The sequence below is a fragment of the Anomalospiza imberbis genome, chromosome Z, assembly GCF_031753505.1.
Source record: "Anomalospiza imberbis isolate Cuckoo-Finch-1a 21T00152 chromosome Z, ASM3175350v1, whole genome shotgun sequence".
NCBI classification, from domain to species: Eukaryota; Metazoa; Chordata; class Aves; order Passeriformes; family Viduidae; genus Anomalospiza; species Anomalospiza imberbis.
Genome location: NC_089721.1, coordinates 42,022,136 through 42,166,314, shown reverse-complemented (window position 1 = coordinate 42,166,314; position 144,179 = coordinate 42,022,136). Strand labels below are relative to the sequence as shown.

At 38.4% G+C, this 144,179-nt stretch overlaps 2 protein-coding genes across 4 annotated transcripts; one reads left to right on the top strand and one right to left on the bottom strand.

The window, feature by feature from the left end:
* The first annotated feature begins 15,822 nt into the window (after positions 1 to 15,822).
* On the top strand, positions 15,823 to 24,823 carry FAM174A (family with sequence similarity 174 member A). 2 transcript variants are annotated; one of them, XR_010994236.1, is made up of 4 exons: positions 15,823 to 16,178; positions 20,666 to 20,800; positions 20,905 to 21,017; positions 24,268 to 24,823. XR_010994236.1 is itself a non-coding variant. In XM_068175797.1 (3 exons), the coding sequence occupies exons 1-3, from the start codon at positions 15,877 to 15,879 to the stop codon at positions 24,287 to 24,289; spliced, it is 459 nt and encodes a 152-aa protein (XP_068031898.1). In that variant the 5' UTR covers positions 15,827 to 15,876; the 3' UTR covers positions 24,290 to 24,823. The 2 variants fall into 2 exon arrangements, 1 of the variants encoding a protein (XP_068031898.1); XM_068175797.1 differs by lacking the exon at positions 20,905 to 21,017 and having other exon boundaries at positions 15,827 to 16,178.
* Positions 24,824 to 57,893: 33,070 nt separating this feature from the next.
* ST8SIA4 (ST8 alpha-N-acetyl-neuraminide alpha-2,8-sialyltransferase 4) lies at positions 57,894 to 115,827 on the bottom strand. Of its 2 annotated transcripts, none has more exons than XM_068177562.1 (5): positions 115,594 to 115,827; positions 112,220 to 112,351; positions 93,996 to 94,253; positions 82,103 to 82,396; positions 57,894 to 58,287 (listed from the first exon to the last, which is right to left on the bottom strand). In XM_068177562.1, exons 1-5 carry the CDS (start codon positions 115,704 to 115,706, stop codon positions 58,005 to 58,007), a joined length of 1,080 nt encoding a protein of 359 aa, XP_068033663.1. In that variant the 5' UTR covers positions 115,707 to 115,827; the 3' UTR covers positions 57,894 to 58,004. The 2 variants fall into 2 exon arrangements, with proteins under 2 accessions (XP_068033663.1, XP_068033664.1); XM_068177563.1 differs by lacking the exon at positions 115,594 to 115,827 and adding an exon at positions 115,382 to 115,576.
* Between the last annotated feature and the right edge of the window lie 28,352 nt (positions 115,828 to 144,179).

Genomic DNA, 144,179 nt, shown 5'->3' with positions numbered 1-144,179 from the left:
AAACAATTCTCTTACCAGAATGATTTTTTGTGCTAACGACTTTCATTCTTATGATTTTTCACATGGGAAGTTGCAAGCTAACTGCCAGCTTAGCTAGAGTAGCAGGGCCTAAACCATATTTTATAAGGCTTTTCTTTGATAATATCTCTACCTGTATGCAACATAGGTTCTCTTTTCTACTATAATATGACCATCTAGATAAAGAACACAACGCAAATGTGTGAGAAAATCTTGCTGGTTTACCTCCTTAATACCCATTATTTATAGTATATCTGTGTCTTGCTGTATTATCTAGGTAGGTCTTATTATTTTCTCCCTTCTTTAAGGCTCTATTTTCCGGCTGCATCTTGCTTGATACGACACACTTCATTGGCTGTTTTGCTAAACTTTTATTTCCCAACAAAATGCTACCGATTAATTTTTTTTTCTGTTACTTGCATTTCACTGTTGACAGGTCACAACTCCACATATTTTAAGATAATTAGAAGTATTCTCAGCAAACAAGCACTCTCCATATATTCAACTATTATTCCTATATGGTCTGCTCTTAATTTCTCTTCTTCATTCAACGTGTCTTTGAAGACAAAGAGTAATGGGTGATAAAGGTCCAACTGTAAACTGTGCTTCTTGACATCTGATTCATTAGTGTGAGCTGTGTTTGAAAACATTTCTTACTCACTTTTGTATTGCAAACCAGTTAGGTATTAAACCAAATAGTCTTTTAAGACCATTATCTCTTCTATGATTACAGAAAAATTTGATAATGAACTCTACTTTCTGCATCTTCAAAGTACAGTTTTCACGTAAATTGGTTGTGTGCATAATACTAAGAATCTAAGTGTCTGAGATTTAATTAATTCTCTGGAAATAATCCAAATAATTCTAAGCAGAAAATCACGGTACCATTCCACACTATCATAGAGGAAATAAAATAGATTTCTGTAACTGATAGAACTGTTTTTTTTTTTTTTTTGCTTGTTTTGTTGTTGTTCTTAAAACAAACCCTGTTTTGACAAAACAAGAAAAATGTCAGAGAATATATTTTTAGTTTGCTTTTTTCTTTTCCCTTTGTTTCCCATCTCATAAAAATCATCTTTTGGGAGTGTATTAAAGCCATGGATAGTATACTTCACCACTGACACAACATATTGAATTCTTGATGCTTTTGCAAGAAAAAATACAAGCAAGCAAAACACCAAAGTTTCAGAAATAGGCAAACATATAACTTTAAATGGCAACGAGTAATGCAAACCCAGAGAGTACTTAAACTCGGCTATTAATCAGGAAATTTCTGGCATTTAATGAGAGTGATAAATGTGAATCTCTGAAATGGATACATTAGAGTTTTAAGAAGTAATCAAAGTGGAAAGAAGTGCTGTTTATTTTGAAACCCCAACCTCCAACCCTTTTCAACAGCAGACATCATACATGCTTTCAGCATCAGAAAAGAGCATTAGGCCACTCATCCTTATAGAGAATATTCAGGGCTTCCAGGAAGGGACAGGACATGGGTGCATGAAGTATCTGTACTATGCAGAAAGCTTTTACTAGGAGTAGCACATCTGTACAGATGAGTCTCTGTGTAGACCAGAGCAGCCTGGAAAAGAAATGAGCTATTGCCATTAAGAACAATAAATATATGGCACTCATGGTGGCTCCCTCTACTGGAGCATTTTTGTACTTTTGCTAATCACTTGTTCAGGACAGAGCTGTGATTTCTGGGGAAGAGAGCAGAAGATTTTCACAAAGCACTGCAGAAGACAGTGCTTGGTAGCAACATGATTTTACTTCAGCTGAGAGGCATAGTGCCTCTAGGAAGTTTACAGTGTCTCTGTGACAGAGGAAGAGGCTGCAAAGGTCCACAGGCTCAAAATATGGGGGTATCACAGATTTGGATCAATTCTGTTAAGAAAAAATAAGAATGGGAACATGAAAGAAGGTCACCTATAACAATACATGATACAAGCTGGGACTCCTTTTGGCTTTCATCTTCAGGTAGATAGCCTGGTAGATAGCCTGTTGGAAGCTGTTAGACCAGAAGATAAATGTGAGAATAATGAAAGAACATGTTCATTGGAATACCAAAAGACACCATTGTAGACAAAAACTTGCCAAAGAAGTATGGCGGCCTGGGGTCCCAGGGGTCCATCCGGCCCCCTGGGCAACCGCTGCCGTAGGTGTCCCGGATAGCACTGTGCTTAATCAGCTTAGCCTGTCTGGGGCCTCGGACTAGCTCCCAGCCGCAGGCAACTTAGCGAGCAACTCTGGAGTGATTTCAGCTCTAGTGAATTCAGCTCTTAAGTGATTTCGCTCTGTGCTCACAAAAGTGCCTTTGCAGATGCAGAGATTGGGAGAGGAGAAGTCTGTATGGAGTTCCACAGTGGTGTCTTTATTGGCAGATCCTGTGAAGGTTTCCAGTGACAGCTCTTCTGCCGAATTGGGCAGAGATAGGGTTTTATATAGGATACTGGGGTGTTGGAAATTGTCCAAGGCCAAGACTGAGGAGAATATGACCTATAGCCTTACAGAGAGATCACAAGGGTCCGAGGGCGGAAGAGGGCTGTCAGGGTCCGCAAGTGCATGCAGGGTCCCTGATAGGTTCTTTTTGGAGATCTCAAAGCACAAAAGACACAGCAGGGGACACACCACTTTGCTTAAACAAAATGCACTTTTATTTAGTGCCAACAACTGCGATAGTGGGAGAGAAATAAAGAGATAGAGTGAAAGATAGAGAAAGAGGGGAAGGGGATTATAGCTACCAGTCTGAAGAGACGAGGCCCTCAGAGCTTGACGAGATGCTCATAGGCTGTCTTCTCCAGGTGGGGTCCGGACAAAGTCCTCAAAACTCCTTGAGTCTTTTATAGGGTTCCTCAAAGCAGGTGGCATCTGGCCAAAGCGGCAGCTCTCCTGGCTACATGGTGGGTGTGGACTCGTTGTTTTGGGAACCAGTTATAACCATCGCGTCGGTGAAGGACCAAGAGTACAGGACCAAAGGTACAGGACGAACTGATTAAGGCTCAGTCCACCATGACCAGTCCATTGTTCTCGCACTGAGTTCCCATGGCATTGCATACCAGTCCTTAAGGCTTGTCAGACTTTCCACCTCAGCCAGGCTAGAGCTACTTTCAGGGTCTAGGGTCTCAGTCCTTGGAGACAGTCGTGAGGCAAACATGAGGGATTTTCGGACAGACCCTGACAAGGGGCTGCTTTGGTCCACTCATCACGACTATGCATTTCTTATCTTAGGCGAGTGACTGCCAGGGAGGCCTTGCAGGGCCTCTGCCTGCTACAACTCCACTTTCTGTATTTAGTAAAAAGGTGTGCCCTATAGTTCTTTTGAAACAGCGGACAAGGCATGAGAACATAGCTAACACAATGACAATTACAATAAAAATCCACAAAATTCTGTTAACCAAGGATGCAACCCATCCTGTTAATCCCCATTGACCGAAAAGGTCATTTACCCAGTCTGGGTTGCTTTCTACTTTTAAGTCCTTCACAAGTTCCTTCAGTTTCTGGATGTTTGTGTGGATGGATTCCAAGTATGAAGAGAAATTGAAGCAACACATCCCTTCAAAGTCTTCACAGCCATGTCCGTTGGCTAGCAGTAGGAAGTCAATTGCTGCTCGATTTTGAAGTGATGCATATCTCGTGGTTTCTTCTTCCTTTAAAAGATCGCTTAGGGAGGCAGAGGTAGCACTGGCTTGCTTGCTGAGCCAGCACCCAAAGTGATTTATTTCACCAAGAGCTTTAGCTGCAGCTACCCAGGGTAGGAGTAGGGAGACTGCAATCATTTTTGTTTTGTTCCAATTGTATAATTTTGGATCGCAATTTTCATCAAATTCCATGTAGGATCTTTTGTGGCGTTTTAATTTGCTTTCTTTTTTGCAATTATGTAACAAGGTAATGTTTGGAGTGAGGGTGGAAAGTTTTCCAGGGCTACAGGGACCTCCCTGGAGGTGGAAGGGGATCTCAGCCAATACTCTGTCACCACAGATGAGAAACGTTCCCTTAGGTAATACCTTGGTGTGGAGAGAGGATACAGAGATCACCCAAACGTAATTGTAATTACGTGTAATTGCACCAATCCAGATAGTTATAGGCTTTGTTAATGGGTGATATGTCTTTTCTGTATGTGTTTTTTGTCTGGTCAATTTCTGGCCAATTGTTCTTTGGATGTCTAAAGTAAAATTTGACACAGTATGTTGCCTTGGAGGACCCCAACAGGTCCAATTCTTGGGGTTCCTCTTGAGCATTGGGCAACATTTTTGTCCACTTGTCCCAAGTATCTACCATGTTGGGTCTCTAACCTGTGGTGCGAAGGAGCTCCGAATTATAGACGGGCCATTCATCTGCTGTGAATGGAATCCCTATTAAACATGTGGAAAGTGAGTTATCAATGCTTCCCATGGATAAGCACATGTTATCATGTTTTAATGTTTTCGCGAAGGCTACCCAAACATTGTGGCTAGGCTGTGGGCTAGTCCAGCCGAAGGCATATGGTACGGTGAAGAGCATCCAGGCAGCAGTGAGGACACCACCAATGGAGATAATTTTCATCTTTGGACAAGGATGGGACTTCTGATAGGGAATATAAGCAACATTTGTTATCTTTATGGTGGGAGGAGAGGGTTTTCTCCCTTATTGCTTTCTTTTCCTTCTTTTTTTTTTTTTTTTTCTCTATATTGGCTAAGGATGGGGGAGTGGGTATAAGGTTAGAGGTTTTTGGTAAGAATTAAGCAGGGAAAGCAATAGGGTTTTTTAGGGTAAACAAGGAGTAATAAAGCATAATAATATATCATTCAGAGAACAATTTGTGTTCAGGCTGTGTCTGGCTTATGGCTTAACTGGTACAGCAGAATGTTGTTCCACTTTCTGTTTTGTCTACTGTCGTGTGATGGGATGGTCTTTTCTTCTGTATGCAGACATTCAGCAACGTCTTCGTCTCCAGGCAGAACTTGTCTGATTTTGAGGAGGTCTTGTATTTGACTCTGGGGAATTCTTGTCACTGTCTGTGGGAGCATTGCCTATGGCTTTATGTTTTTTCCTGGGTACCATCTTGGACCAGATGATAATAGAACATATGCATACCTTCTACCCCAAGTAATCAACTGGAAAGGCCCAGAAATTTGGTGTGTTTCCATGTCCTTCACTAACACTGGTGGTTTCTCAGTGAGCTTTGCTTGGGTGGTGTTTGCAAAGTGGTGAAGTACTGGGGGGTCAGGTCTGATGTTGTACAATTTAGGAAATTGATGACGTAGAGAGCCTTGCAAAGTCTCTCAGCTGGAGATATGATTTTTGTTTCTCTTTGCTGCTGATTGAGGACTCTTTTGAAGGTTTGATGTGTCCTTTCCACACATTGTCCCCAGGATTGATTGTCCTGTGGGATTTGCTGGTATGCCTTTCTTGCGTTCTATTCCCCATTCACTGAAGAACTCTTAATTTTCGAGAGGTATAGGCAGGTCCATCGTCTGTTTTGATTTGCTTTGGTACTCCCAGGGTAGCGAATGCAAGGAAGAAGGGTTTTATGGTGTGCTGTGTAGTTTCTCCTGGATGAGCTGATGCAAATATTGCTCCCAAAAATGTGTCGACCGATACGTGCATGTATTTTGACCTTCCAAAAGGTGGGAAGTGAGTTACATCTGTCTGCCACAGCTGGCAGCTGTTCAGTCCTTGGGGGTTGACTCCTGTCCCCATAGAGTGTATCTGGTAATTTTGACAGTTTGGGCATGTGGTGACAATAGCTTTTGCTTGATCTTTTGGAAGCTTGAACATTCTGATAAGGGCAGGTACATTTTGATGGTAAAATACATGTGATAACTTTGCCTGGGCAAAGATGTCAGGGACATTAGTTTCTAAAGTCATGGCCAATGCATCCACTTTCCTGTTCCCTTCTGGGATGAAACCTGGGAGATCAGTGTGTGACCTCACATGCATTATATGGTAAGGTTTCTTTCTGTCAGAGATTAAGCGTGTTAATGCCAAAATCAATTGGTATAACTTTGCATGGGAAACCTCTCTGAGAAGAGCGTGTTCTGCTCTCATAGCTATACCTGCGACATATGCAGAATCTGTGACCAGATTAAAGGGTTCATCTTTGGATTTCTCAAAGGCTCTGACAACAGCTGCTAATTCTGCAATCTGTGGAGATCCCTCCACTATTTGGATATCAGAACCCCAGTTTTGAGTCTTAGGGTCCTTCCAAGGCATTACAGATTTGTGGGATGACCCTGAGCCGTCTGTAAAAATTGTTGGAGCTTTGAGTGGTGTTTTACTGTGGACTAATTTTGGAGTCAGACTAAAGACTGCATTAAAAAGTTTATGTTTTGGGATATGAATGGAAATTTGGCCTGTATTGCTGTCTAGGGCAAATTGGAAGTTTTCATTGGTCTGGAGCAAGTGTTCCAGATTCCCAATGGTCAGTGGCAAATATATGCATGTGAACTCACACCAGCAAGGGAGCGGAGGTGAGTCACTCCACTCATCATGACTATGCATTTCTTATCTTCGGCGAGTGACTGCTAGGGAGGCCTTGCAGGGCCTCTGCCTGCTACAAAGAAGCATTATCTCAGACCAGTAACAAGAAATAATTTGAAAATCCTTAAGTAAATTTATTGGTGCTCTAAACCACTTTTTAAAAAATATAGTTGTATTTTGATAAGGGAAATGATACATTGCCACATCCCATCTAATATGTAACATAACACTGGCAGAACAACCTTGGAGAGGTCCTGGGGATGTGGGCTGAGCTCTGGGAGCACAGATAAATAAAAGCAGCCTTGAAAATTGCTGGAAACAAACTGCGCTTGCTAAGAACCAAGGGTCAACCAGCAGATGTAGCAGCCACAAGGCCTGCAAGGCCTCCCTGGCGGTCACTTGCCTAAGATAAAGAAATGCCTAGTCATGATGACTGGACCAAAGTCCCTCTTCTGCCTTCAGACCCTCATTATCTGTCTGTAAGACCATAGGTCATATTCACCTTGACCCTTACTATTGGACTATTCCCAAAACCCCTACACCCTATATAAACCCCTATTTCTGTGCTGTTCACAGAAAAGCTATCACTGAAACCCTTTGCAGAAGCTGCCAATAAAGACACATCTGTGGAACCTCACACAGCCTTCTCCTCTTTCTCTTGGCATCCGCCGAGGCACTTAGCAAGCAAAGAGCTGAAATCACTGAAGAGCTGAATTCACCAAAGAGCTGATCTCACTTAAGAGCTGAGCATCTTTCTAAGATTGCCTGCAGCTGGAAGCCTGCCTGAGGGACCTGGACAGGTTGTGCTTAGGGGGACTTCGACATCCGGACAGCTGTGGCAGCTGGGGTTGGATAGACCCTGAGAACCCCAGGCCATAATAAGCAGACACCACAATTTGGTCATCAAACATCACCAGAGACCCCTGAAGACCAAATAAGGACTTCTGATAGGGATGGAACTATGCAAAACAGGGCAACGAATATACATCCAGCTGTCGCTGTTGAGGCAGGACAGGAATAGAAGAACTCCAAGATCAGAAGGCGAGAAGAAAACGGATTTATTTCAAATGCACCGCTCTGTTTATAGAGAACATCATGCAGACTAATTTCATTGGTCTTAAGCAAAAACATCTCACACCACTGGTGTGCTCTGAATGATGCACGGTGGCAGAACATATCTATAAACAATGTGAACAACAAGAGAGATAGAGAATTATTTACATTCCTTTCCAATTCTCTCCCAGGCCCAGCCTGGTTAGAAATCTCTCTTTTTCTCTCTGACTGAACTGAGAATACCCATATCCGGTAAGAGAGGATATGTGATAAATACGTAAACAATATGTGCAACAAAAAGCCTTACTTTCCTGTCTTGGTTACACAAGACTAGAAGAAAATGTTCCTTGTGTCCAGCAAGTTGTATTAAAGAATGTGTGCTTTCTAATACTTAAAACTGTGTTTAAAAGTTTCTATCCAGCTGAGTTTAGTATCAATATAAAGTTACTAATTCTTTGAAACAAATTAAAGTAGCTTGTCTACCTTCAGCAACTTGTCATTATAATAAAAGCAGACTCTGTCTGGAAGCTCAATTTTACAAAAGCACAATAAAAGAAAAACATTTGTTGTTAATTCTCATTGTTCCCCTGCTTAAAATAAGAAAGCAGAGAATGCAAAAAAGTGCAGTGATCTTATTAGCAAGTTTCATCCCAAAATTCTGTTCCAAAAAGAATATAAATTTATGTGATATATTCTTAAGTATATGTTCATGATTTAAAATAAAAAGCATAAGGGTTTTTTTTTCAGTAGCATTTTTTTTGTCCTCTTAATTACTGTACGTTCTTGAGCACAAGTAATTGATCCTGGCACTATCAAAGCCCTTTGGTACCACAAGACTAAAAGGTAATAAACAAACATGAAAAAATAATGCTAAACATTATGAGATTTCTTAGTTCCTTCAAGGCATTTTGGCAAAAACGTACACAGAAATTTAATCAATTATTTTAATTATGATAAGCATTTAGTGTAGGAATACCATGACAAGGACAAGATTAGAATAGAATAGAATTGTGGTGGTGTGTTTTTTATAGCTTTACAGTTGTTTTATTATTAAAGTTATTTTTTTGATGTTAGTTAGTTCCAATGGTTTTGCCCAATGTATCTCCCATTCCTTCCCCTCACAATGGTTTGTCCCAAGTTGTTTACTCCTTAATTTTCCCACCACTTGGCTGTCCCTCAAGTTGTCAGTCTTCCTGTTCCATCCCCATTCTCTGTACCCCATCTGGCTTCCCTAATGGTTCAGTTGTTTACCACAGTTTCCCCTGCCAAAATGTGTGTCAATCTACTTGTCAATCCACCTGTATACCTCCCTTGTTCCGTTGTCATACCCCTGTGCGTCAAAGATAGCACACTCCTTTGGTTCTGAAGTGTTCCCTGTCTTTCACCCCTTCCTCAAAGCAGAATTGGATTGTAAGGTTTGCTCCCTGCCCGTGTTGGCTTCTACTGGGGAGCCCTTACCCTGCACCCCTCCCCTAATGTCTTCTGAAATAAATTAAGGCAGAAGATTGTATTCCTTTAGAGTGTCTTTATTAAAAAGTGACCAGCTCAGGTGGGGGCCCGACGGGTCACGCGCATGCTGCCGCTGCTTCCCAGAGTGGCACGGAGGAGGAGGAGTGCAGCTTTGTCCACTTTGCACGCAGGCAGAGCCAGGGATTCCATCCTCACGGGAGCGGCAGGATTTCACAGTCCAACTCATAGTCAGGGGTCCTCATACTAGCCAATGTCTCTGTAGGTTAGAGTGAGACATTAGAAAGGTTCCTGCAGAAACTAGGATTAATTGCTCACGCTTTACAGTGGTTGGAGTCCTTCAATTTCATTGTGGCTCGCTGTTTCAGGGGTTTTCGGTGTTGAATTTGACGCCTTCCTCCATTTGCATACTGCTTCTGATGTCACTTCCTGGGAGCCATTTTCTAGGAAGCAGTGACAGTGAAACCCAACCCGACAGAAAGAGAATTTCTAACAGGAGATGAGCAGTGAATGATCAACAGGAGATGAACAAGGCATAATTAACAAGGGGTAATTAACAAGGGATGAACAAGGGGTAATTAACAATTTCTTAGCAACCTGTCATAATGTGACACTTCATAACCTTTGAGAAATAAACAGTTGTTTTACTCATAACATCTTCCTATTGGTCAAAGGTTGTGTCCTCCCCATGTTCCCTCTATCCTTTAAAAGTAGCCCCTTCAGATGCAGATTTGTCACTTGCTCTGCCCTACTTCGAGATTAAATCTTTGGAGACTCAGACAAGTGTCCTTCCCTTATTCCTCTGCCTCGGTTTCCTCATGCTCTGTGCCTCTGCCGTGCTACCTTTGCCACAGCAGTTACCGCCACCTGCAACAGTCTCAGCAGAGACTCAGGGGCAGCCACTCACGTGTTTGCCCTCCAGCCACAAGCAGGACAGCTAGCTGGTGAACCTCCATCCCGTGGCCACTGAGGGCCAGACACAGCTCCCCTCTCCTGTCCCTCAACCCAGTTCCACCCATTTTCCTTGAGAATGTTCTATGACAATCACCCCTTGTTCGATAGAGGATTTGTCTGTGAGGCTTCTTCCCTCCCCTGTGTTATCCCCACTGGATGTACTGAGTTCTGTACTCCTCCCTCGGTGTCTTCCCATTGGTTGTGTAATGTTTCCACCCCTCACACCCACTCCCTTTATATACCCTCACCGGACCCCATTTCTTTGGCACTTGTCCCTGACCTGTCCCTGGAATAAAACTTCCTTGGACCCGATATAAGTGTCCTCTCCTTCATTCCTTTGCCTTGGATCCTCGTAGTGCTCTTGTGCAAGAGCTATCCACGCCGCTACACATACCGCCACCTGAAAGTCTTGGCAGAGACCCAGGGGGGGCCCCCTCTCGTGGTACCCTCTGGCCACATAGGGAGACTGCTAGCCGGCACTTTAACACTCCGTGGCCGCAGTGAGCGCTACATGGAATGGAATAGAATAGAATAGAATAGAATAGAATAGAATAGAATAGAATAGAATAGAATAGAATAGAATAGAATAGAATAGAATAGAATAGCAGATAGTCACTGGCTCTCTAACTGCAAAGGTATAGGAAGTGCCATTCCATATCTCCTCTGGGGCACATCTATGTGCAGCATCAGAATTCCATTCAAAACCTGGTTTTAGGCAGTATTTTTCAGCTCTCAAAATACTCCTTACCTTCACATTGTAGATATCACTTTTATGTTCAAGAAATTATACTGTCTTTTTTACAAAGTTTTCTTTAAATAAAATAGCTCAATTAGTTTTGTCCAGAGCTAATGGACAAAATTGGACATTTCAAGAGGACAGCTAATGGAAATTTCAAACAACAATGATGTAGACCTAAATAGCTAGATTTTTAAAGGCACCTATCTAAAAAGGCACTCAGCTGCATTCTAAAAAGCATTCAAGTACCAATCATGTATAAATATAAAATGAATTACTTTTTCTTAGAAAAGTTTACAAATATAGTTGTAAATTCTTTGCAGAGCATATTGTGCAATGATTTGCAACAGTCTGTAGTTAGTTTGCATATCATCGGGGAATAGTCATTAAAATAAAAGAGATTTAACTGAGATTTTTTAATTGATTACTCAAAAAGATTTCTGATCTTTGTAAGGGGAAGTATAGATATACTTGGACAAAGAAGTCCTCAGATAGCATAAGTAATAGAGACTAGAACATGATTTAGAGACCTAAAGAACTGGATAGTTTCAGGGATTAAGAGCTTAATATAGTTTACAGGGGCAGCAGGCAGCACGCTCCTTGATAACCTATCAGAGCAGAAATGTGTGGTCACCTCTTATGTCTTCATTTCTCAAAATCACCGGAAAGTCATTCCACAAGGACTTCATAAAGGATAAAAACAAACAACTTGAGATTGAAAGCGGGGTTAGCAAATACCAAGGTTGTGGGTTTGATGTTTGTATGGACCTTTCACTTAAGAATTGGACCTAATGATCCTTGTAGGCCCCTTCCAACACAGAATATTCTATGATATAGACAGACTGATAGTGGTGAGGGAAAAGGAAATAGATGTGTTGTCCTTTGGTGCTACAACTATCAGGAACCAGATAATGACATTTTAGTTTGACTAGCTAAACAAGAAAAATAGAGAATATACAGAGTTCTTAAGTGCCTTTCTCCAAATTACTGTTTCATTTTCTGATGAGAAGACCTCAGACATACTTGACACTCAAATAATTATGTAAAGTAATTTCTGTGTTCTTCCAATTAATCTGCAAGGTCTGTTTTATGGACGTAAAAAAAACCTGACTATTTTTGTTTTTCTCAAAGGTAAAATTCAAGTAAGCTCCATTATTATTAATAGGCAATGTAACTGTCTCAGGGTCTTTCACTGGCACTCAAATTCTTATCTTTTACGTATAAGACAAGAAAGTTCCATATTCCTTTTGTAAGTAAAAAAGGTTCTACACTTTAACTCAGAACAGGGAAATATAACCATAAGACATATCTTTCAAAAGCTGCTGTATACCATAATGATCACAGGACATCACAATTTTTTAAAATTCTGTTTCCTGACTTTGTCTCTAGCCAATAAATTAGACATCAATTACTAACAGTCAGGAATTCTTAAAAAAAAAAATCTAAAAATGACTGCCAGTTTCCACACACAGGTTTGAAGTTATGTCACACTTCATGAAAAAAATTGTCTTATAGCCCTCTTGAAGCAAATTTTTGTATTCAAATTTTTTGGATACAAATTTTTTGTATTTATACCTGACTTGAATATTGAACAAATCTATACATTTCAATGATTAAACAACCCCCATACCAAAGAAACAAACAAATATTCAAGGACTTCAATAATTCTTTTTGTTTCAAAATAAACATAAATTGCTCCACTTTTCCGGTCTCTATCTGAAAACTCAAAGACTATCTTAATCTGCTGATTATTAAAAGCACAAGCTTCTGATTCAGGGAAAAAACCCTCAAAAAACAACTTTCCCCACACAGCACTAGAACCCTTGGTTTTAAGGATGGTAGTTTTGCCAAGAGGGTGTTTTAAAATACAGTAGTTTTTACTGTAGTAAAACTGCAGTAGTTTTTACTGACCAAGGCAATCCTCTTTTCTTTTCCCCTAATGCTTTGCATCTGACATACAATTTACCACACTGTATGTCATTGTAGTATCCTAAGTGAGCAACCCCGCACTGTTAGACTTTACACAGTCTGTGCATCAAGGATATTTCTATAGGACAATTTAACACCAGTGACTGTCTTTCTAAGAAAATTCTTCCTTGACTTTTGAATATAACACTTTTCTCTGTCATCTGTCCCTGTACTGCAAATAAGTTGCTTGGACTTGTCAAGAGAAAATATATCTCATGGTAATTCATAGGATAGAAGCAGGTTGATACATACTGGCAGTAGGAGGACCTGAATCTGTCAAACTCTGTTGAAGTCATAAACCTTGTAAAAAGCTATCACGGAAGCTTATTCACATGCTACATCCCTACAGCACCTTCAGCAAAATCTGTTGTATAATCTGAAACATTATTCACATTAAAGGCCCACAATTTTTCAAGGGAGAGACACATAATAGTTTAATGTCTTACATGCTACTTAAATCAATTTTACACTTTCCAAATTCAGACTAATTTTGTTACACAAGACCTTGAATCTATTTTCTCAGTTAATGAATCGCTAAACTTGTGAACTTGTTAGTAAGTTAACTAATCACTGTTTTTACAGTATCTATATGTGATTTTATATGACCCAATACTGTTGATACACTGCTAAATTAAAGGCTTCTGGGATAATGAGTCTGCTTCTGAACAAAATCTGTTTTTTGCCCCTGTTACTTCAACTGTAGATGTGTATCTGTACAAGGCTTTTTTCCTACCCTGGCATTTTATTCATTCCCTTCAACATAGTGACAAATGTCAAAGAGCACACCACCAATATGGATTTCTCATTCTATAGGCACACTATACCCCTGAAATCTTTGCTGAAGTATACAGTAACAAACCAAGTAAACAAACAAGCCAATAAAAAAAATCTTAAAATGGATTCTAACAACTAAAGGATTATCCTTTAGGATATCCTAAAGGATTATCAGGACAGTGTTTAGTTGAGGAACAATGAGACACAAGATCAATAAAATTTATGGAGAGTTACTCTATAGCATCACCCTAAGTCAGGGTCCTGTTATTCATGTTCACTGGCTTTGTAATACACTGACTGCTCCATCACCTTTGGCTGTGGTCCATCTAGACACAGCCCTTTTCTGGTCTTTCAACCCTGAAAGAACCACAGCTGAAGCAAAAATTAGAGTTTTCAGGACCTACCACTTTCCAAACCATCCTTTTGCTTATTGTTGAGGAATATGTCTGCTGCAGGTAGCTCGGTAGCATCAGAGGACCAGGTCCTGCACCGTCAACAAACAAGACATCACAGACTGCTTTGGGAAACCCAATCTGATTGTGTGAGTGGGGTGATCGTGTGGGGAAATAAGCGGGGACACATTGGGTCACTGGAGCCGCCACTGCGAAAGCGGCTTCGGTGTCAGCAGTGGCAGCTCTGCCATTTGGAAGTGGCTGCCAGGGAGTATCATAAATAGTCACACTGGGAGGTGTTATGTGTAACAGGCATAATTCACACCTATAAAGTGATATATAGATAGGAGTTTTTATATGATTAAAATATAGACACAAAGTAAGAGGACCAGGAGAAGGGAGGCTGCCTCATGTATGTCGAAACCATTGTAGACAAGGCTTCATTTACAAGTTAATACACGTGGCTTGCTCGGAGATGGGCCGTTTCTTGAGGTAATCTAGGAACTCCCAAGCGAGGATCGATGATCGTACCAACAACTACCGGAGACTGGGATCGCTGGAACCTCCGGAGGATGCATCTCAGTGCCTGAGAGGGTTCTCGTAACTCCATCATCGATGTACATGGCTTCCTGGACCTCGGATTGTTCAACCTGGTGCAGTGAAAAGAGACTTTATGAATATGTGGGACTTTGAATGGAAAGAAAAGGCTAATCGCCGAAATCCCGGCCTCAAGCAAAATAAACTGTATAAAAACTGCTTGCGCAGGACGGATGACATGAATCATAGGAGACTCTCTGTTAGAGAGGTCAGACCTGTGTCTCACCCAGTGCCGATCCCGGTCGGCACTGTTATGAATAAGAAAATACTCAGAAGTTACAGAGTGTTTATTTATCGGCCAGTGTTAAGTGGCCGTTAATTACCAGAGTGTTTACTTATCGGCCAGTGCTAAGTGGCTGTTAATTACCCATTGTTCACCACGGTTAACTACCTCATGTTCAGCCCTTGGTAATTACCCCGTGTTCATTCCCTGCTAACTACCTATTGTTCATCTCTTGCTATAAATACTTTTTTCCCTGTCGGGTCGGGTCTCACCCCTGCTGATTCCTAGAAAATGGCACCTGGACCATGAGGAGGAAGTGACATCAGGAGCAACATGCAAATGCAGAAATACACCGAATGCAGCACTAAAAACCCCTAAAACAGCGAGCCGCAATGGGATGGAAGAACTCAAACTACAGCAAAGGGTGAGCAATCAGTCCTAGAGTCGCGGGAACCCCTCTAACGTCTCACTCTAATCAACAGAGATACATGCTAGTATGAGGATCCCTGACCAGAACTCTAACTTCGAAATCTTGCCGCTCCCGTGAGGACGGAATCCCCAGCTCTGACTGCGTGTCAAGCGGACAAAGCTGCGCTCCTCCTCCTCCGTGTCACTCCGGGAAGCAGCAGCAGCAGCAGCAGCAGCAGTGGCAGCAGCAGTGGCAGCAGCAGTGGCAGCAGCAGTGGCAGCAGTGGCAGCAGTGGCAGTGGCAGCAGTGGCAGCAGTGGCAGTAGTGGCAGTGGCGTGTGCGCGATGCGTCGGGCCCCCACCCGAGCTGATCACTCTAATAAAGGCATTTTTAAGGAGAACGAGTTCCTGCCCTTTTTATTTCAGGCACTGTCCTTTTCTTTGTGGCTGGCTCAGATAGAATTTGATCTTTATAATATTTTTTTTTTTAATTTGGCTAGGTCAATTTTTACCTATAACAGAAGTTTCCTTAACATTTATTCTTTCACTAAAGTCAGTTATAAAATTTCCGTTCTTTTGTACATAGAATCAGGCTAAAACAGAGGACTGGTCAAAAAAAACTACCCCGCCTTAAATTTGTTACATTCGAAGTAGGCCCTCACTCGCGCCCAAGCGCTACTGACCACCCACAGAAAAAGGGTGGTGCCCTCGAAAGAGATGTAGCGACACGGAGGGGGGAATGGAGGGGCTTCCGCTTCCGGCGGCCGAGTGACGGCGGCAGAGCACGGCCGCATTGCGCGGCCGTGCTGGGCGGGAGGCAGGGGAAGATGCGGTCGCCGGCGCTGCCGCGGCTCCTGGTGGGGCCGCTGCTGATGTTGTTGGTGCTGCTGGAAGCCGCCCGCTGCGGGGAGGCTGCGGCCCCGCGCCCCCGGGACGCCACCACCGCTTCCCCGAGCCCAACGGGGGCGCCCGGCGGGGCCGCCACGCGAAGCAGCAGCAGCAGCAGCAGCCGCCTGGCCGAGGTGTCGGCGCCGCCCGAGCAGAGCCAGCCTATGACCCAGCGCGCCCTATCCGTGCTGGTGCTGTCCAGCGCCGCCCTCATCGTCTACTTCGTGATCCGGACCGTGCGGTGAGGGCGGGGAGCGGGCGTGTGGGCGCGGGGACCGCAGCTACGCGGTAGGGGCTGTGGAGCGTGTCGGCCCCGCGCCTCCTGAGGGGTCGGCGAGTAGCGCCTGACTGCTCTGGGAAGCTCCCGGTGCCGCCTCCCCGGTGTGGGCGGGGAGCAGCTCGGTCTGCTCCGCTCACGTCGCCGAGAATCGCACATCAGTGATGGGCTTTTCCCAACTCCCTCCTGCGCTCTGCGGGTGGACTTGTCACTGCTGGCATCCCTCAGCCCACCTAAATTTATTTTGTATGTTCTTAGAGTGATTTTTGACCAGTTTGCAAACTTCTGTATTGCTGAACTACCAAAGCTGTCCTCCCCGACTTTGTCAGTAACATCTTTCTTCTATGCTTTCTTTCACAGTAAAATTAACCTATTTTGTGTCTTTTTAAGAAAAGGGCCCTCAAAAAGCTTGCTACCACTTAGCTGCCTTTCTGTTTCTCATGGAAACTATTCTCCACGTAACTCAATGTGCTTTTGCAGTTAAGCACAGTGTTTGTCATTGTATTTTTTTGTCCTGATAGTTTTACCTCTCTTTCTCATGCTTTAATAACCTGAATTCTTGAGAGCAAGGCCCAAATGTATGATTATGCATAAAGCACCTCAATTATGGAGCAAGTTCTCCATGTATTTTTCATTACATTTAGATATACCCATTGTGTCTAATATCTGCATCATTTAGTTTAGAAAGGCAGTTGAAGGACTGTTTTGTGTATGTCGTGTTCTAAGATATACAGTCCAAGTAAACTAGGATATTTTGATTGTTCCATACATCTTGCAAATCACTCTTGAGAAGCCTTGAGGGCACTTGTCAGTGTTAGTGTGTCTTGTAACACGAGCCTGTTGGATTTGGAGATGTGAGTAGTACTGTGGAAAGGGCAAATAAATAAATAAATAAATAAATAAAAGTCTGTCATTTCAGGAGCTGGAGAGGAAAATAATCATCTATTGCCATTATTTTCTGGATGAGTGGTAATTACTTGATATTCTGGTTTTGGCAGTAGGATGCTGTTCTGCATTTGCAACTGGAGTGCTGTCTTCTAGGTTCTACTGTAAACTGGAAGCTTTACACCTCACATTATTCTGTAATTCCATGGCATCTTGCTTCTGAATTTTGGAATAGGTAAAGTGTATGTTTTTGAATTCAAACTTGTAGCTGAAATGTTCTTGCAATTACATATGAAATATAAAAATTAAGTGCAAATGACCCATTTTTTGGATACGTTTCCTTGGCATGAAGACATATCATATTGTAAGACATAAAAACTTTTTTTCAAACTTTCTGACAAGTTGCCTGCCCAGTGGATGAAGGGAAGAAAGTGAGTGTAGTGTTTCTGGATTTTAGTAAGACTTTTGGTGCTTCTCTTCACAGTACCCTTCTGGACAAGCTCTGCAGCTGTAGGGTGAGCAAATTTGTGGTGCACTGGTAGGAGGGACCACTAAATGACAGGGCGCATTGGGCAATCACCAGTGGCAGGACATATAACAAGAACAAATGCTGGGCTCTGCAGCTGGAACAGGACACTAGTTTTACTTGGGAGAGAAGTGACTGCAGAGCAGCCATGCAGAGAGAAATCTCAGGGTGCTGGCTGACAGCAAGCTTAGTATGAGCCAACATGTGCCCTGGCAGCCAAGAGGGCTACTTCACACTTGGGTGCATCTCAGACAGCACAGCCAAACAGTCAAGAGAGGAGTTTGTCCAACTCTATTTAGCATTGTCATGGCCTTCTTGTGAGTAACTGTGTGCAGTAAGAAGCGTACTAAGGCACATGAATAAACCAGACTGGGGAACCAAGCTGGAGAAAGAGCTGGAAGGCCTATCCTCTGAGGAGCGGCTGAGGACTGAATTTGTCTACTTTGGAGAAGATGAGGCCTGAGGGGTGATCTCCTTGCTCCCTGAGGTCCCATTGGTCCCTGAGGAAGGAGATGCTTATCCCTTCTTGCTGAGATCCAGCTATAGGATGCATAGGAATGATTCAAAGTTGCACCAAGAGAGAGGTATAACTTGGACATTAGGAAGCGTTTTTTTACTGGTAGGGCAGTCAATGACTGGAACAGGCTTCTTAGAAAGGGGATCAGTATTAAGAGGCATTTGGACAATACACATGGTACCATGCTTTAAATTTTGGATTGATGAGGCAGTTGACTTGATAGTAGTTGTAGGTCCCTTCCAACTGAGCAGTTATCAGTCACAGAGTAAAAGATCTTAAGTTATTTTTGTTAACATTCAGGACACTGCTTTAGAGTCATGTCTGTGATCATACATGCATGTTGCGTAAGCATCTCCAGTATTCCTGTAGCTGTAGTTTTTAAATTACTTCTTAGATAGAGAAGGGTTTGAGTCGCAGGTGATTAGTGTATCTTTTTTCAACAGGATTTGCTTGCATCTAAAATCTGTGCCAGCTTTGTGATAAGTTTTATTTGCATTTTCTACAATCTAGGCATTTGCTATGACAGTCTTAGGTTACTCTCAAATCACAGTAGCTACTCACTTTCTATTTTAACCCATTAAGGGAAAAAGGTAAAATGTAAAGTGAGATTGACAGAAATATTGACTGTGTGAGTAGCATGTACTGCGTCTTCTTAATTTCTTTTTTTTTTGTGTGTTTAAAAAAGTTTCTTATCTGCTAGGATGTCCACAATGCTTGTCCTTGTCCCAATTGCTTAGCTTCTTTAGTGAAAACCAAAAGGCATAATATGTAAGAAACAATCCTATTTTTCATCATACTGTAATTGTAAAAAAGTTTTAGAATTTTATTCTACTTGGTGCTTTGAAGTGTACAATTTCTTTCCATGATGGCAAATAAAGAACAGATGAAATAAATTAAGAACATGGAAGGGACTTTGTCTTGAACTGAAAGGTGAAATTTTTGGTTTTGGTACTAGCCTTAGTTTTAATGAAAAAGCTGGGTATTTTGTTCTGGTCTAAAGCATTTAGATGCCTGGGATAACAGTTGCTGCATTTTCACATCAGAATTGAGAGTGTAAATTGAGGAGAAAATGGCCATGTTGATTATTATAACATTAGAACTTTGAGAACTTTGAAAAACGGTATGTACTTTATCTCTTTCCCATTCTTACAAGGTTATATTTATTTCTCTGTTCCAAAAGGAGATATATTTTATACATTGGAGCATAGTGAAAAGATAAACCAAGACTGAATGCTATTGTGTATTCTTTCAAGAAGGGTATTTAAACAAGTTGTGTAAGTACGCTAGAGTTTCAGGATGGGATTTGAAGCCGACAATCTCAGTATTGTATATGGTATCTCTTACAAGATAGTTAAAATGGTGCCTAAATGTGGGACAGAGAAGTCACTACGCACAGTATACGATAGTATAATGTATTATAAGTAATATAATAGCAATACTATAATATTGCAATATATTAATAATTTTTTATATTAGCTCAGAAATACTCTGTGTTGAATTTCCTGAATGTTGTAAACATGTTTTGTAAGGCACCTAGCTTGGGGTTGTAAATTCTGGAGTTTTTAAATGAAAGACCTGTTACCACCTTTGCATTTAGCACTAAGTACCTAGACATAAATTCTTTTTTTTAAAGTCTTATAGCTTTCATGTAGTTTTTAGCCAGTTACTGAAAGTGACTCTGTCAGCATTCTGTAAACAAATGCCTTTGCACAGTGTTTGGTGAGTGGCTACTGGTCTGAGTTCTGGAACTTGAGCAAGGCTTGTTTCATGGATTAAGGAGTAGTTCTAGAAAACCAGACAGAATGGTACATTGTGTGGATGATGCACATGGGACCCAGGCCCATGCAGCAAAGCTGTGGAGAGTGAGAAAAGCAGATGCAGACAGTCTGCTTGTCTGTGATAAGCACTGTGCCTTAATCCTGAAACATGAGTTACTGCCTCTTTCTTCTGTGTTTTGTGAAGCAGACAAGACATTGACTCTACAAGATCTGTCTTATTCTAAAGTGTAATTATAGACAATTTTCTAAACTTGATATCTATAAAACACTTCACAAAATATAATAAAAAATTCTAGTGTCAGCCATGACTTGTGTTACAAGTTATAGCTTTGCTATAGCTGTGTTTGGTTTCTACCTGATTTGATCTGCTGTTCTTTACAGATGCATAAAACATATAGACAATATGTAGCAAAGCAATTTTTTTCTCAGTAGAAGTATGTCAGAAGTATGCTTTTGCATATATTTTTTATGTGGCACTTATATTTAGATGTTAAGTGCTGTTTTTGAATTCACTACATTAATCCTATACAAAACTACAGATGACACTCTTAGTGACCTTAATCATTTCATGTAAACTGTTGACACTTAGAATTGTTTGACCTCTGAATTTCATAGAGCTAAGTGTGTACACTTATCATAGATTTTAGAAAACTTACACTAAGTTTAATATAGCAGTATTTTACATTATTGGATCAGAAAGCAGCAAAACATTTACATTACTTGAATGTTCTAAAATATTTTTCAGGCTCAGAAGGCAAAATAGAAAAACCCGAAGATATGGAGTTTTGGATACGAATATAGAAAACATGGAGCTGACCCCGTTGGAACAAGATGATGATGATGATGATACAACACTTTTTGATGCCAGCCATCCTCGAAGGTTTGTATTTAGAACCTGAATGTACTTCTAGCCATAGAAGTGAAGGACTGTGGGTGATACGCAGTTTCTCTGAGAAAGCTCACTACTGTGTTTCATATGCATAGTTGGAGAAGGGATGTCAAGATCACTTGAATTTTACATGGGCAAGAATTTAGTGGGCAAGAAGATAAACACCATTTGTCTTCAACATGTGAGTTTCAGAGAAATGGAGAGGAAGGTAGGATATTTTTGTTACAAATACAGTGTCATTGAAGCTAATGTTAAGTCAACAACTATCTTTTACCTTTCTCTTTTCTTTTTTTTTCCTAATTTGGAGGCTCTTCAGTTTTTCCTGTGTATTCTCACCTACGAGTTCTGCTTCAAGCAGCTTTGCTTCATTCTGCTATCTTATTGCTAAAGTAGTCAGCAGTTAGTTGATGATGATCCTGTACCAGGTATTACATTTAGTATTGCTGCACTGAAATATTAATATTCTTAAGCTGTTCTCGGAAACTTTGTAGATACAGGAAAATTCTGTTGTATTTTGTTTGAACTTCCTAAACCAAATTTTGTTTGAACTTTCGTTCTGTTTCCTTAGTGTCCTTAAATATGATCAATTAAAATTTAAATTTATGTAATTCACACTTATTTTTTTCCTTATTGAGTAATGCCATCACATTGCATGTGTGAAGATACAGTAAAAAAAATTGATAGGATTATCATAGTCATAGTTCATAGTAAGGGCTACTTGACTATTGTCAAGTGTCAGAAGAGATCAGATGAATTCTTCCAGTCACAGCAAGTAATTGATTCACACTACTTAATATGAAATCAGATTCAAATCTCAAGCAAAACAGTTTGATAAATGCAATAGATGATGTCTCGAATTAAAAGTATTAGAGTAATAAGTCAGGTGTTCTACAGTTTATCAGGAGGAACTTTGGATGATGTGCTGTCACTTGAAGAGAAATGTTCAGTCTGCTTTAACTTTGTCTCCTTAATGAGAATCTTTCTGATTTAATTTTTTTTTGTAAATCAAAGCCTCTCTTGATTTTTTCTCCCACATACACTAGATTAAAATAGCTAGAGTATCTCAACTTAGCATTCTTCTGCATTTTAGAATTATGTGACATTTAGCATTACCGTATGTCATAGTCTTCTTCCTATATATATATATATATATGTATATATATATGTGTATATATATATATACACATATGTAAAATATAATAGGTAATTATCACATAATATCCAGGAATTCCCTCAATGTCTTCCTTAAGTCTTTTAGCTTCTGTTGTAATTCAGCATACTTGTTGATGGTGAGGTATTTGATGGCAAGTTAACATGATACTCTTTATAAATGCTTATTTACAGGAATATCAACTATTTTTTTTTAGTAGGAAGTAAAATGATAATATAGGTAGTGATCGTTAACAAACAGTATTACACAATTATAATTTTCAGAGAGCCTATTTCTGATTTTTCTGCTTTCCTGTTTCCTAAACATTACATTTTGAGGGAGAAGAAAAACTTGTTGAAATATTTCATAGTAGAAGTATCTAAACTGTTGTTTCAATAGTGCTCTAAAAGTATGTGCCTAAATTATTGAAGTCCTTGTTTTCATACTGGGAACTCAGGAAAATAAGGACTTCAATTAGATGTAGTGAAGATGGTGAATTTTCTCTGGTTTTGTATATTGATATCTTCCTGTGTTCTCTTTTATGGGGAGAAGCTCCTAAAATTTTAAGAGCTACTTTTTATTTGAAGTAGTGTTCATGTGTAGGATGAAAGCAGTGCTGAACAATGTGAATTTACTCCACAAATTTCTGTAGAGCAGCTTGATAAAATGGTGTTCAAGCTTTGCAAAGATACATCATTGCTGGGAGGATAATTTGAAAACTAGAGTAACTTGAATTACTATTTTTTTTAATCTTGATTGGGAATATACTATTTAAAGTTAATTTATTATCCCTTGTCTCAACTTGTTTGCATTTGCACTGAAGCTTAGTAATGAGTCTTCACGTTACTGCTTAAGCACAATGACCAAAGGGAATACAAAATGCATAAGTAAGGAAAGACAGCTTGATGCTGAGGACAACATCATGAAAATGATACTCACATATTCTTGGGAGATGTTATTACACTTTGTTCTGACATTTATAGTAATTCAGAGGTATGGTTGATTGGATTTTTTTTGAGGTAGCTTAAATATATAGTCAGGCCTGGAACCTGGGAACAAGGAAGAGAGGCTATTAGTAAACTAAACTTTTTTGAGTTTAGTGTTTTGTCAAGTAAAGAACAGCTGCAGTTTTACTTAGACTCAACAGTTGAGCTTATTTAGTGTTTAAGTTTCTTTCCGTCGCAACTCATAACAGAAGGCACTAAAAACAATGCAGTTACAGGAAATTCTTATCTCCATGTTCACTTACATTTGTTATTGACATCCAAGTGGTCAAGTTTTGGTATATATATAAAAGTATTGTTATATATATAAAAATAGGTCTTTTTTCCTATTTTCTCTGTGACGTGTTAAAAGACTGTAGTAGCACCCAGTGTGGTTTCATTTTTCTTGCTTGAAAATATCAAGCTTTTTTTTAAGGTGATACTCTACAGGATAGAATGCCTATATTAGAAATCTCTATAGGCTTCTTTTGGGTTAGCTGTTAACTGTATTAGACCCTTTGCAGGACTAGGCAGAGAAACGTACTTGTCTCCTAAAAATCATCATGGTAGTGTTAGTATACTGGTGTCCAGATTCATTACTGCTTTAAAGGGTTGCTGTTTTCTTTCAGAGCTACATGAAAAAAGGTCCCCAGTGCCCTCAGCTGTAACATAGACACAATTTAAGTGTACTCTCACTGTCATTATCATCCATGTTACAAGTCTCTGTGCTGCTGTTGTTTGGGACAGTTTACCAAAACAGTAGGTTTTAGCCATTTCGCTCAATAGCTTACTATTTAATGCCCAAGTGTAAAATTCTAGCCCTTGGTCTCTCGCAATACAACTTTACATACATGGTAACTGAGGAACAGTTATTATCACATCTTTGTTTTTCAAAATTATATCATACAACTAGTTTAAAATCCTCATCGAGTGACTTCACACAGAAACTACTTCCTCAGTGCTGCAAGGCACAAGGAGAGGAATTTACTCAATTTATTTATAGTATTCCATAACTGGAATGCTACCAAGACTTGACAGAGTTTCAGTAGGAACTCAGGAGCCTTGAAAGCTCAAAAATATACTCATCATGGTAAATCCCTTTTTATTTTTGTAAATGAGTTGTCTCTCTATTTGGAAAGGTTAAATGAATGCAGGTTTATCGTACTTTGCTTCACAGTAATATGGTAACTATGAGTTTTCCAGTCAAATAATAAAATGTCATGTCTCTCTGGATTCTTTCATAATGTGTCATCTTGAAAAATGTAGGCTAAATTCACCTCGAAACAGGGCATTTCAGATTAATGCATCTGTTTCTTCTATTGTAGAGAAGTACGTGCCTTTCAATGAAAGAACTTAATCTTAAAACCAGAGAAGGAGACTGCTTCATGGGAGAAATAAGAAGCAAGAGGGTATGCAAGTGGGGGGGAACTAATTTAATTTGTGTATTCTATGGCATCCTTAATATCTTGCAATAAGTAATGTATCAATTTATTGTATCTTTTTGTATATAGAGATTCTCAATGTATAGCCTATGGGGACAGAGTACTATCTGCTCTAAGATAAAAACCTATTTGAAAGGCAGATTACTTGCAAAACGGGCATTTTTTGCTTGTTACAAGTCTTATATGCCATTAAGTATGGTGTACATTTTTTTCTACAGTAACCTGGAATGTTAATTTTTTCTTCTGATATTAAATTGTAAGTACATAAAGCCTCTGTGGAATTCTCAGAATTGTTAGAATATGATTTTAATTGAGGAGATGATTTTTTGTTTACCAATAAAAAGCTAAACCACTGCCTTCTGTGTTGAGAATTAAAAAACTGAATTAACCTGTTTTGTTCATGTAAACTTCAGTGAAAAAATAAAATGTGTTTACGGTGTTCCTAGTACTTAGTGTGATACTCCAACACTATACATTTTAAGGATACTTGGGATATTAATATAATTATGTAAAGCATGGTATTGCAACATTTTCCTGATTGCAACTGTTGAGTTAATTTTTGTGAGGTCTCTCTTCAACTTGTGTGAATAGATGTGGCTCAGTGTCTTTAGGGTGTTGCTGTGTGGTGTCACTATTCAGATCTGTAGTGAAGCAAAGATAAGCCTTTGGGAAAATTCTAAATATTCCATAACTCTAAAATGAAACATTGACATCAGAAGCAGCTTTTACTGAAATCTGTGGTAGCTCTTTCATTAATGTAGTTGATATACAGTAATTATGTTTAGTTTTTGGCTAGTGCCATAAAAATTATTAGAACAGTCTTTAAGACCTGGAAAATATACTTTTTTTAATGTATTGCATTTTCCACCATAATCTTGATAATGTAGACAAAATGTTCAAATTCTAGTTTAGAATGAATGTGTAAATTTTTTGCTATTCCATATGTCCATATATTTCAAAGCATAAGTTTGGTACAGCAGTAGTGGGGGTGACTGTGTATCCTCAAAGTACCTAAGTTATGGGCTACAGAGAAAGAGGAATATTTTTTCTTGATTCTTCACCCTCTTGGTGTTTGAACAAAATTGGAGTACCTTTCTTTGAGGTAATTTCTACAGTGATAGGGTGGGGAGGGAGTCTGCTGTAGATTTTCTTTACTTCTACCAGCTGAAGTAATGTAGAATATATTGTTATAAGAGTAGAGTATTTTGTTATATTGAAACCTCCTTACTTGCTCTAGTAACAGCTCAGATGAGGTCAAATCAGCCTCACAAGGTAATTTGCACCTACAGCTGCCCATGTGCCACATAGAGTTGGGAAATAGATTGCATTTACAATAAATGCAAGTCTTTATATTGCTTCCTGTTGTACCTAACTTCTTCTGCTTATACTTAAAGATAAAACTGAAATGGAAACACAGCACTAATTCTTGGAACTGCTTATTCGAGGAATCTGGAGACATAGTAAAGAATACCTGGGTTGTAGACTGCAGGTGAGAGAACAGTAAATGACAGAAAGCAAAGTATGCTGTTTCCATATATAAAGGGGACCATGGGTGTTAAATAAGCATAATTGAAATCTTTCAGAAGTATATACTGTCTTCCTGACATCCTAGAATTCAAACCTGTAGAATCTTTCTAGGCTTTGAGCCACCTGAGGGGGTGTTATCCTTGTTACGCACAGATATTTGAACTGTTTAAGCAAGTTAAAATCACTGTAAATGCAATCAATCTTTAAACTCTTGTATATGCTGCAGGTAAACCTTGATGTTTTCCTGCAGAAAAAAACATAATGAAATAGATTTTTTATGTTTCCAAGCAAATTTTCTGGTGGAAAAAATAAACAATCACAGAGGATGAAACAGTACACATTCTCACTCAAGAATTTAATTGTTCACATTTTAAAGAAAAGTCAGTGTCAGTTCAACAGCTGACTGGATCATACATTGTATAAAGAAGTACTCATTTTTAAGAAAGAAATTCTTTATTAATCCAGAGCTTTTTCTTAAAAAAAGAAAATAAATCCAGCCAGAAGCCTGTAGGTAAGGTAAATGGCATTTATGAGGATCCTTAATGAAACTTCTTCAAGAGATTACATTATCGAAAGGTCTATAGGCCACATTTTGAACCTTGGGAGATTTCACAGGGAATATGTTTGCACTGATATTACTCCTTTTACCTGCCTTGGGCATTGGCCAGAAAGAGATGTGTGACTGTGAAGATTTCTATTCAGACCAAATACAGTCATTTTTATTCTGTGCTCTGATAGAGTCCAAAGGCCTCTCATCTTTCTGAACAGAAAACACAGTTTTACAAAGATAACAAAGTTTTACAAATTAAACCTGCTGAATCAAAGCAGACATATAAACATCAGCATTTTTGTGATGTTTCTGAAAGTTAGTAGTACAGTTCCAGTAAGAAGATTGCTCAGATAGGTGGTGAAATTTAATTCAAAGTTTACCTGTGCATTCTATCCGATCTTTAATTTTGCCTTTCCTGATATGACATCTAAATCTTGTTTCTAGTAATTTTAAGCATATTGCACTGAAGCTACAGTGAATGGTAAAAAGAGCTTTGTTCTAGTGCAGATCTGCCATTTCTTTCAAGATCATTATATTGCCTCCCCATCTTGTCCGAACAAGACACTCTCAGTTTCTTTCCTCTTATATTGGTTTTGCATTGGTTTTGGTAGGAGGGGGTGCTACAGGGCTGGCTCCTGTGAGAAACTGCTAGAAGCTTCCATCATATTTAGCAGAGCCAATCCCTGGTGTCTACAAAGATAAATATGCTGCTGGTCAAGCCTGGGCCAGTTAGAAATGGTGGTAATGCCTCTTAAAACACATTTAAGAAGAAAGATAAACAAAAAGTTGTTGCACAGTTTTAATTCCAGCCAGAGGAGAGCAGGGTGAGAACATGTGAGAAGAACAACTATGCAGACCATAAGGTCAGTGGAGAAGGAGAGGGGGAAGGTGCAACAGGTGCTGGAGCTGAGATTCATCTGCCAGCTGTGGTGAAGACCATGGCAAAGCAGCTGTGCCCCTGCAGCCCATGGAGGTCCATGGGGATGTAGAGATCCACCTGCAGCCCACGGAAGAGCCTCCACCAAAGCTGGTGGACATCTGGGAGGAAGCTGTGATCCTGTGGGAGATCTGTGGGGAGAGGGGCCCTGCTCCTATGCTGGAACAGCCTGTCCTTGAGGGACTTCACCAATGGCAGAGTGACCCATGCTGCAGCAGTTTTGGAAGGACACCTGCCTGTGGGATGGACTCACATGGCAGCAGTTCGCAGGGAGCTGTTGCTTGTGAGATGGAGCCATGTCAGAGAAGTTCATGGAGAACTGTCTCCTATGGGAGAGACCCCATGATGTATTAGTGGAATGCTCCTCTTCCTAAGCAGCAGGAGAAGCCACAGGAGATGAACTGATCGTTCCATGTCTCCTTGCACCACTGGGGTAGGATACAGAGCTGAGAAGGAGGCAGGGGTGGGGGGAAGGTGGTTTTAAGGGCTTGTTTCACTTCTCATTATCCTGCTCTGATTTTTTTTTTTGTTAGTAATAAATTCATTTAATATCCATAAGTTGAGCCTGTTTTGCCCATGATGGTATTTGATGAGGTGTCTCTCCTGGTCCTTATCTCAACCCATGAACTCTTTGTTATATTTTCTCTCCTGTGTTCAGCTGCAGAGGGAAGTTAATGAACGACTTTGATTGGTGTCTGGCATCTGGCCCAAGTCGATCCACAACACCTCCCAAGATAGTTATAATTGACAAACCTGCTTAGTATGCCTGTAAATCCTGCATCTAAGTCATCTATGAAGACATTGAAGAGTGCTGGGTGTGGAATGGAGCCCAGTGGAACCCCACTAGTGACAGATCACCAGCATCCCATTCATTGTCACCCAATGTGCCCAACCCATAAGCCAGTTGCTGTGCTTGTGATGATGTGCTTATCCAGCTGAGTACTGGACATTTTGTCCAAGACACTGTGAAAAACAGCACTGATGACTACTGAAATCGAAAAAGATGATTACATTAACTGTCTTCCCTTGATCAATGAAGAGGAGAATCTTGTCATGAATGGCTATCAGTAGGACTTTCTCCTCATGAACCCATGCTGGCTGTGAATGATGACTGTGATGTCCTTCAGGTATTTTTCAATAGCTCACAGAATAATCTTCTCCAAATTTTTCCAGGCACTGAGGTGAGACTGACAGGTGGGTAGTTACCAGGGTCATTCCTCTTGCCCTTCTTGAAAATTGGGATGTTAGCCACCTTTCAGTCATCTGGAAACTTCTATGATTCTGTTTCTGTGATTACATGGTGATGGAAACACATACAAAGGTTGTGCAGCTCTCATACTTTTGGTCTTTAGTAGTACAAATAATTTCCCTTCCTCCCCTACCTATATAAAAGATAAGTTACCACATTTTCAATTTTAGCTCTCTAAATAATTTCAGTTGACTTTGAGCCTTAGATTTTGTAGCAGCTTCAGAACCATTTGATACTATAAAGTAAATGCAGAAAATAGGGTTCTAAATTTAATATGGGTATTAATAATGGGTACATTATTATGGGTAATTATGTACCCATAGTTAATATGGGTAAACATCTGCTTTATATCTTCAAGTAGGATAGACATTCTAGACCTTGTTCTGTCCAAGCTGGACATGACAGCATTCATTTTCCCAGAGGCAATATGAGACCAGGGCTTATTTGCCTGAGCAGCTGGGTGCTTCTGGTCCAATTTTTTTATGTTTTCCACTAACATGCCATGAAATACCTGAATGCCAGTATGTGATATTGATTTAACTGAAGTATTTGTACTCTTTTGGATATAAGTAGTAGATAGTAATTAAGATTTTCATTTATAATCTTGGCAACTCTAGCTGTCCCCAAGAAAAACCCTTACATTCACTTGTATTGGTGTAAGTTTCAATAAAAAGAAATCTAAAGTAGGATATATTAAAAACTGGCTAATTATAAAATATGTTATATTTTTTTATTTGAATGCAAACACTGTTGTCCTTGGTGCCGATACTTGTCTTCAGTACCTATGAAATTGAAATGTTTTCCTCATGTTTTAATACTGTAGATGCTGTTCTGTCCATTTGCATTACTAGAGACCATAAATCAGAAACAAAATAATTTGTAATGTTTCAAATTTTAAATGAAAAAAAAAATTTTCATGTTAGAATCAGGTTTATTTTCTTTCTGAATTGATAAAAGGGCAAAATTATGATTTAAAATGCAAGTTTTGGGGTTTTATCTGTGTGTTTTTGCTGTGGTCACTGTTCTGTCACCTCAACTGTGGTCTCGAGTGCAAAGTATAGTGAAGTAAATGTACTCAACACCCCTTTTGCCAAGGTGTGAGACTTGCCTTGAATATGACATTCCACAGCAAATTCCTGTTGAAACATTTAGGATTATCTTTTGTTTCTTTTCTCCCAGCAAACACAAGTTCAATTTTAGGTAGCATGTGTACCATTCTCCGGTGAGCAAAAACAAGGGAAGGCTACTGTGAATATGTTTTATTCAGTAAAGTTAAATCTACAGCTTCTTAAAATCTTTCTCTGTTTAAATGGCAAGATGATAATAGTTTCATATTTTCAGAATGAATTTGAGTATTTTCTTCAGAAGCTACTTAAAATCTGAGACTGACAATGGACCACAAGCATTTATGTAGAAGAAGCATTATAAACTTTACTAATGCTTCATAGTGAGCATTGATGATTAGAATTGGAGCCATGTTAGCCACTGGAACAGTAGTAGTAAGGTAATGCTGTTGACGATGTTGTAGTTGATGTCCCATGTTTAGAACAGGTGCCAACTTATCTCAGGAGACAACTGCTAGAGTACTGATATGATATGCATCAGTGTTTACAGCCAGTATCGACATGTGAGATGTGCATGAAACAGTTCTTCTGAGACACTGCTGTGACCTCACTGTTCTTTTGACTGAGACTGCAGGCTTTCTGTGTTAGTCACTGGATTTCTTATCTATGGGCTCGCAGATATATGTCCTGAATTCTGTGACACTTATACTAAATATTTCAGGTGGTGCCACAGATCTTTGTTGTAACTACATTAACTGCAGTATTGAACTTCTATCCCTTCGAGGGGATTTGAAGCTCATCCCTTCAAGGTTAGAGTTGCCTGCTTCAGGACTGGAAGAAAAGCCTAGAAAATGGAGGCTGCTGAATCGAATAGAGTGCCAGCTCCAAAAACTAGCTCAGGAATGCAAACTCTTGCACCCAGAAATTTATGTGTACAGAAGTTGAGGGGATCAGCCTGTACACCTGTAATTTTTTTAACAATGGTGGACGTAGGCTTAAAAACTGCCAGCTCAAAACCACTCAGACAGTAGCTTAGTCTTTTTTTTTTTTCTGACCAAGTTGGTGCAGATTGAGTGGCTGTCTCTTTCATGCTTTACTAGATGTCTCTTGAAATTCTGCTTGGTAAAAGCTCTACCTTATCTACCTCCACCTTGTCAGTCACGGCAGCATACTGCCTCGGTGAGATGTGTATGGTCGTTGAAGGTAAATGAGAGGTAGACCTTAAAAAAACAAGGCAGATGAGAGAGGAGCTGATGAGTTGAGTTGGTAGTGAAAAGAGGCCCAGAAAAGGCTTGCAAAACTTAAAGCAAAACTTGTAAATTTTGCCTTAAATCTTACCTTCTTCACACCTCTTTCAATCTTGATTTAGTGGTCTGTCTGTGGTTTATTAGTGTAAGTGTTAAGTGAAGATATATTGGTGTTTTTCCATGTGGGAATGTTTTGTGCATACAGTTGAAATGCGTAGCCTAAATAAACCCTTGAAAATAATGTCTGGCTGACCTGTACATCGTCATTCAGGCATGTGTTAGTCATTGACCCATGTTTGTGACAGAATACTTTTTATAAGGTGAATGCCATCTGTGTTAGCTTATTTTGCATAGGTATCAGCACAGGCAGGTGGCAGACAATACCATTTTCATGTAAAAGCTAGATTTGATGTGAAGGAGCAGTCTAGACATGATGGCAATATCTCATTATGATGTATTTAATTCTCTTTTAAGGAGCTCTAATGGAGATAGATTCTTCTACATTGACAACATAGTGTACTGAGATACAGTTTACTTACAAGCTGTGTAAATATTTACCTCCAGCATAGCTGCACTACTCACAGCTTTGCCTTGCAATGTTCTCACTAAGCAATAATATTGATGCTTATATAAAATAAACAAAGTTACCAAAACACTTATTCATGTGCCTAATTTCCATGGAGGTCAGCTGGATTTAACTTGATGTCTAGTGTCTCTGCTTAGCTTGAAGCATTTAAGTTGTAATAATGGAATTCCAGTTTGTCTGGAAGAATCAGGTAACTAGACCAGGCCACTGCAAAGCCATTCCCTGTTGAAAGTGTGCAGGCAGACACCATACCTTGTTCATGTCAAGGAATTACGCACTTAGTAGTACTGAGTGAGTCTTGACAGATCATAGAGTTCTGGCTTAATCTGAAGTAGGTGTACTTAAATAAAAATTTGCAATATATTAAGAACTTGCTAACCGCTTTGATTAGACATGTTGCTCCACAAACATTCAGAGGGCTTGATGCTTCTGTGTACAAAAAAGAAGAACACTTACTCAACTTAAAATTTATTACATATTTAATGGTAGTATGCAGTATCAAAAGATTTAGTTATGTGTGTTAAACATTATTCTTTGCTTTATACTGAAGTAAAAATTCAGTTTTTACAAGATAACAAAATTTTTTAATATTGTCAAAAAGAAATGAATTAGCTTGAAGGTTCTTGTTTGCTATGAGTCTCTGTTTAAGACAGACGGAAATACTTACATGAATTCCTTAATATCTGTTTCAAGTAATCCTCATAGTTGCCATAAGGTGGTGTTTTTAGTCTTCATGATCAGAAGTTTGGGGGTTTTTCTGCTGGTTTTCATTTACTAAGAATATAAATGCTATGGTTTTACATGCTTGCTATTTTAAATCTTAAATTTTAAATAGAAACTTTTTACAGTAACATATTTGATCACTTAGTGGAGAATTGATTGTTGATATTTATAATGGCAGTATTTCAAAGAGAAGTCCTCTGACCCTTGTTCGGTTCTTTCATGGCTTGTGTGTGTCCTCATTGCCTATAAAGCAGTTAGAATAGGTGAATTTACAACAAAAGATCAAGTGCTTAAATTGTTGGAAAAGTCCAGATTTTCTCAGCAATCTCTTTTTAATTCTCTACACACATAATGATATTATTAGTGATTGTGTCTCCTTTTTCTTTCCACAGTATTTTTCTTGTTTACTTGAGGATGGAAAAATTAATAAATGAACTTTCATTGTACTGTTTTCCTCACACATTTGCACGATTCAAGCCATATTCCAGTTTTTAAATGTCTTTCTACATAAAGGGTAACTAATTTTTAATTTGCTTTATTTCAAGACACCCACACCAATTGTGTCTTAGTCCTTCAAATGAATAAAAACCAAATCATTTTTCATAGAAACACCAGAAGTTCTTATTCCCAGTCTACAGTTAAGGTACCAAGACCATGAGAAATTAAATTTTTTCTAATTTTAGTAAGTTTTCTTCAGTTAAAACAGCAAGAGATGATTTTCCAGGGTGTTGAAGCATTTCATATGTTCTGTGAATGTGCTGTTTTTTTCATTTTTGTGTTGTATGAGCTTTTATATACTCAGAATCCTAATTTGACTGATCAGCAAATGAGAACTACATAGTGAATGGCAAAGTGGACAAATTTTGAGTTAAAAGATTTCTTTGACATCGCTTGGAGACTCATTACAGAGCTTGGAGTGGAATCAGTTTCTCTAGAGCATTGTTCAATTTTGTTTCCCTTTCTTTTTCCTTTTAAGCTTGAAATAAAGTACATAGATGTGTTATCTCCATGCATCCCTACTTCATTCCTCGATTGTACCGAGTCTGATATGCTGAATGAAGAGGGGAAAATATTTTCTGATTATGTAATTAAGGACTGTACTGCAGTGATATGCACAATGGGGCAGCTTTCTTCTGCTATGATTAAAGAAAAGTTATTTGTGTTTGGAGAACTGAGTTAGTATTCAGGAAAAAAAAATACAAAAAACCCAACCAAACAAACAAACAGAAAAAAGGATGAACTTGGCAACTGTTAAATTTGCAATTGTTTTGGAAGAGAATACTTTATTAAATATTCCTCTGAAAGAGGAGGGATTTCTTTAAGGGTGGGGGATTTGAGATGATGTTTTTGAGGATAAAAAATAGTCTTTGGAGTGTTTTCCACAGGTTTCAATTTATGAATTGTGCAAGAGAAAATAATTCTGAATTGATTTGCTTTAAATAACCTCTTGCTAATCTGGACCAAAAGGCTGAAGGAACCATTTATCTGCACTTGTAAATTTTAAATTCTCTCTGAGGATATGCTTTATTCTGGTTTCTGTGCATACATGTGAGCAATCTGCCTTGCTATGGTGTAGCTATCTGCTTTATTTGGAGATACATGTTTTGTTTCCTTCCCAGCTATTGGTATTTGGTTTACTTACAAGTAAATATGTCAGACCAAGAGCTTTGAAACTAAGTAAGTGAAGCAGACAAGATTTAATAGACAAGAAGCAGTGGTGTCTTCAGTTTACTATACTATACTCTACTATAATATGTAGAGTCCACTACAATCTGCCACAAACTGCATCAGGAGGGGCAAATCATAAATTATTTGCTGACCAGGTCTGATCTTTCACTCAAGAAAAGTGAAAGCAGAGGCTTTTCCTTTTCCTTTTCCTTTTCCTTTTCCTTTTCCTTTTCCTTTTCCCTTTTCCTTTTCCTTTTCCTTTTCCTTTTCCTTTCCCTTTCCCTTTCCCTTTCCCTTTCCCTTTCCCTTTCCCTTTCCCTTTCCCCTTCCTTATCTGAACTGTCAAGAGTACATACAGAACATGATAGATAACTTTCAAGCCTTCAACTTTTCATAAGCTTTTAGCTGACAAATTCATCTGGAAGCTATTTAAAATGTATAAAAACACAAAGCACACTTCACAAGTAACTTGTACAATCAATGTGCAAATTAAAAAGAGAAAGCGAGCTATAATATTGGAGTATTGCAGTAAATTGAGAAAGACAACAATGTACATTTGGAATCCAGATCGGCTTTCCAATGTACATATGGAATCCAGGTCTTAGAAATGAAAAAATCACCTAATAGTTGTAAATATTTGTTACAGTCTTTGTTATATATAGTAATAGATATGTATTTTTGTTGTTCTACAGAAAATTGAGTATATATTTCTGTGCATACAGCTTGAAATTCTAGTGAACTAACCAGTATAACTAAAATGAAAAAATGCTGTCTATTAATCTTGAAATCCAATCAATATATCAATATATGAATAACAAATTGGAATGAGTCAACTCATTCAAATCCTGGAAAATTACAGGTTATGATGTTATCTGAGTTAGTATGACCCCTCTGAAACAGAAGGACAGAGCTTGACATCAATATGAGGCTACAAATGCATGATTTTAGGCTCTTGTTTTCCAAGCCACAGGTACAACTAATTCTTATGCTGCCTAAATAGTCCTTTTTGACCTGGAATGTCTTGCAATCACTGTTACTTGATGTGATAATTTCACACTGAGCAAGCACAGATTATGGCTGCATTAGTCTTTGTCAGAATTAGTATGATGCTCAAAGCAGAACAAAAAAAAATAGCATGATTCTGAAATGCACTACCCCAAAGCAACAAGGAAGGATGAAGGATCAACAGCTCCCTGCCACAGCAATCAGAAGGGATCACAAGCTGTTCTTCTGCATACCACATAGCACCATTTTTAGTTAGAATCTTCAGCTGTAGTTATCCTTTGGCTTTGGACTTGGTACAAGGAGAATTTCTCACTTTTCTCTCCTTTTTAAACTGTAAGGAGAGTAAAGGCTTTCATTATGATGTAGATGCTGAAGGAAGACCTGCATTTTTGGTATTTATGAATACCTAATTTAACAGGTTGCCATTTTCCCGCTTGGATACTTCCAGAGAATTCTTCAAAACAACATATATGTTCAGTTGTTTGCTCTGGATTTTAAATAATATATGCATAGCTAAATAATCACTTATTTCTCATGTTTATTCTGATTATCGCTTGTTTTTATCACTAAAAATTATTTCAATGATACTATAAGCAACACCTGGAAAGAAGATGTCATCACAGGCACAGCATTAAAGTCATTATCCCATTCCTCTTTGCGATCCTGAACTGCCTAATTTTGTCTCTGTTTTTATTTTTTTCACTGAAGAAACAACTAATATTTTCTCCACACACACCCAATTAACTTTCTTTACAATTTCTTTACATTTCCATTACCCAACAAATTTAAAAGCAATCATAACCTTTCTTGTTTATTTTGAGAAGTCAGAAGTAATTTTCTTTATTTGATCAAATAAAACTAATACTTGGGAATATATGACTTGTGAATTTATATCCCTTAGTTATCTGTTAAGTAATAAATTAAGAAACAGTTTGCTGATTTAATTTTACCTAGAGAAAGCCCTGCTGCTGTATGTCAGCATTGTTATTGTAACACAACTTGCAAAGTAATATTCAAATATCCATTTCTGTGGAATAGTTAAATTTTATTTTGCAAAACTGAATATGTGTAAATAAAACCAGGATATTTTTAGAAGATTTTTATTTAACTAGTTGCTATAATTCTTCTATGCATTTTTTTTTACAAATAACAGTTTAATTTCACAGTTTTAGTCAATATTTCTGAGTGCAAAATATGCATTCTACCTCTGCCAAAATTTCAAGACTAGAGCATAAAGTGTAGGAATTTTTCTTCATTCTGATTAGTCAGCATAAAATATATATTTTTATTTATGAAGAAAGACAGAGTTTCTGTGCTGAACCTTCCACTACTGATCTGATTAACATTTAGGCTTGTTTTCAAAGTAAGGTCGTCTATGCTTCATTTTTCCCTTCTATGTTTAGGAAGTAAAGTCAAGCAACATCAAATACTATACTACTTTCACATATGCTGAAGAATTCTCAATTAGCCCAATTTGTTAAATCAGTTTTAATTTTAAAGATCAATCTTATGAAGCAGGCAAATTTTCAGGCATCTTTGCAAGTGCTAATATGAACCCTGTAGAAATTATGCTTTTGCTGCTACAGCTCAGCATATTTTTAAAGTTTTCTTAAGTTAAATAAGAACAACTTTCATAAACTCAAGCTAAAAATAATTAATCTCACTCTCAGATAAGATGTGTTTTTAATATCAGATGGAACTTCCAAATGCAAACTCTAACATCATATGAAACCTCTTCACTCACTCTGGTGTTTCCACATCATTCAGGTAAACACTGGTGGAGGAAGTGAAAGAAGGAGCAAGACTTTCATTTCTGCTATGATCATGTGGTCCTTCTTTTGCAGTCTGATCTGAAACTGTTGACTTCTCCCTTTCGTTATGTTTTTTCTTCTCTTGGTGGAGAATCAGGCAACAAAGAAGCAAAATGAGGTGAGGTCTGTCTGTGGGAAAGTACATATGGAGATTTTAACTCAGCTGGGGTAAATCCGCCCTTTTTCCAGGAAATCTCACAGTGCTCTGGTAATATACCCGGGCTGAAGGACTCCTCTGTTTTGAATAAAAAAGTAGAGAGAAGTAGTCACTTAGCTAACAAAGGGGCACACCTGCTAAAGTTAAAATAATTGCCTTAGTAATGATTAATGGTGCTGTAGACAATACACCTCTAATGAAGTATCAACTAACAGATAATATAATAAAAGACTTCATTTTTCACCTCAGTCTACACATAAGGGGATTCTATACCCTTGATGGTGAAAGGAAGATAAAGCTTAGAAGGAAAAAATATCTATTCTCAGATAACTAACTATCTGAGAACATGTCAACATATAAGACAAAAAATTGTCACTGACTTATAAGTAACTAATAATCCTGTGAGGAATATATATGCATTTCACTAGGTTTTATGTATAAATATTTAATATATACATATTTATATTCAAACAGTTAGTGTTATATATGTGTTTCTATTTATCTGTGTATGTATATGTTCTAAACCTATGAAACACAGTATGTGCAACAGCACATTCACAGACAGTAAAGCAAGAAACTAATTCAATGTCAGCTGGGAATTAGCAAAGTGTAAAACCTCTGGGGTAAATATAGAAAAATACTGAAAAAATGCTCTGTGTTGTAGAAAACTTGATCTGAAACAGACTAGCATCAGCAGGAAGTCAAGAGTTCCCTAGTATGTCATAATCATGAGGTTAAATAACATTAAAAAAATCTTTGCTGTCCTGCATGTGCTCTGAGGTAATCCCGTGTGTCCCTGTAGATGGGCAGGAGAAAAAGCAGACCTCAGATATGTAGTCAAGAGTCACAGATAAAACAAATTAAGAAAGAGTAGGCCATCAAAGCACACAAACCCCACTTAGTCCCATCAATATTTGCCATTAATCATCTAGAAATAGTCTGTACTTACAGAGAATGGTCATCTTACAGTTCCCCAGAATTCCCTTTTTTTTTCCTTGGGATAGCAATGCTCCAGAGACCTGTCAAGTTAGATTTTATTCTAGTCCAGCTTAACTCTTTTGGGATCTATTCATTCCCTCCATAACCAAAGCTAAGCTCTGAGGCAAGAGGAAGGAGTGTAGAATGTCATCATTCCAGTCTAGAAAGCCATTTCTCCTTATCACATTCCATCTTTTAAATTGTTTTATTTCTAGGTTTTGAGGGCCTTTAAATTTAGAGAAATTGAACAGTCTTACTTTAAAAGTTAACATTTTTGGTTCAGGTCCCTGTACAAGTATTTATTACAGTTCTAAATTCAGGTATGTACAACCAAAAGCTGAGCTGACAAAGAATTACTATAATATCTGGTCACTGAAAACAGAAGGATTTTTGGAGTGAAAAGTAAATGCTACTGTGTTTGAGTTTTCATTTGTACTATCTGTTTTTTGTACATATTTGCTGCCTATCCATGTGTGAATAAAATGCAAGAGTTTATGAAGAAATAAGGGTTATATGTAATTTCGTACAGGTTATGTAGTTTTTTTAAATTTTTCTTTTGACACAAGGTGAGGCCAAGGTGATGACGACCTCTTTCTGGTTTGCTGCAGATGGGTGAAAAGGCTTTGGAGACTTCAGAGACAGTGTTTAGAAAGGTTTTTAGCCCTGTGAGAGTGAATGTATTTCCTTTCTCATGTGCACAGTTTGCAATGCTGTCATTTAAAGCAGGGACTAATAAAAAGAAGGTGAGCTGGACAGGAACAAATGCAGATCCGAACCAATGTGGCCAATCATATGTTCTCCCTTTATTGTTTATACGATGGCAGTTTATATACACTTCAAGATAGATTACAACCGTGAGCACACTCTCATTGGCAAGCAAACATTGTTTGTCTTTGTCTTAAGGTGGCTGAAGTTTCACACTGCAGACCTATACTAATTCACACCCAGATAGCTCAGTACACTGTGTTATACCTTAACATAATTTCTGACTGCACCACAAACTTGTTCTTAACTGCGCCAGAGGCTTCAAGGCCTCACCGAGGCCCACATCTGAGGCCTAGGCTGGGGTAGCGCAACCTTCACTCTAAATATACAGATCATGACCTCTTTCTCTCAGAAATTCTTCAACAGTCATTCATCTGAAGAAAAGTCCTTTCCCCTTCCGTTTCATTTCGCATACACAACATCCACACTAAGTCAGAAGGGAAGAGATTAATTCTGTTGTTATTGTGTGGCATGACCCCTGCTGTGTTTTTTTACCATCCTTGGCCTCCTAGAAACTCAATTTCTCATTATAAACAAACATGTTCAGTCTTGGACAGCAGCACACATTTGTCACTGATGCCAAATAGCCACTTTTCCTTTGGATTGCCTAGCAGTAAGAGATAGGATTTCTTTTCTTCTCAAATAGCTTGTTTCCTTTAATTGTACTTAATCTTGTTTCTTGGATCCCATTCTTCATTAGAATTCCTCAGCAGAAGTTAAATGATCTCAAGACAAATCTGTAAAAATCAACTAAAGTGAAGAGGTAGGAGCAAACATCAAGATTACCTGATGTTCCAACAGAGCAACTTCATCTTAGTACTCAGCTGAGAAACAGTATACTTGGTTGCAAAGCTAAACTAGTTATAAATGAGTAAAACACAATTACAATTTCTTTATATTTCAGACACAACAAGTATTTTAAAATATCATAATCTGGTAGAAATTACTGTTCAAGACTTAATTATGTTCCTATTATTTTATTATTGTAGCTGTTGAGTAAAACTGGATTGAAGATTATTTAAATTTTTTATATACTCTTAAGCAAAGAAAAAAAAACCTGAATACTCTTATTCACCCCTCTAAACCACAGCTCCTTGCCAGCAAGTTTTATTTAAAGAAAAAACAGACATACAAAAATTAGAATAGGTTAACACAGAAAGAAAAATTAAGCTAAGGAGATAGAATTTTAGGGGAAATAATCACAAGAATTTTACACAAACATGTATGAAATAAAAAAAAATAGATACACAATCACAGACTCTTGCATGACATCACCTACATATCTAACTAAACAAGAGTCAGTTATAATTTCTTTAACCAGTTAAATAAAAAGCTTATCAACAAGAAAATAATTTTCTCTAAATATTGGTAGAATATTTTTTTTCCATTCGTGACATTACCTGGATAAGAATTGTAGCCAGAAAAGACATGTCATTTTTAGAAGAATATAGAGCTTTACTTTGTTTCTTGCAGCTCACACTGAAGCGATACACAGAATAAATAAACAGATCCCACAACCTGGTGTAGTTATGAAGTGGGTATTTATGTCAGTGCCCGACACAAGTGAGATAACTTTCCGAAAACTTGTGCCCCGAGCCTCAGTCTGACTCACACTTTTATTTTCAAAGGCGTTCCATATGCAATATGTTGCACAACTTTTCCATGCATATTCAACCCCTGGCCCCACCTGTCCTCACCTCTCATGCTAAATAGGTCCACGCCCTTCTGGGCATGTATGGTTTGCTGTGGTGGTAGCATGGTGGTCTCCCAGGGGTATCCTGAGGCTGAAGATTTTGGTCTTCCTCATGACTGAACTTCTGAACTTTTCCTCTTTGTGCGTGTGCTTTCGGTCCTTTGGTGCTTATCTGTGTACGTCTGACAGTTTTGATAGGCTTGGAGACATAGGAGATTCTTCACCTGGGTTCTTTGCATCCTTGGGTATTGTTCTTTATGCAAGAAGCTTCAGAATTTTGCATTTTCTTATGCCCTTTTGTACCGTGGCAGAGGTTTCTTAAGTAGAAGGTTAAAATTCAGCACATTACCCTACAAACTAAAATATAAATGCTTAATTCATTTTGTTAACTTAAGTGAATTCCAAAAATCTCTATTTCAACACTATTATCTAAATACAGTCTTGGTTACAATTATCCCACAGAAGCAGAATTATTTGTTCGGACAAAAAAGGAATCTAAATCCAAACTGTTTATTTTGTAAATACTGTTTTCCTTAAACTTAGGGTAAAAAACCAACTTAATTAGGTGAGTTTTCTATTTTTTTAGTTTTGGGTGAACTAGAAAGAAAAGGAAGTGGCTCTGGGAGTGGGAAGAGAGGCAGAGCATGAATGAAGTGGCTGGATACAGAGGGTATGAGAGAGAGTGAGAAATAGAGTGAGAGAGGCAGCGCTACATGAGAAAGGAGTGAAAGAAAGAGGGAGAGATGGAGATGTAAAAGGAAGAATGTGTGTGCATAGAGACAAAATGTTCCTGAGGAAGAGAGGAGCACAAGAAGCAATAATTTTCAATTCATTAGTAAAACCAAGGAGGATTTATGACATCTAATGAAATATAAAAGAACTTCTGAAGGAAATGAAACATTTTCCTGTCATACATTTTCTTATTTTTGACTTGGATTTCATCTTCATTCTTACTCAAAGCCAGTTTCCCCCCCTTTTGACATCACTTTCAATATACTGTTTTCCCAAACATTATATTAGCTCCAGAGTGTTACCAAGAGACCTGGTCAGAGAATAATGGATTTCTACTTACAGTACAGCAAAGCTATGATATCAGATGACTTCCAAAAATGCATTCAAAAATTATCCCTACCAATAAGCAGATCAGTGAGTCTCACTGTGACAGATATAGAGCTTAATCTCCCTTCCACATCTTCTGCTATGAAACTGCATAAATATTTGGGTACTGCTATTTAAGGCACTGTGATCTAAGCATGAAAGAAGTATCTCTATAAAATATGTATACATGAGAATCACATGGTATTGTGTTATGATGAGAAAAATCAGAAATGTTATTGTAATTTGGAGTACAGAAGCAGGGCGGAAGCAGGAAAATCACCCAAAGCCTCACAGACAAACTTCCAGACCAAACTCCATGTCACCTTCCAAGATTCAATCTGCAAAAGGTGGTTCATTATATGCAGTGTGTTCACTAAACAAAATAATCTCTTGTGATTGAAATGAACACTGTGTTTCAACAAGGTGACTTCTGCTGCAGCACGTCGGCTGGGCTACAGCTGCTGTCTTTGAAAGACTTTGTTTTGGCTCATCACAGATGTTTTTCTGGGATGTTAACTGCAGACTCGAAGCAGGAAAAAATCATTCCTGATGGTGTCTTGTTGCAAAAAATTTGGAACAATATGAATGAAGGCCTTAAAATTGTGACCAACATGGAATTCAAAGCTTTTGTCAGAAAAACTGGACACCCTGCAAGTGAGCAACAGAGATGTGAAGGGTTATTGAGCACTTTCTGATGAGCTGTCACTAGCTCTGATCAAGTGACCCTAAATTAAATGCTCATTCAATAATTTTCATTCATGTGTGATTTGCACACATGAATCCTTTTCTAAAGGATTTTTCTGATCTCTTCTTAAAACATTTGCTAACTTGCAAGCACAAAGACATGCAAAATATCCTGAAAATTATAAAGAGATCACATTCTGGTTTAATCCAATCCTATATTCAAACATGGTTAGTAAAAAATGAAAATGAGACAATTTCTCTGCCATGTTCACCCTCTTTCATCTTTGTAAATGCATGCACAGATTATTCTGGGAAGAAATCTACCCAAATTCAACTGTTCTGCTGCTCTTCATGTTGATACTGCACAGTAGCCTCTGAAGAGACCAGTATATCAGAGACACTTGATGCACAGGCAGAAAGCTCAGTTTGCTGCCTTTGACTTCTCAACATTGCTTGAACTTCCTCTAGTTCATCCTACTGGCAGGGGAAAAGAAAAGGGTGTGTGAAAGAAAAGGGTATGTATTGGATCTAATGCCTCGTGGGGTCCTGTTTGGCTAGCTCTGAACCCCCGCTTCACGGCAAGGACAAAAGCAAAAGATGAGAAGTGCTCTTCCTTCTCAGGATGAACGTCCCACAAGTTTTATTGTCTGTGAGAACATCCAGGAGGAGAAAGGTGCCTTATGGTGGAAGATTTTAAACCTGGGGGGAGGGGGGTAGGAGAGGAGCTACAGCCAATGGGATACAACACATGGGAGGGGTGGAGGGAGGAACTGACCCGGGGGAAACCACCACCACAGGACTTTGGGGGGCATATGGAACAAACCATGTGATACAACATAAAATAACAAAACCACTCAGTGCAAAATAATAACTAAATAAACTATTTAGTGCAATACATCAGGTGTGGTCTTCCAATAAGAGCTATGGCAGCACTCTTATCACTTGGATCTTGCATCATGCATCATGACCCAAACCAATTTCAAGCCCAATATATTACCCATATGAGATTAACCTAACAGTTATTTTTTAAAATATATATTATTTCAGCCAAATTTTCAGTCAGGAGGAATGCAAACTTTTGAAAAAACATTGCTAAGGATTAAATATTTTCACTAAAGCAGAAAGAAGCATCAAGTCAAGATACATTTCTGTAATTCTTCCTAGAAAATAGTATTTTAAAACCTACAAGAATGTCTGTCACCTGACAAGCACCCTATTAACCTGAGGGAATTTAATGCCATGAGTGTTTCCATATCCAGCACTTTTCAGAAGCTGTTAGCTCTCTCAGGTTAATAGTGGCAAACCCTCTTATAAGTACATCCATGTCAAAAGTAATTCACTATGGGTAGAGGGATCAAGAATTTTGCAAGAATTTGCCCAGATCTTTGCATGCAACTAGCTCTAAAAATTTTTACTTATAGGTCTGTTATGTTTGGCTGCTATCAGAAAAAAACACAAAAAAATCAACCAACCAAACAAACAAAAACACACCAGAAAAAACCAACAACAACAAAAAAAAAAAAAAAAAAAAAAAAAAAACCACAAAACCACCAACAACAAAAAAACCCCAAACAAACCAGGTGTTGGGTTTTCTACAGTGGTTCTCACTTAGTTTCCTGAAGACTGAGTGTACAGATTGTGCAGATTGTACAGAGAGTGCAGATTAAATGTTTTAGTTCTTTGTAGCAGTTCAGTGACTGACAGGTCTCTCAAGGCCACTTCAGCTCAGCTTAACTGAGCTCAAAGATTACTCTAATATTGCTGAGTAGATGCTCCATGAATCAGAGAATGAAGAGATGGACAAATACAACTTAGTAGTTTGTGCCTTTTATCACACAAACTAAAGATACTAGAGCTGCAGCTATTCCATTTAATTATATATGAAATTCACTGCCTTCTGAAAATATGCATAAACATTCCTGCATGTTTTATAGAAAAATTGATTAAACACTTTTGTGGAATAGCTGAATAGCTTGCTGGAAAAAAGATATTACGTAGTGATACAAGATAATGAATTAAGAAAATGGTGATATGAATGTTATCTGCTTTTTAAGGACAAAGCTTCTGGAAATACAAAAAAAAAATTATTTTAGATGATAGACCCTTTAAGTAACTTTTTTCCCTTTTTTAAGACCTTCAGAATAAAAAACCCCACAATTTTTAAAATTTAAATACTCAGAAAAATAAGAAGGATGTAAAGAACATGACATATTGCAGTTCTTCAAAATGAAAGTTTATTTTAAGCAGCACTTGAGTAAGGAGCTTCCTTTCCATTGGACTTGAAACATTTAAACATATTAGTAAAATTCAATTTGTCTGTCCTAAAATAAGATAATTTTTTTCTATTTTACCTAAAATATGCCTAAACAGTTAGAATGTATGTGTAGAACCCTAAACAGGTTATTTCTACTGCACCAGGAATTACTTACTACAACAGGAGGAAGTGTGTAACATTCAACAACCTGCAGATATTTTACTCTAAATATTTCTACAATGAACACTTCTGTATCATCAAGTAATTAATATATCTATTGATGAGATTACAACTCTCCTAGAAGGTGGGCGGAAATGCATGACTTTCATTTAAATGTCTAAAAATCAAAATATTCTCCGCCCAAAACCCACTAGTTGCACCTACCTTCTGGCAGAGGGAAACAGTTCAAATCTACCACTGCTTAACAAGCACAACCACACACTGCTTAAGCAGCTCTGGAGATGCTTTGTTCTGCAGTTGAGCACATACTGCGACAGTGTGTTAATGACAGCTTAAAATATTCATATTGGCCATTTTTGGTTTCTATCCGAGTGCTGAAAAATAAGAAGGGCAAAGGTCTAGAGCAAATGAGGGCTTAAAGGTCCTCATTTAGGATAAAGCATGTGATTTTTAGACATTTCAGTACTTAAATTAAAGAGTTACTTAGGTTCTCAAGACTTTGCCTAGAATCATGTCACAGTCTCACTATTAAAGGTCTCCCTTCTCCAAAGTGGCATTTTTCTGCTGAAGAAATATAGAGTTGGTAGTTCATTCTAGGTCCTGTGCTGTGTCAGTACTGTTTCTTTCCCCTATAATTGTTAAAAATAATGCCACCATCCCTTGAGCACATAATTTCCGAATATAACTGCCTTTACACAGAGTTAATATATTTTGTACTGATTGTGTGTCATATGTCTCTTCACAAGATAATATAGTTCCTTGTCAGCAGTGGGATCTTACTCAACATATGTCAATTTTATCTGATTACAGACATAAAATAAATGAGTGTACAGACTTTTTGGAGAATCTTTTCTTCATATACAGTTGCTTTGTACTGAAACTTTCATCAGACTTCTGTGAAACATTGCCTGAGAATGTGAACATATGAAAGTTTGTCTTGGCCATATTTTGAGCTAAATAGGAGGAGTCTGCAGAAAATTAAAATATGTTTTGTGAGGAATGACATTCACTTTTAAAAAATTTCAAAGGTTTATAAAAAAAACTTAACAAAATACAACCAGGTCTGAATAAGGAAAACGGACAGTGTGCGCTGGGAGTTGGTGACCCAGCAGCCACAAGCTTGTGTACAAAATGGCTGCTCCGCCTTTTATACCCCTGGGGGTGGGGTTACATTAGGCAACCCTGGCCCCTCCCAAAGTCTGTCAGTCAACTCTTCTTTGCTGTCTTTTGGTGGAGGCTATTTCCTTATAACCCGACTGGAGGTCAGGTGTTGTCACGCCGTGCTTCCTCGTAACAAGCCTTCCCTCCTCCCAAATGCCCCATGCAAGGGGTACGGGTACAGGCCCTCCTTCTACATGTCCTGACTACCAAGGCCATCTCTTGGCAACCATTTGGGGGGGGGGGGGGTGGAAGGGGCTTATAGGAAGAACAGAGGATGTCCAAACAACAAATCACAACATAGCAATACATCAATAAAACTTCTTTTAATGTACACATAATATTCATCCCTTGTGAGAGCCAATCATTCCATTACTCATCTATAACATGTTTAGTTCTGTTAGCATGTCAATGCTAAGTTAATGGATTCTCCTAAGAGGTAGAAGATACTGATGTAGCAATGGATTTAAGCTGCAATATAAGTTGTAATAAAATATGTTTAGGCTCAAATTTGGCTTGGATTCTGGATACACAGAAAGTGGGCTGCAATTATGTCATTCCTCAAGTGTCCTATATTTCCACCCTGTGTGTTAGGGCAGTTTATTCTCATTGTGAACCTTTTCCATATTACAAATTTAATCCCCTTCTTGCTAAAAGCTTTTAAGCACTGTAGAAAATCTCATAAAATGTCAGTGCAGGGTACATTGTAGTAGTGAGACTTACCCATCATCATTATTTCATGGTATACAGGATCTGCTTAGAAAGTACCTAGGGGAGTAAGACTGATTTTCTATCTATTTATTTCCTATCAGACTGCCACAGAAATACAAATTTTCCTCAAAAATAACAGCTTCTTTTCAGCTCAAAGCTCCTGTCTGTATTCTGGTAATATAAATAGCTTCAGCACATCATCTCCTGTTCTTCAAGTCAGTGTACAAAGATCCCACACAGATCCTGCTTGTGCTGGCAAGGGTGGGAGCAGTGCTGAAGGCTTACCCGGTTCTTTTGCAAACAATAATCTCCCAAAGTTAATTCTATCTGCATAATGTCTTTTTCTCTAGACTCAGCTATCTAATGCATCCCAGCACTCCAAGCAGAAACTTTTTACCTCTTTAAACTCAGGAAGTAGTGGACTAATTTCTGTAAATCAAAAAGTATAAGAAAGTTCAGGCAAAGACTTTTGGACTTTTACACTCTGCTTTCTTTTTTTCTTTCTACTATATTCAGGGGGGGTACTTCCTCCAGAAAGGTTTTTTTTTTCCCCACCTACCACAATTATTAATTTCTAGTGTATTTCAGACTACTTAACCAGCCTTACAGCTAACATGGTATCACTCCTTTACTGATGACATTTGTCAGTCTTCAATTCTGGCCACTGGTTCCTTCAAAAACTTTTCTGGCACCTTTAACTTCTGGCACTTTTCCCATGCACGTATATATATGAGATGTTACCATCTCTTGATTATTTCTGCATCCTGCTGGCTTTTCTTATTGGTAGAAAGCACAAGTGCTTCCATGGTGTTTTGCTGTTTAACCTACACAACATCAGAACCCAATCTATCAGTTGTCTCTAAATCCTAATTTTTGGCTTGCTGTAGGAAAGCCTTTAAAGTAAGAGGAGAGTCTGACTGGCAACTAACAGTGACCCAGAGGTGTCTGCTCAAGTACTCACCTAATTTTAATTCCAGAGGTTGATTAAGCCTAAATGGTATATTATACAAAAAAAAAAAAAAAAAAAAAAAAAAAAAAAAAAAAGTAATGTCTGACAACATGTGGCAATGTATGAAATATATTAAATAAATTATCCACATTCTTTGTCAATGCTAGCCACGGCATAGGAAAAAAAGTGTTTTTCTCACACTTTCATTTCAATAGATCTGTGTAACATTATGAGTTCTACCTGGCAGAGGCTTTCAAGGATCAGTAAACTGAAGGTTAAGTGTTTATAAATGCTTATAAAACACATGTTTACAAGGCTTCTGAAGTGGGGAATCTCATTCTAACAGTTTAAGATTCAAACAGCCTGAGTGGCTCCAATGATGTTAATGGCTTTATTGTGCTGCTACACTGAAACAAACTCACCCAGATGGTATTTCCCTAGAACCATTTAAAAAAGCCACTCATCTTTCACTTTCCTCTGCCCCTCAAATCTAGTCAGACCAAAACTTACCATCAGCAGTTACAAAAGTGCCCCTTGTCTTACTGATGAGAGGAGATTCAAGTAATAGCAATAGCACCTGTCCCAGATGCTGGAAGGGGACATAGGCACAAGTGAGTGCACTTTACTTACATGGCAAGAGCAGCAGGATCACACCATTAACATCAGCTCTCTGAACTTTATCTTTCCCCTTTTGCTGTGTTTATGGTCCTTGTAATTTGTCTATCACCATGTTACTACTCATCACTCTCCTGGACTAAGTTTCTCTTCATGTACTTCTTTCTACCAGTGGTTTTAGTCATTATTCCAGAATTTTTTTTCTAAGGAAACAAAGGCTTTATTCTTCTATTAAAAGTTTTGTAAAAATATGTAGCTACTCATGTCCCATGTCAAACATCACTGCTTGGTCACCATTCTGAGAAAGTAAGCTGGGCTCATGCACAGACAAAAGTAAACACACCTACCGAATGACATCTTTCCTCTGTTGTCAGTATAATAGTCACCTATTTTCTATCTGGACTCCTTTTCACTTTAAATTGTATCTCCATCATAAGAGAAGGAAAAGAAAAAGCATTCAGTAGAGTTCATTGTCAGCTGCATCATCAGCCACAGCAGTGACATCAACCATAGGCAAGGGAAAAATCATTTGTTCTGATATATACCCACTTAATTAATGAGCTTGGTCTGAAGTCATATGTATTATGGATCATTCCCAATTTGTAAGTTATTCGACATTCAAAAATAAGAGCTTTTGCCTTTGTCAAATTAGATGCTTGCTTTAAAATCTTAATGATCAACTTTATTGCATGAAGAGCTTTAAGCTACTTTGGGTGGTCAGAAATGTTATTATACTTAATAAATTAAGTAAATACCTATCTGTATGCTATATTTGCTCTGTTTTGTAAAACTTTTACTACTTTTTCAAGGCAGCTCAAGAAGAATTGGCTTAAATTAGAACCTGTATTCTTCTCTTCAACAGCCAAGCAGAACAATGCCACTGCAAGTCAGAGACTGTTTCCAGATATTTCTGCTATACTGTGTTCAATAGGCAGAAAAATGAGTTGGATGGCAAAGCTCACTCTTTTGCTTACTACATGGATGAAACACACAGAGGAAAATCAAGTCAGAAGCACCAAAAGAAGAACCACTGCCTGAAATATCTGTGTTGACTTCTGTTCTAGCAGCTGTTTGCTCTAAAACAATAAAAGAGCACTGAGACTCAAGCAATGTCTCCTTTGTAGAGTGGATCCTTCTTGTTTATTTTTGTCATTTTGTTTCTCATTGCACTTCCCTTGGAATACATTTTAGTTTCCAGGAAAAAAGTATTCTTTTTCTTTGGGACCACAGCCTCTGCAAGGGGCAACAGAACAAACTGAAACACAGAAGTTCCATCTCAGTATGAGGAAAAACTTTAACTTTGAGGTTGATAGAGCATTGGAATGGGCTGCACAGAGAGGTTGCAGAGGATCCATCTCTGGAGATATTCTGAAGTCAGTCACCTGGTCACTGGGTGAACCTGTTCTGGCAATGGAATTGGACTAAAGGATCTTCAGAGGTCTCTTCCAACCAGTTGTTCAGTGCTACTCTGCTGACCAGCTATCTGTGCAGTTGGCTAGCTTTGTTACCACCTGAGTGCCATAAAGGGACAACTTAACCAGAAGTGGAAAATACCTGTCAGAACCCAGAATGTCCCTTGGACACTCTTAGATGTTCCGGGCCCAGGTCAGAAGCATTTGAGACCCTGGCATGCAGCCACAGACCCCTGTGGCTTTGAACCTGATCCATGGAACAATTTACCAACCTTGCAGGAAGAACAAGAAATCACAAAAGTTTAGATATTATAGTAGAAGTAGTCACAAAGTGAAAGGAAGAATTTTTGAGTGCTGTACAGGGGGATTTTAGGCCTTGTACAGAGGGGTCTGGGTTTTGTACATGGGGTCAGAAGTTCTAAGATGGAGGGACTTGGGTGTGCCCTGTCCTCTTTTTCTTTTTCCTAACCTCCATGTTCTTGGTGATGTTGGCACTCAGAGATTGGTTTAGAGTAGAAAGTCACTGTTCAGTATAGGTGATGGGCATTGGGGAAAAACCATAAACATCTAACACGTAATGCATGATATAAAATAAGGCACCAGCCCCCTGGGTGTCAGAGTGTGCCTGACTGCTGAGTGGACCGCAGCAGCTCAGGGAGAAATCTTTTAGATAACATACAATAAACTACCTTGACACCGGATGACTGAAGATTACTGTGTCTTTCTTTGGAGGCACGGGTTGGAGGAGACACTTTTCCACCTTTCCGGGCCACCCCAACCAGGGAGTGAGGGCTGACAAATACCTGCTTTTTGCATTACTCCTTTTGGGAGTACTCCTTTGAAAAGCAGTTTTTCATCTTGTCAATCAAGTTTCTTAAGGCAGCACTTGAATGTCATAAAAAAAATCTTCAAAGTTTGGCAGTTAGAAAAGGGTGAAAACATCTCATTGATTTGTGCATTTATTTGGGGATATAAGGAACAAGCAAGAGATTAGGCATAAACTGAATACAGAAAGGAGAGGTTCATGAAGTCACTTGCAAAAGCGGCAGGAGAAAGTACAGTGCCAGTGTGAGTAGGTCTTCATTACAGTGCAGTGATTTTTCATGAATGCAATTACTATCAATTATATGTGTGGGCTGGAGAACTGGCAAAGGGAAGCCTGCTGTTTGGCCCTGGAGGGCAAGCACCTGAGTTACAACCCTTTGGTTAGGGAGAGCAAGAAAATTGCCCCCAGAGCTCTTTGCAACTGTATGTTGATTTCTTCTACCCCACTGGCCCTTCCCCCTCACTCCATCCCTGTGCCCTCATCCCATTGGGCCTGGTATTCTGTCCTGCCCCTCAAGATCCCTGTATAAACACCTGCTTTCCCTGCCTGAGTGGCTCTTTTGTCACTGGACCCTTTGAGGAAGAAGCTCAATAAAGGCTCTCCTTGGGACCCCACACGAAGACCCTGTCTCTCCTTCTGCATCGCCCAGATCACAGAAGAGCTGAAATCACTTGGTGTGAGCACAGACGTGCCTGTGCCCCCAAGGTGTCTTTTTCAAGATCATTCTTTGGGAAGGTCGTAACACTCTGGACAACCACCCGCCACTACAGTTATATGCTTGTATTTTTTGCTGTAGTAAGCAGTGAAAAGACACCACTTTTCAATAAAAATGGATAGCAATTTAAAATAATCTAATTAATATTACAGAGCCATAAGCAGAATTCAGCAAAATTTGCTGAATTTCCTTTTATGCCTGTGTAATGAAAAACAACACAGTCATAGAATTTTCAAAGACACATAAGCTCCAACAGTGTGTGAAGACTGAAACTGCAATTACAGCATAGAAATATCCAACTCATTATAGAAAAGGTTGGGGATATTTTCTAGTATCTATAACCAGAATGGAGGTGTGTATTTCCTTTTTAAAAGCCTTTAAATACACCGTATGGTACTTGCAGTATTATCTATGATTTCTACATTCCTTCATACAATCACTGAGCACAATTTTTTTCCATTTTATGTAAAAATCTAAAGTGCATACAGAGTTTACATCTAGATCTCACTGACTCAGTTTTGCTCTCCTGTGAATTGCTTCCTGTTGCATCCCGGGCTTGGGTTCAGATTAGGGGTTCTGATATATGTTAGTTAGCCGATTCTGTGTACCCCTGCGTACCCCCATGTTCCCCCCGTGGTGGTCCACTCTGGGTCACTTACCATTGGAGCATCACCATGCCAGCCCTGTAACCAGCCCCCTGTCCACTCCTGAGAGTTCTGTGTCTGTTACCCCACCCCTGCATTCCCATTCATCCCGGAACCCAGCACACACCCCTGTTGTGTTCCCATCAATTACCGTAGTCCACGTCACTCCACCATTGTCTGTCCCCATTAGGCAAGGGGTCTTCCACCCCTGTTGGCCCACCCCCTACAAAGCCCCATGTGCCCCTTTGTTCAGGGCCATTTTGTCCATGCGGCGCTAGGAAGCAACCGCGGTTCTCCATCTCAGCTCCACACAACAATAAACGCTCTCCAGCCAACTGCAAGGACAAGGTGTGCCTCCTTCGCCTCTTTGCCTCGCCCCAGCGATGGCCACGAAGCGCAGCCAGCCCCAGCCCGTGCGCTGAATGCCACAGTGCCTGGGCCATGCAGCGCCCTGGTCCCGCCAAGAAACAGCGCCTTTAGCTGGGCTCTCTGGAGCTGCCCGGGACCGGGGAAAAGAATGTGAAGCCGCAGCTTCCATCATTTTATAATAGATTCTATTAATGGAGCATTTGGGTTAGGACCTCTCCTGCCTGGCTGACATCCAGTGCTGAGGGCCTGGAGACTGTGCCCAGACTAAGGGCACTGTTCTTTCATTTTCAAGCACCCACAGAAGTGAAAATGAGCACATATCCTCGTGACACACAAAGGACACTGACATAGCTGGTCACTTGCACTGGCACTGCACAGTAGTATCCCAAGGCTATCTGCTCTTCCTCCTGGGCTGGTAGGCAGAAGGTCCCTGGTGCAACATTCTGGGAACACTCTCCAAGTTCATGAGCATATGCATATGCAGCCCTCTCTGCCTGCCTGCCGTTCCTGCCCCAAACCCAGACCCCCTCATCCACACCCATGTGTCCTCTACCAGTTGTTTAAATGCCTAACTACCCTTCCAGTGAAGAAATTTCCCCCAATATCCAATGCAAACCCCTCTGGCATAAAGCCCTTCATTCCAGTAGATGTAGAGAGTGACTGAGACCCACACCACTCACTCCAGCAGCTAACACCACAGGCCAGGGGCATCCACATCCCTCATCAGCACTCCAGCAGCTGGCACGCAGTCCTCTCACCACAGTCCCCCACTATCTTGCACTGAGTCCTTCCAGCATGCACATGCATGGGACAGACAGTGAGGTTACACAGGTAAGGAGGTGAGAGAAGATTTAATGGACTCAATATAGACTGGGGCAATCAGCCTCAGGAATCAGCATACTGACCCACCATGGTTTACAAGCCACCTGCCCCTTTTCTGTCTCTTCTTCTTTTCTTCCTCCCCTGAATATTGCCCCATTTGCAAAGACCCACTAACTTCCCTCCAACATCCGGGACCCCCAGGATTACATTCTTATCAATTGCAAAGTACCATTTGCCCACAGTTTATTGATAGCTGTTCAGTGTGACTGATGAGGTTGGCTTCTTCTCTTTGCCTCCACTATGATTTGCCTGTCAGGTTTGGGTCTCCACATACTTTGCTTCCCCCTTCTCCTTAGTATCCCATTTGATAAAGTCCTTGATCAGAAAATCATACTGGAATAAAAAATCCTGCACTTGACCTTTACCATTTTGTGTGATTCATCAGTTTTGGTTCTCATGTCTGCCTCCCTTTTTATTGGTCAGACAGGTTTGTGTCTCTCTGTTCCTGTTTATGGCTTCCTCCTTTTCTTAATATCCCCTTTTGTGTTGAGAAAGTCCCTGATTAAACATCTTAAAGGAGCAGACATTTTTCTTCAACAGATTCTGACAAGTAGCACGATTAGCAAGATTGATTAAATTACTGTAACTGTGTTACAAATAAATATGGAACAGAATATAGCAGAAAACATGAAAGGAAATGTTTATTTTTCAGTTATACAAATAAAAAACTATCCCCATAGCTGTACTTGAAATAAGACTAACAGTGTCAAATGTGATAATTCTGAGAGAATATGTATCAATACTTTAAACAACAGAATTTGTATGACATACACTCAGTAGCAATAGTACTCTCCTTTATCTACATTTACAACAGTTGTGCTTTTCCTTACACAAAGTAACAGTGCTCTTAAAAATAAATAATGTGCAATTTCAGAGTTCCATCCTGAAATATGCTAATCTAGATCCCCATCTAAATCCTGGACATGTCTCTCCCAGGAAAGTCACCACAAAGAATGCTTAGCACTTTGCTAGATCAATCACTAAAAAAGGTACTGAACCTGCACCTGTTTATCTTCAAATTGCAATTAGAGAAAATGTATTGACCTCAAACATGTTGCTTATATTGTCTAACAAAAGAATGATACAGTCGTTGCTACACATCAGACTCAGATTTGAAAGGTTCAGTAGATCTTATGTCTGGAGAGTGGCTCAGAACTGTGGAAGAGAACTGTCCCAAAGCTGGAAAGTTAACAATCAAACATTTATCTATTTTTTGTATGAAATATGAAGGACTGTCACAGAAACATTAACATGTATCTTAATAAGCAATTTACAATCAATTTATCTGAATGAAGTCAAGTTGTATAATGCAAAGCTGCCATAACCTTTGGAAAAATAAACACATTCTGCTGTCTTGATTTAGTTTCCAGTTCTTAGTTTTAATGTACACTTAGGAACTACAGCAGGCAATTGATATAGCTGATGAGAGGATAAATTTGAGGAATACTCTGAACACAAATGATTGGCATTTCAGTTGTTCCTCACCAGAGCAGATAACATTATAACATTAGGGATCTTTCTTTTTATCCTACTACTTTGTATTAGTTGTTGATAGTGTTGGATTATAAAAGTGATAATTAAAATATAAATTGATTATCTGCTTTGTGCTGTTGGCAGCAGAGGTGTGAAGATAAACAACATAAATCACCCAAGGCAGCTATGAAGGTTTAAGCTGTTGACTGCTATAACCAGTAAAGGACCACAAAATTAAATCTGTTACACCTCTAAGTCTCCAAACAGCACTTAAGACTTTGCTGCAATGTCCTGGGTCACTTTTAGGGAAAAAGTCACACAGTGGAAGTAATCTGTTTTTCCATTTAGGTTCTGGGGTGCCTTAACAGAAATGCTCCAAGAGCCCCAGGAAGTATAGGGGAAAGATAAGGGTGTCTGCAATGAATCCATTGCTACAGCTTCCCAGCTGTAGAATGCAAACATCAAGGAAAGTCCTCGGCATGTCTCACCTCCAGTCACCTTAGACCAAGCAGTAACTGGTGGTCACAAACCATCTCAAAACAACTTGTAGCACAGCAAACCACACACCAAAGAGCCTCCCAGAATCTTTGGGCTCCACATGGACACAGGTTTTATACATGAACAATAGTGTAAAATTACCCTTAGTCCTTGTGAAAACCTACACAAAGACTACAACTGTCACTCGCCTCAGAGAATAGTTTGAGACCCACCCCTCACCACATCACACCTCAGCTCAGGATAAAGTGAGGCAGGTGAGAGAAGAGGTGTATTGGGTGTGGAGTCTCATGGTTTTGGTAAGGAGGCACACATAGGGGCTGGTTTAAGGGGAGAATGCTGTGAGAAGGATGAGTGTGGATGACAGTGAAGTGCCCTGAGCCTATGGCTCAGTGTCCAAGAGTTCAGTACTGAAGGCAGAAAGCCTGCAGAAGATGAGATTAAGGCCCAGTTTTGAGAAGGTCTGGGAAAACTCCGTTGTCTATGAAGCAGGTGCTACTGTCATGTCTTGTGCCAAACCAAGTCAGAGAAATTTAGTGATTAAAAATCTGGATTCTATGGCTTTTGTACTAAAGTTAACTTCACTTGCAGAAAATCAAAAGTGAAGTACACAAAACCAAGGCTTAGGCCAAGGTTTAATTTGTCTGCTGACTTTTAAAGGCAAATTCTCTCACCTATCTATTTACATGATATTCTTTTCATGTATTCGTTTGCAAAAATATTTTTTTTACTGCCAAGGAATATGAGAATCCCCAATGACTTTGCTGTCAGATACATAATCAATTGGCATACTCAAACTTTCCACAGGTGAACAAAATCTTACCTGTCAGTTAATATTTTAGACTACTTGAGCATGAGGTTTATTGATGCCCTGACACTAGAGAGAAGAAAAGACACTCCCAGAAGATAAAGTTGAGCAGATGTTTCTCTGAGCTTCTAAGAGACTGGCAATCTGTGAATTCTTTATTTAAACAGCAATTTTGTCAATGTGTATGAAATATGCTTTAGAAGATCAACAGTAGCAAAACTCTAACAGCAAGAACAGGAATACGCTCTCCCTCCATTGAAGAAAAAACCTTGTATTAAAATGAACGTGTACACAGTAAATAAATAGCATCCTCTGGTTCATCAACATCAAATTAAACACATTCTGGTCTGTATGGCTGTTTAGTTCCTCATGATGCCTTGGTTTCAATGAGTTTCATGTTAGGATCACTTATTGCACATTAGCATGTGGTCAAAGTAAACTGTCCTAAGTACAAGGGTCTGGTGAATAAGGAAAAATGTTACTGCATCTTACATATAACAGAACTGACTCTCTACTTCCTGCAATATTTGACTGCAAGGCACTGATTTAGCTACCAAATTTGCATAATCCCAGATGTCCAATCATGCATATTGAAATACATGAACTTAAGACAAGAAAATGGGTAATAATGAGCATTTTACGCTAGTAAATGTTTGTGAGAGTGGTAAAACATATGAAATTGCTCAAACTAATTAATAATTCAGTAGGTACACTGAATATCATATCTGGAGAGCAGGACCTAATGTAGCTCTAAAAACATAACAAGAAAATATCCACACATTATACCTGCATGCCTACTCCTTAGCCAAACATAACAGGAAAGATATGAAACCATGATGTTACCTATTTATGTGCTCCTTTAGCACTAAAATACATCATAGGATGACAAGTTTTATTTCTTAATGTACCCTGTATTGACACTCTCCTATGCTTGTGTAATTTCTTGTTTTCTTTTTTTTGGAAAGAAGGAAGTGAAAGAACTCTTGGTTTTTTTGGTTTTTTTTTTTTTTTTTTTTTTGATGAACAAGACTGATGATCAAAAAACCAATGGTGAGATAATGTGTTATTTCAGTCAGTTACACATCAGAACACTTAGATGATACAAGAGATATATTAAATAAAGAGATAATTCAACAGCATTAGAAGTTTAAAAGAATTGTATGAGCTACATTTTTTTCCATTAATTGGCTAGGTATTTTCTTTCCCTTTAGTTCCACTGTCACCTGAGTTTCTTTAGACTTTTTCTTTCCACCAAGACTGTGTGTGTATATATATATATGTATATATATATATATATATACACACACACACACACACACACACATATATATATATGTATATACTTGAATGCATGAAGTAATTTCTTTACTCCTGCAGATTTTTCTGAATACTATATGTTAAGTCTGTAAAGAGGCTTTGATTTGAGATGCTTCAAAAATATAAATAACAAAGAATATGTTCCTTTAAACATCAAAGAAACATAAGTCCACACCATTTTTCTCCAAGATAAGGTAAAAATGTGTATAAAAGTAATCTTTGGCACTGAAAACAAGGGCACCCTCTTGCATGTCTTCAAATCTATATAGAAGAGAAAAACTTATAAGTCAAATCAAAATGGTATGTGTGTGGTTTCATGTAATGGATAATGACAACAGTAGCTAGAAAAACAATTGGGATGTTAAGGACTGTGTGACAGCAGGATGCAAGACTATAACACTTGATAAAATATTTGATGTTCCACTCCACTCTCCCATGCTTACAAATCTTTTTTCCTTAAGACAATTCCATAAGATAAAAAATTTAATTACTCATAACATCCTTGAAATCTTGTAAGGGCTCCAAAACTTAAAAGCAACAAAACCCAACCAACGGCAATAAGAAAAACTGCAACAAAAGCTGAGGTTATATTACAATATCAGAAACAGTTCTCTGACTGAAGGCATTTGCTGATTTTTTTGATTTTACAGACTTCACTTTCTCTATTCAAATCCATCGTGATATTTTCTGCCAAAGTCTCATTTATTTACTCATGTAAATATTCCATCTACTGAGTATTATTGTGTGGGCTGTCTGACCACAACTGTGAATTGGCAGGCTCTTTTTCTTCTTTAATTCGTGATGAATGTGTCACTGCATCCTGTAGACACTACTGAGCATACATTCAAGCTTTGTTCCTCGTGAAAGTGGCACTTGAACCCTTGCAGTCAAGATAGCTTAGTTATATAGCACTTTACAGGTATAACAGCTGGTTATGTATTTCTGATATAAAACGTTCCTCCAATGACTTATTGGGTATTGAAACAAATCCCCACTGTGGTCCCATTGCCATTTCACAACATCTTTATGATGAGGTGTGTATTCTGTATTTATTGTACAATACTTGTGCTTTATTGCTGTATGCATTTCCCTGTTGTTAATTTAAGTGCTCCTCTATTATGTAACACATACAATGTTTTAAACTCTAATGGCATCCTATGAGGACTGGCATTAGAAAAGTACCGATACTTCAGATCATCATAATAGTGATACTTGACTGGTTTTCCATGTAAATCCTTTGGGAATGGCCAAAATCCGTACAGGTGAATTTCATCACAAAATCTGGTGGCAAGTGTATACATGAGAAGACCAGTGCTGGGTCGTTTAATGTGGACCTTGTTTGTCAGCCAATAGCTGCAAAGAAAGAAAAAGTGCATTAAGAAACTCATATAACTTCATGTGAATAAATCCTGTGAACTTACTTTACCTACTATGCATTCATTTTACACTATAAAAAGGTGAAAGTCACCTTTTCTCTAAACTGAGATCATAATGACACTGTCCTAGTGTACCTTTATTCCTCCTAGAAGAGGTTAAGGAAGACCTTAGCACAGCGCTGGAAAAAACCTGTCCAACTGAGAGACTTAGTTCAGGCTTTAATTCCAGCACAACATAATGTCTGCAAAAGCTAGAAGACTGTAGCTAACCTCCTCAGCCAGATCAGGGAAAATCTGACCTGTTGTGGTATCCAATTCATGTGATCAAGTGAACCCTATGCTGAGTATTTGATTGGTCTGGTGGTTACTTCACAGATTGCTTGTCTAAATAGAAAGCAAATGGAAATGATAAATGTAAGTTAAGAATGTAACTTTCAGAAGTCAGTAGAAGAGAAGCTCGATTTACTTCCTTGTGATTAAATACATAAAACTATCTGTTGTTAAAGGCAGTCTCCAGATAAGCAAAACCTTACACTACTGATTTTTAAAAGGTTTTGTTTTGTACTCAAACATTCACTGGTCTGACTGAGGCTACAGGACAGTTTTCCTGAGCCAGTACTAAGAAGTCTGGTTATGGCTTTAAAAGCACTAGAGAGTTTTCAACAACACAAATGGAAATTTAACTGGACTCCAGCATGTAGCTCATGTTGGTACCCTCAAAGTCTGTCACCAACATTGTTCTACATCTCTAACCTTTAAAATCAGAATGTCATAAAAACAGTGCTAGCTATTGCTGGTAAAACACTTCTCCCAGGTCTGATTCAATAGAATGTACACTAGTACTAGATGGAAATAAAAAAGGTCACTTAGATTCTTAAACCTGGTCATTCTGTTGACTCAGACAAACAACAGCCATGCACACAACTGTACTGATCGGACTGTAGAAATGTGTGACTGCAAGTAAGGGAAGTAAGTATGACTTAGCATTACCACACAAATGTAAAACCATTGCTGTGTGCCACTGTACTCTTAGCTGTAGGCTGTGAATTGCTTCTGCCACAGTCTAGGAAAAAGGTCAAGTGAGATAAGCTTCACTAGACCAGAGTTGGCCTTGTTTTAAATAGGATTTCAGTAAGGCTGAAACTTAAAATTATACATCCAGAGTTCTATAAAGGCATTAATGATGTAGCAGGAGGAATGTCCCACACCCCAGTATGAGATAGGACAGCAAAACTATGCCTTTAATCAAAGCTTAAATTCTGTTAAAAGCACAATATAATATGCAACATTTAAATAACCATCCCATTGGTTATGGCCTTTTCAGGCTCATTCTTTGCCAAAACCATAGCTTTGAATCATAGATATAGATAGGTAAGCATGTAAAAGCTAGTTTGGTATTGTTGGTAGGTTCTTTGGCTTTCTTTGTTCTGCTGTTGTGTTTTTTTTTTTTTTTTTTTTTGGTGGTGGGTTTTTATTTTTGTTTGTTTGCATTGTACTGAAGTTTATTTTTTGAAAGCTGAAGGACCCTGCAAGCAGAAAACAGTTCTGAGATGAGTAACTGCTTCTCCAAAGCCAGCATAGGGTATGACTCAGAATTTCACTTGGCTATAAAAACAGGATGGTAAAAAGCATATTTAAGGTGTGAATACAATTGGGAATGGGTACATCTACAAATAACACATGTATATATAATTTTTATTGTCTTCATAAATACCATTTTTTAGACATAACATGCTAAGCAGTTTTCACTCTGATAAACTGCAACTCTAAGACAAGATAAACCAAAGGAGGGACTCCATTCTAGAAAAGAAATGTTTATTTATGGAAAAGTTGCTGGAGAAAGAAATCTGAACACTTTCAGCACTTCATATCACAGATACAGCAGAACAGATTAAAAGCTAATTACTTAATTTTTGTTGAAACTGGCAGCTGTCATATGAGAAATTGGTACTTTAATCTCATGCAGTCATCCATCTAACATGAGTGTTTCTAGCCATACAGCAGTCAAAACTGATGCATTAGGTACTACAGGGTACAACTACTATCATTCCAGCTGAATTTCAACCTTCCAGGAATAGGATGCTGATGGCAGAAAGTTAAATTAGTAAACAGGTAAATATTTGAAAAAGGCACTACTTCTTACTAACACAGTTCTGACCAGAAATAAGTATGTAATGAAGAAATAAGATGCAATGAAGACCCTCTTACAATTTAAGAGTATAAAAGGATATATTCTCTTCTGTTTGTCATATTTAGGTATTATACAAACCAGAAGTTTAACTATTTGTTATTTCTTAAAATCAAAAAGATACCCAAACTCTCTCTCTATATATATAATGAAAATGTAGTACTTGATGTAATTACTATAAACATTTTGTAACTTGGGATCAATTATACTTCAGATTTTAAAAAAATAAAATAAAAAACAAAATAAAACAGTTGGAGGCACTCGGTGATCCAGGCTGATGCTTCCTAAAGATAATTTATCTGTGCAAATTCCTGGCTCCCAACATCTGCTTGAATTAATAGAATTGTCAAGTGGTGACACAAATCTCAAGTAGTCTTTGTGATTTTTGTTCTGAAAGATACATGTCAACTTTTCAGTCACTCAGGTACCTGGTCTAATCTCAAGCTTAGTTAAGGCTGATTAGGGGTGACTGATGTTGTAGATGCTCTAAGCAATATGCATCTTTGTACCTGTTTTTAGTTTCTGGAGTTTTATTATAGCTTTAATTTAAAGCATAAAGATACTCTTCCAATATACTTTTCTGGGATGCACTCATTTTTTGTTTAACTAAGATTAAATCATGAAGGAAGCAACTAACTATAGAACCAAATGAGAATCTCTCTTGTTTCTCATAACTAATCTCTAGATTTTCACCCATGACCAAATCCTGATTTTCTAGCTGGATACAGCATCAGTCCTTAACTGACAGGACTGGGTGGATCTCACCATGTTAGAAAATAGTCATGTCTATGAAGTCTGAAACTGGCCATGCAGTGCACCACCACTTGTTTTCTTGATGTCTCATGCTAAAACAACTCCTTTGTGGGGCCTGAAGGCTGAATTTATTGAAGATTAGTGAATATGCCAAAGCATAAACATTCTTTAATCCTACAATTCCTGTGACTTGAAGATGAGTAGCTTGAATTTAAACAGATCTTACTTCAATTTACTTTCAAATATATGGCTGATGGTAATGTAGTAAAGACATTGGCAAGATACCATGAATTTCAATTTATACTCAAAAGTTAAAAGCAATCTCTAGGGGTAAGTGAAGAACAGCACAAATAGAGAGTATGTAGAAGAATCTGCAATGAAAGGAAGGTCAGGCCAGTACTTAGGTCGATGCATTTGCATTTTATAAAATTGTTGTTAATAAATCCCATGTTTGCAACAGGTAACTAAAAAGCCCCATAATACACTGTAAGAGTAAGGGTCACTGTCGCTGTAGAGCAGGACGGGAACAAAAATGACTCCAAATCAAAGGCAAAGAGAATGAACTCTGATTTATTTCAAATGCACTGCTCTATTTATAGAGAACATCGTGCGGACTAATTTCATTGGTCTTAGAGTAAAAACATCTCACACCGTTGGTGTGCAGTGAATGACGCACGGTGGCAGAACCTACCTACAAACAATGTGAACAACAAGATAGATTAGAGAATTATTTACATTCTTTCCCAACTGTCTCCCAGGCTCTTGCCTGGTTAGAAAAACCTTCTCTTTTTCTCTCTGACTGAACTGAGAATATCCACAGGTCACCCTGCTGACAGCAGGGGACTGCTAAAAATGCCTCTTCCATGAAAAGAAGGGGTATTTGAGCAGGTACTGGTTCCTGTAACAATGTCCTTGTGCTCCTACTATCATTCTATTTTCACCTCAGCTCCTCATCCCAAATGCAAGCATCTCTGTCTTCAAAACTTCTTACCCACTTCAGACATATTAGGTAGTGAGTCATGGCCACATGTCTGAGAACACTTTCACAGAGTCCAATATGGATCTCTCTTCCACAGTCCTTTCTTTTTACAGAGCATACACATTTCAAATAGATTTCACATGATTTTAAAATTGAACAATGATCTTTTGCATGTTTCACTGTATTTAACATTAAAAAATGAAAATAATCAAAGACATTTTTAGTATTTCTATTAGTACTAGAAATAAATACTGTCAATAATGGATTTGTGCCAGCATTATTCTAGTACTTTCTGATGCTTTAAACATGCATGTTTTTTCTGTCCTTTTTATTCTTATTACCTTAATGTAACCTAGTTCTCATATGCAGTTCCACACCATAAATTTTGTCAAAGATCCTTCTTTGTCTCTACTAAGATACTACAAAAAGCTATAAAAATTATATAAAATTTGATTTTTAATTGAGGCATTGGTACAAAACCTAAACTTCTCAGTAATAATGACTTTTGGAAGTATCATGAGATTATCTGTATTGGAAGGAATGTCAGCAGACCTCTAACAGATCTCAGTCCGATGTCTTTCTCCAAGACGGGCTCCTCAGCCATTGCTGGCTGGGCCTGTGCTCCAGCCCAACCACCTCTGTAGCTCGCTGTTTAGCCTGCTTCAGTTGGCAAACACTTTTGTGCTTTAGGGGGTTCAAAAGTGCTTGAGTGGGAAACTCTGTCTACATTAAAAAAAAAATAATGAAAAAAGTGAAAGTCTGCCCTCGTGATATGAGATAAATAAAATGCCTTTAAAAATACTAAACCTCTTTCTACCAAATTAAATATCACCTATAGTTACATATACAGTCAAATCCACCAGAGTTTCACCTATATCTAGCAAGATATCCTCATATTTATAAAAATGGAATATTCTACTATGAGCATGACTGCCGGAGGAATGTCAATTGGATAGCATGTTGCTACCTGATAATGACTTCTTGCAGCTATTGACAAAAATTAAATGAAAATAAACACATAAAACCATAGACATCTGCTTTAAAATAGTTAGCTAAAACGATCTTCTGGGGAAACTCTATTACAATGACTAATACATACAACAATTTATGCCAATCATCATTACATTATATGAATAGAAATATAAATGGGGAATTCAAATCACAATTGTTTATCCTGCTACTGAGGAACAGATGACTTCTGACTAAATTAAAACATGAGATATGCTTTCTCATGGCTGTACTCAAAGAGTGAAGTGCTGTCTCAGACAAAGAAAATCAGATATGATGGGTTACATTCAAATACCAGGTAATATAGCGTACTTAGCATCTTTATTTGCCTTATCTGCAAATTCCATAAGATGTCATAGCATGAAGAGATTCAGAATCTGCTTGCAAATACTTCAATGGATTTTGAATTCCTTGTTCTGGACAGGGCTGAATCTGAGGAAACATATATGTTTAAACTCTGAATAGCTCAAAAGATTTTATACCAAGCTCTGTTTCTTGAGATATTCAAGCTGATCTCCAAGCAAACCTACTTAACATACCTGGCTGTCATTGAAATTCTGTTCCTTTTACAGACAGAGAAAAAAAGAGCTTTCAGAAAAATCATATATGGTATTTGAGAAGTTAAAATATTAACATTAATAGGAAGGTAGGGGAAAAAGGATTTTGAAAGATGACAAAACATCTCATTGTTACTCAAGAGTGTCTGTGTGAGAAACTAGAGGATGTATATTGTCTTGATTACACTTCCTCAAAAAATACTTCAGAACAAGACAACACAGAGTAAAGCAATATATGCTATTAGAAGAATAAAGTAATTTCTGTATGAGGAGAGAATAGCTTGAAAAAGAGACAACTAGATGGGAAGACAGCAAAACACTCCAAAATTATGAAATGGTAAAGGTGGCAAATAGGAATTTAATTACTACTTTAACAAAAGCACTGTAACATAATAAGTAATGGACTCAGTAAAGTAATTTATTAGTAGGTCTGAAATAAACAGATGTAAGTACTTTTTACACAATATAAAACTAAACTGGGAATTCAAAGCAATAGGATGCTTTGAATGCCATTGGCCAACTGACTAAAAAACCCACAACTTGTCAATGTTCATAAACCCAGTGGTGCTGATGAAACTCCTTCTCAAAGGTTTACTAAGCTACTGGCGATGTATATATCACAGGGTAATCTTTCCTCTGTTTCCAACTTTTCTTCTACGTTTCTGTATTGGCACCTGGCACTGGTAAGACTACAGACTAGAAAGGCATCTCTTAAATAGCCACTTTTATGTCATTGGACCCAACATCTGTTTTCTAAAGAAAGTATTAGGGCACATATCTTCCTCAAATTCAAAGAAAAAATCCTTTCCTTGTGCTTTCTTGTCTTCAGTGGGATTAATCACACCAGTGACAGGAACAACTCTTCAATTTACCCTTTCAATTTATGTGAATGTTTTAATTAAAAATGCACTATTTTTCTTTTTCTCACTGAGACATGCTATGTGCAGAATGCTGCACGAGGAATCTAAAGTGTGAAAGAATTAAGGTGTGAACAACACAGAAAATGTGACAGCCAGCACAAAAGCACTGCTGAGTGCAGAAGATCTACTTGAAAGTTTTCAGTGTACAATATTTTCAAAGAGCATACATAAAAAACCTCTTTCATTAAAAGGAATAATGCAGTTTATGAAGAGCTGAAACTCCATCAGAGCTCTACCCAAAAAGTCAAGATTCTGTCCTGATCTGATCTGCCTCTTTAGTAGTTATAAATGTTCTCTGTTTTGAGCTGAATACATCACACTACAGGACAACAAGGGAAAGTAAAGGCTACTTACTTATATTTCTATGAAACTTGCAAAGAATATCCATCAATGTATTTTAAAAATAATTTAAGCCCTCAGGAATCCATTTACATGAAAAAGAGACCCGAACCTTTGCCAGTAAATATGGTTAGTCTTCTACTGCATAGAGACTGAAACGTCTACCTTTGCTTCAGAGTTATGAAAGTCATCAATGACACTCTAGCATAGTACATGCCTCTGCTAAAAAGTGTTGCTCACTCAACTCACACCCAAAACCGTTTTCAAGAGTGAAACATAGCTTAATTTTAGAAGAAGTAATCTATAAATAATTTGGGATTACAGTTGCACTAGATGTGCACACAGACACATAGCAAAGGTGCAGCAAAACAGACCTAGAGTACATTTTACAGGCTCAGAAAGTCAAGAGAGAAACTTATGGAGAAAAGGTTTTCCTTTCTGACAGATCAGTTCCTTACTGGAATATGATGGAAAGAGATAAGATCTTTCAGTGAGGTGTTCCATGGCTATCTTATTTCTGTGACATACTTGGACAATAACATATGCCTACTGTGCAGATAATGGAGCAAAATATAGAATTCTATGAATTAGAGAATCACAGAATTGATTCAGTTGGGAGGGACCTTTAAAGGTCAATTAATCCTCTCCCCTGGTTCTGGGCATGGACATACTTCACTAGACCAGGTTGTTCAAAGCTCCATCCAACCTGACCTTGAGCAATTCCAGTGAGGGAACATCCACAACCTCCCTGAACAACTTGTTCCAGTGTCTTAACACCCTCATGATAAAACTTTTCTGCCTTCTGTCTAATCCAAACCTACCTTCTTTCAGCTCAAAACCACTGTCCTTTGTCCTGTCTTGGAGAGATTGGTAAAAAGTCTCTCCCTCTCCAGTTTTCTTGTAGGCTCCCTTCAAGTACTGGAGGGCCACAATAAGGTGTCCCTGAAGTGTTCTATTCTCCAGGCTCAGCAAGCCCGTCTCTCTGCCCTTCCTTGAAGGAGGGAAGCTCCAGCCCTATGATAATTTCTGTGTCCCTGATCTGTACCTGCCGCAGCAGGTCCCTGTCTTCTTTCTGCTGAAGACTCCAGAGCCAGATGCAAGACTCCAGGTGGGGTCTCAGCAGAGCAAAATTGGGCAGAATGAACTCCCTCGACTTGCTGGCCATGGTCCTTTTGATGCAGCCCAGGATACAACTGGTTTTCTGGGCTGTGAGTGTATATTTCCAGCTCATATATATATATATATGAAAACATGTTAATGTTTCCTTCAGGTTAAGAAATCCTAATCACTCAAAAAACATTTTCTAAAATCAATTTGTAGCCATAAACTGGAATCCACAAGTGATAAACAGCAAGACTGCAACATTTTTTCTTTTACTCCACACACAGACATTATAAATTAATGAACTGCTTTCACAATTATAAAATGAAAATCAATGTGCCTTTGTGTGTAATTTCAAATCAATTTGGTTTTGATGAATACAAACTGAACCTGCATCAAGTAAACTATTTTTTGTCACACATTTGTTGAAAACTGCTAGCATTTCTGTGCTTTTTAAAATTCCTTTCACAGTTCTAACAACAAATTATTATATTGTATATTTTTATCTTGTTCCATGGAACCATTTAAAAACTGGAAATATTAAGGACTAAGATAAAACCTTAAAAATGTTAGAGAACATTTGAACAGTGTGACTGGTAGATGTTAAAATGGTGATTAAGGAGCATGCATGACTTTACGAGGATTTGAGATGTCAGATAGGAGATGTTTTTAGATGGTACATAAACAGTCAAATCTAAGTGAAATACAATATCTCTAGCAACATATAGTAACAACGATAAAGCACAAAAGAGAGAGTATCTGATAAAATAGTAAGAAATAGAACCATCAGGTTGAATATCAAATCTAAGCAGCTATTTGCCATAATTTTATAGTTCTCCTTTCTCCTTTGTTTCATTCTTTCTGCATGAAACCTCAGAAGATAAACTATTTACCTCTGTCTGTAATTATAAAGCACAGCTACAAAAGAAAAAACCTTTTCTGGAAAAGTTGTGCAGGATTGCCATTCTAGAAAACACACTGGAGCCAATTCTAAGAAAACACAAATAAAAGTTCGTAAAAAGAATGCAACTATATTTTAAATAAATAAGGCTACAAATGGTTTCAGAGGGAATCAGTGGCTTTTTTTCCTCTTGTATACGCTGCAAATATTACTTCCTTTCTTCTCCAGAAAGGGTACTGGTATTAGTTTGGATTAAACAGAAGCAATGAAGCAAAGGGATGATTCATAATCAGATTGAAGATGGCACAACAGTATTTTTTTTTTTTGTTTTGAAAACCTAATTTTCAATTTTCTACTCAGTAAAATAAGATTACCTACCATTATTCCACACACAGAAACTTATGAAAAGGTGGAAGAAATAGTCTTGAAAGTAGGAAAAAGTGTCGGACAAAATCCCCCTGTCCTAGACTGCAAGGCAAGATGTATTTTAATTGCCATCTGTTGGAGGTGTGGCACTTATCTTCTCTTAATTGGGCAGTTTTCTCTATCTCTTCCACAAACCAATCCTCCCCCCGGGGAGACATCTGCTGTTAACAGCCTATTGGATGTCACTGCAGGACTGGTAAAAGTTACAGCATCCCATTGTGGGATGCTCCGCCCAGAAGGAGGAGCCAAACATTCCTAACTAGATACACTTTGAACTTTTTGGCACACCAGACTCAGCCTTTCCACTGGATTCCCAGAGGAACAGCTGGGTTTTTTCACTGGCTCTTCAGAGGAAGACTACACCCTTCTACGAGATCACTGCTCCAACAGAACCACATCTACCACAACAGGAGGACTGAAGCCCTTCCAATTTAGACTGCTACCAACACCCTAACCAAAAAGGTGTCAAGTTTTATTCTGACTCTGTCAGTTGTTTTTCTTTTGTATTATTACATGTATTTTGGGGTTTTTTTTTCCTAATAAATTGTATTTCTGACTCTGAGTCTTTCACTGGTTTTGCTTTCAAACCAGAACACCCCCAAATATGTACAGAAAAGCTCCAGCATTTCCTAACAGCAACATTAAAAGGCAGTTACAGGAAAGAGATATTTTCAGGTTTTAGGACATTTATAGCCTAATCTTGTATTTTGACTCATGTTCGTGCTGGGTCTGTTTTAGAAGTAGACTCCTCCACTGAAGAAAAAGTTTGGCTGTGAGTGGTAACATCTGCTAGAAAGAATTTCTTTGCTCTCCACTCATTTTCTAGAGCTTCTTTTTCACCGAGTGGTGGCTCATGGCTGCTGTTCCCTACTACTGGAAAATTTTATAGACCAGCTATGATGGCTAGTGGATTTCCTTGGCAGGGATTTTGTCTATGGCATCAGGAAGGTTGTTATCAGTAGCCATCCTCAAGCTGAATGACAGAAACACACTCTGTGACCTCTTCTATTTCTGGAGCTAAACTAAGAAATCTGAACCCAAGAGTATAACCCACCTCACCCACATGGGCAACTCTAATAGGCAGAGATCAAGCAGGATGATAAATAAACAGCCTATTTTCTATCAGCCATACTCCCTTCCTGAAAATGCCCTTATTATACTTCTCAGAGTAGTTATTCAAGCCTCAAAAAGACTATTGAAGCAGTCCCTTGACAGGAAACCTTGATAATGGCTTGAGTCAACAAAGGTACTGCAGCCAAGAAATGAATTTGACCCATGTTCTGCACAGTAAGTTGGTTATACAGAACCAATGCCATTGGGTATGTAAAAACAGTTGTTCATACTAATCTTGAACTTGCATGTTTTGTCAAAATGTGTCCTGGCATTCTGATTTTTTTTTCTGGGAATTGGTGATGGCATAACAAAAATTACATGATATTCCACTAAAAATTACCACAAAAAAAAAATCTGTCTCCCATGCCAAAGGTAGACAAATTGAATGAAAGAGGAATTTGGTTTGTAAAAAGAGTGCAACTGATAGGATAAAATTCTTCAACTGTATTAGTGAAAGCTTGTCTGGGAAAGCTATGTCAAATTTAAGAACATGGAAAAATCTTCAGTTGGAGCAAAGATATAACAAATTCAATTTAAGGATAGTAGACTAAAAAAGAACTATGTAACCTTTGTGCACAGTTGTAACTGTTACGTGCACCAGAGTGACTGGGGACATTGCTAAGTGCTTTGAAACACAAAGGTAACTTCAGATTAAATTCATAAAATATAGATATCAAAAACTTATATTAATTTTTAATATTTTATGACATAAAAGTAATAATATAAAGTATTAATTCTTCATATTTTATGAAGGCATTACAACAGCTTATAATTGATTAGCATTTTTCCTACAAGAATTTGAACAGAATATTACTGGAGGGCTGTAATTAAAATTAGTAACTCGCCCTAATTCTAGCTTTCACCATTAGATCTAGTCTTTCCTACTGAGTAAATATCTGTTCTTATGCTAATGGCCAAAGAATATATTTCTGTAACAGAAAAAAATCCTATCTAACTTATTTTCTCTCTTTTCAAAACAATGCAAATACAGTCATGTTAAGAAGAAAAATCTAATATATGAAGAATAAGAATAAAATGCAGGGTCCGCTATGCATAGTAGGGAATCAGGAAAATAATAATGGAAGGACCCACTCAAATTGTTAAATTCTGCATTTGATCCCTTCAGAATAATTCATCTGTTGCCTAGAACATCCATTCCACAGGTCTGTATTCTTGAAAGACCATTTTCTAAAAAAAATCATCACTTACATCACCTGTTAAATCTACCCTAAAAAAATAAAAAGTTTGGTAGGAAAAGTTGTGTTGAATTTCCATTCTGGGCCCAATCCTAATAAAACAGTTATAAATGTATGCAAAAGAAAACAACTCCATTTTAAGTAGGGCTACAAAAGAAAGATGATCCCAGGATGAGCACTCTGCCCTCATCTGAAAGCATTTCATTAATGGCACTGATACTGAAAGTAATATTGATAAGTGCAGCATACAAAATTAAGAATATGTTCAGGATGCTCTTTACTCACTGGACTATAAACAGTTTTAAACTGCTTTCAGCTTGTGCCCAACTGCCCTTTACAACTGAAGTCAATAATGCCTAACACCAGGTCTGGATACAGTAAAACAACATGTTAATTGCAGTGCAACTTGTTAGACATCTTGAAGTTCTTGAAGTTCTGTATATATAAATATATATGAAGTATATTGAAGCTCTATATAACTTCGGTTATATAGAAGAAAATCTGGTCTGTTTTGATACAATAAAAATAATTTAATAATAATTTAACTGAAGTCTCCTATTTAGAGATTATTACAGAAAATATGCATTACAGGACCTTAAATTTGATCAGTGAAATGAACCAGAGCAGATTAATCAGATATAAAAGCTACTGATTTTACTTTCTGTCTTGGAATGATTTATGATGATAGTCTATTCCATGATCCTCTACTTTATGCCCAAAAATGTTTGCTGTATCTTTAAGGCCTAGGACTGGGTATGTGCAGGGCTGGGGAGGGGGGAGCTTATGGGGGTTTTCATGGGCAATTTCGAGGACTTATTGTGCAGATGTTCCATGGCTCTGTGAGGTTTGGTTCTCTGTGAGCTTGGCTAGCTCGGTTTTGTTGGTGCAGGCAAAAAGCTTTTCCCTTCCCTGGCTTGAAGAAGTTGCAGTAGAAATCTTCCATCTGCCTTGAGGTGAACTCAACAGCTGCAGGTCTGAGAATGGAGTGGGATTGGCAGGAGCAGGGCTGCCCTGTTCCAGCCCCAACTCTTAGGGAACCAAGGGACAGAAAACACACCAAGAGGCTCCAGACCAATTTTTTTGCCTGCCACGACTGCTGTGGAGAGGAGGTAAATACCAGAGAGCCACCAAGTTTTTGCCTCCTGCTGGAACTCCTCCGTGGATGCTCCACTTCCCTCAGAGTGAAAGCTGGTGCTACCTTGAACCATGTGTTGGGAAAGAGGTATTTCTCCAATATTTCCTCCATTTTTCAGGCATTTTTTGGTTCTCATTCCTCTGTGAGTGTGGGGCAGAACACAAGTTCCGACAGTTCAGTGTTGTTTTTCTTCCTTGCACTGTAGGCATTTTGTTATTAATAAACCATTGGGGTTTTTTTTTACTTTCCTCTATTATTATTATTAATTTTATATTGGTGCAGGGGCATTGTTGAAGCTCTTTAGAGGAGACAACTCTTTACAGTGTGTTGTCTCTTAAATTTGTCTCAGAAGTGAGACATCATCATAAACCCCACAGTTCTCATTGAATTAGCCAACTGATAGAGGCAGGCTTCATACAAATAGAAGTATACTACTTCAGTAAATGGAGGAGGGAGAAGTTAGTCCTTTACCTCCAAAGGTTACACAAAACTTTTGAACAGTCAAAAACATTCATTGAGGCATGCAGAAGCATGTGTTGAAGAATGTGTTTGAACTGAAACAATTTGCTGCATCAAAACTTCCCGTGGAACTTAAAGTGGCAGATTGCCTTACAAAAACCATTAAATATGAAAAGCACACTTAAACAATACAGAGGAGTCCACACACCAAAGGACCAGTGTCTTTAAAGAAAGAATGAATGCTCACTGTTCACATCCTATTCGATTTTAGCTCACTGCAAACAATACCAACCAAAATGCCTGTTAAATGTAATGGGATGTGACTGGAGTTCTGCCAAACCCATCAACTGGTTTCACAAGGACATGCAATACACGAAGGAAAAAATTGTATTTAGTCACTTCTACAATCCATCAAAAACAAATATATGACAACTATGTGTAAGGCTTCAGACCCCATTACTGACTTTACAAGCAATAACTTCCCAAGTGAAACTTCAAAAGTAAGAAGATTAATGGATGTTTTTACTCCACAAAGATTTTCTGTCTTTAGTTTGCTTTCTGATGTGACAGGTTTCTGCATCATCTTCTCTTACAACTATATACAAGAGGAGTATAGAGAAAAATGACAAAATACTTTGCCATTATGGGCTAGTATTAAAAAAAATAGAAACATGTCCACTGCATTGGACAACTTGCTTTATTTTCTTTATGTGAGTTTCACGCACTTTAAATCTGCACTGCATCAACAGACGCATACAGTAGGTAGGTATCTGTTGTAGGTTGGGTTGGTTTAGTCAGGGATCTTATTAATGTTAGTTAGGCATGTTCCTTGTACCCCTGGCCTTCCCTCATGGTGGTTTGATCCAGGTTGTTTGCTCCAAGATCTCCCGCCACACAGATCCACAGCTACCTGTCAATCATCTCACTCTTCCCAGGGTTTCTCCTTACATGGTTCTGCCAATCAGGAGTTGTCACTCCCACCTTGTAACCACTCCCAGCTTCTTCATGAAAGTTCTGTGCCAATCACCCCATCCTTGTATTCCTATTTGTCCCAGAATGCTGTACCCACCTCTGTTATGTCACCATTGGTTGTGAAACCCTATCTCGGTTTAACCCTATAGGGCGAGCCCGGTTTCCACCCTGTCCGCCCACCCCCTATTTAATCTGATGCAATCTATTGTTTGGGGCCATTTCGCCTTAGAATGATCTAAGAGCTATTCTCTCAGACCACACATGGGGGAATAAAAGTCCTCAGCTTCGCGGGCAAAGTGTCCTTCTCTCTTCCCTTCGTTTCCTCTCAGTGTCCAGCCACCAAAGCCGGTAACCCACGCCAGGATACTCCACAACTTCGGAGTGCCCGTAAATGTAGCGGCGACGGCCTCACAAAGAAGTGCTAGCCCTCGTTTTAGCTGCTTGAGGTCGTAACGAGCAGAAACGCCGCAGGTATCTACTATTTTTCACTTTATTACTGCTGTTATATATCAAATAAAGAGGAAAAGGAATCGTGAACCAAACCATATACACACTGAAAGATTAGAACAAAGCAAATTTAGAAAAAGAAAAAAGAAAGGTTGTGTAAATGCATTTAAAATTATTTTAAAAGTAAATAGTTATCATTTTATGGGTCAAAGCCTTTAAACAAAATCTGAGCTGTCTTATGGCTACTTACAATGCTATCTTTGTATATTGTCAGCGGCTTTACTAAGTTACCATCAACCATGCAACCAACAGTCATTTGAAGTGAGATCTTCAGTATGAATTCAAGCTACTCAACTTTAAGTCATCAATGCTATAAAAATAGAGTGTGTTTACACATTGGCACATTTCCCAAATATTTTGTGCCCAGAACTTGCTTTGCTGGTTATGAACAAGTGTCTTGGTTTGGAAAGACAGGTGTCTGCCATGGAAGGCAAGAACCTCCCCTGAGATAGAAAAAAGTAGACCCCTTCCCTCCGAATTGTTATAAATTTGAAATTAAGGGGGGCTCTCAGGCAAAAATATGGGAGCAGGAATAACAGTTCTTTACTAGGGAAGAAAATAAAAAGATAAAATAAACAATGCAGTGAACCAAAACAACACTGACAGAGTCAGAATACAACCTGACACCCTGTTGGACAGGGTGTTGGCAGCAGTCCAATTGGAATTGTGGCTGCAGTCCTCTTGGAGTGTCAGGTGTGGTTCTGTTGAGTAGTGATCCTGTAGAAAAAGGGTGTAGTCTTCCTCTGAAGAGGCAGTGGAAGAGGCAGCTGTTCCTCTGGGAGAATCCAGCGCAGAAAAAGCTGTGCTGGTGGACCAGAATCTCAAGATTATATATGCAGGTAGGAATGCTTGGTTTATCCCTCTGGGTGGAGCATGTCTCAATGGGATGTTATAGTTCTTGTAAGTCATGCAGTGACATTCAATAGTCCATTATCAGCAGATGTCTCCCCAGAGGGAGGACTGATTGTGGAAGAGATAAGGACTTAACACAAGACAACTGCCATACAGATGGCAAATAGAATACATCTTGCTTTTTGCAATCTGGGACAACAAGTTTATAGAATTTGATAACAAAACCGGAAAGACAGATTTCCTCTTCTCTTTCACCCATATGTCAGAGAATGATCATCATTCCAAAATAGCAATAATAGCTTAGCAATCTCAAGAGTTAACAAAAAGAGATCTGAGGCATAATTTTGTGCTCTTCACAAGTCTTTATGTATTATCCTTGTTTATGAGAAGCCTACTGTTCTTTTAACAGATTAATTTGGAAAATATGTTTACTACTAACATCTTCAGAGAGCTGACATTAACATATGCATGAACAAAATCTTCCTCTATCCATATCCCCTCAAACCTGTTTTCTCTTTCCTGAATTCATCCAGTTCATTTTCTATATAGACTCCAGACTCAGCAAGCATCATCCCTCTGGATCTGCTCCCACTGTGAAACATCCCCGGGGCGACTCACAAACTACAGCAAATAAACTCCTCTTTGGAAACTCATGACAAACCCCTTGTATGCAGCAGAAATCCCAACTGCCACTAGTGATCTATGGGTCAAGCCTGCATTTTGTTTCCAGTGCCAGCATGCAGCATGCAGGATTTCTCTTGAGATTTCTCTTGAGTGATTTTTAAATGACTGCTAGCTCTGCAAAGAAAGATAACGTTGAGATTATTTTCTGAAACCTTCTTGTCATTGAGAGCTATGTTAACCACCTTTTTACTAAGGTGTTTCAATGCTCTGTCCATTATAGACTAAAAGGTGAAAAAGGCAAGACCTCACCTGTAAAGTTCATGCCACACATGAATCTTTCTACAGCATCGTTAGCCCACCTGTATGTTATATTTCGTCTGAGCCTAAATAATTTGATACAAGCATAAGCTGTGTTGGTTTCAGTATGACTGTGACGACCCATTTACTTCCCCTCTGCCAATTCTGTTAGTGGGTGTGCCCACACTTACACTAAAAATAAAATAAAATAAATAAAAAAAAAGGAAACAAAACCCCCCAACTTGTGAGCCTCCAAAATGTCCTGAAACCAGGGGCTGCACTTGTTTTTGGTATGGCCCTATCTCAGATTCTTTTACAGGTCTTCCTTTCTTGCAAAAGAAAATGGTTACTCATTTTCTTTGGAAAGTCCCCTGTATCCCAGACGTAGACAATAAAGTACAAATAAATGTGAAATGAAAAAGCAAGTTCTAGCAAAAACTTTTGCTAAGCCCATTTTCTTTGACTACTTCACTAAAGATATGATATAAAAATGGAAATTATGACACTTGCTTCACTAAATACAGACTAGAAAACATCAATAAGCTGTTTCTGCAGTGCTCATGAAGTATAGGAACTATAATATTTCTATACAGAAATATTGCTTAAAAAGTCAGAAATGAAAGTAATTCTCTTTTACACATTATAGAAGTAACTATTATTTTCGTATTTTTTCCTATGGCCTATTAACTCACTTGTTGAAGACAGAAGGACAGAGCTCAGAAAAGGACTTCAATACAGCAGTGTTGTAGTACTGAATTCCTAATGTGAATCCAAACAGCACTAACCTCCCACACATGTATAAATAGGTCCTCATGGCTACAAATGAGGATAAGGATAAAGATAAGCTTAACACCTAAGAACAGGATTCACAGAAGCAACTTCTGCTGAAAGAGACTCACAAGACACAATGGAGACGGAAAGAGACTTCTGTCTAGAATGGGAAGGAAATAAGTACTGGTGAGAGACTTCAAATCTCCTTCCATCCAAAACACATGTACTACTAGCCTCTATGGTGTGCCTTCCAACAGCAAAGGAGCACAGTTTAGAATTATCACCTAATGAATCAGTTATTTTCTTTGAAAACATATCCTGTTCTTAAAACATCACACCAGGCATGTCAGCATTGACTTATCCCTCACAAGGGTCTGAAATAGAGCAATGCTCACACTTTTTCTCATGTTCCAATTCTTTGATGTAAACTCAAACAGGCTAACAGGCTTCCCTTAGCCTCTGAAAAGCCTATACACAACTTGTGTATCAAATAAACAAATTCCTTCCCTCACAATGGGGCCTGACACTGCCCAGATGCTCTCATTCCCCTCCCCACTCCTCAGTGGGGTGAGAAGAGAACAGGAAGAACAAAACTGAGCCAAGCCAGGAATCAAGATAAAGACAGCTTACTAGGTGAATGAAAGAACCACCTTCCACCTTCTTCTGCTACAATAGTTGTATTGCTTGCTGAGCATGATGCTGGATTGCATGGCATTTTCCTTTGGTAATAGGGAAGTTTTGAGGCTGTGTAAGTGCCATTCAGGCGCAGCCAAAACATTGGTGCGTTATTAACAATTTTCTACCCACAAATTGAACACATAGCACCTACATTTTGGTACAAATGTTTGGGAAGAAAGTAGTAGCCATTAGTCTTAGTACTTGGTAACTCCAAACAAAACATCCCCACATATTTCTCAGTGCTTCTGATGTGAAACACTTAAACTTCTCCCTGTATACCATCAAGAATTCAAAGATTCAAACAAATTCATTTAAACATTCTTGAAGGAACTCATATGCATTAAAAAGCAAGGCTACAGAAGACACTAAGCCAAACATAACCTTCCTATACTGACACCACTGTTTACGTTTGTGCCAGTGTACTATTTCACTAAAACACTATTCATGTTAACAGCCCAATGACTTGAATTGACAAAAGCAAAAGGCCAAACCATATAGTGCATATAGCTATAGCTTTGTTTGCTTATTTCCACATCACCTCAGTAGTTAACTAAGCATTTGAAGAAATCTGTTACTGGCTGGATGCTTAATACAACCTCTCCTCATCCTAGAAGATCAGTAAGATTAAAACTAAATGCACACATCTTTAAAAATTCTTGGAAGGCATTACAATCAAAATAAAAAGAAGCAGAATTTTTATTATTGTCTTATCTTGGAAACACCACTTAAAAAAAAAGGAAGGAAATCTAACAATTTTCTCATGCATACATATTCTAGCCAGAATCAACAGATAATTCATCTCATTTGTCAAAAAGAAATCCCAAGAGAAACTATTCTCAATTCTATTAATACTATATGGCAAACATCATTCTCTGTGGATTCCTGTCCTGTTACTGGTTCATCAAAAATAGACTACAAAAAATGTTTCTAGTTTGCTTCTCCATTGTACAGCTATAGTTTTTTTTTACAGGAGTATGAAATGATCAAATGGGAGTTATAACACATTTTTATGGTTTTCAGAAACACAGGTTTATGTAAGGGAAAATAAATTTAAAAAACCAACCTAAAATCTAAAAACAATAAGTACCAAAATAGTTTTCAAATAAATATAGATTTACAGATACACTGTATGAATAAACAATGTGTTACTCCCTGCTTGGCTCCTAGGAGTCATTAGCATTAATTAGAGTGCTATTGCTCATGGTAGAGAACCTAAACAACAAAACTTGGAAATGGAAAATTTCATTTCTATTCTTTCTTATGACTAATTCTGTTGCTCTCCACTAGTTGAAACCTGAAATTCAATCTGGGAAGAGTAAGATTTATAGGTGTTAGGTATATAAACATTGCTGATAAGGAACAAAGCAGTTGCCGCAGTAAGAGATGAAACCGTTCTTCCAAAACAAAAACCTATAGAAATGTATTGTCAAAAGGTAAATAAGAATAAAAAAAAAGATAGAAATATCCCTGTTATCATGATAAACTTATCTTGGCTTACCTGGCAGAATGGACCAGGGAGTGAAAAATATAAAAAGCAGTATAGTGCACTGTCAATTCTGCTTCATGTCCTCTACTTCAACTGTGCTTGCCTCCAATAAAAACTCTCAAAAAGTAAGATATCTCTTGACAGACCTTACTAAATCTTTCAGAAATGTGAAAAAATAGGAGAACTTGTGCAAAGGAAATAAAAGCTCATTCTGTGAAACTTTAAACCAGATCAGAGCATATCCATAAGAGACGCAGGGGTTATATTGCTACTCTGGAAAGCAGCTGCTAGACTGAAAAGTCAGCCCTGGAATGTCGCCACTTCAAGAACAGGAACTTCACTTCCTGCTTCCCGCATAGGACAGGATATTGGGATTAGACAAACAACTTTACACAATAGATTAGGTTCTTAAAATTCAAACTAAGTGGCTTCCCATTTGTTTGTATAACTTAAACAAAGCCAGTTCCAAGGATACCTTGGGCTAGGGCACAAGGGTACTTTAATGTAAAACTCTTATTTTTAACATCCACATATCCAAAACCAGAATTGTACACTACTGAAAAGTAGCTAGTGTGAATTTTTTCCCCCAGTATTTTGAATATTTATATACATGATGCAAAAGATACAGTCATTTTATTTTTTAGAATTCTGGTTTTGGGGTAATGGTTTGGGTTTTTTTTTTTTTCTGTCAGGTCGTTTATTCATCCATGTATTCCAAAACATCTTTTCTTAATAAATACATTTTAGCAGTCAACTGAAAAGGGAAGTCTGTTAGCAGGAAGAAAATAAACAGAAGTGTTGACAATATAGATTATTCACAGTAGTTGTTTTGTGGTACAGAGCTGCTAGAAAACTACTTGATTTCAGCATGTTTCAGTTTCTGAAAGTATTTTCTCTGTAATTCCTGGAGTAAAGAACTCTGAATATGTGGTAAAGTTATGCAAAAGGTCACTACATCTGAAGAGTAACTATTTACTTTGACTAATAAAGAAAAAGAGACCCTGCACTGAGAAGTGACAAGAAATAGGTACAGCATACTTCTTACATAGACAAAATGCAGAGGTTTCAGTGGGAGTTCTGCCATGTTTAATGCAGGATAATAGTGCTCTTTCACAGGCAGGATCACGGAGGAAATAAAGAGAGCACAGGCAAATCCCACAGGATATTCACACAACTGTTCCATACCCAGAAGATGGGAAGGAATCTAATGTGAAGTAATTTCAGTGATACTGCCTCTGAGTGACTAATAGCTCAAAATATCCTGTTTCCTACTGGCTCCCGTTGGAAGAGCAGCCAAGAAAACATTCTTACACATAAGATGAGCGTGAGAACTTTGTTTTGTGGATTTAGGAGAGGAAATACAAGAAAAAACTTCACAGAAAACTAGAGTATTTTGAATCTGTATTGCTTGTCAGGGCAAGGGGTTCAGTTCAGTTCAGGGCAAGAAGTTCAGCCTCTTCAACAAATGTCTTCAAATATTCACCAGAGAAGCACAAAAAAAAAAAAAAAAAAAAAAAAAAGAGCTGTGCAAGGCTCTGGGAGTTAACTGACCTCTGCTTAATGTACCAACTACACGTTTAGTCCCAGGAATCCTCTCTAATCCCTCCACAGATCCGTGAGGTGGGATCCATAGCAGATCGTCCTGCTGATCCTACTTTTGAGTTTGGTTGTCTGCCAGCAGTAGAAGTATGATCTGGACTCTAACCCCACCAGGGTCAGTTCCTGTTTGCCCACTGTTTAATCCATATTCATAGACAGCTCTGCTACTGAGACAAGCCTCTATACAGACACTTTCCACACCTCATAGAGTATAATTTCATTTGGAAAATATTACTACAAATAATCCTAATGAAATAGTTCAGCATTAAATCTCAGACTTCTTAATAAAGTTTCTGAAATTAGTAATTGAAGCCAATGAAAAAAAATTATGTGGTTTGTTCATTATAATTACTTTATAATTAAACTTCTTGACAGTGACATTAAAGAGCAAGTAGATGTTTTGAATAAGATGTTAAAGATCTTAGCACCATCTTGAACTCTGTCATGTACTGATTGCCTCATTTATTTTGTCAATATGTGCACAATGACATTAAAAGTTCCATATATTAGCTTTTAGAGACACTTTGGGAAAAAATCATGCAATGGCTCCCAAATCACTTTCAAAATCTAATATTCCAAACTTACTGATCAAGAGTGAAAAAGAAAAATAGAGAAAAATGATCACAGGTAACCACTTGAAATAAATACACTGAAGAAAAAAAATCTGAATACAATGGCCATTTATGATACTACTCACTTTAAAAGTAGTTATCATGCTGGGCTTTGTAGGTATATAATCTGGTTTTAAAACCTAAAATCCTTCTGAGATTCTAGAGGAACATCCATCACTCACAGCAGCTTTATAAATCATGAAATCAGCAAAACAGTAGTTTCTTTTTCCAAGACCACATTACTTTCTTTTTAACCCAAAAAGTGCATAATGGACCGAAGAAAAAGTTTTTAAAATTATCTCAGAATGCAGTCAACTGATCAATAGAGACTACCTGATCAATAGCAACTCTGCAACACTATCTTCTTTCATTATAAGAGAAAGCAGAACAGGAGTGAGAATTTCAGTACAGTGCTGTGACTGTAGCCAAACTGATCTGTTACTAGATAAAAGTCTGATATAATTTTATACTGCATTAGAAATAAAGAATTAGAAATAAAGACCTCCTTAGATCAGAAGTCTAAGAAAATTTATGTTCTGCCCTTAGCAAGTGCCTAACACTATATGCTTTAAAGGTTAATGAAGGAAAAATTTGACAGTTTGATGCATATTAAAAGGCATACGGACAATACTTTTCAAACCTTGAGCCTGCATCCTTCAGCATAAGATGTTCTCTATTTGTATTTAACATGTGAGGTTGGAATAATGAACTTTATTGATTATTAGATATGAAATGATTTTGCCCAAAATTCACCATATCTCCATATTTTAATAAAATTTTAGGTTCATTAAATCAAAGAGCTCTTGACATCAATTTAAATTTACTGTGGAGTTTAAACCGCAGATTCAACAATTGTACAAATCTACGCAGTCATATCAGATGACACTGCTAGGTATAATCTAAAATACACTTAATTCAAATTTTCAACAATTCAGATGGCAGAGCTTTTGTTGCCTCATTCAGAGAGACAATGTAGGTACTAATACATTTTTTAAGACAAATCCCCATAAAGAACCATCAAATTGGCCAGCTAAAGACTGCACACTCTGAATTACCATTCACATTTGATAATTTTACCCAGATTTAGCAGATGGAAATTAAAACTGTTGTTTGTAAACTGGAAGCAATCTCAGACAGGTTTATATACACATACAAATGTCCATAACCATGTACGACAGACATTTTGAATACTTGAAAATTCAACACACTCATGACTCATAAATAGTTAAAAGTCTAAATGTCTAACAAAACAGAGTAACTCAAGTAATAAAGTAAAGGTTTTAAAAGTTAATCGATAGCACATAGCAAAATATTCTGAAGAATAATTTATGCCTAAGCTTTATTCTCATACTACATTGGGATAACGGTTCAAACATCCCTTCTAAACTGATCTCTGCTGCTGTAACAATAAGAACAGCTACATAATCAGTAACTGTTGTACAAGCCAATAGCAATACTTTAAGACATCTTCCTAAACCCCACAATTTCATTTGTGAAATGTGTCTTCCTAAACCCCACAATTTAGCATATTTCAAGGAACTCAAGCCATATTACCATACTATCATAATTTAATGTACAAACACATTGCATTACCATCATCTTTTGAATGATTTTCAGGCATAGACCCATCTACTTTCAGGCATAGACCTATATATAGTAGTGACAAAGACACTGAAGACTTCATCTGACATTTTTGTTTAATTATGGGGTTAAAAAGAAAAATATCTGCTTAAAGCATGGATACATCTTTTTTCTAGTAAGTGGTTTCATTAACATTTTCAGTTATTCTGTATTCTGTATTCAGTATTTCAGTTATCGATGTTTTTGAATTGTCCAAGCATCTGGCCAAATTCAAAAGGAGAAAGACTGCTCCAAATCCAAGATATTTTAGGAAGGAGCTCTGTACTTTCAGATCTGCCAGGCCTCATAATTTACAGCATTGCTTCCTTACCCCATATGTATTTAGATTGTATTTTTTATCTTCACAATTGTTTCCCAAAGAAGACATGCAGCACTTTCATTGTACACTAAATTCAGACTATTTTTAAGATTAGCTTATCACAAAATGATGAGACATTTTTTTACGTAAAAGTGAAATTGGAAAAGTTATTGTGCAAATGCATTTCAGTTGTTTGCAGCAGAGCTGGCTAAATGAGTGGCCAGCACTTATTACCAAACAAACCTGTCATAAATGCAATCCATTACATCAATAGGGGAAATACCATGCTCCTTTTGACACTCATATTTTTTTCTGCCTGCTAGGAATTCTAGTTATGATTTCATTGTGCTGAGGACAGATCAGTCTTTTCCAAACACTTACCCTCTGACAGCATGAATAAGTCTCAGTGATGGATAGGCGGTTCGCACTTTCAATTTATTCTTAAGGATTAATGCATTAACCCACTCCACATGCTTCTCTCCACCTTTGACCATGAAGGCTGGGATCCAAAGGACACTGTCATTCAGCATGGATAGTCTATGCACAAATTTTTCTCTGTCACTCTCATTCCGAAAGCCTCCAAATGCTCTTTGTACAACTGATGGGTTCATGGTAATAAAATCAGATTTAGTTCCCACATCGGCAGCATACTCCACCACAGGAGCTAGATTGCACCTGAAGAGGAAGAAATTAATGGAAAAATGAAAATAAATATGAAACATTAACTCAGAAAAATGTGTGCATGAAGGGAAAGCTAAAAGAAAAGCTAAAAGCTTTTTTTTTTTTAGAAAACTAAAAAGGAATATGCAAGCCCAATTCAAATTAATGTGAAAAAAAATATCAGTATAAAAGGTGTGATAATACATAGTATTTTACTCCAGTTGGACAAGGATCAGACAAATTTTTAAAAACATTATGTGTACAGAAGGCTGTGACAAAAAAAATACCCCTTTGGAATCATTTGGAAACCATATCATTATGCTCTAGACTGCATCAACATCTAAAGCAGCACTTGTGAATAATACGCTTTCTTAACCTATTACCTTTCATTATTTGTTCATCATCATGTTGCCAACAGCTCTCAGAAAGCCATGCTAACAAAATAAGGCATATTTTATACAATTTAGTCCACACATTTTTATTTTACTTTACTTACAACACAGTATTTAAATATTATTTACAAACTACCTTTACCCCATCTTTAAATGAGTTTTTAGTATGTTTGTTTTTGGTATTAGCACTGCAGTTGGTAAGATGTTTAGAAATTTAGTATTTTTATTTGACTTTGAAGTGCAATTTTTAGGAAAAAAGTATTAAACTTTCAGATTTTTGTTCATATCCCATTTTCAAACCTTCTTGAATCCTGTGGTAGCTTTGTACCTTTTTCCTAGAGTTGAAAAGTTCTCATTATGCCATTGTTCAGCAGATTTTTACCTCAACTACATAAATACACACTTACGTAATCCCACATATACGTTGAATGCAGGTGACAAAATTCAGAAATTTGACTTCAGCGACCAGTATAATGTGACAGAAACAAATCATCACAACATCCTCAATGAATTAGCCTGTAGCTGGTATGCCCCAAAAACATACCCTGACACAACAATATTTTCATAACTTAACAGACTGCTCTGTTTGATGTGAAGGATCATAAGAAGCAATGTTGGAACAGGCCCCTCCAAAACATTTGCACATTATCACACTCCTAATATAAACAAAGTATTCCATTAATTCTGCAATTTTTATCCACTAGTTTCTTCTAATGCCAGATGTCCAATGACATAAAAATAAGTCAGCATTACTTAACATCAACTGATGACCGAATCCAGTCTGATAATACTAATTACCCAGAAAATAATTTTCATTATGTAATTATCAGGTTAAGAAGTGGTCCTACCTTCTTCAGAAAGACGTTCTGAAGACTATAAAGCAAATATATTCCTAGGAGATAAAGAAGTCCAAGTTTCTGATAATATGTGGGCAGATGTAGGCTAAGGAAATAGATTTACATTCTTCATTATCTTTTTGCATCTATTCCACAAACTATCTGCATGCATTTTAGGCTGCTAAGAGTACTATCTTCTAGGAAATGGTAGTTAGGGCATGAGAAAAACTCCCACTGAATTTAATACTAGCTTTGTAAATTTCTTCTGAAAACCTTAATGCATGAACTTACAACCTGCCATTATTAATTTTTTTTTAAAATCTAAAAATAAATGTGATAAAATAATCAAACCAAGTACTTAAAACCAACTGATCAAACTGACTGAATTACTGCTGCTTTTGAAAATAAGTCTTTTAAGGGCAGATTGTACAACATAATGAGGGATTTGTATAGTGGATTTGTTTTAGTAGTCGCATATACACATGTGATGAAATCTATTAATGAAAAATGTAAGACAGATTTTGCCATTGCAAATCCTGCTCTTTCTGAGTCCAACTTTGAGAAACAGACTATATATGTACCAACATCACCATGTTTAAAAAGTTTTATGCCATATGCATACATTGTATGTCATTACGACTACATCAGTAACTCAAATCTGTATTTTAAAAAGGTATACAGTATAAGCAATATAAATTTGTAACTTACCTCATATTCAGATTTTTCAAGCTTAACTTCAGAAAATAATGAGAAATCCAAACACACTCAGTATCAACAGGATTGCAATTCTTTACCACACTTATTGTAACATTTCTTGCTTATAACTACTCTGAATCTACCTTCCTTCACTTTAAAATTATTGCACCTTGTCCTGGTGCAACAGGCTGGGCTAAAAAGTTTATCCCTATATTTCTTATATGTTTCACAGTTAATAAAACTGGCTATTGTGTACTTGTATATAGACATAAGTGTATGTATATAGCTTTTACCTGTTCTGGAACTTTTACCTTAACCTCTAACACATCTTAATGCTATGCCACAGTTTCATACTGCTGTTGGAATTTTTAAGTTTATTTTGTTAGAAGATGTCAATGACCTACCACCAATTCTCATGATTCTTTCAAGAAAACTTCACATTCAGAGGCAAACATACATATAATAATTTTCTTTAAGTGAAATGAAGAAGCCTATTAACTGAACAATTTTTAAATATTCAAAGCAATATCCTTCCCTTGTATTTTTTAATTCTAGCTAATTTGCCATAAGGCACAGAATGCCAAATATAATCACAACGGAGATGAGGTAGTGAGCATGTTTCTGCACCAAAAGCATTACATGCCTAGGGATTTATTCACCATAAATAAAACCATACTTTTCTTCAAGTTTTTTAAGGAACAATATATAGAAGATTGTAATTTACTGAATTTCCTCTTTCTCACATGCCACATTATTAGTACATTGTAACATATGAATGCATATGGACAAACTTCTTGCAACATACCATCATTTTCCATTCATTCTAAAACAACCTCAGTGTTGTCTTTAAAGCTGAGCAAGACAAACTTGCTATGCTACTGTTACTGAGAATAAAAGAATAGTAATGAAGAGACACATAGAGCACTGAAGACTGACTTGATTAAGCAAATAGCTAAGAATTTCAGTATTGATAATATATCACATTATAAAAAGGTTTGTAAATGTCCTAGATCTCCTTCCCCTGAGCAAGCTATTGACTGTTTTCAGACAAAAAGATGGAATGAGCATTCTCCCAGCAAAAACGATTGTCTAAAATCATGCTTTTCATGGGTTGCTTTGCTAGTTTTTCCCATAAAAATTCAGTTTCAGTATATTGTTTAAAACAAAGAATCTCATGGGTATTTTTTCAGTACAAAAGCATTTAATCAGAAGTTCTAACTACTACTTCCTTCCCTTGCACAAAACTAGCAAATAATTAGTTATTATTTCTTCCCTTACATCTTCTAAGCACTATCTATGGCAGAAGTATTTAGAAAATGGTCTAATGAGATAAAGGTTTATATATTTTAGAGAGGGGGGTTAGAAAAAGACCTAAGTGCATGGAAAACATTCATAATTCATGTGATTGCCAGTATATAATATCCATGGTACCTCCAATTAATGCTGCAATGCCTGTTCTTCCCATGACATCAGACCAGACCATAGACAAAACCTGTGCACAGCTATTTCAACAAGGTGGTTACTCTTAACTTAGTATTAAGCATCAATTATATTATTTAGGAAATTTCTAAGCTTACAGAGGCACCTAACTTACATAAACACTATGCACAACCATAATACTAAAAGGCAAATATACCTATAACATATTCCCAGTAAAAATACAGGGGTTCCCACACATGAGCTTTCAGTGTGATAACAGAAGATTTTCAACTGAAAAATGCACTGCAATGCTATCACTAAAAAGAGCTCTGGGATAAAAGGGAAAAATTAGATAATGTCTGAAATACCATGTAGTATTTGAGCACGCATAAAGCAACTGAGATACTAAGACACGCAGACCAAAAAGTCTCAGTGATTGAAAACCTGCTTCTTCCACAAACACCTGTTGTATGTATTAGTTACAGCAGGATATGTTAAGAAAAAAATGTGGGGAAAATAACTGTTAATGGCTGGAGTTGTATGCCATGAGAAAAAAATGAAGAATGGAGTAGGTGCTCCTATACCACACTTTCACCAAACTGGGTGATCATCCCTGGGTTTGCTATGCCATCTTTATGGCCCAAATGACCGTAACATACATAGTCTTTTAGAAAGCAGAGCTTAACAAAGAAAATAATGCAATCAAAATCATAAAAAATAGGCTCAAATGAGAAGTCAGTTATTCTTCAGAGATTCAGTTCAACTTGCTTTGTCATTAGTAAGTATACAGATCATGTATATGAATACGAAGGTCCTGCACACAGTATTCATAGATCATATTTCAAGTTAATTTTAAATAAAAGCCATTAAAATTTCCTTGAGTAAAACGGCTATTATTTCAATTTTATCTGACATTGAGAACCAAAAGAATACTTTACCTACAGCAGAATAATGCAAGAAATGGCCATTAACCTGTACACTTCTTAATCCTCTAACAATTGGTGGCCTTGAGGATTACAAATTGAAATAAGTACTTTAAAACTTTAAAGCCATGGGAAAGAAATGCTTTATACTGATGGTTGTTTCATTAATATCTTCTCTTTGTAGACCAAAGCCAAAAATATTAGTTACACAGTAATAAACACATACATTCTGAGAAGACAAAAACCAAAAATCAGATTGTTGCTGGCAGATATATTAAACCTTTCTGAAACATAAGGCATTACACTAGATTAATGTCAATAACATACACTCCTTACTGAGTAGCCTGCAAGGTTTCGTATCCAGATTCATATCTAAATTCTTGTAAGAATCAAAATAGTAATATTGAGTTCAGTGGTTCATGCCATTTTTAAGAAATAATTGGACATGAAAGAAAAATTAAAGGCTTGAGGAAGGCTTAAGGCTTAAAAATCAGGAGAGGAGAAAAGGAGTTCAAGACCGAAGAAAACCTCACAGCTGGACTACACTCAATCTACATGCACAAAGCACACTGCCCTAATACTCGTGTGCATATAGCATATCTTCTCACCCGGTTCTCCAAATAAAAGTGTGCAGCAGTGCTGTGGTAATTTTTACACATGTCCAAAAAAGAAAAATTTACAAAAAAAACCCCTATGCACAAACTTCCTATTTCCCCCAACAAATGCAATTATTAGTGTATGGATTCTCACATATTGTGGATACTTCTTTGGCTACTGAAAAGAATTAAAGTTGCTTCAAATTAACCATGGGAATCTGAAGTAACGGTGAATCCCCTAACATACCCACTTCATCTCAGTTCTTATCCATGGTACGACAGAGGATGTTTCATGAGAACTGCAAGGTTAGAGGCTTAGTTACAGCATTGCAGATTCTATTCATATACAACAATCATGAGGGGTTTTTAGTATGTGCCATGTAAAATATTGACTTGATACATCCTTTCACAATACAAGTTCACAAAAATACTGAATCTATGACTTCAGTATGAAGATGGTTTTTGTAACATCACCTGCTAAAAAACTTCATTAATTCCTGTTGTCCAGATTAGAACATATATTTGTAATCAACAAATTCTTTCTTCCCAGCATCTCCCTGAACAGCAGTGACTGAAATCCAAGTTATCAACTGACACAGCATAATGGAGTATCAGAAAAAATCTAAATGGCATTTTAGAAAGAGCTGCAAAACACATTATTTACATCTTTATTGTGTGTCCTGCTGCAAAATTACATATGGATTAGTTTTGCTGTTCTTCCCAGTACTATTCCTTTGACAAGAAAATAAAGCAATGAATTTCTGTCACTGAAAGTTTTTTGCATATATAAAATAATTATTTTAAAAATCCCACAAAAACTACAGCTGTGAAATATTAAAAATTATATTTTACTGAATGAAAAACTAAGAAATGGAACTTAGCAGTATCCTGACCACCTCTGCCTTAGCCTTTTTATGTGAAAATACCATCACACATTACTATCTATAAAGAGCATATTCTGTAGGGTAATTATGAAGACCCACATAATTGTTATAATTCTGATACAGAAAATTTAAAAAAAAAATTTGCAACATTGTCAGGACAGAAAGTGTTAAAAAAATTATTACCCTTGCAATAAATTCAGAAAAAAATATGATTTTGTTTTGGATAAGCACTTTGGGGCTATGAGAATGGAATGCAGAAAACAGCAGTAGTTTGAACTTTCCAAAATAGAAAACAGCTAAAAAGCTAGTAATTTAGATTAAGACTCTTTTGAACCTCTTCAAATCTTAAAACAGTCAATGGGGAAAAAAAAGCAGCATAGTGTTCCTGAGGTTCCAACCATTCAGAAAACGAATAAATTAAATTAGTAATGTATTACCCACCACAGGGTTCAGAGTGACTTAAAAATAGTATCCTTTTTTCTCAGGATAGTTATAAGAAGATTCAAGATTCAGACTAATCTGAATCTGCTGTATCTGCAAATGTATCTGCTCTACATTTGGCTGCTTATAGGATATGTATTTATTCAAGCAGCCTCTTTAGAACCCATGATCATTTGTATATAGGTGTAGAGAAGTCACTTTCTACTGGTATTTCTTGAGCATTCTAGACGTCTATCCTTCAATATCCCCCTAAATCACCTACTTAAGGACTAACTTTCTGGAAAAAAAAAACAAAAACAACAACAACAACAAAAAAAATAAACAACACCAAAAAAACCCACAAAAACAACCCTAAAATGTGGCTACATAAGTCAAACCTTCTCCAAGGCTCTCCTGAGGTGGAGACCACTCACACCTGTCTGACTGGAACAACTTCACCAGAGCTCCCCTCTTCTCAGACACTCAAATCCCTGAGCAAGAACATAGGAAGATGATGGGTTTCCTCTGCTTTCATTTAATGTTCCAACATATTGTGACAAGTTCAAGGAAGAAACAGAAGGCAAAAATAGAGCTGCCATATTTGAGTTCTGAAAAGGGTCTAATGAGACAGTCATGATGTATTCAGATGTTATTTTTAGAGGAAGACTCATGCTTCAAAATATGTGTGTTAAATTGGCAACTTTGCTTTCAACAGATCTGCTGGCTCCAAGGATTTAGCTCCACTTGCCATGATGGCCATGGTCCAAGCAAGGTGTGCTAAAAAATTTGAAGATAAAAGCTGATATGAATTACAAAAACCAAGTTCCAGAATATAGGTAAATTAATATTCTAAATACCTTTATTCTGACAAATTTATAATGCTTTTTTCCTAGTGCCTGAAGGAGCAACTCACAATTTAAATTGCTCTCCTGAAATAAGATACCACACCTCCACAGTATGATTAGGTCTGTCCTTTTCTTCTGCCTGACCATATCTGCTGTCTTCTGCTCATACTACATATGATGCTTGCTTCTGCATATCACAGAAATATTCACATATTGCCCACAAAAATCAATATGCTAGGGAGAAAGTCAAATCAGATTATCCTCACCTATGTACAGGGCAAACCAAGACATCTGTTAAAGAATGTATTCTTTCCTTTCAAAAGGGGAAAAAAAAAAAGAAAAGGACGACAAGCTTTTTCATGTCAACTTCACTAACCACATGGGTGGTCAAGTTAAAAAACAAAAGTCAAAGTATGCTAGAAAAATAGAACTGCATTTGCCCAGCAAAATTTTATCACCACTCATGGCAAAAACATCCATTTGGTTCCTAAATGCTGGCAGAGTCACCAGGAAAAACTCCAGTGGGAAAAGAAGAGTTGTAACATATAAACCAGACACTTCAATACAAACAAAGGAGCAACTAATATCTTCTCATGGATGTTCCTTGTCAGAGGAGCCCTAACCTACTGAAAAAGCCTCACTAAACAGGCCCCTTCTCCATATTGTCCTACTGAAATGAAAGGGATTTTTACAGAAGTGGGGTCACCACAAGAATTATTTACTAGAGTTTGTTTGACTGGTTGGTTTTAACCAAATTACTCCAAAACTGAACTTGGCCTCTGCTTTTGCATAGGTCTCATCACAAATGTCAAATAAAATTATTTAAAAAAATATAACTACTTACTCTGATTTTTGATACTATTCAAATTCTGAACCCAAAGCTGAACTGTTTGGTACATACTGGCTTCCAGAAGTAATTCCAAGATCTTACTTGGCAATGCTTAGCATTATTATTTTACCACTTGCCTAAAATACAGCTGTGTTTCTCAGAAACTCCTACATAACCACTGCATTTCAAAATATACCACTTATTATAACAAGTTCATCTGCTCTGTAAGATGCAACAGCTAACTCAGCCCTGGCTTGGTAATTTCAGCATGAGAAAGTGCAGACAATGTGGGAACAAGATGTACTTATTCATCTAATCAGATATTTTGGAATGCTTCAGACTCTCTCTGGGTATTTATTGAAATGCAGCACACTGAGGCTCGGCACAAGAAGAGAGTAGTAGGGGCACACAGATCAATAGTTCCTAATGGGGTATAAAAGCATGAGAGGGAAAAAGGAAAGGTATACAGGAATCAGAAAATAGTTAATAGTCATCACAGTTTGGGATTTTTTTAAAAAACACAGTGTCTCCTTGCTTCCCATTTTAATTAGATGGGCCACATTTTCTACTGCCAAAATAGGCATAACTTCACTAATCTTGTGAAACTTCTATGTGTTTGTCCATTATTATTAACATCTTCACTACCTTTATAGGATCTTGAGTTAATCAATACTGCAAATATTGTTGGATCTGTTGTGACCTCTTCATTGTCACAGATATTCACTGTAAGTTTGATAATTAAATTAATGATATTGTTGGTGTTAACTCTAACCTAAGAACTGCTCCTCTAAGAAACAACTCTCAGAGACAAAATTTTCCTTCAGATTTCACCCCCTTCCCCTCTCCCCCCAACACCCCCCCCATAAAATACAATCAAAATCAAGGGAATATATTTAACCAGAATAGTATGACATACTTGTCACAGCACATAGGCATAATGCACTTGGTATCAGAACATTCTACAAAACTGTCCTTCACCAGCCTATATACTTGGATATATTCAGAAACTCCTTTCAAGAATACCATCGGGTGGCACATAAGTGAGGACATTTTACTTCTAGAGAGATCAGATAAAAGTAAAAAGATTAACAGAGTGTCATGGTACATTTTAACACCAGAATCCTAACAGCAAAACAGGTAAGGGCTTATGAAGCACCCCAGAACTTCATAATTACTCCATGTGATTACATGTCAAGTGATGTACACTTTTTCTAAATGGAAGATGAGGAATGTAGGAAACTAACTCTGATGAATGATTTGATTATTCTTTAACTTCAGTTACAAATTCCTTGCTATTTAAACAGATGCTATATAACTATACATGCATCAAGACTTAAATAAATAAATATAGTATAGTTTAAATTATAATATGCAAATTCTAAAACATCTTAACTTTCATTTGTAAATTAAAAAAAAAATCACTGCACTGAAACTCCCTACAGGCAGGAGGGCCAAGCGTGTTATTCCCAAAACATTAGAGATTATTAATCAGAATATTATCAGACTCATTAGTTGTTATACAGATCACTTTAACTGTCATACACCATATGAGAGATGTTTCATGGAATCATAGAATGGTTTAAGTTGAAAGAGGACCTTAAAGATTATCTAGTTCTAAATCCCCCACCATGGTCAGGGAAACCTCTCATTAGACCAGGTTGCTCAGAGCCCCATACAACCTGCCCCTGAACACTTCCAGGGATGGGATACGCATGGCTTCTCTGGGCAACCTGTTCCATTTCCTCACCATCTTCACAGAACACCCACATCTATCTCCAGTCTAAAGACCCGATTAGCAACAGTAACTGCCTACTGATCCTATTAAGCTCCACCAAGTCTTTAGAATATTATCCTTCCTCTGTGTAGTTGAATTAGTTAAAACCTCCTATCAGATAAAATCACCTAGTTTCATGGCTAGTTAAAATCTGTGAAAGAGCATGGGGGTGACTGCAAAGAAATTCAGCACATGATTTAAAATAAAGTATATACCTTGCCTTCTCCATGCAAATTTTAATCTAGAAAATCTAGCATCTAATTTTTTCTGTAGTCCTGTGTCCTGGAGTGATGTTATTGTATCCCCTATCGCCTGCTTTGTGCCCAAAAATGGGTCCTATAGCTTTAAGCTAAACCCAGAGAGAGAGAAAGACGAAAAAGAAGCAATAACATTGTTTTGCCACCTGTGTTTAAAAACACAGAGATAAGACTCATGGTTTCACCCAACTCATGGCTTTTTCTCTCCAGTGAAAAACAGATGAAGTAGTTTCTTTGCTTTTTAAGCTAGCTTTTAATTTGTTAATCGAAGCAGAAGTTTTGCCTGGAACTGTAGCTTCGTCTTCTAGAACTAGGCAACTTTTCTCCAAGCCAAAACACCAAAACATTGCCCAGGCCCCTCCCCACAGCTTCCCCCCACTGCACTTTGGCCCGGAGGCCAGCTTCAGGCTCGGAAAAAGACTGAATCACCCCTACAGAAAAAATTCTGAAACTCTTCAAAGCAGCAGAAAGTTTTATTATTTAACATTATTCATTCTTTTCATACCTGTAACAACTTGCTTGCTAAACAATTTTTTCACTCTCTCCAATAAAAATCCTTTCAAACCTGTAGGAACCCATAAAAAAAGTTGCTAAAATGGACTCTTCATTAAAGGAAACACCTTTTCAGAACATTTCCTCCTAAATTTGTCCAAAACCAAGACATCTGTTAAATGAATCCCATTTAATCTCAGAGAGAACACAAAAGCATGCCAAAGTCTAAATGCAGTTTAAAACTGTGGTAATTACTTTTAGATTTCCTCTGCAGTAAGTAAGGATGCTAATTTTAATAACTAGTGATACAAATAAGACTACTAAGGAAAATGAAAGAGAAGTGTGTTATTGCTTCAGTTCCAACTTGTTAAAATAACTTTCAAATGAAATACAAAACTCATGCATATTCTTCTTTTATTTATGTACTGCAAAACCATTGTTTTTCTTTTCCACATCCTTTTACTATTTATTGTCCCCATCATTCTTTAAGGTCAAAAAAGAAAAAGTAAATAACTCACAATGACTAATATTTCTATACTGCTTTCTGTCACAGCCCTCCTGTTTTCTGCCATTTCATCCTTCTCAAACCAAATCAACTGAAACTTCTGCTTCAAAAGCAGAAGTACCCATCACTTGATCAGCATTGTCTACATAATGCCAAGATGTTAAATGAGGTCAGCTTTGACATAACACATGAAATCCATAGGCCCTCTATTGTGTGTGTTTGAAGAATGACTAAAAAGTGAAACATATAATTTTCCCCCAAACTGCAAGAATAGCTTCTTAAACCAATGTGAAGGAATTAGGGTGACTTCCAACTACCTCAGTGGCATCCTGGTTTAACATCAATACAGCACACTGAAATTTTACTACATGCTACACAGAAGGAATGTAGTAATTTACAAAAGGCCATCTGTGCTGACCAAAAGCCAAAAAAGGGTACTCTTAAGAGAGAAACCGTTTTGAATTTCTTCTACCAAGACGTCTATAAGAATAATTTTGTCTGGAATAAGCACAGCAAAAAGCAAAATTAATTAATGCAAACCTCCCTCCCTTGTTTTATTTTCACAATAATCTTCTTATCAATAATATAGGCATGAATTTAAATTTAGGGAATCACATGTTGGTGGATACTGTTTCAGATTAATTTCAGATAATGCCTGTAATATGCATCTCAGATTAAAACATTTCTCCCAGCTTTTCTGCAAAAAACATAGTAGCCTGCATCTTCAAGAGCAGATAAAAACTTACCTGATTACAAAGTCATGGCTGTCAATCTCTTTTCCGCAACCACTCTTTAGAAGGACGCCAGAATTCCCAACTACTGCACAGGTTTTAAATCGGCGATTTTTCATTGGGGAAACTTCAGGGAGAAGGCTGTGCAAATCCTGAGAAATGTTTAGAGTGCGACGTCTGTCCAGTACATAATGAATTACATCTCCGGGCTTGAAGCTACTTTTGACCACTGAGACATCTCTTTCAGCATCCAAGAACTGAAGAATGTTCTTCCTGCATTGACAGAAAAATGCAGAGACAAAACCCAACACTTCCTGCTCAAATCGAGTTTTATCTAGTGGCAATATAGACTGCACAAGCCATACAACATAAAGCAGAATGCAGACAGTGCCAGTCCTGCCAGGCTCATTTCCCATGCTCTAGGATGGAGTTAGAGCAAAGATTTTAGAATGGAGTTAACACTGGTTACAATGTAACACATAAATACTACAGAACTTGAGCTTAATGACTTGTAGACACAAAGACACAGAGAGACAAAGGAAAGATAACTGAAAATTTGAAGGCTTGACTATCTTCACAAAATTTTGGAATTAAAACATTTTTAAAAAGAACTGTGGCAGTTTGTTTTCATAAAAACAAACTTAAAACACATGAAGCATTTGTGATCAGGAAATGTTGTATCTTACAAATCAGCTTGGCTCAGGAATGGCTATATTTTCTTGTAGATTCTTATTTCACCATAAGAGTAATATATTCAGTTTAGCATAAACTTCCTCCTAATTAACTGAAGTTTAACTAAAGCTATCTTAATTAACTCAATATGAGAACACACTCAGTCTTTTGTACCAATTTGAACAAAATCAGCTTAAAACATAATGCAAATTAAACTACTGCAGCTCAGGGTCCAGTCAAGCTGTTAGCTGAATTCAGAATCTCTTACAAACTCATCAACACTTTGCAACATTGATCATCTTGTCAGCAAATAACTTTAAACTATTACAAAGGTTAAGACACACATGACCAAATATGAGGGTTTAATAAACTACCATGTATCAAGTGAACTATGGGAGACAAACAGTTGTATACTCCCAGCCCCCAGCAAATAACTGATGAAGAACGTTTGCTTTTATGTCAGCTGAAAAGTGAAGTCATGGTATCTGCTCATGGGGACATCAGGATGCTCTGCCTAAGTGGAGGTAAAGCAGCTCAAACTTGCCTCTATTTGCAAAAGTTATCAGTGCTGATGGAGAAGAGGGAGTCACCCTGCTTTTGATGTTGAAGAATGCTGAGACCAGCCTGACTCATCAATCCCAAAGTTAAACACTCTATTCTGTGAAGAACAGTCTTTTCCAAAAGAAACTGGCACTGGTGAGGATGCAGCAGACAGAGCTCCTTTTAATGGAATCAACAAGTGACAGTACTGATAACTTAAGTAAAGCTGCTGAGCTGATACATCTGACTGTCAATCACTTTACAGCACAAAAGGTGAGGTCCCCTTTTCAATGGCAGAGAATTCTGACACACTCCTTCCTGGATGGAGTGTGTGTCTAGCTTGCCTTCTTGAATGGGAATCCCCTGCCAGGTTACTCCTTAAGGCTGAGTAAAAGAGACTTGCCCATGGTCATCAATTTTTACTCTATTATTTTACTAGCTTTAATATTGTTACTTCAATATAGCTTCAGTAAACAGTGCACTATACTGGAAGTTTTAACTGTACCATATATTAAATAAAAATTATATTTTAGGCTAATTATTATCATTAAGATCATCAATAACTAATTTACTTTAATAACTTAAGTATATTTGGTTTGCCATCCTTAATCTTGCGGGACAAAATTGCATAAAGGTTCAATTGCACTTGCACAAGCCTTTAAACATAAACTGTTGACCACGTCTGGGGCTAAGATTAAATCGTACCTTGACTCCTCTCTGAGAAGGGGTTTAACATACAAGAGCTTTAGAAAACAAGTTCTGTACCTCGTAACTCATTGGGAGGGATTCTCTAATAAACTGTGTTCAAAGCTTCCATTCTGCCCAAAAAAGGTGGAGACTAGGGTCCAAAAATTAGCACATGTTCAATATGTAGATTCAAAAGAGATACTTAATGACTGCAATTTAATGACTAATGTATGCAATAACTAATACCTGCACAAGCAGTGTAGAGCAGTTTTCAGTACACCCTTGATATAAAAAGCTGAAAAAATCCCTAGGCCAGAGCTGCAGGAGACACTGATAGCTCAGGATTGCAAGTGAGCTGTCATAGGTTGCAAATGCAAGAGGTGGCCAGAGGTGCGTTTACTGTTAAAAAACCACTGCCATCTGTTAAAACCAGGTTGGACAGTTTTCTTTATCTTTTCCACAACCAATCCTCCCTCTGTTAATGGGCCATTGAGTCTCATGGTATGACTGACAAAATTACATCACTGCATTGTGAGATGCTCCACGCAGGGGGAGGAGCCAAGCATTCCTACCTGGATATAATCTGAAATTTAGAATACCACAGGCAGCTTTTACCTACCAGATTCCCAGAAGATCAGCCTTTTCTCGCTAGATTCCCAGAAAAGACTGGACTCATCTACAACACCACTGACCTTCAGAGAAAACCTACACCCTTTCTACAGAGTCATTGCTTCAACAGAACCACATCTGTCCCTCCAGGGAGACTGCAGCCACAATTTAATCAGACTTTTACCAGCACCCTGACCAACAGAGTGTCATATCGTATTCTGTCAGTGTTGTTTTGTATAACCACATTTTTATTTTTCCTAGTAAAGAACTGTTATTCCTACTCCCATATCTTTGCCTAAGAGCTCCTTAATTTCAATAGTACAATAATTCAGAGAGAGGGGGTTTACATTTTCCATTTCAAGAGAAGTTCCTGCCTTCCTTAGCAGGCATCTCTTTTCAAACTGAGACAGATTTTGGTGCTCAATGTTTGGGCATGAGGGGATCGAGAGAAAAAGAGTGAAAAAAGCAATAACAGTTCTTGAGTAACCTAATTTTTGTATGTTCGATATAGAAACCTTGTTAAATGTCACCATGTGGTCTAGCTTACCCTGCTAGGGTAAGTACATGGGTGGCACATGGTCATGGCTATATTTCTCCCATTTGCAAGCCCTTATCTAAATATGGGTCCCATAACTAAGGCTGCTGTGGCTGTTAGCCAGTTTTCTTTATGGGTTAATAAGGTGAGGAACTCATGGATTTTTAACTTTCTCTGGAAGGCAGACACATGGATTCAGAGCTATCACACACCAACTGTATAGTTTTGGGGTTACTTTACTAAAGGTACCTATTGTAAGGAAATGAAACTGGGGGATGTTTTCTCGCTTTTTGGGTCTACCCAACCAGTTTTTGAAGTGTTCAAATCTTCTTTAAATGTTGATAATATCATACAGTGGTTGGTGTTGCTGATATGCCTGTTAAACCTGTTATATTTAGCATTCAGAGATAAGGGAAGAATGACTTGGATAACCACTCTGATAATCTACCCCAGAGAAGAGGGATGCTGCCACAGAGCCTGACACTGGCCCAGAGACTAGGGATGCTGCCCTACCGCCTACACCTGCTCCACAGCACACCTCAAAAATAAACTACCCAGACTGGGTGGGTGTTCTAGTAAAAGAAATACACAAAACATGCCAGATGCTGAAGGAGTAAATTTTCCCAACTACTGAAAAACTCTCCCCCCGCCTTGAAGAGGGAGAGTCTAATAGTGCAGCAGTAGAACCCACAGATGTTACAACTGTCCAGGTTCCAACTAAACCACAAGGGCAGTCACAGGCAGCAGCAGTTGCCCCTGTAGAAACAAAGAAGTTTAATAAGAAATCAGAGCACCCAGATAATAAAGATAAGAAAGGAGGGCCCTCACAACCCACAGGGGAGCCAGAGGTTGAAATCATCCCTGAGTCCCTGACATAAAGAAGTCTCCGTAATCTGCACAAAAACATTGTACAACAGGGGCATGAGCCTTATACAACCTAGTTACTTTGGGTCTGGGACCTTAGGGGTACAAGGATGCAACTAAATGGTAGTGAGGCAAAGAATTTAGGACCCTTGACCCAAGACTCAGGTATGAATCAAGAATTCATAAGGGAGCCAAGGCCCCTTTCCCTCTAAGAGCAGCTTTTAATAAATATAAGAAAGAGGTTTGTCCCCAAAAAGAGAATGCAGGAGCACCATCATAGAATGCGCTGGAAAACCCTTGAAGAAGGGATCCAACAACTCAGAGATGTGGTGGTATTAGAAGTACTCTTTAGGAAGGATAAACAGCATAATAATGACACTGACAAGGTCAGGTGCGTAAGGCAAATGTAAAATCTAGCAAATCTAGGGCCATCTCAAAACACCACCTTCATTACAACTATTAACACTGGTAACAACTAAGAGTCAGTGGGTTTTGTTGCCAACAAGCTTAGAAATTACGATAGTATAATCAATAGCACAATGCAGGCTCATATCTCTGCTGTGATTAAGGACCACAAAGCAGAGATAAATTAAGTAGTGAGAGAAGTGGTGAGGAGGAACAGTTTCCATATGGCATCAGTGCAAGTCACAGGCCCCAGAGACAGAGCCCAATGTCTGCCAACTAAAAAGAGAGGGTACACCCCACAAGCTGACCTGTGGTTCTTCCTACACAATCATAAAGAAGACACGGGAAGGTAGAATGAAAAACCTACTTCTATCCTGGCAGCATGGGTGCATCAACTCAAGGAGAGAAACACTAACCAAAAGAGTTCCGCTAAAGTTAAACTAGCCTCAGCCTCCCATAACCAAGCTGCAAGGTATCATCTGTCAGATCCCCTTGAAAGAACCTCTAATATGCATGCCCAAGAAGAAAATTACAACCAAGGCTAGAGGGGCCCTGCTTCTAGCCAGAAAGAGGCACAAGAAAACCAGGTCTTTTAGACAGGGTAGATCCAATGACCTGGCACATCAGAGTCACAAAAATATGAAGTGTCACTTAACACTAGTGCGCAGTGTACCCTAATGCCATCAGGACATGTGGAGGCAGAACCTGTTTCCATTGCCAGGGTAATGCGGTATGATGGTTTTGACATGGGAGGAATTTAGGGAAGTGATGTAAAAGCTTTTGTGTAACTGACAGTCTGCTGAAACACTGAGAAGCTTGGCACACCTCTGCAAAAGTGACATGTTACAGACGAAAGAAACCTGGGAACTTCCACTTACTTTCCCAGCTGGCAAGAAGGTAACATGCTCCAGGCCTACTGGGTCCTGTCCTGGCTGGGCCCAGGAAGCCTGCTGGGCCCTGTCCCGGGCTGGGCCAGGCAGGCTTTGCTGTGGAGTGGGGCTGGGCCCCTCTCTGGGGGCTCCAGGGGACTCCAAGCCCCGTTCTGGCTGGGCCGGGCCCCAGCAGCTGCCAGGCAGGAATGTGGGGGAGGCTGCGGAGCCCTGGTTGGAGCAGGGCCAGCTCAGCTGCGGCTCTTAAGATCTTGCCATCAGGGCCCCTCCCCACAGCGTGGCTGAGACCAGAGGCAGCCCTGCAGCCAAGCAGAGTGGCCCTGAGGCTGGAATTAAACTTTGAAAAAACCAAAGACTAACCAAGAAGCCGATCTTGACACAACCCCAGCCGAAGTTCCAGCCATAAGTTACCGGCGGGTCAGGTGACCATTTGAAGGGCCCAGGCGACATGTTAACTCTTTCAGTGCTTCAATCCTCCCTCGAGTGAGACAATGGGACAAGATGCAAGCATGTGAAGGAACAACATGACATCATGGTCAGTGAGGAAGAAGTTAAGTCCCAGATGCGAGAGATGAGGAGAGGCCTTGATTTTGGAGCTGAAATCCTCTTGTAAGCTATGAAGAAAGGACTTTTTTCCTATAACGCATGAAACTATGGGGAGATGAAGGGTTCAAATTGATATTGAGCAAAGGTCTCCATGCTAAAGTAAGCAGATGTTAAAGTAGCTGTTACCCCATGAGAAGTTTGAATAGAGGAAGAGAGAAGAGTAGTCCTGTACCCCCAGGAGAAGATCTCTGTTCCTAGGGATGACAATGATTTTAGAAATAGATAATGAGAACTTTTGCCTTTGAACAGTTCATCTTTAAAACAATACTCCATAAGTCGACATGGCTCATCAACAAGCTGTGGGAAGACTTGTGGAAAATGGGAGGGACTTTGTGATAGCAGGGTTCCCCGGGCAGCTGTTATCAGTGAGGAAATTAAGAGCCCCGAGAGAACTGTTTTTTTTCCTCTTGTGGAGAAGTCTCCATAACATTAAGAAGAGGGACTTCTCTCCTAAGTGAACTGAAGAAAGACTATCCTAGAGGTGATAAACTGACTGGAAATTTTAGGTTTTATTTCTTTACATTGTCAGTGGGAAAGGAAAGGTTGTGAGGGGAGAAGCTTTCTGATAGGTTTGTTTTGATTATTATTACTTTTTTCTTTTAGTTACTGTTAATAAAATTTTCTTTATACCCTTTTAAAGTTTTGAGACTGCTTTGCCTTTCTTCCTGTCTTCCTACCTCACAGCAAGAAGTGAGTGCAGGGGTGATTGGCCAGCATCAAAACATACCACACTCCTTAGTGCATTAGGCCAGGAAATCTTAAAATTGCATAAATAATAAATTGTCCAACCAAAACCACTACACAAGGAGATCACAGTCATTGACTCTGTTAAAAGTCAAGGTGAACCTAACTGAAAAAGAGTGACAGAAACATCCTATTGTAACCAGCCCAGAGGCCCCATGTATTCTAAGCATAGACTTCCTCCAAATCAGCTATTACAAAGATCCAAAGAGACTCAGGGGGGCTTTTGGAATAGCCGCTGTAGAGGCAGAGGACATTAAATAATTGAACACCTTGCCTAGACTATCAGAAAACCCATCTACAGAGAGACTCCTGAGGGTGAAAGAGTAACAAGTACCAATTGCCACCTCGACAGTGCACCACCAGCAGTATCAAACAAACCAAGATGCTGTGATCCCCATCCACAAAATAATCCATGAGCTAGAGAGCCAAGGGGTGGTGAGTAAGACCCACTCACCCTTCAACAGCCCCATTTAGCCTGTGTGCAAGTCTGACAGAAAATAGAAATTGACTGTAGACTATTGTGGCTTAAATAAAACAACTCCACTGCTGAGTGCTGCTGTGCCAGACATACTGGAACTCCCGTACGAGCTGGAGTCCAAGGCAGCAAAGGAGTATGCCACTACGGACATTGTTAATGTGCTTTTCTCCATTCCTCTGACAGCAGAATGCAAGCCTCAATTTGCTTTCATGTAGAGGGGGCTCACAGTACACCTAGAACCAACTGCCCCAAGGGTACAAACACAGCCCCACGATCTGCCATGGACTGATCCAGGGTGCATTAGAAAGAGTGAAGCTCTAGAACATCTGCAATATATTAATGACATCATTATGTGAGGGAACATGGCAGCAGAAGTATTTGAGAAAGAAGATCATCCAGATTCTACTAGATGCTGGCTTCGCCATCAAGAAGAGCAAAGCCAAAAGACCTGCCCAAGAGATCCAGTTCCTTGGCATAAAGTGGCAAAACAAACTGTGTCACATTTCCACTGAGGTCATCAATAAGATCACCACAATGTCTCCACTGACCAGCAAGAAGGAAACACAAGCTTTCCTTGGCGCCATAGGTTTTTGGAGAATGCACATTCCTGAGTACAGCCAGATTGTGAGCCCTCTCTATCTGGTTAGCTGCAAAAAGAATAATTTCCGCTAAAACCCTGAACAGCAATAAGCCTTCACCCAAATCAAGCTGGAGATCACTCATGCAATAGCCCTTAGCCCAGTCAGGACAAGACCAAAAGTAAAGAATGTGCATTACTCTGCAGCTGAGCACAATGGCTTATCCTGGAGCCTGTGGCAGAAGGTGCCTAAAGAGACTTGAGGCCAACCACTAGAATTCTAGAGCCAAAGATACAGAGGGTCCAAAGCCAATTACACTCCCAGAACAAAGAAAATCTTGGCTGCCTATGAAGGAGTTCAAGCCACCTCAGAAGTGATTGACACAGAAGCAAAACTCCTCTTAGCACCCCAACTACCGGTGCTATGGTGGATGTTTTAAAGAAAGGTTCCCGTTACCCATCACACAGTGTGCCCGTATTTAAAATCCAATTCACCCTGAGATTTTAAAAATAATTACAAACTAGCCAGAAAATGAAAACTTTAGTCTAACAAAAAAGAGCAAGAACAAGTGACACAGGCTGAAGAAGCTCTACCATACAACCAACTGCCAGCAGAAAAAACACAATACACTCTTCTCACTAATAGTTCCTGTCACATCATAGGGATGCCCCACATGACAGGTTGCACAAGCTACTGAAAAAGAAAGTAGATCAAGTCAACTTACTGAACTCAAGACCATTCAGATGGCTCTAAGCATTGCTGAAAGAGTAAAGTAGCCAAAGCTATACCTTTATACCAATTCATGCGTAGTAGCCAATGCTCTATAAAGCTAGCTAGAAAGGTAGAAAAAGGCCAACTGGCAGCATAAAAGCAAAACCAATCTGGGCTACTAGTGAGTGGAAAGACATTGCCACTCAGGTAGAAAAGCTATCTGTGATAGTCCATCATGTAGATGTCCCCAAAAGTCAGGATAATAAAGAGCACCAAAACAATAAACAAATAGATCAGACTGCAAAAACAGAGCTGTCACAGATAAACTGAGATTGGCAACATAAGGGGAAGATGTTCCTAGCTCAATAGGCCCATGATGCCTCAGATCATCAGGGCAGAAATGTTACCTGTAAGTGAGCATGAGATCAAAGGGTAGATCTAACCATAAACAGTATTTCTCAGGTTATCCATGACTGTGAGATGTGTGCTGAGATCAAACAGGCCAAGCAAGTGAAGCCCCTATAGCATAGTGGGCAATAGCCCAAATATAAGTATGGGGAAGCCTAGAAAATTGACTATATCACCCTTCCCCAAATTTGCCAAGGGAAGTGCTATGTACTAACCATGGTGGAAGCCACCGCTAAATAGTTACAAACCTACCCTGTGCCTCACGCTACTACCCAAAACGCCATCTTAAACCTAAAAAAGCAAGTCCTATGGAGATATAACACTCCTAAAAGAATCAAGTCAGAAAACAAGACCCATTTCAAGAGCAAACTTATAAACACCTAGGCCAAAAAACATAGTACTCAATGGATATATCATATGCTGGTGGATGCATGTCATCCACCAGCTGCCAAGAAAGTTAAACAGTGCAGCAAACTACTTAAGAGCATCCTAAAAGCACTTAGTAGGAAAACCTTCAGAAATTAGGAAATGAATTTAGCAAAAACCACCTAAATGGTCAACACCCAAGAGTCCATCAATAAAGCTAATCCTGCCTAGTCTAAATCCTTGCATGTAGTAGATAAAGTCCCTGTGGTACACATGAAAGTTATTTTAGGAAAGAGTATTTAAATTAGTCCCACCTCAGGCAAAGGCAAAACCATCCGTAAGACTGTTTTTTGCTGAAAGACCTAGTTACACTAAGTAGGTAATGCAGAAAGATAGAGAAACACATTGTGTACCACAGGGAAATCTTCAGTAAGAACTGTATCTAAGATTTCATTGTGCAGAGTTTATTGATGTAGGTATGATGCAGATGGTAATAGAATAAGGGGTAGATAATGTCTTACGTTGCAAATACAAGATGTGTTTTCTACTATCATCTGTTAAAACCAGGTTGGACAGTTTTCTTTATCTTTTCCACAACCAATCCTCCCTCTGGGGAGATATCATCTGTTATTGGGCCATTGAGTCTCATGGTATGACTGACAAAATTACATCACTGCATTGTGAGATGCTCCACACAGGGGGAGGAGCCAAGCCTTCCTACCTGGATATAATCTGAATTTAGAATACCACAGGCAGCCTCTTCCAACTAGAATCCCAGAAGATCAGCCTTTTCCCACTAGATTCCCAGAAAAAGACTGGACTCATCTACAACACCAATGACCTTCAGAGAAAACCTACACCCTTTCTACAGAGTCATTGTTTCAACAGAAATTTATCTGTCACTTCTGGAGGACTGCAGCCACCTGTTGCACCCCAGGTTTAGGTGCGGATTAGGGGTTCTAATATATGTTAATTAGCCAGTTCTGTGCACCCCTGCATACCCCCATGTTCCCCCCACGGTGGTCCGCTCCAGGTCAAGTCCTGTAACCACCCCCCCACCCCCATCCATGCCTGAGAGTTCTGTGTTTGTTACCCCGCCCCCGCGTTCCCATTCGTCCCGGAACCCAACACACACCCCTGTCGTGTTCCCATCGGTTACCGTGTTCCACGTCACTCCCCCATTGTCTGTCCCCATTGGGCAACGGGTGTCTGTCCTCATTGGGCAACGGGAGCTTCCGCCCCTGTCGGCCTGCCCCCTATAAAATCCCATGTTTCCCTTTGTTTGGGGTCACTCTCACCCATGCTGGTTTGGGAACAGCTGCATTATCCACTGCTGCAGCTATGCGGGAATAAAGAGTTCTCAATCATGTGAGCAGGGTGTGTCATTCTCTCACGCTTTGTCTCAGCTCAGCATCTGGCTATGGAGCAGAAGACCCACGTGGAGGCACAGCCCTAGAGCTCCGTACCCATGCGATGGCCCCGGCCCAGTGAAGAAGCAGTGCACTAGCTGGACACCCCCGCTGCCCAGGACCAGGGGGAAGAAAAGCACAACATCGCAGCCACCATTTAATCAGACTGCTACGAACACCCTGACCAACAGATGTTAGGTCATATTCTGACTTTGTCACTGTTGTTTTATATTACTGCATTTTTGTTTTTCCCAATAAAGAACTGTTATTCCTACTCCCATATCTTTACCTAAGAGCCCTTTAATTTCAAGATTATAATAATTCAGAGGGAGGGGGTTTACATTTTCCACTTCAAGAGAAGCTCCTGCCTTCCTTAACAGACACCTGTCTTTTCGAACCAAGACATGATTGAAGCTTCACAAGCTTGTGTCCATCTGTGAAGCAGGTATGTTTCTGAAGAAAGAGCAGATCTGAACCAAGTACAACACTCTCGTGGAACAGACAAGGAATGCTGAGCCAGGGCAGGGTGTTTAGTTCATAATAAATCTACTAGAAACTTTTGCCTCTGTAAGTCTACCAAGAAGAAACCCAAAAATTTTTCACTGTTGTCAGTAGGTAAGGTGAAATTTAAAACAAAATGGATATTTTGTTTGCATATTAATCTTCTAAAGAAGAGCTTCCATATAGCACAACCAAACAGGAAACGATAACTAGAAGTGTTATGCTAGCAGTTGCAACACTCAGTCACAGCCATAAAGGTGAAATAATCCCCCACAAATTAAAAGGGATGAGCTATAGAAACACCCATGCTCACTAGCCAGCTCTTGTGTTGCTGCCTCAAGAAAGAAGAGTGTGTCTCAATCTTGCAACCAACAACACAAAACACGCACCATGAAACTGATCTTAAAAGCCATAGGAGAAGTGAAACATAATAAATGTGGTTCTTAAGTAATCCCTCTCATTTCCTAAACTTGGCCAAAAAAAAAAAATCTGGAATGTGTTGGGCTATCTGTCACAGCTATCACATATGAAGCAAGCAGCCTCAGAGGAAAGGCAACTTATGCTGAGGCACATGAAGGACTCAGAATAATAAAGCAGGATAGACAATCTTAAAATCCTTAGTTTAGCTTGTGGTAAGGACAGGCAAGGTATTTCTGTAAAAGGAAGATGAAGACTCACATTTGCCCTTTAAATTGATTAGACTTTAAATCTCCTTGGGTTTGATAGCTTAACTTTGTGGGCACTCTGCAACAATAGATAAATCAATTGATACAAAACAAAAAAGAGCAAGAAAGAGAGAATTGTCCAATCTAGAAGTACTAAAAATTACTGCATTTATCACATAGGAAGACAGCTACTACAGCTGGGGCTGTAAAGGATAATCTGGATCCATCAAAAGCTACGAACATCATCAGCCAAGCTATCGAGCAACTCACTTCACATGAACTTTGACTTGAGAAGGGATGACCACTAATGAGTCTCAAAACATCAAAAAATTATGTGCAATGCACAGAAACTAGATTTCCAACTACAAAAAGTCACATGATCACCAGAAGATTTGCTTTAGTCCCTGTTATCTAGAAAAAACTGGCCTAAAACTGTCCATGTTAGCAAATTGTGCATGAACACCGTATCTTCTGTATTATTTTTCAAAGTAAGAGGAAAGCAGGGAAGTTATGCAAACACTGTCAAAAAAAGTAGATGCACATTGGCTTCCATTATTCATTTGGTTGCTTACATTCAAAACTCATTTATCCATATGCTTATAAAAGTCCTTCAAAGAATTTCATGTGGACCTGAATTAGAATCAGATAATCAACCACTCAACACAACTGAAATTTCCAAAATGTCTACAGAATTTATTTTTCAATAAAATGCTGAGATGGTCAGAAATCTCTAATCTTAGTATCTTCTCACATATTTAAAAATGTTTTCTTATCTGAAGCTGTCATTAGCATATTTATTTAAATGTGCACACAGGTATTGCAGTCCGCAGTAGAATCCTTATATAACAGACATGCAATAATGGTAACATTAAAATATTTTTTATTGATTCATCTGACTGTATCCAGATATCTTCTAATACTGAAAGTAATAGGATAAATAATGCAGAGTCCCTGCTATTGTTTTAAGTTCCTCCGTGCTACTGACTCACTGATACCATGGCGATAACAGTACTTCCGATTTTCACATAAGTGATAAGGAGGAAAAAAAATACTGAGGGACATAACAAATACTAAGTATACATACATGAGTGTCTCAGTCAGTCTTGATGCTGATTAGTAATAACAATTTGTTTAAACCTCTGCTCTGTCCCACAAAGAGTACCAAAAAGAGCACAAGGTTATTCTGATTAAACAGACATGACAAAATAATGACAAGTGTTAATCCACTTCAAGCTGCGTATTAAAGTCAAAAGTAAACTCAATTCTACAGAGAAAAAATAGCATTATTTTTAGCAAACCTTGAAGAAATGGTGTTCTGCAGCCTTAAGCTAAACTATGCAAACAAACAGTTTCATTTGAGGTGGTTTTCAAGTTTTTTTATGACAAATAGAACTGCCGCAGGGTGTGACCTGAGCCGTTTTGTGGGCAGGTGAGACAGATGTGACCCATGCTTAATTGTAGCCAAGCCGCTGCTTGGAACATCTTTACACGACTCAAAAAAACACAGAGTCATAATCTGTGACTGACTTATGGTTTTTCTTTGATAAACAGAAACAAATCTCCATAATATTTAAGTACCAACTGAAACTCTGGGTTATCTAATGAGTTCATGCAACAGTAATGTCTCCGAACAGCTTTCCAAATGTTAAGACTATGTACTGCTCTGGGGCAACATGGTAAGATTTTTCTCATGACGCATTTTAGTAGTTTTATTTTGTAATGTGGTCTTTGCACCACAAAACTATTATACAGTCTCAAACTGTTCTTCATCTACCTCAGAAATGTGTGAATGAACGAAAGAAAATAGACTACTAGATGATTTGAATGTTAAAATTACAAAACCATGTATATATTTAGACGTTCTTAAGAAAACTGAAATATGACTGTTAATGCTTTTTCTGGGAAAAGTAATTTCTGTAGAGGAAGGCAGTGCTAGAAATCATTGCTGCTGGACTTGAGTAGGCCCCCCCAGGTGTGAGGAGAAGCCTCTGGAGCGCATCCTAAGTGCCCAGGAGGGTTCACCAGCAATCCCATTATGGAACAGAGATGGACTTGATCCTCTCTGTGCCCACTGAAGATGTGCCTTCATCTACATATCCCCCAGCCCATGTTTATCTAAAATGTTCCTAATAATTCCATGTGGTGGGGACTTGACAACCTCCCCATGCACCTCCACCAGTGCTTCCCTGGCCCTACTGGAAGCATAGTACTCCTCAGATCTTTTCCACAACAGCTGAGGCTGCTCTGGATTCTTATGCATTGCTTACACCTTATTCTTAGCAATATCATTCATTTACCAGAGGATAAGAAACCACTCAACATTTTTTAAAAACTTTTATGCTATAGATTTCTAATCCCTCCTCTTGATCTCCTGCAGACTCTCTCTGACAGGCCTTCATAAACAACTCAACTTTCCAACCCTAGAAAGTCCTGACTCTGCTTTGCAGTCCGCAGCTGGAAAGTAGAAGGTGGCTCTCAGCCTCTAGAATCACCAGGGACTACAGCCTAGACAAAACATGATTTTTTGCCAGCTAAATTATTTTAATTAAAAACAATATGAAAGAACAAACTCTGTGGTAACAGAAGGCCACAGCTTGCTCTTGTACATGACTAGAGTTCCAGCTCCTGTTGGTTTCTTGAGGAGGCAGTGGGGACCGCAGCTATTTGCACCTGTGCTAGGTTTTACTTTAGTCTGAAAAGAAGTTTCAAGAAAAGCTCTTCCAGGAAAGCAGCCTTTAGAATCATAGGATAGTTTGTGTTGGAAGAGGGCTTGAAACATCATCTATTTCAACCACTAATTTGGATTTGTTAAAAACATACCTGGCTGCAAATAACCCTGGAAGGGCTTCTAGAAGCTCACAGCTGATGGAGGCCACACAAACAGAAATGCTGTAATACAAAACAGTGGGCATGTACAAGGAAGAGGGATTTTTAATAGAATATGACTCAACTACTGCTTACCATAGGAAGGTCATCCATATACCAGCTTTTCAAGAAGATAAGCAAGGCAGAGTAAGGTAGATTGGCAAGCAAAAATCCCCTGAGGTTTATTATGACTAAACCAGACCAGAGAAAACAATCAGAAAGAAATAGTACACATGGCTTCAGAACATTGCTCCAAAAGCTTCAGAGCAATTGTAGTGCTCCATTGCTGGTTATGTATTTACTGCTTAGCAATTGTAGTGCTCTGTTGCTGGTTCCATATTTACTGCTTGCACTTCAGGGACTTGTCACAGCTGTTTCACACTAACTTGTAAGACAAAAATTGATAATAATCTGAACCTTTTGAAGGAGGAAGATGCTTTTTTTTTTTTTTAGATGCTGCTGACATCTTACAAATGCTCATGCTTTTCTGACAGGAAATATTCTCTGTTACATTGCAGAGATAAACATATTCCCAATGTACTTATTTAAAAATTTGCCTTCCTGCAATTCAAAACCTTCTTTTTCTCCTTTCAGCATAAATTCACATACTTATTTAAAAGTAAGTAGAAAGAAGTCACAGACATCAAACTGTGATTCATTTCACACAGGTCACAGTGTGGAAGGCTTTTCCAAACAGGTTTGTACCATCTCAGCCACATCCCTACTTTCTGAAGCTATAGCCTTCATTACAAATGAAGTCACCTTATTTCCATAAGCATAAGGAAATACTTCACATTTCTACAGACAGCAGAAAGGACATAAGACATAAAACCTTAGCAGATGGTAGACTCCTCTTCATGACTGAAATAACTCTGATAGAAAAGGGAGCTGAAAAAGCAGTCTTCTTCCCTTTCTTATAGGAATTATCAATTCTTCTTCAAAGAAGTTGCCAGCAATGAAAAGGTAATCAGTTGCAAAAATCAGTCTCCTACTAAACCAGTCATTGTAAAGGCAGCACACTTCACACAGTCCCAAGTAATTAGTAATACCCATAATTTCTACCGCAATCACAGAAAGTCTAGCTCTTTATTCTTAAGCCTGCTTAGTAACTCCAAAAGGCTGCTGTCTTCCCAAGAGGGCTGCTACACTCCACAGACTGCCTTCTCTGGCTGTGAAGTTCTACAGCACCAGAAACCTACTGGAAGCTTTTCATCCTTCCATGGGGTCTTGATAAAGAAGATTTACCTTTTGACTCCTATTTGAGCATGGCCTTGCCAAGAATTCCTAAGGCCTTTGAGGCTGATAGACACATCACTAACTTGAGCAAAAATAAAATGGCCAGAGATGATGCCCACAAAGTCAACAAAGCAATAGCAAAGTATAATATTCTAGATGCCAATCAACAAGATTTGACACATCACTGACCAACAGTCCTTGCACAAAGCAAAAAATATACTTTCTACATTTGGAAATTGCTAATGTGGGTGGCAAGCTGATGTAAGACACAAAACATCTGTCATTTATGGGTGACTATAAGTTTTATGAAATATCTTTATGATGCACACTAATGGCTTCACAAATTATTTTTCCCCTCCTTAGAACTGATAACATTTTATATATTACTCAACAGACTAGCTTGTTTTTTGTTTCTCTCTTACTGTTAATTCCTATTCCTATTCCACAAGACCACCAACCACTCTTCATGTTAACAGCTGCAATTATAGATGATGAATCATCTTCACAGTCTAGACAGTGTATGTAACATATTATGGAGGGCCAAGCAGTTAGTTAAACCACAAGAATACTGTACACCTTTGCTAGACACTTTTAAAGGTAGTCCTGATAGGTGTGTAAGTGTAAAACTACAGCTAAAATGCTTCTTACTGCTGTAACATGGAAGACAGGTGTATAGCAAACCACCTGAAAAAGTGAGAGAATGTACATAATTTAGCCAACATCAGACTGAAAGACATCATTAGGGGCTGCATGCGTCTTCCTCAGTGAAAAGCATGTCTGATATCCCTCCCTCACCACTGAGAATCATAACTGAATGTGCTATGCATGTCAGCAAAGAGGATTTCTGGAAAGATTATGCCTGGCGGGTAGCACTGACTTCTTTTGTAGAGTTCATGTCAACTTTTGGCCCTAAGTCACATGATTCTAAAATAATTTTCTGGTTCACACCTACTCTCTTCATTAAGGTAGCCTCTGAAAACAAGACTGGCAATGTGGACTTCTAAATAATCTCAGCTTTATGCCCTCTCTGGTACAGAAATCTTAAAATGGAAGAATTATGGTGGAACCTCTACTTCTTAAGCCAGTGTACAAGATACACTGTTTTCTTCATTATACTAATGAGACAAAAAAGACCCCCTTCCCTGCACAATATTTAAAAAAACCCCACATATAAAAGTGGTTCTTAAGTACACAATAGTGAATTATTAAATAAGATAAATTTCCCCTTCTGGAAACAATAAAGAAAAAAGTTATTTTGAAACTCATTCATCTAATAGATTGAAATGATACACATGTATTAACAAGATGAAAAAATGCTAAAGCATTCTCTACTGTTTTACCTCTTTGTCTGAATAATATATTTTGCATTTGGAACAGGGGGAATTTGGCAAAACCCAAACTTTATTTTCTTTCTTGATTTTAACCAAGAGGTTATTGTAGTATTTTTCTTGTTTGTTGTTTGGCTTGAGCAGCAAGGCATATCAGTTTCAAATGGTTCTGAAATATGATACTCAAATTTTCAGTAAAATGACTGAGAATAATTGTCTCTACTTATGGTCACTCAATCATTTCCAAATCAGCTTACTTCACAAGTAGAAAAAGTTGTTTTCTCCCAACTTTCAGACCCATAACTTATGATACATACATTTCTGAGCTACCTTTATCTTCTGGATGCTTTAGAATTAGGGATATAAAAAAAACAGTCATAAAAAATTCCCTAAGTTTCTTCTTCAGAGAAGCCATGCTTTTATACCTGGAAACAATGCCTGATTAAGGTGTTGTAAACTGTCCTTTAATTTAAAAAGAAAAAATTAAAAGTAGAAAGGGAAATCACATAGAAATAACATTTTAATTAGAACACACTACTATTCAAAAATCTTAATATTCAGAAATAGTTATTTTCCCCCATTTCTCATAGACTGTGACACTCCTAGATCTCCACACTGCCAATCCATGCTCCACATGCTTCTCTTATGGGCCATCTTCCTGATGGAGATGGGGAAGATATGACACAACACACTCAGAGGTATCCCAGCTGTCTGCCTAAGCTCCCTCTGTAGTCAAGGAAGGAAAACTAGTATGGTTAGAATATTTTCACCTGTTCTGTATCAGACCTTTAGGATGAGAGAAAATCATATCCTAAAAGCACCAGTTTCTCACCACTGACTGGAAGAGTTCTAGACAACCAGCTTAAATATGGGGATGAATAGGAGAAATTGATTGCACAGGTCTTACAGTTACAGCCAGATGAAAACATTTTATTAATTCTTATGAAGGATGACTTGACTTTGAAGCCTAATATCATGCAGTTGCATTTAACACTGAAACCTAAATAGATACAGTTTAAAAACATTCATTTGCAAATGTAGATAAAATTTCTGTTTGTAGACCAAAGGAATTATAAAGCAACATGAATGAAAATAATTATATGCAAGGTAAAATGAATTGCTTTTTTATTTAAGAAACTCACCTTATTTCCATTACCAAAGAAGAATTGATTTTCCAACCTTCTGCAGCATGTTGGAAGATTGAGGAGCCACCCTTTCTAATTATCTTATCGGAGCTATTGATCATTGATCTACTCAAACTCAGTTCACCATCTCTGCAATGCAATGTAGAAAACATACAATTATGTCAAGGTTAACTCTAGTTTAAGTAATTTACATCCCAAGCACCAGCAATATATCCTTTTATTTACAACAAAAATAAGCAACTATCTCTTAGCTTTCTAAAGAAAATTAACTGTAACAGAAAAATCTATGCTATGACACAGCTACCTGTAGTAGTTGAATATGCAAATTAAGAGCTTAAATTTGTTAATATTTGTAATAGAATAGACATAACAAGAACTACAATAAACTCTAAATTGTGAATCTGGACAAAACTTCATTATGATTGTGCGGCAGATTCTGCACTTCTAGGTTCCAAATTTCTAGTACTAAACTAAGAATCAAGAGTTACGTTTCTAGCCTTTTCCCAGTTCATAATCTGCAATACTGGTTTAACAGATATCTTTTGCCTCCCACTTAAAAATGCTGAAGATTTTTAAGCATGGAATTCTGGAGTTTAATTGTATACAAAATTTTCCCAACACTTCATTAAACTTTTGCATGCACACATTCAAAACATTCCAATTGTCTTATTCTGTCCATCAGTCTTATGATTGTAACTTTTTGGAAAGGTAACCTTAAAAAATAAATACAGTAAGCTTTGGGTGATGACCACTGAACACCTAGTAAGCTAGCACAAGTTGCAGTGATATTAGCCAACAGGATAACATAAATGGGACAAAGAAGTCCAAACATTACAAGCACAACTTAAGGTGTTACGACTAAAATTCATTTTTATCTCCATATCTTTCCATTATCATCCATAGTGTATCATCCATAGTCTTTCAGATGCCAGAGCAATGTTCAGCTGAGTTCAAACACGGCTGTTTATCACAAATATATCACAGCTGTTGGATGTAAAAGTTCACCACAAAAGAATGTCTTGTAAGTCAGGTGTGCACAGGACAATCATATACAGAAATGTGTTTGTCTGTTAAATAAGCATGCTCTGAAATACTGCCAATAACTTTACTCGGAAACAAAACATCTGACCACAGCTCTTCAACGGACGAAATGGTAAAGATGTGAGACTGAAAGCTTTCCGGAATTGCTGAGTTTTGTTTTTCTGTGGCTGTAAGCTTTGATAACAATGGTATCAGTGCCCTTAGTAAGAAACACAGCAACATTACTGCTGTATATAAAGCAATAATACTTAGTAAATTATACAACAGACTAAACACAATCTAACCTGCAACAGGACATAAATTAAACTAAATTAACAAAACTGGTAATATATAGTAATTTCTAAAATGTGCTGTCATCACAAAGCCCCTATCACTAACAAACCATTACTATACTCTTCACCAAACCATCCTGCATTACTCGCAGCTTCCCCTTCCCCCTTGCCCTTATGCCAACATCCTGCAGCCCAGACATCACACTGATGCAGAGGTAAGGCTGCCATCTACTGAAAATTTACAACGTTAAGTTCATGACCTGTATGCAAATTACCCAAATCCTGCTAACTTGAAGGCATGGGAGGATGCTGCAGAAGTCCCTAAATCCAATAGACAGAATCCAACTAATACCTTTTGCTATATTAAATTTTTTTATTCTCTACAACTTTTCCAAAATCGTTGTAATAATATTAATTACAAATATATTCCTGCATGTATTTTCTACATGCATTGAGTGCATGCATAAAGGAAAATGACCAAACTACATCCAGGTAAATCTCTCAGTCTAAGGATACTTCAGAGATGTCTCTAGTTTATTCTAGATTAAATATTATTTAGTACACACTTGAACAATGAAACGTGACAAAGCTTAGCAACAAAATGCATTGCAAACGTAGCACTTGAAATGTGGTTGATTTTCATAGTCACAATTTACAACTGCAGTGAGTTACACAGATTGTACACTGAAAAAATGTTAAATTAGGTTTTTATGAAAGAAGGTCCTAGGCACTTTGCATTAACGTTATCACTGTGAACATAAATGTGCTCATTTAGATGCTCGTCTCCCTTTTATTAGATTAATTTTCACTTAAAGCAATATTAAATAAACTAATACATAAAAATCAAAACTTTCTCCAGGTAATTCTTCACTGTGTAAATAAGTGAAAGAAATGTGGATTATTTTTAATCTTCTAGAATCATTGCAGATCTTCTCTGATGTAATTGAAAGAGCTGCCATACTATGGCAGCAACTTACAGCTGACAGTGTCAGCCTTCACTTTAGATTACCTTGTCTTGGTGACCAATTAGACCCATATAACAAGACTGTCTTCTCATGAAGATAGTTCATTAAATAAAGTAACTGACATCAAGTATATTCCGTGGCAGTAGAAGAGGACTGCTTAAGCAACACTACTCTGCACATAACATGCATGTTTCATTACCTGCTTAACCTTTAAAGGGACATTATTGTCTATTTGAAGTAGGGTGTGCTTCACAGTAATTGTCCTAGCACACTTTTCTATGAAAGCACACAGCTGGTTTGAAGTTTCTCATGTAATTTGGAACTGTACATAGCCAGTCCATTTTGGATTATCTGGTGCCACTAATAACGATAAAATGGGCCACGTTGCACATCCATAACTTTTCTGAAAGTAAAACAACCCATAGAAAACTGATTCTGCCTGCCTACACGACCAGTCAAAAATAACCCAATGTCCCACATCCCTAATTCAGGAGAAAGGCAAGTGTAATATCAGTAGGGGCAGCAGTTATGAGCAATACATTTTTAGGCTATTTTTTCTGCTTCATACAGTAATGAATGGGATGACAGGCTATGAAGAGAAAAAAATATTTCAACAATGAAAGTGAGTAGTTAAGCAAAGCTTCCGGGCAAACTTCAAAGACGGAAGCAGGCGTTCACCTGCACCCCAGCACGATTGCCTGAGACAGGCAAGGAACCGAGGCACAACGCGCTACAGCGACCGCCGCCGCCACCTCGGGCCGTCCCGGCCTCCGGGGCAGCTGCGGACAGGTGAAACTTCCCAGGAGCGCCCCATTACGGCGGCTGAGAGGCAACTTCAGAAGCAGGGCAGCTCGCGTCCTTTCCTGTCCACTCGCACCCACCCTACGGCCACCGAGCCTCGGCAGCAAGCCCCGCTCGCCACTCGTCCCGCAGCAGCATCCGGGCCCTCCGGCAGCGCCCGCCAGCGAGAACGCCGAGTTGCGCTGGCACCGCAGGCTGCGGGTCACAGCCCGAGTAGCGCCGGAGCACCAGACAACCACACGGCCGAGCCGCCCCCTCGGACCGCCCTCCCGTCGCGGCGCCCCACAGTTACCCGTCGAGAGCTGCCTCCTGGCGCTCCTCGGTCCGTGTTATTTCCTTCGTCTTATAGAAGATGAGGAGGAGACTTAACGTGCACACAGTCCACCTCTTCCTGGCGGAGCGCATGTCTTCTGCAAAACGCGGGCCCCCTCCCTCTTTTCCTTTGTTTATCAGGGGTGTGCTGGAAACAACTGCACACGCGGCACGAATTCTTAAAAACACGGTGATGTATTTTTTGGTTATTTTTTCCCCGAAATAATTCCAGAAGATAAAACAGGCAGGAGCAGAGGCTGGGGGTTCTTTGGCGTTTAGAGTGTCTCTCTTTCGCCCTGCCAGGCAGCTGGGCTTGTAAGCCGGGCAGGCTCGGCCGGGGAGACGAGTCCGCGACGTCGCTGCGCCTTCGGAGAGCAGGGCCGAGCCGGGGAGCGCTCCGCGGCTCCCTACTCCGTCCTGATCCGCTGCGGCGCCGCTCGGCGGAGGCGCGGCCAGTGCCGCCCTCGCCGGGGCGGGGGTGGGGGCGGGCGAAGCGTGGCCAATGCGGACAGAGCGGGTGGGGCCTTGGCGTGGGAAGGAGGGCGGTGGACGCGGGCGGTGGACGCGGGCGGCGCTGGCGGCGCCGGCGCGGAGAGGGGAGGTGGGAGAGTTCCGCCGGCCACTACGCTGGCTTTGGGAGAGCGTGCGATCCTCGCCTGGGTCACATCCGTTGTGCCCGTGTCGCCGGTTGGGCGTCTGAAAGTGAGAGCGAAGGACTGCCAACCCTGTGCCGCAGAAGAGGAGCACACTTCGGAGAAGGATGAAGGGTTTTGGTCGTTGGTTATTTTTTTTTCCCTCGCTCCCGCTGTGGTTGATTGTGGCTTGAACAAGGCACTGGAGGTTTTTCCCGGTCTTGCTTTCCCAAAGCCGCAGTAGAAGGCGGGAATGCAGAAGGAAAGCGACGTGGCCCTCGCACAGATCTGCCTGGAGTCCTGGAGTCCAGCCAAGTCCACCGCCCATGCCCTACTCCCCAGGGTCTTGTTTCATCCACACCGTCTCAACACGGCCGTTATTTTCCTAATTTCTGCTGGGACAGTTTCTCTGAAATGCACAAAATAAAAGGACAAACCACGAAACCCCAAAACAAAATGAAAAAAACCAAACCTTTGAGATGGATAATGCAACACGAAAATTAAATTATTGGCTATATCCGCTTTTCTCAGTATTGTTTTGCCTTTGTCAAAGTGAGTAAGCTGCCCTGGAACTTTGCTGATTCTGTGTGACAGGGATCTGCCCGCAGCCCTGAAGTTTGCTCTTACGCAGCAAGCAAGACCAATATGACACTTCTCCCACGGGGGCCCAGGAAGTTTTGTGGTAAATCTAGTGTGACTTCTCTTTCCTAGTTTAGATTACAAGCAAGAGCTCATGGGATGACAGAACCTTCCCTGGGTCTGTTTGGTCTGATATCTTGTGTCCAGAACTGATCATAACAGACAATTCACTGGAGGATGCAAGGAAATTTGGAAATAAGTACAGATTTTTCCTTTCCAGGCATTAGGAGTGAAGAAAGGTTAGAGAAGTTGTTGAAAATCTTAAGGCTGCTAATAGTTGTTACATTGGAAAAAATCAGTTGTGTGTAGTAAAAAGGTTTTACTTCAGTCTCAGTGGAATGGAATGGAAATTGCAGTTTCCTTTCATACAAGCCAGATCAAGCTGCTTTTTCTGTGCTCTTCTCTGCTGTGGCTCTGGTAACTTAGTCTCAGAAAGTGATCTCTCTAAGGCATCAGCAGCAAAAGGAGAAAAGCCCATTCTATCTGTGAGAGTGAATTTCAAATTTCCCTTCCTATAGTAACTTACATTATTAAAAAAAAAAAAAAAAAAAAAAAAAAAAAAAAAGCAAAACAGTTGATTCAATGCAAAACCCTACTTAATACCTTTGTAAAAACTACATCCATCACATGTTCAAGCTAAAAGTCAGGATTCTGTCAATTCTGTTGAATATCTGTGATAATTTTTTTTTACCTTATATAACTTTTGTATATTGGATTATTTTTGTATTTAGATGGACTCATTGAAAATAGGTGTTGAAAATGTATGTAGAGGATCCCGAATTCACCCATCTTCAGAGGTGTTTTTACTTGATTCCATCCTCAACTACCAAAGGCAGCTCCTTGGTTTCATGCCAGGCCACATGTAGGTTCAGAAGAAAAAAATGTTGCCTCCCCCCTCTTCTCCTCTACCTACTGCTGCGCTTCTTCCTCCCTGAAGGCTAATCAAAATGTCTATCACATGCATAGGGACTGCAGATGTGAAATTTGATAATGATGAGCTGCAATATTTCCCATATTGTATTTGGGTAAGGCTTGAGACAGCCTGTTATTTTGTAATTGGGATGAAGAGAAAAATTAGCGAGCAGACATAAGGGTTAGAGAACACTGGGAAACTAACAAAAGAGAAAGATAGAAGAAGCAGATATAGAATAAAGGTGAGGATGAAAGAATTAAGGGGTTGGCAACTGGAAGAGAGGGCAACAGCTATATCTGATCCAATAAAAGAAAATAGAGGAAAAGTTCAGAGTCCAGAAAGGCACCTACTTAAATGGTGTCTTAGGTTACAGTGCAAGATGTGACCAAAAGTGTGTATTCTATTACTGTCTTCATAAGATGTTAAAACAGGTGGGGCAGTGTTCTTTATCTCCACCATGAGACAGCCCTGAAAACTCCCTCCAGAGGGCTCCACTAATCCATCTCTGCTAATGGGCCATCAAGGTCTCACAGAATGACTCATAAAATTACACCATCCCATTGTGAGATGTTCCACCCAGGGGGAGGAATCAAACAGTCCTACCTGTATATAATCTGAGGTTTAAAACACCAGAGCAGCACCACTGGATTCCCACAGGCAAAGAGCATTGTAACCACCACTGGATCTCCAGAGAAGGACCAGACTGTACTACAGGATCATTGCTTCAACAGAACCACATCCATCACCCCAACAGGACTACAGCCACCATTTAATCAGACTGCTCCCACCAACTTGACCAGCAGGGTGTCAGGTTGTATTCTGACACTGTCAGGTTAAGCTAGTGTTTCTGTACTATTGCCTTTATTTAAATTTTCTTATGAATTTGTAGTTCTGACTTAGAATCTCCCAACTGGTTTGCTTTCAAACTAGTGCAAATGGAGAAGTACGACTAATTCAGGCCTACTGAATAAACAAGGTAAGAAATGCATATAGCTGTGTCTGTTTTTTGTCTTGATCTGTCCTTCTTGAAAGAGCATGCGACTTGTCTCCCTTACTTAAATGTGCGTGGGCATGTGGTCAAGCCCTAAATTCACTTCATTGATCAGATACAATTCTGTTTTGGAGTCAGAATGAAGAATTTCTCTTTCTAGAAGATAAAATATGACTTACCCAGGAGATTGCTTTTTACTTAGGTTTTTTTTTTAGGTCAAATGAAAGACAATGAAGTAATTTTCTGGCTATATTTCCATGCTTGCATTTTAACTTGTAAATTGTAAACACATCTAAAACATAACTGGATAAACATTTACAACTCCAGAAAGCAATTGACTTTCTGATTACATCAAACCTCTTTTCATCATGGCAACAGGGAAGCTTTTTCTTCAAACTTTGAAACTAGCAAGAATGATTTAAAGAATTTCCAGGTAATACTTAGGGAATTAATCGAGATAACCTGCACTACTGTCCAGCCCTGCCTGAGACATTCCTTATGAGTTATGGGGTATTCCTGAGAGTTTCAAAGGTCTCTGTACACCTCCTCATGCTATTAGTTGAACTGGTCATATTGCTGAGGGAGAGAAGAAGAAAGATCACAGCTATATATTATCATTGTCTTAATCCTAATGTGTTTGTGCTTGGTCATGCTTGCAGTGAAATCTTGTTCAAATTGTTTCCTCTTAGGTGTTAAGGTTAGGGTTTAGGTTTGGAGTGAGAGGTCAGGGTTGGGTTTGGGGTTAGAGCTAGAATTAGAGTTATGGTCATTGCAGTTTAGGATTATGGTTAGGGTGGTAGGGTTAGCAGTTAGGGCCTAGGGGTTACAGGTTAAGGTTGGGCGCTAAGGGTTATGTTTTGGATGAGTGTCTGAGATTGAGAAGCAGGATGTTTTCTATTGCCATCTGTGTAGCAGTTGTTTTCTGGGCAGTTTTCCTTATCTCCTGTTAATGGGCCCATCAATGTCTTGCCACACGACTCAGAGATAACTCCCTCCAGGAGCCGTTTCTGTTTAACAGCTGATTAAGGACCCACTGCACGACTCAGAATGACATCAGCCCATTGTGAGATGCTCCGCCCAGGCTGGAGGAGCTAAGCATCCCCTCCTAGATATATTCTGGGATTTTGGACAGAGGAGACAGCCTTTCCACAGGTTCCCAAGAAGACGCAGCTGGGGTTTCCCACTGGACAGTCTACACCTTTTCTACAGGACCACTGCTCCAACAGAACCACATCTGCCGCTCCAGGAGGACTGCAGCCACTCCAATTTGGACTGCTACCAACATGCTGGCCAAAGGGGTGTCAGGTTGTACTCTGAATTTGTCAGAGGTTTTCCATTTGTATTATTGCATGTGTTTTTTGTTTCTTTTCCCTTTTCCTAATAAATTGTATTTCTGACTTGGAGTCTTTCACTGGTTTTGCTTTCAAACCAGAACAATGAGGTTTAACTCAGCTGCATTGAGTCTATTCTGGTTTTAGGCAGTCTCAGATCAGTGAATCCTGTAGAGTCCCGTTCTCCATGGGATAATCAGGAAGATCTGAAACTGCTTGCCCTATGTACTAGTTTTGACTGTTACAATTTTTTTTCATAGTATCTGGTAAGCAAATGTGTTTTGCATGTGTTGAATACAGGGTTGATAGTATAAAGATGTTTTGCATACTGAAGGTCTTTCTTCTTTTCCATACTGACACACTGACAAGGAAGTTGGAGATACGTGGTAAGATGTGAGGAGACGTGGCCAGGATGGGTGACCATAACTTACCAAAGGGATATTCCATACTATGTGACATCATGCTTAGTATACAAAGTGGTTGAAGCAGGGGGAATGGGTGATGTGAGGGGATGTTTGGAGTGATGGTGTTTGATGTTTATCTTCCCAAGTTACCCTTACTCATTATGAGGCCCTGCTCTCCTGGATATGGCTGAACATCTACCTGTCCATGGGAATTAATTCCTTGTTTTCTTTGCTTGTCTGTGTGACTTTTGCTTTCCTTATTAAACTATCTTCATCTCAGCCCCTGAGTTCTCAGGATTTTACTCTTCCAATTATCTTGCCCCATTCTTCTGAGTGAGGGGCTGGGCTGCTGGCTGGGATTTAAGCACAACACCCTGTATTGGTCCTATGGTGTTTCCAATGGCCCTCCTTTTCTAAGTGAGATTAGATGTAGGCAGGTCATCTCTGCTTTTGCAAACTCTTTTAACACAGCACAAAATGTCCAGGTTGATTTTTTTCTTCTAGTATTTAGGTAAGCTTCTAGGGCTGAAAGGCTTGGAACCACAGCAAGGTGAACTTGGGTTTGCACACAATCCCAAACCCCTGCACAACAGTGTGATTAGTTGTAATTAAGACATGTTGTCACCACACCTGCTAGCAATCTTCTCTTCAGCTGTTACTGCAAAAATGAAGTTTAAGGAATTATCTCATAAAGTCATAAAGTAATACTTGCTTTGCATCTGTTAATGTAGAGTTTGCATGTTGATTTCTTTTTCAGAGTGAGTAGCCATGGTTGTAAAAGCAAAGCTGACTTCTTCCTTCATTTGGAAGGCTATGCTTTAGTTTCGTTTATTTATATCTCTATGTAACACAATAGTGCATGGAGAGAAAATATATTTCCTAAGAACTTTTTTGTGAAATTATGAGAGATTACTTTATGAGTTCTTCATGACTGAGAATGGGAAAGAGATTCTCTGAGAAGCTAAAGAGTGGATTTGTTAGGTTCTATTTTATATATATATATATATAAATATATATATATATAAATAACAGTGAATGGCCTCCCAGTGAGAAGCATCATTTTAATAAAAGTTTACAGCCAGATACTCACCTAGGCGGTATAGATTTGAAGATGGGGAAAGAACTTTTTTTTTTTTCTGAATTCCAGCCACAGCAATAGCTATTCAGTCTTTGGGAACTAATTCCCATTTTTATAACTACTATTTTAAATTTTGCTTAATTTAATGCTGGTTAAATTATATAGCTAGACTGCAAAATTACTTGGCTTTTATTACATTGTGCTGGATGAAATCATACAAAAGAGTCTCCCATGCCTTCAACTATATTTTCTTACATATTTCTTTGACAGTTACACTTAAAGGCATTTGTTGAGTTTGACATTTTGTTGAGACTTTTTTTTCCTTTCTTTTTCCTAAATGGAAAAGCGTAGTTCAACAACACTGTTACAGCATCCTTATAAGTTTCAACAAAAAGAAATCATCTCTTTATCCAAAACTGAACTTCTGGTCTTTGAGGCAGGTCAGACCTAACATTAAATTAGCTAGTTCTGCACTGACCTGGCATACAAAGGATTTCGACTCAAATTCCTGTCAAAAAAGGGATTTTTCTCTGTCTTCATCAGCAGTTTATAGACCTTAAGACCTTTATGGGCAGGTGAATAAGCAAGCCCTTTTGTTTGGCAAAATACCTTAATATAGTCTAGTATTTGCTGCAGACAAAAGCATGTGTGTGAATTTTTACTGCATAATTAACAGATGCTGTAAGTTTACAGTATACCCTCTGCTGATGGGTTTTCTCCTTGAGCTAGGTCTTATGACCTCTCAGAGGACTTATCGCAGCCGAGATAGCTCAGCTACCTCAACTGACATAAAATTAGCAGGATGGCTTCTGAGGTAGTTTTAATAAAAGGCAAAATAACAAAGCTCTTGTAGAGAAAAACTGTGCCAGGGGAAGAGGTTCTTGCTCTTGCTAAAACACCCCACAAAAGCGATTATTTCTTTCATTCTTTTATTTTTCTAGTGGATTACTTAGGCGGGACCTTTTGGCTTCTGTTCAGTTGGCAGCCTTAGGTTTCAGGTGAAGTCCTAAAGGTCCTATGAGGTTCTTTTTACCAAATCAAGGAGAGAAACTTCTGGGGTTTTTTTTTTTCTTTTTAAGGAGACAAAGGATAATTTGTTCACTCCATCAACAGGGGGCACATTCCTACATTTTGTTGTGATAAATTGTGAAGCCAATTCTCAGCCTCCATTGTTATGATCAAGTTCATCTTTAATGACTGGTTTCAATGATAGCTTTACAGTATAAGTGAGACAAACTGGTTTACAACATGACCTGACACTTAAAACAAGAACTCCCACTTCATCTACTCCATTCCAAGAGTAAGTAAGTAGTATCCCCTTCACGTCAAGTCATTCTCTTAAATGCAAGGATGTCCATTTTTCCTTCCTCTATGTTTTATGTCTTTGCCAACTAGGATTTGGTGTTCCACTCACAGATGACCAGGGTCCTAGGTATTTAAATGCCCATGGGAAAGCCTGCATCAGAAATTTTCAGTCTGCAGGGAAGACATTGGCACCAACCTGGGCAAGAAAAATCTATAAAGAAATTGCATTTCCCATATGCCACCCAGGTCAATTGGAAGACATGTGAAGGAGATGTAAGATTGTGTTGCTGATCTATTGATGTTGGTGTTAAATTTTGATTGACTTCAGCATTGTTAGGTTATCCCTTCAGCTCACCTAACTTCTATTCATATAGTCAAGATAGGCAGCCAATGAATTCTAAAATGACATGTCAAGAAAGATATTTCTTAATGTTCTCTAGTGTCTATCACTAAATCTTTTGGACGAAAAGTTTTAAAAATTACAAATAATGCAATTTTATCACATAAAAATTGAAGTAATAATCTAATCCTATTACTTGTAGTCTCCTCAAAGACAGTATTGATGGCAGTTATTTTTTCTGTGACAGTAATTTTGATGACTCAGGAAAAGCGTACAAATACTTAACCAGACACAATTATAGAAGTCCTTTAGAAGCTTTTCAATGGTGAGACTTTTTCTTCTGAGGAAGTATAAGCATTGTATCAATTTCAGACCTACTCTTTTGTCTTCTATAAATATGATTTGCATTAAATAAAAGGTAGAAGACTTTTTAGTTTGGCTTTGACAACTTTATTTTTTTAGTGCTCTTTAAAGAAAATTAAGTGACAAACCCCCAAAATAGCTATTTTTGGTAGAAACAAAGAACACCATTATTTTTATGGTTCAGAGGAATACTATGGAAAGTAAATTTGATTTACCAAACTTATCACAGACTGTGAACTTTAACATTAGAGCAAAAGAAATATTTGGTTTTGAAATCATTTAGCCCTAAATGAAAGAAAGTAATATGTGAAAGGAAGAAAAAGTATATATTTAAACAAACACTTGTAAAGTGCTGTAAGTCACAAGGTGTAAATATTCTTTAATTACAGAATTACAGAGGAAGAGACAAATCTGAGTTTGAAGTGCTTGAACAGGTAATCACCACTCAGCTTGGCAGAATTTTGGGAACTTATTTTCACATACCTGTTTTTTTCTGACTGGAAAGTGGGAAAATGTGTGTTGGTCTTAGGCTAAAGTAAGATATAATGAATCTAGGTTTGTGTTCAGAAACAGGTACTTAGAAATTATTTTTCTCAGCTGCTGCAAAGTGCTGTAGTCTTGATGTTTGCTCTCAGTGGAGAATTTCCACATTGCAAAACACAGAGGTACCACATGTAGGTCTGTTTTCATTTCCATGTCCTTTCCTCAAAATCAAAAAAATGCCAAGCAGAGGGAAGAACAGGCAGAAGAGAAGTGTAGTGTACAATGACATTCCTCTCTGGCAGTGACTGGAAATTGCTTCGTAGTGAGGTAAGTCAAGCTCTGGCACAGAGCACAAAAACATTTCGTGCTCTCAGAATAAGCACTTAGGAAGCCCTTTTTTTACAGCAATATAATATTTATGATGAGTTCCAGGCGACATTTGCTTTCAATGGCTTTCAGATTTCAGAGTATATTATAGGAGTATTACTCGGTAAAGGTGCATTGACATTCAGCTTTCAAATAGCCTGCTTGAACCACACTACTGCAAATGGGATTTAGCAGCATCTTTTCCTGAATCTTGAGCTGGGCAAATTAATCCTGGACATGTCTCACATCCAGGATTCCTAACATTTCTGTCAGCATCTCAGATTATCAAGATTTGAGCTGTGCATCCTGCAAAGAAGCATTGTTAGGGCAATGGTTTTAGAATTCAGGCTGATGTTTTTTGCAAGAAAAACTTGCTTATTTGGAGGGAACTTAGTACATTTTCAGTCCAGGGAAGCAAGCAAGTTGCTAATGAATGAGCTCAGACTTGCTACCAAAAAAATCCTTGCTCTTTGCTAGGTTAACTCTTATCACATGCCATTCTGTGCTCTTCCCCTGTGAGATTCTTTCTACAGGGCAACCCAGAAAACAATTTGATGACATGGACTCTCTTCAGATGAAACATTGTTATGTATTCACAGACCTCCTTCTCCACTGAGAGATCCTACACATACACATGCTCCTTGCTATTTATCCTCAGTAGATACACCTTTTCTGGCAGGCTACTAGTTCTTTGGGTTTGTGAACACAATGGTTTTTTCCTTTGTCTTGACGCCCCATATCTAGTCAATTACCCATGGCATTGCATATTGTTTTTGCTCTGTCTCCTCTACAGCATAGGACGTTTTTTAACTAATTGAATTGTGTGTAATTTGCTCAGTTTCGTCTTTAGATTTGGCTTAGTGATTGCTTCCTAAAGGCTGGAAGATATACCCAAACTCTGGCAAAACCAATTTGATGCTTTACCAATCAAGTGAAAGTAGCATTTTCATAGGGTGAAACTTTATAACCATGCTGAATAATACTTCTTAACAGTAGAGTTCTGTATTTAAGCATAGGCCATTCTTATATTCCACCAGTGAGATGAAAGTAGAACTGAAAACACTACATTTCAGCATGCTCTGCAGGCCCTTTTCTCAACCCACCCTGCGCATGCTCAGTAGTACTGACCAACCCACGCAAACTCTTACACATGGCTTGCACCTTTTTTTCCATGCATCATGTAATACTCTGGTTTCCTGGCTGTCACAGCCTGTATCTCATCATCTCCTTGATACTCATATTTACATTTCAAGACCAGAATTTTACTTTTTGAGCCAATTTGAATCACAGTTGTTGTATCAAAGTACTGTTAATTCTTATCTCCAAGTTTCTTCTTGGCTTAGTGAGTTTTAGCAAGTTTTAACTACCTCTCTGTTTTAGTTGGCAGCTCTGTATTCCAACTATTATCATTGCTCTCGAGAAGGACTAATTTAAATCAATTAAGACTTCAAGACTTACTCCTTTGTTATTTTAGCAATTTTTACTTTTTAGTTGAAAACTGTTATGTTCCCTTTCCATATTAAATAAAGCAGATCTTCAGTTTCTGTCTCACGTCTCAAGTAAATATTAACTGAAGCTACCATTTCAGTCAGCCTCTCATAACTACCATATTTAATTCTGCTGCAGCACTTTCCTGTCCTTTCCTTCCAGCCACCACATTTTTATATGTCCTGTGGGAAGGCTCTTCTGTGGGTAGTCAGTCCATAGCTGCTCTGCCCTTTTTCAGGCAAAAGTGAAAGAATTCTGCCATTCTCCCTCTAACTTGTCTGTGTGTTAATGATATCCTTTCTTAGAGTTTCTCTGTCTAAGAAGTGGAACACTTTAAAACCAGACGTCCTGATTGAAACAGTACCTATTTTTGCAGTTGGTCTTCTCAGCTGTTCAAATGAGGTTGAAACAGAAGGGAAGGTCTTTCAGCAGAAGCTAAAGTAAATACCTGGGCTTTTCCTTCATTCCGCTAGAAAGAAATGAAAGGTGGGAAAGAAAATTTAGCTCCCTTGATCTTTTGAACTTGTTTTAATTCTTGGTGATCTTCTTCAATGCCAAAACAATGCAATCTTTTGGATGCTTTTCTCACCAAGTTTCTGGACCATGTGACTAAGGAGATCTGTAAGACTAGATGTTTAATTCAGCAGTTTCCAGCAACAAAGACTCCTTATGTTGTGAAATATTTGACCAGGCCCAGAAAATTAAAATTTTTCCTCTCACTATCACTTCTCTATGCCATATTTCCATTACATGTTTGAGAAATAAAACAAACACTTAACAAAAGTTAAATAAAACTTCCACATTCCCTCCTATATCTGTCAGTCTGACCCTGTGTAAAGTTTGGGGGTTTTTTTCCTATTTAAAGCAAATTGCAATGTAAAGAAATTGCATGTGTGAAATCTTACATGTCTAAAAATTCAGGAACCTATGAAGTATTTACCAGGAATGGGAAAAAATTGCTAGATTAAGTTGCTCAAAAATTAACTAATTCTTTGATCTGTGCATAAGAAGTTGTTTTGAGGGAGAAATACAAGGTGGCCTGTGGAACTGCAGACACATCTTTCTAAAAATCTGCAATATAACTGTAATACATACTTGAATATCCCAGGCAGAATTTATTCCGTGACCATATTTAGCATGACATGAAAGGCAACATACAAAGTTAGTGTGAGGAAAGACGCTTGCTCTGCAAATCTTGACAAATACTTCCAAGGCTAGTGAAAACTGTGCTTCACAATTGCACTTGTTAGGAAGTAAAAGAAGAAAGAAACTCTAGATAATTCAATGTAGGTATTATAATCAGAATCACAGAAGGGTAAATCACTAGAACAAGGTGTCTCTGCAATAAATAGGTCAGTTCTCAAAGAAAACTGCTGAGCAATGCAGGACAAAAGGGAATACATTACACAATCCATAACAGCAGCAATAACAACATGTGCTATCTAAAAAAATACTGCTGATGAAAAAAAGCAAAGAATTTGAAGTTGGTAGTGATGCAGAAGTAATTGTTGGTTAGGATTCATTGTAGATATACAAGGAGGTATCTTGCAATTAACTCATTTATTACAGGAGCACAATATAAATATGAACTAAAGTTATTACTGAGCATCCATAGTTGTCTATGGAGATGGTGAAGGGCCTTGAGGGGAAGATATATGAGGATTGGCTGAGGTCACTTGACCTGTTCAGCCTGGAGAAGAGGAGATTGAGGGGAGTCTACAATTATAGACTTGTGAGAGAAGAGGAGGGGCAGACACTGATCTCTTCTCTGTGGTGCCGAGTGACAGGACTTGAGTAAATGGCATGAGGTTAAATCAGAAGAGGTTTAGTTTGGATATTAGGAAAAAGTTTTTGACAACAGGGTGGTTTGACACTGGAACAGACTTCCCAAGGAAGTGCTCACAGCACCAAACCTGACAGAGTTCAAGAACTGTTTGGACAATGCTCTCAGGCCCATGGTGTGATTCATGGGGATGGTCTTTTGCAGGCCCAGTAGTTGGACTTGATGATTGTGATGGGTCCTTTCCAACTTAGAATATTTTGTGATTCTGTATAGACTTAAAGTTCTCTTTGTCCTGGAAGCATTTTGCTTTTCATGAGATGAGCTACTTTATCACTCTTCAAAATATTTTCAAATTTTAAGGAAAACAATAGTTTGTTAGAAAAGAGTCCATTCCAATAATTTTTACTCTTGGTAGACCTTAATCAGTTTGCCACAAAAAAGGTTGAGGACAGTGCACCATTTATAGGAGAGGGTCTATACTAAGTTATCTTTAATGTATAGAGGTTAACTTAGGCTCATTTAAGAAAAAGAAATCTGTTCTCCTATTTAGTAAGTTTTTAATATATATTTAAGCACAGATTTACTTATGTTGTAACATTTTTATTTGAGCAGTAAATGAATCTCTGAAAGCTGATGCAGTTGAAATATTACCCTGATCACCTCCGTTTTCTTCATGTGCATTTTAGGGTTTTCAGTTCAGCCTAAAATCAATTACATTCACTTAAATAAACAATATGGGAAAAATACATAACACTGTTCCTCTGCATACATACAATGGCTATTAAAGAATTTTTTAAGAAGTAATTTCCTGATGATGGGCTTTGTGGACACTCTTCTGTATCTCTAAGCATTACATTAACAGCATATTTATGGACATGTGCATATATATCAAGCACTACAGTTGGATTTTATATACTGGCCAGTGCATGTAAGTGTGTTATCTGAGTCAATATCAAGAGTGTTATTTAATAGCTGGTCTATTAACAACAGCTGCTGTGTTCCCTTAGAACTCAAAAGTGGTGTGACAGGTACTTCAGAAAAGATTCTACCACACTTTATAGGCAGCAGAGAAAATCAGACTGATTTAGTCTTCAGTGTTCTTAGTACTTTTTAGTCCTAAAAGATAATATTTTCTTTATATTCATTCTCAGGGTTTTTTAGGTTTTGGTTTTTAGTGATTCTTTTTTTAATGAGTTTATTTAAGAGCAGAGAGAGATACTTTCAAAATGGCATAGTTCTAGTTACAATCTAAAGTTACTAACAGGGTGCATATGTGGCCCAATAGACTCGGCCCCTAGAGCCTATTTTTTTGTATATTTACCATTTTACTACTATAAAATTTTTCTCTAAGTGGCCTACACTGACTATAAGGTGACAACAGATCTTTAGATACCCAGTCCAGGCAATCAGAATAAATCTAATTTATGCAAATTAACCTCTAGTATTTCCTTATTGCAATTGCAGCAGGGATGTCACTCCTTTGCCTGCAGTGCTACTTAGGCTAGCAAAAAGCACCCATAAAATGAAAAGTCAGTTACCACACAAAAACCTCTAGCACTGGAGTGTATGAAGAATGAAAACAGAATCCAACTCCTCTTAGGTATTTTACTACATGTAACTAGCTCCTTTTGAAATAAAGCAGATAGTTACCATACTCTGAGGGTTTTTCCAATCTACTGAGAAATCTGTGTTTGGGTGAGAATGATGTGATCAATGAACACACTGAAAAAATTAATCATTATTACTTACCAAGATAACTGTCTATACAGTGGTATTTTAAACATCATCATAATCCTTTTTATTTATGTTATTCAACTCCCATTTTAAAAGCTGCATTTACTTCCATGTCAAGGAAGTATAAGGGGAGTAAGTGCAGTAAAGCATCTGTTTGAGAGTTGTAATTTGAGAGAATACATTCATGACCCAATTTAAGTGCTTTACTTTCAAATAAAAAGCATGCTATAAAGTTAATGTGGTTCAGTGGATGTTCTCATTACATTTCTATTAAAAGATACTACTATAGGAGTACATCATGAATATTGAACATTAAAGAGATTAATGTTTGGAGATGAGAGCCAGATAAGTGCAAAGTGTGAAGTGCTGGAGCTAATGAATATATATTTTAGAGCAAAGTTGTATTCTATGCAATTTCCACCTTTTTTTTTTCTTTTTGAAGAAAAAACAATATTTTCAGTCATTTTTAGAAAATGTTTGTAAAGTTGCTGTATTTTCTGATGGGAATCTTTATTTGTCACTGATCACTGCATTCTTGTCCCACTTAGTCAAAATTTGCTGACTTAAACAGTGCCTTATATGTAATACCATGCTCTATCTTCCTTAATTAATGTGTAATGAGATTTATCCCCAGCCATCATCTAAGTACCAAGAAGTCACTCATTCAGTCACTCACTCATTCACAACAACAACCAAAAAAAAAAAAAAAAACACCAAAAAAAACAAAAAAAACCCCCCAAAACTAACCAAACCAACCCAAAATCAAACCAAATCAAAAGAAAACAAAAAAACCCCTCATGGGTTGACATCAAAACAGTTTGATAACTGGTGGATATCTTTGGGATTTATTAAGAATAAGGTATGAGTGTTTGGAGTGAAGTTATGTGAATGGATAGCACTGAAAAACTTATTCTGAGTAATATTTATAGAGATAAAACCTATGAAATCAACAAAGAAGAGAAGTCCAAAATAAATAGGTTGAGATGAACTCTATTTTTGTCGTAAATGATAAAATAAATGTGCAGAAAAGACTGTAATTTCTCTTAGTTATTTATTCATCACACTGTATACTGAAAGATAAGCTGAAAGTTGGTGTTGCAGTCAATACTATACCTATAAAACCATCCAAACTGGAACTGAAATGTTCCATGACAGATCCTTTGCAGAGAAGCAAACAGAAGATTTGAAATATTTTTCAGGTATGGTTGGGGGTCCTCAGCAGTGCAGAGAGAAGTAAGAGAGAATTGAGCTACAGGCTGTGGGAAGTGCCTGCAGAACTCCATGCCAGCACAGAAAAGCTTGTTACCTCCTGACCTTGGGGAGAGAAGATGCGATGTGGCAGATGCCCTGAGCAGAGAGGAGCCTGTTGGAAGCTGCCAGACACCTGAGCAGTGCTTGATCACCCCATATAAGGACATTAAGGTAGCATGTTTCTGACGTGGCAATGTGTGATAGGTCGCTTAGTGACAAATACCATATAAGCAAATACTGTGTCTTGAAGAAGTAACCATTTTTTTGTTTGTCTGAGAAATGTCTCAGTATCCCTGCTGGTCTGAGTCCCTGCCTCAGTCATTACACAGCATAGTTTTAATAACTGTGTTATTTCAAAAGAAAATGTGCTGATTTATAGTTGTACCACTGTCCAATACTCTCTAACTGGGTCATTTTAGATATTCCACAGAGGGAAAGCTATATTTAATGTAAAATGTACTTATTTGAAGATGATATTACATGGGATTTCTGTTTTACTAGATAAATCAAATGAAACAAAGTAATGAAACAATGAAATAAAATGTACTGAAAACACAATACAAATGTAGGTTAATCAATCACTCCATACATTATTCCATGCTGCATTGTGGTACATTTGTAGGTACATTGCCTTTGCCCATCTGCTGTGAGCATTAGTCCACATTAGAGTTTTATTTGTCAATAACAAGTAACTGTACAGCTGGTATTGCAATTTTATTTTCCTACTGCCCTCTCACATTTTCTGGGAGGAAAAAAGGCATGAGAATAGAATACACAACTCAGGCCTGCAACTTATCAAAAGGAGAAAAAGAGAGTAAAGAAGGTAAAATGGAAAGACTATTTTCTTGAGTAAACATGTATTTCCGTGGAATTAGGCTTGTCAGTTGAAGAGACAGCTACAAACTGTAGCTAGGACAAAATTGTCCTAGCAATTTCCCTTAGTCTAGTGCTTGCTTAGTTTATAGAGTAGTGAATATATTTAAGTTATCTAATAAAATTCCTGCTGATTAATGGAGAACTTACCAAGATAACTTTTAATGAAAAATTATCACAGGATGAGGATATACTTTTTTCCTTTTTTTAATGATATTTTATCCTAAGTTTTAATATCTTAAAGGAGTATCTTAACCATCACATTTCTGATTGTATTACTTGAAAGCAGTGGAGGATGTCAATATTTTGTGTTTAAAATCCAATTCTTTCAGCAACTACTCTTTAATATCTGAATAATTCTTGGGAAGTGGAAAGCTATTCTTACTTGCAATTTTTCAAGCTAAGATCCTCTTTATCAAATTTTCCTCTGATGAGATTTTAATTTTTTTTCTTTTCATTTTTCATTATGGTATTAGAAGCAGATTTTTATTTCACAAGGGCAAGATTTTCTATGTGCACTAAAATTATATATGCTTGGAGAGTAAGATGTGCTTAGCCACTTATATTCTTTCATTATTTATTTTCCAGTTTTAAGCCCATTGACCAATCGGCAAGTGTATATTGTCTTGGTAACACAATACTACTAACTGAAAAGACCACCACTTAGAAAACAGCAAAGGCCCAAACTTAATTGTTGGAAGATTTAAGCAGCTAAATGAAAAGCTTATGCTAGGATTAAATCAATGAAGACCAAAAATGTAAATGAAAACCAATTAAGTTTCCTCTCACTATTACCTCTTCATAAATACAAAGAAAATTTCTAGTTATTTAGCACTATTGATTTAGGAAGGCTAAATAAAAACTTATATGTTTGAGTCTTGGGCAGAATCTGGAGTGCTTGTTTCCTTACTGTGTCACAAACTTCTGCAGAAGTCAGTTATGCCCAGATCCTCCAAAGACTATTTATTTGCCTGTCAGTGATCACAATATCAAACATCAGTTTCACAGAAGCAGCCACAAATTGAAAAACACTATGATGATGCGTAGTGGTGTTAAGTATGCCACAGAATGGCTGGTGCATGAATGGGGAGGCAGTGTAACATTGGTGAAGCATGTATAAATGAGTTAGGAAAAAAGGATTCTTTGGTTTTACACCTCAGATTGATCAGTACACATGAATAATTATACACATCCACAGTCCTGAATTAAACTTTAAGATCAGAAAAGAAGGTAGAGTAATTGTATTCAACATCACAACACAGATTGCCTTTCCATTTTAGGAACATGCAACTGGGGAACATATTTAGAAACATACCCCAAACCCCCCACTCCCAAAAAAACCAACCCCATGTAAAATTGCATCTATTAAACTAGTGAATTAACCTCAGGTCTAAAAAGGCAACACACAAGGTTTAGCATGCATTTTCAAGCAGGGACTGTCAGGAGTCCTAAATACAGCACTGGTTATTTATGTTCAGTTAAAAGGGTAGTAACAAAAGTCACCTGCAGTTGAAGCAACTGTACTGTACCTGCTGTGGTGTCTCTGAGAACTGTGACAATCCATCCCTGCCTCAAACCTTCTAGGAAGATTGTCAGGTTCTCAAAACAAAATGATACAAGGAGCTAATTGATTCTCCTGAGAGGAAAAGTGAATAATCATTTGTTATGGTAACTTACCTCTTTTATCAAATTATAATATTTATAATTAAAATGAATATTTATCCTATCTTGGCTCTACCTCAACAGCCTCCTTATTGGTCTGTCCTTAGTTGAAACAGACAAACTCAAAATGTTCATCTTCCTCTTATCAACAAATAAATCTTTAACCAAATCTGGCTAGGCCTCTTGTCTCATACCAATTCTCAAGAACTGAATATTTGGTTCAATTAATTGGAAAACAGTGGTGTAGTTTCCTTTCTGTGATTATAGATGTTTCTGTAATTCCAGGGACAATTCTCTGTGAGGGAGGAAATTTTGCACCATTGTGTTCTGGTAAAAAAGGGTTACAAATAACAGTAGTGTTCCCGTTAGTGTTCCGCTCCTATAAAGGATATGCTGGAAGCTCACTTTCTACAGTAGTTAAGTAGTTACCAGATGACCATTACTGAGGCCAGTTGTCACAGAGAAACCTCTGTCTGCACTGTTAAACTCCTTAAAAAACTGTCACAGCTGCCCCCTAGACTTGTTGTCCTACCCCACATTAACTTCTAACACATACTCTTAAAAGATAAGAGAAAGCCCTAATTAACACAGACCCCCAAAAAACCAAATAAAGAAATAAAGACTGGAAGAAATAATGGCAGTGTTTTTTCTAATTACTTAGTAGTAGATAGGATTGAATTCAATTGCCTAGGAGTTTACCTTATCCATATTGTTCCAATACAACATAACTGTATTGTCTTCTGTATTTTAAACCCTGCTGCAACTCCCCAAGATGATCTGCCTGCTTTGGAGAGAATACAGTGACAATTTTTATGGCTTTAAATTGTAATACATAAGCATTTCTTCATGTACATCAGACCCTTTAATGTGCACATGGCAGCATCTAAATTAGATTTGTTCTCTGAAAGGTAATGCCTTCAGTTTTTTCTCGGAGAGGTAATACCTTAAATTCCTTTATGATATCCTTCACGTTCTCAAAGACTAATTAATTCTTTATGTTTTGCAGTGACAGAGGAGATTACAGACTCTCTAAGAAATGCTTTAACATTTTCTAGGATAAAGAAGCTGTCACTAATGCTTGTACCAGTTGTCTCAGTAAGTAGTTCAAAATAACTTTGTAAACAAAACATGAAATAGGTGTAATTTTTTTTCTTCAGAACCTGTCTCCTTCTTCAACAGAAGCAGTTGGAGCTGTAGTACAACAGGAGGTGAAAAAACTGCCAGCATCAGCACAATAGCTGTTGGCATTCTACAGGTTTTCTAGGAGTACCTGTTCGAAGAAAATACTCTGGAGGCAGCAAAAGGATAGCAAAAGGGAAGAATGGAATTTATTGCTACTCTTGTTAGGCTTAAGACTGAAAGCAGAACTTGGATATACTTTAAATGAGGATTTCTACATTGAGTTGACTGGTAGTAGTTCACTACACGTGCACTCCATCTGTACCACAAGCAATGATAAACTGTAACCGGGAAAAACTAGACCAAGTAGCCAGTATGGGCAACTGATAAGCTGCTGGAAAATATACCCATCTGACGCCGCGCCCCGGTTGCAGGAGAAGGGGGTGGCACTGGCTGCGAGTGAGCCCCAACTCCGCTTTCCCCAAAGCGCGTGTCACGAGCAGCCGCTACCCCGCCTCAGCCACCAGTAGGCAAAGGGTGGTGGTTCAGCCGTCGGCTGTGGTCCCTTACCGACAGAAGTGGCCAATAGGACTGGACCCATGTCGAGGGACCAAGGCGAAGGAAGAGGGAAAGACCCTTTACTTGCATCTCTGAGCAATCTTTATTCTTCCCCGCGCAGGGGGCAGCAACACAGGTGTTACAATGTAACGACACAAAATAAAGGCAAGGCAAAAGGGCGCAAAGAAGGGGAAAACGGCAGCTTTAAACGGGGGCTGCCCCCAAGGTGGGGGGGCAGCCTAACAATGGATCAAGGGCTAGATAGGAGGAGTATGGGGTGGATATGTGAAAACATAAAACCAATAGGGAAGGGGAGAATGCATACATAATGTGCCAATGAGTGAAGGAAAATATCATAACTAACAGGGAAGCTTCCAGATAAACAGGTGTAGCAAATAATAACAGACAAACTGCAGGGGCAGGATTTGGAAGATAGACAGGGAAGGGTCTGGCAATAAGGGAGGTATACCCCAGAACTGATATGGGAAAAGGTGGGAAAACAGGTGGAAAACAACTTTGGGGAGAGACTATTAGGAAAACTGAACAGGGGTGAATAGGAACAAATCATTACAATTATATTAAACAATTTCTTAAACATAAACTTCAAAATTCCACTGCTACACCCATCTTTTTATAACACACATTAGACTGAAGCACAGACTTCAAGTTTGTACTACATACATGCAGAATTCAGGTTTTGAATTCAAGTAATCGCCTACTTTTAAGAAGACAAAATTCTTAGCTGTGACAGTTTCATACCATCTATAATAATTTGCCTCTGGAACATGGAAATGACCTTGGTCCATGTATATTTTGAAAAATAGTGCTGTAACTGGGTGTTTTCTGCTTGCCATAGATACCAGATACATTAACATTTCCTGGGAAATAGCAGTGAGTAGCTTTAAGTAAAGGGTTTGATTTTTATGTTAGTGCCAATTAAAGTGAATTTATTGTACATATGATGATCTCCCCTGTAGTATTAACTACAACCCATATCTCATATAATAGTGGAAAAGGAGTTTTCCATTACATTGTTGCAAAATTTAGTGGATATTTTATATATTACACAAAAATATATTAAAACTACTTTTGGCAGCTATGCCCTATGATAAAGATTAATTTGAATCCCAGAAGGGAAACAAACTCTTCCGTGGGAACAGATATAGTAATTCATGAACTATGTCAGGGTTCATGTCAAGTAACAGAAATGACTAACAGATTAATAGAGAAATTTTATCTTAAAATGAAAATGTGTGATCCTAACTCCCATCTAATAGAACTTTGTTTGTAATCAGAAGTCCACATATTCCAACAATCAGAAGACCAGATGAATAGTCCTAAAACTTGTTCTTTGGCTTCCAGGCAGCTGTCACACTGTAAACTATCAGAGAAAAACACTAATAATCTCTGAATAAGTCAATAAATACAGAACCAGAATGGCAAGAATATTCTTATTTTCACTTCACCACCTTTCATATATACTTAATTTAAAAATATTTATGTAAATGCTGTTTAAAAGCTGTAAAATATTTATGTAAATACTGTAAAAAAAGTTGTAAAAAAGGCTTTAAAAAGAATTATTGAAATCATACTGAAAGAATTGAAATTGGCTATATTTTGTGTTGCCCTCTTATTCATGAGCCATATCTGCCATCTGTCACAAATGCAATACTGAGCAAAGCCAATACCATCCTAAGGTCACAAGAACTGATTTTCAATATCTAAGAAAAGAAACAGAATAGGAAAAAATATCATAACTTGTCACTGAGTACAAAATATCCCATCCACATGAAAAAGCAGTTCTGAGTTGGTTATAGGAACTGATGATGTAATGATTATAGTATCAATAACAACTGCAACTTAAACTGAGTATCACTTGACAAAGAATCTAAAAATGCTGAAGAAATTACATGGGAGAAAGAATACATATATATATACATATATATACACCTTCTTTTCATCTCACAACACCAGACATGTGGTACACAGTATATATACTTAAATTTATGAATTTTTAAGAACTGAAGATTGAATGAAAACATTCCTAAATGCTTGCATCTCAGAGAGTTCTTGCTGTCAGAATACCATTCAAATTTATTTATTTATTTATTTATTTTAGATTTTCACTTTGTCTTTCACATTATTCTGCTATAAAGTGACACATCTATGTCTTCTGTCATATTGGAATTTATACACCGGAAACTCAGTCTTAATTGGTTTTATTTTTGTTGAGGTTATACTGTGAACCCAGTTCCTCTTCCTGGTTGCTAGCACCACTACATAGATATCCAAATGTTGAATTTAATATGACCAAAGCCTGCTTGAGTTTAGTTGCATCATTGGTACTCTAGATGGAAACTCGAGTCCTTGTGACAGTCATCAATATACAAAGTAAGTGGTCTGTCCATCACAATATTTCTCCACAATGGCCAGGCATTTGCAAGTTTCCAGGAATCTGGTTTAAAGTTTGTATCTTAAAGGATAAAAAAAACAACGAAAGGAAACATGAAATCTTCACAAAATGTTTTCTAACCCAAATATACTTAATCAATAGAGCACAAAATAATACCTATTCTTTTGAGATCAAATATATTAATATATTTACAGCTCTGTCTGGTCCTGGCAGAGCAGAGCAGTTTCCAATGTCCAGTAGCTGTGCAGTCCCCCATCTGTCAACTGAAGCCAATCATCCAGGCAGCCTTATTGGGGGGTAACATTTCTTATAATAGACCATTTTTGTAAGATACATAGCTGCCTTAATCAAGGATGATTGTTGTATCAGCAGAGGGCAAAAAGGTTCAGCAAAATAATAGCATGAGATGGTGAAGTTGATGTCAGTTTAATTTAGGTTAGGAAAATAATGTTGTGTAGTAATTTAAATCAATGACTAACAAGATGGGGTTTTTTCTGCACTGTAGTGGGTAGACATACTCAGTCTACTCTTTGACTTAAAATATTAGTTACCACACACTGCTCTCTTAGGCAGCTCATCTGTTTCTGAGATGGGGATGTTCCATTTCCAGCTCTACAGTGTAACATTATAATGGTACCACTGAGAATTAGTTTATGACTGTCACCTCTTCAACTGCTGAAGGTCCTAAATTACACTGAAATATCATAATTTAATTGATATTTTGTCGTTGAATAAGATTTCAGAATAGCCTTTTCCACAAAAAGCAGAAGTCTTTGCTGAAAATTCATCTTGGGAATTCTGCAGTGTTGGATATTAAAGCAGCTGTGCTGGCAAAGCAAATCTTCAATGATCACCTAGACCTAAGATTTCCACCACCTCTCTGGAAGAAGTGGGTGTCTGAAAAGTTCTTTTATCTCACACACTTTGATTTAGAATACTTATACATTATTGAAATCAGGGACCAGATTAATTTCAAGGAGTGTTTAACAAAATCCATCAATATTCCTGTTTTATTATATAGCAATTAATTTCATATATCTTTCCAGATAACTTGAATATGAAGGAAAATTTTGTTTGGTTTGCACACTTCTTTTTCTTTTTGGATCAAGGTAGGGAAGGAGGAGAAGAAGAAATTTCGTTGAAAACCTGTGTTAGCTACTGAAAGCTAAGGCGATTAGTTCTTACATGCATATGAATGTCATAGTGATATGTTCCTGAAATATTGACATTCCTACCTTTCTACAGGAAAGATATCTTTTTAGAGAGAGAAAAAAAAGAAGTCTTTATTGGAGCTACATCTTTGTTTTTCAATTTCTAAATATCCTGGTTCTGAACAAAATTGAAAGGTCATATTTCATCAGGAGAAAAATGCCAGACAATCTGAAAATTACCCAACCTTTTAAAATTCCTATCCTATATTTAAAATTTCTATTCTTTTGTTATAAAAGAAAAAATACTAAATAACTGGCAAATATGTCAGTTAACTTCAATAAGTAAGTCTTCTTTCTCACAGAGAAAGCAAAATTGCTACACAGGGCTTCTGCTAATAAACTGTATGTTCCAGTATTTACTTCTGTACCAAAAAAAGCTTCTACAAATATAATGTTGATTTGGTGAGTGGCCAGTACAAGCAGATGTAGCAAACCTAATCACAAAAAAAAAATGAACTGTTTGGTTATGCAAAGATGAATCTGCTGAACAAGCAAACAAACCCACCACACCAACACACAAGTCACAGAACATGCAAGACCCTACAGAGCCATTGTTCCTTTGCTGGGAAAGCAATGAGTGTGGTGTGCCCTCCCTCACCAATAACGAGCTATTTCTCATTAACCACAAGGCCAGCTTTAATACCATGAGGATCTAATTTGCTCTAGTTCCCATGCTGTTTATAGCACCCCAATTTAATCACATCATCAGCTCATTAAACATCCAAAGACTTCTGAAAATTTGTGTGCAAGAGGCTTTGAAGCCTCAGTCTTGTTTTCAAAATTGATTTAGTTATTTGAAAGCTAAGTTCCTTTGACATGAAATGAGATAAGGTAGGAAGACTGACATGAAGTAGTGAGAGGAAAATTAGAACAATTGTCTGAAAGTTTGGTGTCATATTTCATCATGCTTTTTTAAAAATAAGTGGGATATCCTGTCCAAATGATAAGATTTGTGAGTTTAGAGAGGGAATGAATCCTCAAAATTCATGATATTCCTTGTTTCTACTTGTTGGAATGCAAGCCTCTCTGAGTTTCTCAGAGAGAGAGATGAATGCAGGGGTTGAATTAAAGCCTTTAGAGAAATTAAGATACCTTAAGCCAGACAGATACGAAGTAGAAGGGTAGGTTCAAGTTTTAAGTAAGTGGAAGTGTAAGTTATACAGTAAGTTAGCTCCAGACATAACAAAAACATAACAGAACTTTGCTTGCCACTCTAGAACAGCTACAACTATATGCGTAAATAAATAGAACTATTAATATAAATAGATAAACTTCTACGTGTAAATTTTAAGTAAGAAAACAGATATATTTGCGTAAATAAATAAAAATAGAAAGGTAGTTTTTTAGATAAGAATTGACACTACTTTCGTACTACTTGCACACATTAGAATCAAGTTTAAATTGGTTTAGAAACAATGTTTTAGAATCGTGGTTTTATCTGGTTGGATGTTTTATTAATAAAATGCCCTGCAATGGGGGGCAAGAAACAAAAACCACAACAAGAAGAAGAAGAGGAAGGAAGAACAAGAAGAAGAAGAGAAAGAAGAAAAGTCTGTGGTCCCTGCTATTGCTGCTCTGAACATCGGACTCTACACCAGGGCACAACTGTTGCTGCTGCTGCCGCTGTTCCTGCACGGAACCTGGGACTCCATACCAGAGAGCAGCCTTGAAGCAGCAACTTTTGCTTGGGACTCTATGCCAGAAAACTTTTAGCATGGACTTTAATACCTTGAACTCCTTGCCTTTGAGACTGATGTATTCATGCAATAAACCAACTTTATAGCAACCAACAACTGCTCTTGTCTCTTTGAAGACCCAAGGCCCAAAGCAAGCTTGACCCTACTAATGTAGCTTCCCTGAGTACCTGTCAAAACATTGTAGTTTTCTCTCCCAAATAGAATATGCACGTATTTTACGTTTTTGAAACTACAATTAGATTCACCTCTGGTTCTCCCAGTTTGATATGTTAATACATGTATTTCTCAGGTATGACACCTCTTTACCCTATTTCAAATGCTTTTGTTTTTGCACACACATAAAAGACTGAAACAATTAAAACTAAAATAAATATGTCTACCTGCAATCTGTGTCCTTAAATACGTCTATTATTGTTACCCAATCACATTCCTCTGCATAGTGCTACCTACTCCTCCAGCTTGCTTACTGCTGTACATTGCAAATAAATACAAAGGTAATGGTCAATCACAGAAAAAAATTATGAGTACAAAAGAATTACTTTGAGGCACTGGTGGGATAAACCATCCATGCGGTTTATTGTTGCATCGCGGTTTGGGGTTTAGGTTAGGGGTTCTGATCAGTTAGCTAGCTGTGTTCTGGGTACCCCCGCGCACCCCCTGTGTCTGTTCCCCCCCGCGGCTGTTCACTCCGGGTCCCTGGCTGTTAGAGCCACTCCTGTGACCACTTCCCATCCTGCCCGGAGGGTTCAGTGCCCCTCACTCCGAATTCCCATCCCCCGTCTGCCCCAGCACCCGGGGTCCACCCCGGCCGTGTCCCCGTTGGATGCCGTGGTCCACGTCATCGCCACGGCGCCTGCCCCCATTGGGTGGGATGGTCCCTGCTCTCCTCGCTCTCTCCCAGATATAATCCCGTGCTTCGGAGTGCCTGAGGCCGTGTTTCCTCATGGGCGAGCTGGGAGCGGGTCACGGTGCCTCGGCACAGCTCCCTGCGGCAATAAAGGACTTTCAGCCTTCCACGCGTGGGGAATTCAGACGTTCCTTCACTCTTTACTGGTGTCTCTCTCTCGCAGTGGCGAGAATCCGCTGGCAACCCCTCCCGGACTGTGGCACGGAGCCGAGTCTGGAAACACGCGGCGATCCCGGGTCCCAGAGGGAGGTGGTGCCTGCTCTAGGTGTCAGAGCTGCCCGGGGACCGGGAAAACACGGAGAGACGCTGTGGTTTATTTGTGTAAGTGATTTTGTTGTGCCAAGGAACAATCATTCTCTGAGCTAACATGGGAAGTCCAACATAGCAGCTGCCATATAAAGGCAGAAATTATGAATGGTTTCCTCTGCCTAATCATATAGCCTATACATTTTTCAGTGTATTTCTATGAACTATAGACATTTATCAACATATATACTTTTTTTTTTAATTCCTTTACCTTCAGAAAGTATTTTATTCAATCCTAGAATATGAACCTGTAATGAACAGTAGCCCTATTTTCTGGAGGTCACCATCTGCTGGCTACAGAAGAAATCCAGATAATCCAGGTCAAGCAAGAGGCCTAAGTTCTACACAACTGCTATGCAAAGAGATTGGAATTCTAAAGGATTTACATACATTTTTCCTCCATTTACACTTGTTATCTGTGATAATCAATACAAGACATTTAGGAAAAAAGTGAGCTAAATTTTATCCCTTTCTGTTCAAAATCAGTTGTTGCACTTCAGAAGTGCCTCTGTAGGCACAGGACCTCTGTAGAAACAATGAAATAATTTAAAGCAATTTTCTTCTATGAGTTAAGTGAAGGTTTAATGCACAATTCTTTATTTTTAATCATATTGTTCAGAAAAAAAGTAAGCATGTGCTTATTTTCAAAAACTAAGATGTCACTGCGTAGCATTACAAACATTAAAAGAATACTGTTGAAAAATGAGAGATAAGTTCAGCTATATCAATGTGTTGCATCGTGGTTCGGGTTTAGGTTGGAAGTTCTAATCTGTTAGCTAGCCGTGTTCTGTGTACCCTCGCGCACCCCCTGTGTCTGTTCCCCTTCCCCCCCCCAGAAGCTGTTCACTCCGGGTCCCTGGCTGTTATAGCCACTCCTGTGACCACTTCCCATCCTGCCCGGAGGGTTCAGTGCCCCTCACTCCGAATTCCCATCCCCCGTCTGCCCCAGTGCCTGGGGTCCACCCCGGCTGTGTCCCCGTTGGGTGCCGTGGTCCACGTCATTGCCACGGCGCCTGCCCCCATTGGGTGGGAGGGTCCCAGCTCTCCTCGCTCTCTCCCAGATATAATCCCGTGCTTCGGAGTGCCTGAGGCCGTGTTTCCTCATGGGCAAGCTGGGAGCGGGTCATGGTGCCTCGGCACAGATCCCCGCGGCAATAAAGGACTTTCAGCCTTGCAAGCATGGGAAATTCGGATGTTCCTTCACTCTTTACTGGTGTCTCTCTCTCTCGCAGTGGCGAGAATCCGCTGGCAACGCCTGCCCGGACTGCGGCACGGAGCCGAGCCCGGAAACATGCGGCGATCCCGGGTCCCGGAGGGAGGCAGCACTGCTCTAGGTGTCGGAGCTGCTTGGGGACCGGGAAAACACAGAGAGACGCCGCGTCAATGGGACTTCTCATTTGAGCAGTTGTTTGCAGATTAATAACCGTTAAAATTTGAATCAATTTCTGGGCTATTTCATGCCTTATATCTTACCCAGACTGTCTAAATATGTACACGAAGATACAGACTTTACAAAATTATGTAGAAACATGAATGTATAATGATTGGCACATAATAATTTTAAAATCTGCATGCTTTCAATCCTCATTATACTATTGGGATTTTTTAGGCTGAGAAACCAAGTAAAAATGAGAAATAAAGAGGTCCAAATTTGATGTTGCTTGCTCTGATGGCATTGCCTTGGCGTCTCACCAAGTTGCTCTTTCATTTTACCTTCTTAACAGGATGGGGGTTGAAAATAAAATGGAAAAAAGCTCATGGGTTAATATAAAGAAATGGAGATCCCTTACCAATTGCCATCTTGGGCAAAACAGTCTCAACTTAGGGAGTATTAATTTACAAATATTGATATTTTAAATTTATTTGAATGTCCAGAAATAAAGACAAAAGCTAAAACTCCTTTCATCAGTCTCTCACTTTCCCCTAAACCTAACTCCTTCTTTCTGGTTTCTTCTATTGAAGAACACAGGGGTGGAGAGTCAGGGTTGAGGTCAGTCTGAAACAATTCTTCCCTGCTACACCTTCCCCCTTGTTGTATTGTGTTTTTATATCTTTGTAACAGTTCTGTAATGGTTTGCCCCTTCACCCCCCCATTTTCTCCCAATGGTTCCACCCTGAACTCTCCTGCCCCTCCAGTGCCACCCCTCCCTGGTGCCTTGTCCATCACACAGCTCCTAATCCCACCCTCCCAAAATCTTCCACCTTGGGCATTGAGTGAGTGGACAAAGGCCAGGGGTCCCTCCCTTAACCTTCCTCCATTGGTTTGTGTTTCTGTCTGTCCTCCTGCCTTCCACTCCCCCGAATTCCCCCATTGGGTGGTGGGCATCCTTCCCCCTTGTCTCCGCCCCAGTACTTAAGGTGATTACAAAAGCCACGTGGCCACTTTCGGCCACCAGGACATGGAATTCAGAACTCCCAGGAGCTTACAATAAACCTGAGACTTTTCCCCCGGCCGTGAGTCGACTCCCTCATTACCTTCTCAGACGCCGCCTCTTCTCCATACAAGGCAGACAGCGAAGCGCTCTGTTTTAGCCACTCCCTGAATCTGCCACGAGACACAGGGAAGTGTCTCCCGCTGCTGACCGTGCCTCTGCCGGGCAGGCGAAGCCAGGGGGCTTCAGAGTGAGCACAGTGGCACCCCCTCATACTTTTCCCCTGCTTCTGAGTGGGTCCCTGCCATAAGCTGCAGTTTCTTTCATTAAATACTCACCTTCTACTC

What these genes read in the sequence shown, in the direction of transcription:
- ST8SIA4 (XM_068177562.1), bottom strand. Translation starts at nt 115,706, where the DNA reads ATGCGCTCCGCCAGGAAGAGGTGGACTGTGTGCACGTTAAGTCTCCTC. An exon ending in CAGGAGGCAGCTCTCGACGG is followed by an intron (nt 112,352 to 115,593) that starts GTAACTGTGGGG and finishes ATTGCATTGCAG; the next exon opens with AGATGGTGAACTGAGTTTGA. An exon ending in AGCCATGACTTTGTAATCAG is followed by an intron (nt 82,397 to 93,995) that starts GTAAGTTTTTAT and finishes CTTCCTCTTCAG; the next exon opens with GTGCAATCTAGCTCCTGTGG.
- FAM174A (XM_068175797.1), top strand. Translation starts at nt 15,877, where the DNA reads ATGCGGTCGCCGGCGCTGCCGCGGCTCCTGGTGGGGCCGCTGCTGATG. An exon ending in TTCGTGATCCGGACCGTGCG is followed by an intron (nt 16,179 to 20,665) that starts GTGAGGGCGGGG and finishes AATATTTTTCAG; the next exon opens with GCTCAGAAGGCAAAATAGAA. An exon ending in GATGCCAGCCATCCTCGAAG is followed by an intron (nt 20,801 to 24,267) that starts GTTTGTATTTAG and finishes CTTCTATTGTAG; the next exon opens with AGAAGTACGTGCCTTTCAAT.